At 46.2% G+C, this 142,521-nt stretch overlaps 4 protein-coding genes across 21 annotated transcripts in view; 2 read left to right on the top strand and 2 right to left on the bottom strand.

Moving 5' to 3' along the window:
* LOC133372740 (fibrillin-2-like) overlaps positions 1–5,930 on the top strand; it is a 35,818-nt gene extending 29,888 nt beyond the window's left edge. For both annotated transcript variants that reach the window (XM_061601777.1, XM_061601776.1), the window contains 2 exons: positions 1,363–1,531; positions 2,485–5,930. In XM_061601777.1, coding sequence (XP_061457761.1) covers positions 1,363–1,531; positions 2,485–2,859 — 544 coding nt within the window. In that variant the 3' untranslated portion in view covers positions 2,860–5,930. The remainder of the gene's footprint in view (positions 1–1,362; positions 1,532–2,484) is intronic.
* Positions 5,931–7,250: 1,320 nt separating this feature from the next.
* On the bottom strand, positions 7,251–7,506 carry LOC133372556 (cortexin-1-like). Its single transcript, XM_061601338.1, has one exon. It carries the CDS (start codon positions 7,504–7,506, stop codon positions 7,252–7,254), a length of 255 nt encoding a protein of 84 aa, XP_061457322.1. The 3' UTR covers position 7,251.
* A 19,297-nt stretch (positions 7,507–26,803) lies between these two features.
* On the bottom strand, positions 26,804–62,123 carry JAK3 (Janus kinase 3). The gene is made up of 24 exons (XM_061602240.1): positions 61,628–62,123; positions 59,739–59,862; positions 58,809–58,920; positions 57,727–57,872; positions 55,893–56,184; positions 54,761–54,883; positions 54,335–54,492; positions 52,631–52,739; positions 50,866–51,052; positions 47,925–48,049; positions 46,624–46,785; positions 45,175–45,259; positions 44,551–44,684; positions 43,731–43,869; positions 40,752–40,903; positions 38,954–39,104; positions 38,088–38,212; positions 36,872–37,061; positions 34,910–35,034; positions 33,901–34,073; positions 33,137–33,254; positions 30,416–30,526; positions 29,232–29,352; positions 26,804–28,418 (listed from the first exon to the last, which is right to left on the bottom strand). The coding sequence occupies exons 1-23, from the start codon at positions 61,827–61,829 to the stop codon at positions 29,236–29,238; spliced, it is 3,360 nt and encodes a 1,119-aa protein (XP_061458224.1). The 5' UTR covers positions 61,830–62,123; the 3' UTR covers positions 26,804–28,418; positions 29,232–29,235.
* On the top strand, positions 41,587–135,303 carry SLC5A5 (solute carrier family 5 member 5). 17 transcript variants are annotated; one of them, XM_061602246.1, is made up of 23 exons: positions 41,587–41,753; positions 47,864–48,038; positions 51,584–51,770; positions 52,463–52,643; positions 55,344–55,465; positions 57,753–57,891; positions 66,373–66,602; positions 67,270–67,924; positions 71,881–72,010; positions 116,464–116,529; positions 117,608–117,659; positions 118,508–118,575; positions 119,893–120,047; positions 120,389–120,529; positions 123,156–123,285; positions 123,697–123,785; positions 125,259–125,371; positions 127,016–127,086; positions 128,737–128,823; positions 129,594–129,799; positions 130,471–130,574; positions 130,720–130,823; positions 132,602–135,303. In XM_061602246.1, exons 10-23 carry the CDS (start codon positions 116,473–116,475, stop codon positions 132,788–132,790), a joined length of 1,566 nt encoding a protein of 521 aa, XP_061458230.1. In that variant the 5' UTR covers positions 41,587–41,753; positions 47,864–48,038; positions 51,584–51,770; positions 52,463–52,643; positions 55,344–55,465; positions 57,753–57,891; positions 66,373–66,602; positions 67,270–67,924; positions 71,881–72,010; positions 116,464–116,472; the 3' UTR covers positions 132,791–135,303. The 17 variants fall into 17 exon arrangements, with proteins under 17 accessions (XP_061458230.1, XP_061458231.1, XP_061458233.1 ...); XM_061602247.1 differs by having other exon boundaries at positions 52,463–52,651; XM_061602249.1 differs by lacking the exon at positions 55,344–55,465 and having other exon boundaries at positions 51,627–51,770; positions 52,463–52,651.
* The last annotated feature ends 7,218 nt before the right edge of the window (positions 135,304–142,521 follow it).

Raw genomic sequence — 142,521 nt, 5'->3', positions numbered from 1 at the left:
GAGAGCTATCCGACCATTGCACTCGCTTGGGCTTACATTTTTTACATAAATCAGGGGGGGTGCAATACTGCTAAAGTGAGGGGCAAACCTTCTGTAATAACCTGGAAGCCCCCAAAAAGACTGGACTTCCTTCTTTGTGTGAGGCACAGGCCAATTTTGAATGGCTTCAATCTTTGCATCAAGGGGTTTCAGACAACCTCCCCCCTGTGATGACCCAAATAAGTCACCTCCCCAAGACCACTGACATGTTTGAGCTTTAACAGTTAACCTAGCATTTTGCAGTCTTTAGAACACAGCTTGTAAGTGTTTTAACATGAGATCCCCAATCAGAACTAAGAATGGCAAATATCATCCAAGTAGGTACATGCAAATTCTCCTAACCCATTTAATGCAGATGATACCATACTGCTAGCGGAAACCAGTAACTATTTGAAACAAATGCTGATGAAAGTTAGAGGAAAACACAAAAGCAGGACTACAGCTCAACGTCAAAAAGACTAAAATAATGACAACAGAAGATTTATGTAACTTTAAAGTTGACAATGAGGACATTGAACTTGTCAAGGTTTATCAGTATCTCAGCACAGCCATTAACCAAATGGAGACAATAGTCAAGAAATCAGAAGAAGGCTAGGACTGGGGAGGGCAACTGTGAGAGAACTAGAAAAGGTCCTCAAATGCAAAGATGTATCACTGAACACTAAAGTCAGGATCATTCAGACCATGGTATTCCCAGTCTCTACATACGGATGTGAAAGTTGGACAGTTAAAAGAGCAGATAAGAGAAAGATCAACTCCTTTGAAATGTGGTGTCGGAGGAGAGCTTTGCGGATACCATGGACTGCAAAAAAGACAAATAATTGGGTGTTAGAACAAATTAAACCAGAACCATCACTAGAAGCTAAAATGATGAAACTGAGGTTATCCTACTTTGGACACATCATGAGAAGACAGGATTCACTAGAAAAGACAATAATGCTGGGAAAAACAGAAGGGAGTAGAAAAAGGGGAAGGCCAAACAAGGGATGGATCAATTCCATAAAGGAAGCCACAGACCTGACCTTACAAGATCCGAACAGGGTGGTTCGCGACAGATGCTGTCGCAGGTCACCGACTCATAGGGTCACCATAAGTCGCAGTCGACTCGGAGGCACATAACAAGGTGGTTGGGGAAGGAACGATAATAGCAACAATCAACTTCCCATTATTCTCAATGGTAGGGCCACCTTGCCTTTTCGGAAGGGATGGTTGGTGCTCAAGTACAAAGGACTGGAGTGAAAAGACAGGAAGAGGTGCAAGTGCCCCCTCCTTTGCCCTTCCAGATCTTCCGGCCCTATGACTTACTTTCTCTCAAATCCACAGGCACTGTGTCTCGGGACTCGGATTTGGCAAAGAGGCCTACCTTCCTGCTCCCCTAGAGGAAGAAGAGGAGAATCTACTCTCCCCCGAAGCTTGTTACGAGTGCAAGATCAACGGTTACCCCAAGAGTGGACGGCACCGGCGCAGCGTCAACGGCACCGGCGAGCACCAGGTGAGGAGGGGAGGGAAGAGGCCTCAGAGACCCACGCAAGAGAGGCCTTCCAAACGGCTCTTCTCAGGAGACAGTGACGGCCACCAACTTGGACGGCTTTAAAAGAAGATCAGACAAATTTATAGAGGAGGCGGCGGCAATCAATGGCTACTAGCCACGATGGCTATGCTCTGGCTCCAGGGTCAGAGGCAGGATGCTTTTGAATACCCATTGCTGGGAAATGCAGGAGGGGAGAGTCACTCTTGCGCCCGAGTCCTGCTTGCAGGCTTCTCATAGCGGGCATCTGGTTGGCCACGGTGAGAACAGGATGCTGGATTAGATGGGCCAGTGGCCCGATCCAGAAGGGTTCTTATGCCCTTATGTAATACTGCCTCCGGTCTGGCTGGCTGCCCCCAAAGCTGTTGACCAACAGAACCAGCCTGCGGGTAAGTGAATCACTAGGGGCGGGGGGCTTGAAGGTGGATTTGAGGCAGGGCCAAATCAGTGGCAGAGCCCCTGTTTTTGCATGCAGAAGGTCCAACCTCAGCATCTTCTGGCAGGGGTGGGACAGACCCTCGTCTGAAAGCCTGGAGAGCAGCTGCTAGTTAGTCAGTTGCCGTTGCTCCCGCACTCAGGTTCCGCTCGCAGGGTTCCCACGATGGGCACCTGGTTGGCCTCCGTGAGGACAAGGGGGCTGGGCTAGGTGGGCCGCTGGCCTGATCCAGCAAGGCAATTCTGATGTTCTCTTCTGGTGCAATGGAGTCGCTTGTGGTGTTTCAGCACCATGCATAGTGGAACAAGTCGCTTCAATCCTGGATGCAATCGATCCAGCACACGTTGCAATCGTTTCTTGCTTTTGCCAGATTTTTGTCATTCGAGCTGCTGCAAGCTCTTTTTAATAAAGAATAAAAGAAGTCCTCCTCCCTGGCCCGGCTCTGACCTTCCTCCTCTCCCTTTCCTTCCTCCCCCTGCAGAAACTGGACGTCAGCCTGGCCAGCATCGACGTGGGCGCCCCCATGGTGGTCGCACTCAACCTTTCCAACCTGGGTCCCAAGGAGCACATCCTCGAGCTGCTGCCTGCCATGGCCCCGCTGGAGAACCGCGTCCGCTACATCATCGCCCACAGGAACCAAGCGGGCTACTTCCACATCCACCAGAAGGAAGGTCTCAGCTACCTGCACTTAGCCCGCAAGCAGGCCGCCCTCGGCACTTACATGCTGGAGATTGCCAGCGTCCCCCTCTACCACAAGCGGGAGCTGCGGGAACTAGAGGCCCTGAAGGATCTCGACTACCTCACTGGAGAGCTGGGCGAGGCGCTCAAGATGAGGTTGCAGCTCCATCTCTTTTAAACCTGCCCTCAGACACACCCACGAAGCCAAGGGCTCGGACGGTGCGCCGCCCCACATCAACCCCCCCCCCAGGAAAATCAGCACCTCTCCCCCCCATGCCTCGGCATCCCAAACAGCCCCAGATCTGGACCAGAGCTAATTCTGCTGTCCAAAATCAAAGGCATCTTTCAGGCGGCTGTCCTTATCCATGCTCCTCTCCCACCAATGCCCTCAGCGTGGGACTCCAGCGGCAGAGGTGGGTCTGTAAGGGCAGATGGGGCCCAGCCCCACCAACCTCAGTCTGCTCTCAGCTGGCCCCCACACCTGCCTGACAGTCATACTTGCAAGCAGTCCAGAGGGCGGTCCTGCCAGGCTGCTTCTTCCTCCCGCATCTCAGTGCTGCACCGCTGCTCCGCCTATCATCGGGTTTGGCTCCGCCTACTGCTTGGGCGCCTTGCCTTCCGCCCCACCGGACCCAGTGGTCACTAGCCGCCTCTGGACTCCAGGAAATGACAGAGGTATGGACTGTGCAAGCAAAGCCATCAACTCGACGTCCCTCTTTCCGCTGGAGAACCCTGTTGCTCCAACACTCCCTCCTCTGTTTGGCACTCCTCCATGAGCCTTGAGGATTTATTCATCCCTGAACATCCAAAGCAAGGACAGCTTTCCATCTCCACTGGGCTCTTGGTCCATTTCATGCTTTGCTCCCGAGTTTGTGGGCGGGCACAGCTGAAAGCAGGCCGGTTGTGTCAGAAGCTGAGCCTGTCGGTGATGGTTGGGGGAAGCTAGCCAGGCCTGTATCCGAGCCAGTCTCTGGAGTCCTCTCGGGTGCGCTGGAGTTAGTTGAGCAGCGTTGAAGTACATTGTGCTGTTTATAGGGACCAAACCACACGGGAATAGCAGCTCTGTGAAGGGTAAAGTACAGTTCCCAGGATTTTTGGGGGGAAGCCATGTACTTTCAATGTGTGGGGTGGATGTGACCTCTCCGAGAGGGGCAACGACAGGGATTTATCAAGCCAATGAGCACGCTGTCCAATTTCACATCCATATTATCGAAACTTGGCAGATTAAATCAGCTTTTCTGCATTCCGGGGCCCCCAAGACCCCAGCATCATAGGGCCGTGCTGGCTAGGGCTGTGATCCGAAACTTGGGGAGGGAGGCACCAAGGTTCAGGAAAGCATATTTAAGGCTCATCAGGGCAAATGGGATGTTGCCCTGCCAACCTCGCTCTGCCCTCACCCAGCGCCCTCAACTACCTGCCTCGTTTACAGCCAGTCAGGGGGTGGCTGTGCCCATCATCGGCGCTGTGCCTTCCGCCCTGCCAGTCCCAAATGGGCATCAGCCAACACTGCTTCGGAGTGTGCCGTCCCATTGGCTGTGGGCACCAGCCATAGCTAGGAAACTGGGCTCCAAGGTGTCAAACTCCCCACCCCACCCCCAAGGTCACCACCTCCCCAAATCCTGATGTGTTTATGCTCAACGGAGACCCAGAATAAGAGCCTCCGTTTGCTTCAGGGAAATGAGCATCCAGCATGAACACCGACAAACTCAGGCATATATATATGAGAGATCTTCTCATGCAGCTATTTTTTTCTAAGAAAGGGGGGTTCCTCTCCCTTTGACTCCTCAGAAACCTTACATGCCTCCTCAGAATGGTGGGTGCTAGCTAACCCCTCAAGCAAAGCTTGTAAAGCTTCACATGCGCTTTTCCCCAAATGCAAATTAATTTCTGCGTTTCCTTTTAGAAAAGCCTTCCCAAGGAAAACCACATCTCAGACACCAAGAACCAAAACCACATCCCAAGCACCAAGTTTAAAGGTTGAGAACTTGGTTTGGTCGTGCATAACCTGTCACGACCCCTTTTTCTCTCGTTCCCCTTTTATCACAGTAGAGAGACAGCTTATTACCAGAGCTCAAACTATAGCACTGGTCACACCTCAGGCTGGGAAGGTTTATCATTTCTCCTGAGCCAGCTCCACAGAATAGCAGAGTCGGAAGGGGCCTCTAAGTTCATTGAGTCCAACTCAATGCAGAAATCCAACCTAAAGCATAAAGCGATATGCTCGAGAAGAACTCTCGTTCATGCCAGCGGGGCAGGACGACAAGGGGAAAATTCCCAGCGGACAGAGGGTTGGGGACAACTTGGATTCAGTTTCCATTTAAAGGCGAACCGACTCAGTTCGCACTTTCTGAAACAATATGCACACTGACACACAGCCACCTTCTGACATTTGCGCTTCTTTGAATTGTGCAATGCGGCTGTCCCATCGAGTAATGAGGACAAAATACATAGACGGGGGGGAGGGAATCTGCATAAAAAGGCAAATGTTCGCGAAGAGACTCTGCAAAATGTGTTCTAATCCAGGAAATTGTTTTGCAGAAAAAAAAAACATGTACGCAAAGTTCCCCACAAAGGTGTGTAGCTTGGGAGAAATTCACACTAAAATGAAGAATGCAGAGAACTACATTTAAAATTGAGACAAAAAGCGAAATGGAAATTAACAAGACCCGTCCGTCCCCAGCCTGCTGGGCCTGCTCTGGATCCTTCCCATTCTTTTCCATCCCCTCCTTTTTTAAAAATATCTGGGTGTTAGGAGATGGCCTTGGGCCCCTTTAACACTTGAAACCCTGGCCCTCCCCAGTTCACCCTACTGTCGGCAAGGCCACAAACCACAGTCCTCCTGACACAACAAAGTGGCTAGTCTGGATTTGTTCTCTGTCTTGTTTCGTAATTCCTCTTCCTCTGGTGGTTGGTTTTTTTTGGGGGGGGGTGCCAAATGGTGCTTCCTCCTCTTATGAATAATAATATGATTGATGATGATAATCTATTAGCCGAGGGGTGTTTGTGCGTGCGTGTGAAAGGTGTGGCCCTCAGGTTCTTCGCACCAAGTCTGTGACTTTCATTTCATGCACCAGCAGCTTGTTTGTGGAGGGGAGGGGGGTTAGGGCAGGGCAGTCAGAATCTGAAGAGCCATGATACGATTGTGGCACCCCAGTCCAACCCTTTTTTCAAAGGGGCTTTTCCCCTCCTCCCCCTTCCCCGCTTAATATTCCACAAAAAAAATAATAAACGCTTCACCGATTACCAAAACACTGCTACGATTTAGCTGTTTTCAGTCCTGTCATTTGACCCTGCAAAGCAACAAAAATGATGGTGCCTCTGCCCATGAGCAGAGTGCCATCTCCCACCCCCCAAACACTGAACAAGCACAGGTCAAAAGGTTAGAACACAACATTTTCAGCCCTCAGCTCAGCTTTAGAAGGTGCAAAGGGTTAACAAAATGAGGTCCGTCGTCATCTCAGTAACCTTCACGACAGCCCCACAAGACAGGACAGGAGCAGCATCTCCGGTTGCTAAAGGTAGGCTGAGAGAAGAAGAGGCTCAACTAATGCTGCCTAGCGAACTTGTGGTGGAGGTAAGATATGAAATGGGAACCCGCACACTCATTTTGTTAAAGAGCTGGCCTAGCTAAGAGCATCTCTGAGCACATGCAGACTAAAGCACAATTTTGCCCTCACAGAACAATGGAGGGGGGCAGGGAGAGGACCACTCTCCATATCAGGAGGGAAAAAACCAGACTGCCAGCAAGGCTGAAGCTGGCAGGTTTGCACCTGGCCAAAATTCTCCTGGGAAAAGACAACAGTCCTGTTTCTCAAAATTTTAAATTGGCTTTGATGCCCTTGCCCACCCAAGACCTCACTGCTGAAGCATCCCACCCCCACCCCCCCCACAACACAACATAGCATTTCCCTTCCTCCTGCCCCTTTGCCCACCCCCAAACACAACACAACACAAGACGCTTGTGGGTCACAGCAAAAAGAGTTATGCCCTGCTCCCTAAAGGTGCACCGCCTCACACTGAAAACAATGAGAAGTTGGATCAAACCCAAGATTCCCCGCCCCCCACTCCTGTGGTGCGGATGTCCCAGAAAATGTTGAAGGGGGGGATCTGGATTTTTTCCCCCAATGAAAATTAGGGTGATTTGCATACGGTAACTTGCACAGGGAAATTTCCCAGTGCCCTAACGAGTCATCTCCTTTACTTTAGGCACATTCAGCTCGCACAAGTTACAACCTTTCAATGCTTGCTCAATACGGTATTTGCGGTTGGCATCCGATCAGTGGGTTGTAGCCCCCCAAGCCCTACTCGGAGCAGACCCACTGAAATTGACGGTCAGTCACGCCCATTAGTTTCCATGGCAGAACTAACACCGGATACAAATCGTCATTGCCTTATGAAACAGAAAAGGTCATGACGCCACATCACCAGCCCCCTCCCCCAGCCCCCCAAAAGACACAGACAGACACCCCGGGGACACTCAGACACAGCTTCCACAAGCACCCGCTCTGGAGGGCTCCAAGGCACACCATCATTAGGGGAGCACGCCCAGTCCCCAAATCTTGCCCCCAAGCTACACCAGAGCGTAATCAAACTGGCCTCTCTCCAGCCCCTCCTTGTGGTCGGTCCAGGACGAGGCCGGCATCCGGCTGTACGGGTCGAGGAGGATCCGGAAACAACGCACCATCAGCATCACCAAGAAGACCAGCAAAAAGATGACAAAGGCAAAGACCGTCTTTTGCTCTGCGTCCATCCCGAGGGCGTTGGGGACAGGCTCCGCCTGCCCCGGGGAGAGCAATTTGTAATCCAGCGCCGAGGCGTCATCCATGGCTGCAGTGCAACAAACCCTTCTCTGTTGCGCAGTGTGTTTGAATGTTGAAGCGATGTGCCCTAAAGCGTGTGAATGCTCCAGTGTTGTGCCCAGCACCAGCTAGCCCAGATGGTTGCAGCCGAAAAGAATAAAGAGGAACCACAGCGTTTCTTGTCAATCCTTTACTGATTCCTTAGGCAAAAGTAGTAAGTCAAACAGTTCTCTTTCTCCAACTAACACCCCCCACACTAAGCTGTGTCTCTCTCAAGGTTTTATAGATAGGAGCAGCTCTGTGCCAGCTGCAGCTTCTTCTGTGCACTGTCCTGGAGCACGCTGTACATCTTAACCCCTTCATGTCTTTCAGGAAAACCAGACCACTGGACTCTCAGCAGCCAACAGCTCCCACCTTTTCCATAAAGACATTTCTCCATACATTTTGTACAATGTTACAGACACAGAGCATTTGTACAGTTTTTTTTCATTTGTCAGTACAGTCAAGCATGCCAAGTTTACTAACCAATCTGCCGTATTTCTCCTCACATATCGGTTTAGTCATGACATCCGCCAACATGTCATTCGTGTTGCAGTAAATCAATGCAATGAATCCGTGCTGTATGCATTCTCTTATGGGGTGGTACCTCACACTGATGTGTTTTGTTCGCTTAGTGTTTGCTTCTGACGTTGCCAGCCGTATGCATGTTTGATTGTCCTCATAAACCAGTATTGGCTTTTTTACCTCTATACACATTTCCTGCGTTAGGTGCTCGAACCATTGTAGTTCGTTGCACGCTGTAGACAAACTAATGTACTCAGCTTCCGAGCTTGATATCACTACCGCCGCTTGCCTTCTGCTACACCAGTCGATTACAGACCTGTGTAGCAGTAGCACAATGCCAGTAGTGGATTTACGGCTCATTAGTTCGCCTGCATGGTCTGCGTCAACAAAACATTCCATGCCACCCTTTCCCTGCACGGAAAGAACCAGTCCCTTCTTGCTTGTGCCCTTAAGGTACCTGAGCACTCTTTTGACACCTTGCCAGTCATGTTCTGTTGGTGTCTCTACCTTTCTACTTAGAATACTGACAGCGTTGCAGATGTCAGGGCGTGTTACCTTCACCAAGTATTGTAACTTGCCCAGGATGTGTCTGTATAGTTCTGGGTTTGCACATAGAGTCTCGTTCTTTTCTTGTTGGAACGAGACAGTCATGGGTGTTCTCACTGGTTTACGCTCAGCCATTCCACATAAATCTAGCAGTTGCTTTATTTTTTCTTCCCGTCGTAGCATAAAGCCACCGTCTGCACTACGTATAGTGTCAGTTCCTTGGTAATGTTTCACCGGACCCAAACACTTTGTATCTACATGTTGTCGTAGACTGTTATGGAAACATATTTCATGCTTCTTGTCGTGGAATATATACAGGATATCATCCACATAAACAGAACAATAAGTGGTTCTATTCCCATTTGTCCTGACATATACACATGCATCCGCAACGCAGCGTTTGAACCCCATAGACTTTAAGACTTCATCCAACTTCGTGTTCCAACACCTTGCACTCTGTCGAAGACCGTATAAAGATTTATGCAACTTGCAGACTAGCCCCGGTTTCATTACAAACCCTGGAGGCTGCTCCATATATATGTCCTCCCGTAGGTCTCCATGCAAGAATGCAGTCCTTATATCATAATGATATACTTGCATGTTCTTTGTCGCAGCTATCTTAAGCAGCAATCTGATAGATTCATGCTTGACAACTGGGGCAAAGACAGCGTCATAGTCAGTACCATATTGCTGTGTAAACCCCTTTGCTACTAAGCGCGCTCGATATCTTTGCACCTCTCCTGTGCTAGTCCTTTTTCTCTTAAATACCCACTTGCAGCCAATTGCTTTCTTTCCTGTGGGAAGGCTTCCCAGCATCCATGTACCATTCTTGTCTATGGCATTTAGCTCCTCTTTCATGGCTGCCTGCCATTTGGCCTGCTCAGTCTCAGACAACAGCCTGATGTCATCGATGCTGGAGGGATCCTCCTGAGTTACATCAGTTGCGGTTAAAGCGGCGGTGAACGCCAGAGACGACTCTATCACTGGGCATGTTTTGCTGATATCTCTTTGTGTTAACACTTTGCCTTCCACCCTTTCAGCATACCTAATGGAACTTAGTTTAACATAGAACAGTGAATTCTCTAAACTCCCTTGTAAACAAACTCTGTTCCTTTTCACAATCTTACACCTTCTATCACCAAATGTGACTACATAACCCATTGCATTTAGTTTTGTTACAGATAAGATATTACTCTCCAATCCAGGAACATATAATACATCAGTCATCACAGTATTCAATGCACATACATCTACAGTACCCCTTCCCAGTACCTGTCTGTGTGTGCCATCAGCTAGCACCACATCCTCTGTCATGGGAAGCATAGTCTTGAACAATGTAACATCTTTAACCATACTGTGGGCAGCCCCTGAGTCTACTACCCATTCAGTACTGTCCCTGTTTCCGCAGCTTTTGCCTTTTCTTTTGTCAGCTCTCACTAGCTGCACGTGCGACGGCTTTCTTCCTCGCCCTCTTGGTTTCGATTCATAGTCCCTTTGTAAATGTTTGTATGAACCACAGATATAGCATGCTTTCATGTCAAAGGACCTTATACCTGTGTTCTTAAAGTCAGTCCTTCTTTCTTTCCTGTTTTCTTTCTCTTTTGTCTCCCTTCCGTCTGCCTCTCTCCGTCTCTCCCACTCTTGGAGCAACTTTCCCGACACGTACTTGACAGACAGACCCTCATCTTTCATTGCCTCCAGCGAACTCACGACCGGGTCCCGGGAAGTATTCAACGAAGATAGTATGATGTACACCTGTTGCGGCTGCGTGTGCACCACGTTCCTTTCCTGCAGCTCTGCAAACAGTTTCTTTATTTCCAACAAATGCGCAGACATTGTCACATCATCCGTCAGCCTCATTTGGTAGAGCTTTCTTGCTAAACGAATTTTGCTGCTGGCTGTTTTCCTTACGTGAACTTCGTTTAAAGTAGTCCATATAAGCCTAGCCGTCGGCTTATCTTGCATCTGTAGCAACTGGGAATCTACTGCCAAGATGATAAATGCCCTTGCTTTTTCCTCACCCGGACTGTCACGCAGACCACATCTTCCAGGGCCAAGTGCGTATGTGTGGGGAGGGTGCTCCTTTTTCTTTCCAGAGTTCTACTCCATGATGTGGAAAGATGAGGTGATGTCCCGTCACTGGCTGAACGCTCCAGTCACCTGGAAAATGAGCATTAAAGCTGGTTACAAGTCAGGCAGTTGTCCTCTAGGGAGAGGCAAATTGTTCATTAGAAGAGCCTGCTGGATCAGGCCATTGGCCCATCTAATCCAGCGTTCTGTTGCCAACCAGATACCCCAATGGGAAGCCAGCAAGCAGGACCGAGTGCAAGAGCAACTCTCTCCTGCGGTTTTGCAGCAACTGGTATTCGGATGCAGGCTGCCTCTGGCTATGAAGGCTGAGCAGAGCCATCATGGCTAGGAGCCACCGATAGCCTTATCCAATAAATTTGTCTAATCCTCTTTTAAAGCCAGTCAAGCTGGTGGCCATCATTCACCACTTATTGTGGAAGCAAACTCCATAGTTTAACTATGCAGTCATCAACATTTTAGTGTGAATTTCTTCTAATATGCACATTTTTGCAAAACAATCTTCCCTAATACAATGTTTTCGCTAGCATCCATGCTTTGGAGTGGCCCCAGTTTTACCCAGATCGATGCAGGGCTGACCCTGATCAAATGAAGGTTTGTAAAAGGTGAGAACTACGCTGCACAGCTCAATTTTTACCTTTTTTTTGTAAGCTAGCAAGCACTTTCCAACTTTAGCAATAGCAACAATGATACGTCCATCCCGCCCTTCCTCCCAGAAGGAGGCCAAGACAACGAACAATACTGAAAACATCTTAAAACATCTCAAAAACATCTTTAAAAGATTTTAAATGAAACATCTTAAAAAATATTTAAAAACATCTTAAAAAGCAATTCCAAAACAGGTGCAGACTAAGATAAGGTTTCTACTTAAAAGGCTTGTTGAAAGAGGAAGGTCTTCAACAGGCACCGAAAAGATAACAGAGACGGCACCTGCCTCATATTCAAGGAGAGGGAATTGCAAAGGGTCGGGGCCACCACACTAAAGGTCCGCTTCCTGTGTCGTGCAGAACGGACCTCCTGATAAGACGGTATCTGCAGGAGGCCCTCACCGGCAGAGCGCAGTGATCGGCTGGGGATATAAGACGGTCTTTCAGGTATCCTGTTCCCGAGCTGTGTAGGGCTTTGTACACCAAAACTAGAACCTGGAACTTAGCCCAGCAGCAAATGGGCAGCCAGTGCAATTATTTCAGCAGCGGGGTGACACGTTGATGATACCCTGCCCCAGTGAGCAGTCTCACCGCCACATTTTGTGTTACCTGTAGCTTCCGGACCAACCTCAAGGGCAGCCCCACACGTTAAAATGGGGGGGGGTAGAGCTTGGCAGTGCCAGATGGAACAGTAATAAGAGGTTGATGGAGGCTGAGCTAATAGCAAATGTTCTCATCAAGCCGATCAGAAAGCTCCTTAAATTCCGGCCACTCCCCCTGAGGTTGAACTCCTCCCCTGGAGATGGGGATGTCAGGTCTCCAGAGATTCTGGGGTGGAGACTTGGAGCTAGTGGGTGGGGCCTGACTGACCTGGGGCGGAGCTAATGGCAACAGGTTTCCCACCCTGGGCTCCAACTGGAAGGAAGGGCGGGATGTAAATTTAATAAATAAACAAACAGCTCTCAGGCCAGGCATCAGCCAGCCAGGCTCCCTTTTATTCCAACTCCTCCCTTCCAGCAACTCTCTGAGAATTTACTACTGCCTGATTTTAAATCTGCTGCCAGTTCACAAAAATAAGCGGGGAGTGGGCAGGGAAAAGAGAGAGATTGGGGGGGGTGAAGGCAGAGAATTTTTTGTCTCCGCACCTTCCACTTGCCGTGCTGGGCAGCTGGCTTCTCTAGGACCAGGGGGGGAAGGCCTGCATCCTGTCTGCCGCCCCCTTGCTCTCTGGAACCAGAGCGCTGTCTTCGTCAGGCAGAGAGACTGCAAAAGAGCATCACTATCATTATTTATTGCATTTATATACCGCCCCATAGCTAAAGCTCTCTGGGTGGTTTGCAACAATTAAAAACATTAAGAACAAATACACAAATTTAAAAACACATGTTAAAATGCCTGGGAGAAGAGGAAACTCTTGACCTGGCGCTGAAAAGATAACAGTGCTGGTGCCAGGCGCACCTCATCAACAGGATCATTCCATAATTTAGGGGCCACCACTGAGAAGGCCCTCTGCCTTGTTGCCAGCCTCCCAGCTTCCCTCGGAGTAAGCACCCGGAGGAGGACCTTGGATGTTGAGCATAGCGTACGGGTGGGTTCATGTCGGGAGAGGCGGTCCATCATTTGCATTGTTTATAAGGAGCTGCCATCTGTTAAATCAAGTGGGGCGCTGTCACACCAAGCTCAGCCTGCCCTCAGCCAGCCCCTGCCTGCCTGCCTTCTTACTTACAACTAGTCCAGGGAGTGGCCCTGGCTGCCTGCTCCCTCCTCCTCAGTCTCAGGGTTGCCCCTTGGAGAACTCAGCAGGGAGGAGGAGGAGGAGGATGGGGGCAATACTAGAATGGGTTGGCTCCACCTCTCATTGGATCTCGCTCCGCCTCCTGCTGGGCCCCCTGTCTTCTGCCCCATCTGTCCCAGCAGGCAGAAACCACCGCTGCCATAAACCGTGCACACCCCTTGAAGAGATTCCATGCCCCAATGAGCTTACAGTTTCTAACTCTGGCAGGTGCCGCTCACCTCCCGGCTAAGTTTCCAAGTAAGCAATCGGCCCCCGCCTAGATTGCCGGGCAATAACCGTTTGCCGAAACTGGCATGGATTAACCCAATCTGCCTCCCTGGGCACAGCCTCAACCATCACCCCCCACCTAACATACAAAGGTCTCAGCCCACACTGCGGTGAGCCCCACTGGGTTTACTGAGCGTGACATGGCCAAAATACTGGCTGCCAATGTGGAGCCTGTCCTTGCATTGCAGGTATAACTGTGTACGCACTGAGAAAGGTTGTTCAAATCTTTGTCAGTCCTGCCCAGGGGCCCTCTATGCCTCCCCTGTGGGGCCCACGAAGTGCAGCATGTACCTGTTGGGCCTCAGCAAGGTGGTGCCCCCAGTCCATCCATCAGCCCTGCTGCATGCCATCTTCAAGAAGGAAGAGGTACCACTCCCCCCTCCAGGGAAGAAGACGCTGCTGCGAAAACTGTCCTTCGCAGACACCCCCAGATGGTTCCTATGGAGACAAGCATCAATTACAGCATCAAAGGCGGTTCAGGGAAAGAATTCATCTTTGCAGAACCAGGCAAAAGGGAGGGAGGGAGGGTGAGGCAGCATCGGCTAAGACTGAGTTGTGACTCGGGTTCACTGGCCGTGGCATGTACAGTGCCAGTGCCGTGGAGAACAGGGACACTGATCAAGGCAGGGATGCTGCAGTGGGGCATCTGCCCATCTCAAAAGTGAGTGAGCGAGCACTGGAAAAAAGAGTTTATTTACCCTCTAATGAAACTATAAAGTCCGAGACTCCATTTATCTACATTATCACTAGTGAATTTCATAAACTATAAGCTACAACTGCAATGATAATTTTCTCCCAAAAGCACAAGCAAAAACCCTTGCACGATTTTCCAGACGGAAACATCAGGAGCATTCTGTACAAAACAACTTCAACACATACACGTCACGGCTGGTATCTAACCGAGGGTCTTTCAGGTATCCTGGTCCCAAGCTGTACAGGGCTTTGTACACCAAAACCAGAACGCTGAGCTTAGCCTAGTAGCTATTGGACAGCCAGTGCACTTTTATGCTGATGCATTACACAGAGAGAAATCCAAAAGAGCTTTTATTAAGGGTGCCCCCCGACTGAAGCTATTTTGCAGGAGGGATTCAGCCACGTAACAGAACATTAGGTTTCTGCAATTAAAGCAGATTAAAGGGCAATAAATCCACTTAAAACTAAACACCTGACTTGTTGAGTTTTCACGCGGGGGCATTAGTTAAAAAAAAGCACGGAAAGGAATCAATGAGATCATGCCACCGTCACATTAGAATTCCTTGCAGAGCTGCGATTCAACCACTGCACACGTGCAGTTGTGCACATCAGTCATTGGGAAGGAAAGAAAGGAGGTGGGGAAAGGGACGAGGAGAACCGAACAAGGACCTTCGCAGACTTAGCAGCCTGAACAGCATTTGTAAAAATCCCACTGGTCCATTTAGTTCAGTATTGTCTACCCTGACTGGCAGCGGCTCTCCAAGGTTTCAAATGGGAGTTTCCCCCCGCCCCCCCCTGGAGATGCCAGCATTGAACTCGGAACCTTCTGTGTGCAAAGCAAGTACTCTACCACTGAGTTACAGCCCGTATTCATGCCAGTTGCTGGAAACTGCAGGAGGAGAGTTGCTCTTGCGCTCAGGTTCTGCTTATGAGCTTCCCAGAAGAGGCATCTGGTTGGCCACTGTAAGAATAGGATGCTGGACTAGTTGGGCCATTGCCCCGATCCAGCAGGGCTCTTCCTATATTCTGTACAGTGGGGACCCACTCACATGGTGGGTTACGTTCCAGTCCCCTGCCTAAAAACGAAACCCACCGAAAAGCGGAATTCTGTCAATAAAATGGTGCCAGGCCATATTAGCAGAACACTGAAAAGCAGGGCCCTACTGTACTGGAGCGAGGTAGGCTAGGTGTTTCGGTACTGTGGGTAGCTCCTAGGGAGCAAGTGGCCCCTGAGGTGTTTCAGATCCATGGACAGCTCCCAGGGAGCACGTTCGCCCTAGACGTTCATCACCACGCACAGCTCCCACGGGAGCGAGAAGCCCTGTGTTGTTGCAGAACCATGGCCAGTTCCCAGTGGGAAGCTGGTCCTGGGGACGTTCCAAGACCACGGACAGCTCCAGTGCAAACCAGTCAGCACCATGGATAGCTCCCGGGGCAAGTTGGACTAGATGGGTCTTTGGCCTGACCCAGCAGGCTCTTCTGGAATTTGCTCCCACAGAGGGCAGTCATAGCTATCGGCTTGAAAAGAGGATTAGACTATTAATGGCTAGTAGCCAAGGTTGCTCTGTTCTGCCTCCACTGTCAGAGGCAGGATGCTTCTTAATAACAGTTGCGCAAGTCCTGCTTGCAGACTTCTCATAATGGGCATCTGGTTGGCCGCTGTGAGGACAGGAGCATGGTCTAGATGGGCCACTGGCCTGATCTCCTTATGTTCTTAACCACAGAAGTCTTCAGTGTGGTTACAAAGGGCTGTATCCTGTTAAGTCATTCTCAGAGTAGACCCATCCAAAAACATTTGGGGACTCAGCTAACGTAAGCCCATAAATTCCACTGGGTTGTATCTACTGTTAATCCTACTCAGAGTAGATCTATTGAAAATAATAAAAACAACTAAGGTATGATTTAGCTGGCTAGAACGCAAAGGGGCAGAATTGGTCAGGTCATTTTTGGCTGTTGTTACAGGCAAAACAGCCCGTCAGAGAAAGGTAAGCAGCAACCTTTGCCATCATATACATTCCTAAGGGACTAGAGCAGTTCTGGACAAGCCGCCCACTGGCATACTTGTTCATTCAGATTTATTGTGACTTTATGATTAAGTGGCCTAATAATTTGTGGCAGTCAAGCAGTACATAACTTCACCTCTAAGTAAACAGAGAGCTGTATAAATCCATTGTGCTGTATTTAATTAGAAGTTAAAGCTATGGATGATATCCCCAACAGGCAAATTTTCTGGTTTATTGTGAAGGAAGGCTGCATCTGGAAGGTGAATCACTAATTAATTCGGACAGATAGGCGACTCACAAATAAAATTTTATTATTATTATTATAAGTGTCTACCTCAGGGCTTTCCAAACTTTTCTACCCAGGGACCACTTGAAAACTGCTGAGGGTCTTGGAGGACCTCTGAATGATGTTTCTGCCTGTTGTAGCCCTTGTAATGTGCTGTTAGACGATGATTTTTAATTGTCTTTTTATTCCTGAGAATGCGTTTCGGTTGGATTTCCACCACCCACCTGAGGGTCAGGCTAAAGGTACGAGCAGAATCAGGGCAGTGTTTCTCCTGGGAGTCCACTGGATTGCCCCGAGCACATCAAATTTTGTTTGAAAAGCAAGGTTCTGGCCCTTATGTAAAGGAGGGCTGGACATTAAAAAAGACTGAGGGGGCTAAACAGGACTTCCTAAACATTAGGAAGAACTTCCTAACAGGAAGGGCTTTCAAGAGCAAAACAGCCTTGCGGTTCTCCATGGCTAGACCATCATTGGCCAGAGATGCTACAGTTGCAAACTGCATGGTAGATCTTGGGCTGACTATACCACAAAAAAAGAGGGAGGGGGAGGGAAATCCCAAAATGCCAAGAGAAAATTTTGTTTCCTTCGGAAAGCCCAACACATTTTGGCCTCTAATATGTCGAGCCTTCGTTAAGGGATGACATTGTCTGTAGAGATCTCTAATAGCAAAAATGCTTTAAGTTCTAATGGCCACTACAAGATGACTAGTTGACCTCCAAGGTCCCTTCCAACTCTCTCATCCTGTGACTCCATGGTCCCGTGACTTGAACACCCCTCCCCACCTGCGGCAACTCTTCTGCCCCATGACACTTTATAAGCACAGCAGAAGCACCCTGCTGGATCAAGCCACTGGCCCAGCTCGCCCACCAGCAACCTGTCCTCATGGTGGCCAGCCAGATGCCTCTTCTGCAAAACCTGAAAGCAGGACCTGAGGGTCAGGGCACTCTTCCTGGGGTTTCCAGCAACTGGCATTGGGATACATCCTGTCTCCACCTGTGGAGACAGAGCATAGTCATCAGGGCTAATTGCCACCGATAGCCTTTTCCTCCATGCATTTGCTAATCCTTTAGCAAGGCTTTCCGTTCTACCCAACAAAGAGACCCACGTGTGTTGCAAACTGGGCCGCTGGATAAGAGTCATGTGTCACCAGGAAGCTGACTCCTATCTGCTCCAACACAAGCCAACCCCTTGGCATTTGAATTCTGTTTCTAACTTGTCAGTGGTTGACTCAGTCATAGGAATCTTTGTAGCTGTGCAGTTTTTAATCAGGTGCATTTTATCATCATAGAATCGTAGAGTTGGAAGGGGCCTATAAGGCCATCGAGTCCAACCCCCTGCTCAGTGCAGGAATCCAAGTTGTTTTCGTCATCATTAATCAGGTGCATTTTATCATCATTGTAATATATATGTTTTCTATAACAGCTATAGAGATTCCAATAGATCCAACAGCATTGACTAAAAGGGAAAACTTTTGGATATACTCTCTGGACACATTGGCACCACATGGCCTGAACCTGGAGGACAGTACCAGCATCGCTGAGCTTCTGCCAAGGAAGCCCCTCTGAGCAATCCGTCCTCAAAGCTCTATAACTGCCACCTTGGTAACAGCATCTGTATGTTAGTGTTGAGAAAATCCAGGTTATAATTATGCTTAGAATATAATTATACTTAGAATATGTATTGATATGCAATGCTGAACGAAAGTACAGCTATGTTAGAGGTCTCAAGGCCTTATAGAAAACATGGAACGAAATATGTTGACAAACTGGCAAAGGAAAACAGAAGGTTAGCTTGAATATATGTATCTTGTTCAAATTGACTAGATGGTAGATGTTATTGAGGTGGATAGTACATGTCATTGACTAGATGTTAGATGTCATTGACCTAGATGTTATTGACATAGATGAGAATGCCATACAGCCAAAAGGCAGTAGCCTATAATAAGTTTCATTTTGTTGCTAATGTTGAAATCTTCCAAAAAGCATAGTATGCAAAATACATAGTGAATTAGAATATAAAAGGAAGCTGGCCACACTAACAGCCAGACAACTTACTGTGATGCATGAGCATAGTAAGAGTGTCTCTATTCTCAAGAATAAAACTTAGTTGAACCCTCGACTGGCTAACTTCTCGTTCTTGGTGGCAATTCAGAGACAGCCTACCAGGGAAACAGCATTTTTGCAACAAAAGCACAACCATTACCCAAGGTACGCAATGTTTTTACAAGAGAAAATTACAAAATGCCAAATTACTATAGAGCATCTTAAAGTATATAAGACCTTAAACATTATCCCATGAGGGCTTGAGATCTATAAACCAATTTCTGTTCCAGAAAGTATCCCTTTATGTCTAAATTGGCACACAGAGAATCATCAGCTGAGCATATTCCTTTTTTTACGATTATTAAGCAGAATCTTCTGAAAATCAAGACCTTAAAACAAGTACTACAGCAGGAATTAGTGTTTCAAAGAAACATTCTAACACCATATGACTATGAACGTCTCCTATATCTGCTCCATAAAACAGAACAGACAACTTTTATCAACGTCCATGCCATCAAAAGGAAAAAACTCAAGAGAGATATTCTCTTCCTCTTATTCCATCCAATTTAATAACACAGGGTTCTATTTATAAAGAAATATTTTCATCGGCTACAAGAGCAAAAGCTGACCACAAGAAAAAGAAAAACAGGAGATTCAAAAGATTTACTCCAAAAACTTCCACATGTATAACGAGATCACCTGACATAACTTACAGAAATGACTCCACAACAATAATAGATCTCACTGCAGGCAAAATGTCACCTAATGAAATTAGGCTTCTATCCAAAGGCCTCAACTTCTGCCCAACACCTAGAGAGCACAAGATAGCACAGATGAAATGTGACATCCAAGCATTTGAAAGGAGATGCAGATTGGCTGAATTTTTTTATGATGACTCTAAGAACAACAGAGACCTCTACAATAGAGATCCTCTGCTACAGTTTCTGCCACCCAAAACGTGGACACCCAACATTAACAGGAATCCAGTCCTAGAAACCTTTCTCTAATCAATAATTTATTTATTTATTTAATTAATTAAGCTTATATACCGCACGAACCTGTCCAAGCACCTTGTCCACGTCCTCGAACTGAACCAACTGAAACTCATCCAACAAAACATGACAAGACTGTGCTCCGGACACCTCAGTAGGATTAACTGCTATTAAATAGGAGTCTAAGTCCCGGCGAATGCATGAGATCTTATGCTGGAAGTGTTCAGCAAATTTATTACATCGAGCTACCGATGTATCTGCCGTATCTTGTAGGCCTGGATGAAGTAGGCCACGAACCACTTTAAAAAGCTCCCGTGGGCGTGAGAGAGATGACTGAATAGTGGCGGCGAAATGTTGTTTTTTTGCCGCCCTCACCGCTCCTACATAGAGCTTAGTAGAAGCACGAACCAGCTCATAATCGCATTCGTCGGGAGTTCGTCTCCATCTCCGCTCAAGCCGCCTCCTGTCTTGTTTCATCGCTCTCAGCTCCAGAGTATACCAAGGAGCTGTATGAGCTCTACATAGGAGCGGGCGCGCAGGAGCGATCGTGTCAACAGCCCGGGTCATCTCTGTATTCCACAGATCGACCAGGGCTTCGACAGGAGCGCCAGTCTTATCAGCCGGAAAACCCCCCAGAGCCTTTTGAAAACCTTCAGAATTCATTAGTCTCCGGGGGCGGACCAATTTAATAGGTCCCCCACCCTTGCAGAGGGAAAAGGCTACTGAAAGTCTAAACTTCAGCAAGCAATGATCTGTCCATGACAACAGGAGAGATGTAAAACTCCCCACATCCAGATCACTATCCCCATGTCCAGTAGCAAAGACCAGGTCAAGAGTATGCCCCGATGTATGTGTTGGGCCACTAACATATTGAGACAGCCCCATGGTTGTCATGGCGGCCATGAAGTCCTGAGCTGCCCCAGACAAAGTAGCCTCAGCATGAATGTTGAGATCTCCCAGTACTAATAGTCTGGGGGATCTCAACAGTATCTCCGAGACCACTTCCGTCAGCTCAGTTAGGGAAGCCATTGGGCAGCAAGGTGGGCGGTACACCAAAAGGATTCCCAGTCTGTCCCTCTGGCCCAGCACAAGGTGCAAACACTCCAGACCAGTGATTGCATGGACATGGTGCTTGGTGAGTGAGATGGAACTCTTATAGACCACAGCAACCCCACCTCCCCGACCCTCAGATCTACCATGATGCTGAACCAGATACCCCGGTGGGCAGAGCTGGGAGAGACTAACTCCTCCCTGTTCGCCCACCCAGGTCTCGGTTATACATGCCAGATCGGCCACCTCGTCGACAATCAAACCTTGGACGAGGGAGGTTTTATTATGTACCGATCTGGCATTAAAAAGCAGCAACTGGAGATCTGAGAGTTGGCTGATAGGACAACCAACAACCCTGCGGGTATGAGAAGGACCAGAACGCGGCACAGCCACTACATGTCTGGGCCGCGTTCTCCTTACCTGGCACGTCCCTCTCATATCACCATACCTCCCTCTACCCGTCACTACGGCAATTGGGGCCCCCTCAGGTCTCCCCTCTTGATGATAAAATCTCTTCCCGACGCACATGATAAACTATAAATACAAAAAACTCATATACATAAAAATACACATTCACTCACAACATACACTCATATAACACCCATTCATCCACTTCAAACCCACACAGAAGACACACTCCTGTATTCTGTGCGCCCAAACGCCAGCTCTAAGACCGTTCTTCTTCCCACGTAAAACGCCACCTGGGGCCTGGTCCTGCAAGGTGCCCACGTGCAAAGCAGGAGCCCAAGAAGGAGAGAGCAGAGATGCCGGCCAAGCAGCAGCAGCAAAGCAGGCAGATGGCTCTCCCTCCCTGGGCGGTGATGGTCCTCTTCCCTTGCAGGCACTGGATCTCCCAAGCCCCCTCAGCCAGCCGGCTTATATATCCCCTCCAGAGAAGGGACAGGTGGAACAGTATCAGGCACAGCTGGCTGAGTACCTGGAGCCTGGTCCTGCAAGGTGCCCACGTGCAGAGCAGGTGCCCAAGAAGAAGAGAGCAGAGATGAATAAACAGAGTCATCAACAACCACACACCAACTCCTACTCACGACAACCTTTCAAAAGAAGAAAGAATAGCCCTGAGGAACCTTCAGATGAGAAGGGATGTTGCCACCAAGCCTGCGGATAAGGGTGGTGCTGTTGTGGTACTTAACACTACAGACTATATAGCAGAAAGTCAAAGACAACGAAAGGATGAAACAACATATAGATTTCTTGACAAAAACATCACCACAGTTCTCAATACTCGTATCATTACATCTATACAAACCCTTACAAGTAGGAAACTTCTTAAAGAGGAAATTGCTGATCTCCTTGTTAATCCAAATCCCACCCCTGGAAGGTTTTACATGCTGCCTAAAATCCACAAAGCCAATAATCCTGGTCTCCCAATTGTCTCAGGTAACAACACAGCTACTGAAAAGATTTCTCTGCACATTGACTTAAATTTACAAAACATGGTGCAAAACCTCCCATCGTATATCAAAGACACCAAGGACTTCTTGCTTAAAATTGAGTCTTAAACAAGCAATATCTATTCCACAACAATACTATACTAGTTACTTTAGATATCACATCTCTTTACACCAATATACCACATAATGATGGAATTCAGGCTTTAAATGAGTTCCTTAACACCAGAGATATGAACAATCCTCCAACAGAGGTTCTCACAACTTGAGCTACGCTAGTCCTGACTTGTAACAACTTTATATTCAATGGAGAACACTACCTGCAACTACAAGGCACAGCTATGGGGACTTGCATGGCTCCATCATATGCAAATCTCTTTATGGGTAAACTGGAACAGGAGATCCTCAAAAAGGCCATCAACAAGCCACTTATATGGTGGCGATACATTGATGATATTTTTAGGGTCTGGATGCATGGTAAAGAGAGTTTGGAACAATTTAGAAATTACATCAACTCTATCCATCCCTCTATTAAGTTTACATTTAATAGTACAAATGATAATCTGCACATCCCTTTTCTGGATGTCCTTCTCACCACTGAAAACAAAATAGCCACTGATCTCTACAGAAAACCCACTGATGCCCACACCTATTTAAACTGAAAATCCGGCCATCCTAGGCATATAAAGAAGAACACTGAGTATAGCTTAGCTCTGAGAATCAAACTTATTTGCAACACTGAAGATAAATACCAGAGAAGGATCAGTGAACTTAAAGCACACCTTCTTCGAAGAGGATATTCTCCACATATTATCAATTGCAACATCCACCGAGCCTCCATTCTGTCCAGAGAAAACCTCCTCCATCATACTGAGGTGTCAAAGAGCAGAGAGCAACAGATTCCATTTCTGGTAGATTTTTATCCAGCATCTCCTATCACCGAGCAATCAGGGAGAGCTACTCATTGCTGGCAAACTCAACAAGCCTCCTGTTGTAGCATTTCGCCAGCCTCCTAAATTGCGCAGACTGTTGGTGAGAGCTGTGCTTAAGCCACCTATCACCAATCCAGGGTCTCATCCTTGCCACTCCAAATGCTGTATCACCTGTGTGTACCTCAGGGAAACAGCCACTTTTACAAGCACTAGGACAGGCAGGACATATTACATCAAACAGAACATCGCCTGCAGGTCCTGCAACATAATTTATGTCATCAAATGCAAAAGACCAGGATGTCATTTGCAACACATAGGAAAAACCACAACTGACCTATGCACACGCTTCAGACAAATCTGCAATCTTAACAAACAAAAAAAGTAGAACCACCAGTTGCAAAACATTTCAACACTGAGGGTCACAGTCTGCTGGACTTTTCTATAATAGTGATAGAGATGCCAACAGATCCAGCAGCACTGACTAAAAGGGAGAACTTTTGGATTTACTCTCTGGACACATTGGCACCACATGGCCTGAACCTGGAGGACAGTACCAGCATCGCTTAGCTTCTGCAAAGGAAGCCCCTCTGGAAATTTCATCCTCAAAGCTCTCTAACTGCCACCTCGCTAACAGCATTTCTATGTTAGCAGCTAATGAAGGCAGAAGCTGCAGAAAAGGTGCGTTTTATCTTTCCCTGCCACTGTGGATTGAACCTGCGGCCTTCTGTGCTGAACAACGGCCCTTCCCTAAACATATAAACCCTAGACACGGCTCCCCACAAATCTGAGAAAGGGCGCATTTAACTGTGTCACGCAGTTCCTTCTGCTTGCTTTCTTCAGAAACGTCGGGAGGTGCGCCTTGGGCTTATTGCTTTACGGTATGTTGTTCAGACCCATTAGACTATCCAGCTCAGTCTTGCCTACACTGACTGGCAGCAGCAGCTCTTCCGGCAGGGGGACAGCCCCAGCCCTGCCTGGAGACGCCATTGGGGGCTGAACTTGGGGCCTGCACGCAAAGGAGACGGTTCTCCACTGTAAGACCCCCCCCCCGCAGCCAGTTCCTTGTCTGGGGCAACTCGGGAAGCTCAAAGAGGGCACCAGAGAGGCGGCACTCCCCCCGCTCTCCTCTGAGCACCCCTCCCTCCCTGGGGGCCCCGCCAGAAAACTTTTTCCTTTCTCCACCCAGTGCCCCCCTTCCTCCCCCCCAACACACGCCCTGTGCCAAGCCAAGCCCAGAGGCAAGTCAGCCGAGTCCCTTCACGCACCTCGCCCCGTCTGGTCCGCCCTGGCCGGCAGCGGCTCTCCAGGCTCCCGGGGAAGGGGGGGTCTGCCCGCAGCCCGAGGACCTGCCCGCAGCCTGGGCCGCGAGGATGGGGCGCTCACCTGGGTCTTGCAGGGGGTGGCCCCGGCCGGGGCCTGCCTCCCTCCGCCGCCAGCTGCGGGTCGGAGCAGCACGAAGAAGGGTGGCTGTCAAGCGGCCCTCGCCGCGCTGCCCGCACTCATCCCGGCCCGCTCCACCTTCTGCCGAGGAGGACCCACGACTGAGGCGGAAAAGCCAGAGCCGCTCGCAGGTGCTAGGCAAGCTCCGCGGGTTTAAATTCCACCCGGCCGCCCTGATTGGCTCCAGGGTTGCCAGGGGGCGTGGCGCCCGTGGCTGAGCAGGAAAGCAGGGGGGGGATTTTTGTTCTTTTTTTCTTTTTAACCATGAGGGCTAGACGCTTGAGTTCTTTCCGAAAGCGGGGCGAGAAGCAAATGTAGCGGGTCACAGCCGAGCTCTGCATTCAAAGCTCTCTCTCTCACACCCACATATGCACAAACACAAAGGATCCTGGCAACTGCCGTTTTGTTCAGGGTGCTGGGAAGCGTAGTTCTGTGAAGGGGGCAAACTACAGTTGCCAGGATTCTTGGGGGGGACACCCATGTGCTCAGTAGTGGAGTGGCAGATGCAGAAGAGCAGGATCCCTTTGTGATAGTCACAGCTAGTCTAAGATTACAGAATAATCTGGACTTCCGGGAAGGGTGACTTCGCTTGTGCCTGCTTTTGAGACAGGCTCCCGCCTCCAAAGAAGCTTATTCAGATATAAATCAGTCAGAACATTTTTTTTTGACTGATGAAATTTCTCCTGGGCAGGGAGAAACGTAGAGATCAACCTCAAAAGCCTGTTTTTGTTGGGAGGACTGGATTTCATTAATTTATGAGAAAAGGTCCAGCCAGCAATGCCGGACGGACTTCCGAACAAGCTCTATCTGATTAATGCGATACGTTTATCTTTTCTTCAAAGAGAAAACGGACTAACAGGCAAGCACCTTTCTTTCTATTCTTTTTTTTACTTGGTTTAAATTGAAAAAGAGATTTGTCAAATGAATCAGCTTTAAAGAACTTCTGGGTGAGCTATAACTCTTCTCTGTTATTCACGAAATTAACAGCTTATCTCTGTTTCTATTGCAAAAAGCTGTCCTGGAAGTGCATTCTAAAGATATAAACAGAAGAGGGATTTCTATTCCGAGGAACATTATATTGTCTGGGACTATTCTCTTTTTGGTCTATTTTATTTTGACGAATCTGCTTCTTCAGGATGCCACTAACTGTTTTGATGCTGGGAACTAAATTTGTTTTGTGTTCTTGAACATAGAGAGATAAGGCAGGCTGCTCTGTTTATACTGTGATGTCATCAAGCCTGGAATATTAACCCAATTGTTGCTGAAATAAGAAGTGGTTCTTCTTTATTTTTGTTTTGTTTTGTTTTTGTGGTTTTAAAAATGGCAATCAAGAAAGTGGCTGAGAATCTGGAAGTAATTATGTTTCAGAAAATAATGGATGAGATTGAGATAACGAAACAAACCCTGCGACAGGGCAGTAAGGAGCTGAAAATTGAACTGAGCAAAATGACGCAGGAGCTTAAAGAAATAGGGGATCCTGTGAGAGAGGAGAATGAGATCAGAGATGAGAAAAGAAAAAATAAAGGGAAGATACAAGCCCTGGAGATTGGAACAAATGTGGAATTGGAAAAAGATCTGGAGTTTATGGATATTAGAAATAAAATTTAACGTTATCTCTGAAGAAATTAATGAAGATATTAGAGATAAAGTTATCAATGGCTTGGATAATCTTCTGGACTGGAATGACGTGATGGAGCTTGATATAGAGAAAATCTATGGAATTAACTGCAGCCATGTGACAATGGAAAAACTCTCAAGAGATGAGCCAGTGCATTTTGTAAAAAAGAAAAACACAGATATGACTTTACAACAATATTTCAGCAACTTATTCAGAATTGATGGCAAGAAAATATTTGGGATAGAGGAAATTCCCATCAGACTCTTATTATATGACTATGGCTATGACAGCAAGATTATTATGGAATACTGATAATGGAAGATTGGACACTGAAATTACTGGACTTAACAGGACTATTGAAGATGGAAGATGGAATTAATATGGATAATGGAATAATGGCTATTGAAATTATTGGACCTAACAGATTTTGATGAGATGGATTAATCGATATGTTTATTTGGACTATGGTTATGACAATAAGATTATTATTATTATTAACGAGATGGATTAATCGACATGTTTATTTGGAGAAAAATTGATAGATATATTTCTTAAAGAATTGAAACCTCTCTTTGACTTTTTGTGGAAAGAATAAAGTAATGTTTATGAGATTTGATGATTAATTAAGATAACTACTGGAGGAAAGTGATTTTATAATATAATTTAAGAGACAGGATTGTTATATATTGTAGACCTACAACTGATTTGATCTGCGACAAATGGGAAGTCAACATTTTATTTTTTTGTTTAATCATTTTTGTTTTGTTTTGTTTTTTGTCTTTGAATGTTTTATGATTTTGTTTTGTATGTTTTATGAAAATTTGAATAAAAATTATTGTAAAAAAAAAAATAAGATTACAGAATAATCTGGTCAGGCTGGAATGCTGCTTTCTGCTTCTCTGTCGCTATTTATTTATTTTGATTGATTTATTATTTGATTCATATCCCGCCCTTCCTCCCGGCAGAAGCCCAGGGCGGCAAACAAAAGCACTAAATACACTTTAAAACATCATAAACATGGACTTTAAAATACAAACAAAACATCTTTATAAACATTTTTTAAAAGCTTTCCAAACATCTTTCAAAAAAGATTAAAATGTTTTTTTTAAAAAAAAAAAATTTAAAAACATATTAAAAAGCAATCCCAACGCAGACGCAGACTGGGATTTGACTGTCCTTTCTCACTGTTAAAGAAATATTGTCTGAATTCAGTGTCACCTTCCTCATTAAACCTGTGAATTGTGCCTTTGTTACAAACTCATAATGGGCCTCAGGCCAGCCTGCATTCTTTTTCTCTCCCCCTCAGTAGTTTTAAGTCGGCACTGAAAAGAGTACAGTGACATCAAGAGGCAGGGAGTTCCAAGGTGTAGGTGCTGGCACACTGAAATAGCAATTTCTTATCAACATGGAACGATTATTACGTGGCACCTCTAATGGTGTCAGTTCCGCAGACAGAAGCGGTCGAGTGGACACATTTGGGATAAGATGGTCCCGTAAGTAAATTCATCCCAAGCCATTAAAGGCTTTATATACCAATAGTAACAAATCAACAACCAGTGCAGATCTCTGAGCAGATATTACATGCTGACAGGCTCCTCCACTTAAACATGAACCTCACTGGTTGACTTTAGACCAATCACACACACATACACTCACCCTGACCTACCTCACAGGGCTGTTGTGAGGAACGGAAGGGCTATATCTCAGTGGCAGAGCATGTGCTTTGCGTACATGCAGCAGCATCCATACTCTGTTGTGATCTCTTGTGCAACAGACATGGGAGGAGGCCTCCCAATATAGCTTGATTCTGCACCAGTATCCAGTTACGTACCTTCTGACTGGAGACGAAACATGATTATGAGGAGAAATATAATTAGATGCAAAGTACATACCTGCAGTATAGACAGGTACATCTTTCTAATATTATACATAATAATACATAACATTAATGCACATGGTGAAGTTATATTAGAATGGAAAGAATGGGGTGGTTCTCGGTGTTGCAAGTCCCAAGCGGAGAGACTTCATTGTTATTCTTTTCAGCCAATGGCCATTACAATATGGAGAAACATACAAAAGAACATCTTTATAAAACACTACATTTCAATCTGATAAAGCACGGATAAAAACCCCAAACGATGAACGGGAGTAATAAGAGTTTACTGCCTTTGTTTAGATTAGGCGCACCCTCGGCTGAGCTCTCCTTAGCTTTGGACACTGGTGTCATTCCGGAAGGCCGTTCTGATCTTTCTTGCGGCTAATGCAGACAAGTGACGTAAGCGCCCGATAAGTGACAAGTTTGTCTGGGATCTGCCAGCAGCCATCTGAGCTTAAAAGCTCCTTTGGTTGGCCTTCTGAAGAAGTCTGAAAAGGAAGGATGAACTTGGCCCTTGGTGAATTATATGAGGGGCGGTGTAGCCCCGGGTACGAAGCCTGGCATCCCCAAGGCAGAGAAGGTGGCTTCACTGGTGATGGGGGGGAAACGCTTCTCTGTTACGAGTGTCCTGGGCTTGGACTGACTCTGTAGAAGGGAGCTGCAGATGGTCTTGGAGAAAGTCTTTATCAGCTAGCAGAGAGAGAGAGAAAAGCAGGAATGAGTGTTGGCAAGTTTTTAAAGTCAAGCTGCGCCGCTCTGGTGGTCTCCTTGAACACCTACCTTTGCATACAGAAGGTCCCAGCTTCAAGGGAGAGCTAGGAAAAGGCTCTCTGTCTCAAATCCTGGGAAGCTGCAGCCTGTCCGTGTCGACAGCACTGAGCTAGCTGCTTTAGTTCCTTTGTAAAAGAGCCCTTTAGTCAACCGTGAGGACTGGAATCTTATTTTATCTTTAATAGAAGGACCATAGCTCAGTGGTAGGACATTTGCTTGGCATGCAGAAGGGCATTGCCTTGGCTCTCCTTGCCTCGTTGGTTTGGCCAATAATCCTGAGCTAGACAGACCAAGGGTCTGACTCCGTAGAAGGCGGCTTCTTACACGTTTCTTTAACCAACCCTTTGTTCAGAAACATGAGGACTAGAATCTTTATTTTTAGAAGGGCTGTAGCTCAGTGGGGTAGAGCACCTGCTTTGGATGCAGAAGGCTCCAGGTTCGGTTTCTGGAGTCTCTTAAGCTGGGCTGGGAAAGCCTGGATGCCTGGCGAGCTGCTGCCAGTCAGTGCAAACAGTGCTGAACTAGATGAATTAAGGGCCTGACCCAGTATTAGGGAACTTCCCTCGGCTCCTCTGTAAATCAGCCCTTTACTCGGAGCCGTGAGAATCTGGCCTGATGCTTCAGGGAAGGGCCGTAGCTTACCAGGAGAGGGATCCACTTTGTTGTCTGATCCAGGCCATTGCCATGGAGCCCCCCTCCCCATCCTTACGGCTTTAAACCCGGGTTCCTCACCTCCTTAGCCCCGAGCTTTGCACCGGCTGTTCCTCAGGGCTTCAATCTGGGGGGCCAGCTTGTAGAATTGGGGCCGCCGGCTCGGTGCGAAGGACCAACAGGATTGCATCAAAGCAAAAACCTTTGAGACGGGGGGGAAGACAGGGAGGGTGAGGCGCAGGGTGTAGTTGCCCAGGATCCCGGGGTGTTGTGTGTCTTAGACCCCTTACTTTTTTGGGAGCAGGATCCCAGCAGAGTCCCTATGTCTCTAGCGTCCTGTGAGCCAATCAGCATGAAAGGGGAGTGTGTTAGCCACTGAGAAGAGTCTTCTCACATGCTTCCTTCTCCTTTCCTGCTGACTGAAGCCAAACGGAGTGAGAGTAGGCAAGAGAAGACTCTTCTCAGTAGCTAACACACTCCCCTTTCATGCGGGTTGGTTTCTAGGGATATCTGTTGTTGCAGTGGAAGGACAGAGGAGTGTGGAGATGATGACGGAGAGCAAGCGAGTGTGAGGGGCATGGCTGTGGCCATCATGAAGGGGCCCTGCACTTCTGGAGTTCCCACTGCACTCCTAGTGAGGAGGGGGTACTGAACTGGATGCAATCCTGGCCATGCCAATTCTTGCTGTGGGGTCCTTCCCATCCTTAAAGCTAGCATTAAATGCGCCCGCTCTCCAAGGGGGCTAAAAGATCTGTCTGTTGATCTCCATGGTTTGGTTTTCTTAGAAGGCATCTCTGTGGTGCATTGTTTTATTTACGCACGCGTAGAGGCTGAGCATACAATGGAAGGGCTCGCAGCACAGACCCTCAAACAGCTCTTGCTCCCCGCATTCCCTTTTTCTAGGGTCCCAGAGAGCAAGTAAAGCCTCTGCATGCCTCTTCCCAGCCCGGTTCAAGACTGCAAAGTCCTTCCCTTCACAAACATGGCAGACCTTGATGAGGCCACCTCCGCCTTCAGCCCACCTGCCAGGATCTTTAGCCAATAGTTTCAATGGAGCACTTTGCCCCACGCTTAACATAACAAAGCAGACCCTTAACTCGAGCCCTTAACAAAGAGACTGCCTTGACCACTGGTTTGATTTTTTGGGGTTTTTTTTAGCAGTTTTCCTCAAGATAACAACAGGCTTGGAGGGGAGCCCGAAGAGGACATCTAGACTAACTCCTCCCCTCAAATGTACGACCTCTGTTCATCGAAGGGTTACTCACCTCGGTCGGACAATTGGCAGGTGAAGGGAGGCGCTGGTTCTGTTTCAGTAGCTCTAAGAGGTGGCAAACGATCAAAGTGGGCTTAGCGGGCCCCAACATTCGGAGAAATTCCTGCAGGGGGGGGGAAGGGGAAAGTCAGAGAATAATGTCAGTGATATGCTGCTGAATATTGTGCACACACCATCGTGTGTTTACACCGGCCTTCCTCGATCCAGATGTTGCTGGCGTCTGCCAACTCCCAGCAGCCAGCGTGGTCAGGGATGATGGGCGTTGTAGTCCAGCAACATTGGCCGGGCGCCAGGCTGGCCGAGGCTGGCGTCCCCCAACGCTGGATTCAGTCTTGCGTTTGCCTGTGAGTTGCAATGTGTTTCAACAAAATTGAAACACCAGCAAAAACTAGCCGTAGGTACACACAAGCCCAGATCGATCTATTTATTTCACCTGTCTTGTTTTGAAATCCCCGCTGTTTTTTGCTGTTAAGACTGCCATCATGTACGCATCCAGTTAACCTGGTAGGTGTATGGAACTCAGTGGCTGTTTCTTCAGAGTCAACATTCACAAGACTGCAGTGTTAAGTCTGCTATATATATATCTTTTTTTTGAGGGAATCTTCCCCCCCCCTTTATTTTTCTACTTGTAGGCTAGTATAGCACAGTGGGGAGGAGAGCCTGGCTGGGAGTCCAGAATCTGCGAGTTCATTGTGTCTCCTGGGCATCAAGGGCCAGCTAAAGATCACCCCACAGCGAATGCCTCAGGGGTGACGTGCCCTGCCACCTGTGCAGCCGTGGGCAAGCTGCAGAGTCCCAAGGAGCCCAGTTGCCCCCCAGCTGGCAGTTGTGGACAAGGAAGGGGCTGGCTTGTGCAGCTGTGGCAAGCTGATGGGGAGGACTAGCCGCAGAGGGAGGCGACGGTAAACCCCCTCTGAATGCCGCTTACCATGAAATCCCTATTTATAGGGTTGCCATAAGTCGGGATTGACTTGAAGGCAGTCCATTTCCATTTTTCCTTTTCCTGCTCTACAGGTTTTATTTGCCTCATCTTCAGCTGTTTTGATTTGTATTTATTAATCTTTTGTTGAAGATGATGATGATGATTGTATCATTTTTATATTTTGAGCCACTTCGGGGTTGTTTTAACTGAAAAGTGGAGATGTGGGTAATAAACCGTTTAAACTGAAACAAAAGGAAGAGCTTCGTTTGCCTGGGATTTGTTCTTCAGCCTCTGGGCAAACTGTGTACAGGGTCAGCTGCTTGCCACAACTTGGAGTTTGCAGGGAACTGGAACTCAAAGCAGAGCCTAAGACCAGTTTGCTGGGAATCATAAGTGGGAGGAGATCATAGAATCATAGAGTTGGAAGGGGTCTGTAAGACCATCTGGTCCACCCTCCTACTGCATGCAGGAATCCAACTTAAAGCATCCCCAACAGGTGGCTGTCCATCTGCCCCTTGAAGGCCTCCACAGAGCAAATAAACGTACAAATAAAATCAGTAAAAGTCTCCATCAATTAAAAACATAGTTAAAAAACATCAGAAAAGGAGATGTTTTCCCGTCAGGATGGAGCTCATTATGGAATGGAGGCAACCCCCCCCATGAACCCCCCTTCAGCCCCAAATGGCCCACCCACACCTCTCAGAAACTGCCGGTCAGTGCTGGACACTTGGGGGTTTCCCGTTTCAACCTCGCCCCCCCTAGCTTCGCCAGAACAACAGGAAAAGTCTTTTCTCTTGCTCTCTGGATTCCCCCAGATCTAATTTCCTGGATTCCCCCTCCCCACTTCCCCGCTACAACCCCCCTTTTCCTAGAACCCCAATTCCTGACTCCAAACAAAACCCTCACAATCTCAGCATCCCCCCATCCCTACAGCCACAAATCCAAAGATGATGCTCCTGCGCTCGGGTCCTGTTTTGGGGTTTCTAATTTGAGGGCATCTGGTTGGCCACTATGGGAACAGGAGGCTGGACTGTCGTCGTCCCCCCTTTGACCTGATCCATCTGCTGCAGGGCTCTTTCGATGTCTATATGCAGCTCCCATCAGGATGTGAAAGTCACTGCAGGGTAAGAATCAGCCTGTTGAATTGAACCCAGAAGCCTATGGCTAGCCAGTGCCCTGGTGCTACTAACCTGTTTCATCCTCCTAGCAGCCCTGTGAGGTAGGCAACACTGAGAGGCAGCAACTGCCTCAAGGTCACACAGCGAGCTTCATGGCTGAGTGGGACCTTGAACCCTAATCTCCCAGGCCTGCTCTGTCCACTGCACCACACTGTCTCTCCAATATGGTGTTAAAAATAGATCACCTTTCTCTTTTGTGTGTGCTGATGGCGACTTGTTTTGTGATGATGATGATGTGCTTTGCCAAAGGATGGGGGCGATTCTATCTCTCTCCCCCTCTCCCCCCTGGCTAAGGCTGAAATCCAATATGTGTCTCCTCAGAAGTAAGCCACCTTGGGCCCAATGGACTTACTCCCAGGTAAGTGTGTGTTGGATTGCAGCCTAAGGCTGCAGTCTCAACCCCACTTAGCTGAGTGTAAAACCCCTTTGAATTCCATGTCTGAGAGAAGGCCTGGTTTGTCACTACAATCCTTTGGAAAGCAAGTGTCTCTGTGTGTGAGATCTTGACGAAACTGACCCGCCATGCCTCGTGGTTCTGCAGTGGCCATGTTGGGACCCAGCGTGCGAAGGAAAGGCATCACCCACCAAAATGCTCACGCCAGGTTGCTCTCACCTCGGAGGGGCTGCAGCTTTTGCTCCCGTAGGTGAAAAGTTCGTAGAGGACAACGCCAAAGCTCCAGACGTCGGACTCCTGCGAGAAGACGTTGTCAGCCAGAGATTCTGGCGCATACCTGCCGTAGACAACAAAACGAGGGACCCGTTTATAGGTCTTCAAAACAGGGTGCAACAAACGGCCTTCCAAAACTTTGCTGAATTTATCTGAAGATGGGGAATTATTCACCAGTTTTAATGGGAGTGGGGCTCACCGTCAAGTTAATTTGCAGGTCTTGCTAAGGCTGTGTACATACATTTAAGACACATGGCTTCCCCCAGAGAATCCTGGGAACTGTGGCTTGTCAAGGGTGCTGGGAAGTGTAGCTACCGTTCCTGGGATTCTTCGAGGGAAATAATATTCTTTGAATGTACTTTATATGTTCATACTCTCTTTGCCAAACCAGGCTTGCTGTTTAACCACCTGCCGGGTCACACAGAATCCTAGGATTGTAGAGTTGGAAGTAAGGTCATCAAGTCCAACCCCCTGCTAAGTGCAGGAAAATCCCAATTAAAGCCTCCCAAACAGGTGGCTGCCCAGCGGCCTCTTGAAGGCCTCCAGGGTTGGAGAGCCCACCGCCTCCTTAGGACATTGGCTCCATTATCGTACCACTCCTACAGTTAGGATTTTTTCCCTGATGTTCACCATTGGGAAGCAAAGACGATGAATCCCCCCCCCATGCAGAGATCCCACATGTCTCCTGACTTGTTTCTTTTCGCTCCTACCAGAAGATTGGGCTGTGTCCAGGCTCGCGCACCACATAATAGTCCTTGCCCTGCGGGAGGATTTTCGTCAAGCCAAAGTCCCCGATCTTGACGCGGTTTTCATTTTCCACCAAGATATTCCTAGTGGCCAAGTCCCTGTGGACGTAGCGCTGAGATCCGAGGTACTCCATGCCCTTGTGAGAAAGTTGGAGAGTAGGAATGTCCTCCTTGCAAGGATGAATCTCGCCACACACTCCACGCATGCATGTCAGCATCAAACAAGGAAGAATCTTAAAAGAGGTCTTTAGGAAATGTGTCCTATATGCCTCGCTCCCCCAGAGGGCAGGGCTAGAGCCCAGAGGTAGAAACTGCAGGCAAGCAGATTTCAGCTGAACATTTTGAGATACTCCCTGAAAGAAAGAGCCATTCAACAGTGGAACAGGCTCTGTCAGGCTCTCTTTTGCTGGAGGTACGGATAGCCCATCTCTCAGGGATGTTGTAGCTGCACCTTGCATTGCAGACCCTGCATGGAGCAGGGGGTTGGGCTAGATGGCCTCCAAGGTCCCATTCCCACTCTACGATTCTATGTTCTTATAGAGTCAGGGGTGGTGAATCGGATCTGGCTAGTGGGCTCCATTCTGACACCCCCACCCCATCCCCCATAGGCTGCTTTGACAGGTGGGTGAGGCTGCCCTCCTGTCAATCACTGGGCATCACACTGACATCATTTAAATCCAGTGCATTTAAATCCAGTTGCCTTATTTTCATAAGGATTCTCTTTTTTAAAAAAAATCCACATATTGCTGCGTAATTGTGGAGAACTGAATTTAAGATTGGAAAAATGAGAGAAAACCGAAATTAACAGAACTTTCCATCCCTTGCTCAGGGAGGCAAACAAGCAATAAAACACTAAAAACACCTTAAAAACAAAACACCTTACAAAAAGGTCTTGCAAACAAAACCTGTTTTTAAAACAACCCAAACAGTTCCAGCACAGATGCCAACCGCCGACACAAATCCCGCATCTCACCTTGCAGACCTGCCAGGCGTAAAGGAGGAGTTTCTTGAGGTCTAGCCGCTCTTGGTTCTTTTGCAGGTAGTTCCTCAGGCACCCATTGGGCAAGTATTCCATCACCAGCCGGAGGCAGTTCTGGCCTGAGGTTGGGGCAGGGAAAGGGTTTCGCGTTAATGGCTGGAGAAACTCAACAGAGGCTACCCTGCCCTCTAACAGACTCTCAAGCAGATGCTGCCAGCCTGCTGCCCCCCAGGACTACCACTCTCTCATCAGGACAGCACGGCCTTGTGACGCTCAGGGTGGTGGGAGCCGTAGTCCAAAACATCTGGAAGGCGCCCAGGTTTGCAAAGGCTTACAACCACAAGGCCCACGGAATGAGATTTTGGTAATGACAAACCTCTGGAATGTTTGGGGCCATGAGCGGGCAGGAAGGAAACTGAGGCTCATTGGGTTGATGTCTGATGAAGCTGAAAGCCCCATAGCCGCTGGGGGGCCCATTGAGTCCAGCATCCCAACCGTGGCTAACCAGATGCCCTAATGGGAAGTCCTTGAGCGAGGTAGTGCATGAAGGAGGTGGCCGCTCCCTGCAAATGCTAGTCGAAGGCAGACTGCCTTTGCAAGTGGACATTTTGTTTACTTGTCTTGGCTCTTCTCTGTTGGGTGACTTCATTTCTCCCTCTTCCTCCTAGAATTTCTTGGAACCCCCCTTTCGACGCCATCAAAATCAATGGCCCTCTCTGTGTGTTGTGGCAAGTGAGTTCCTCAGGTCAAGGCCACGTCAGGTGTGAAAAAGGCCTGCGTGGGCGATATCCGCCTAAGTCATTCTGGGAGCAGACCCGTTGAAATCAATAGACAAGGCCTCCTTGTGGGCTTTCCGTAAGGGGCATGTCTGGCTGGCCGCCGTGAGAACAGGATGGTAGACTAGATGGGCCCACGTTGGCCTAATCCAGCAGGCTCTTCCCATGCTTGTTTATTTACGATTTGTTTATTAAATTTCTATCCCACCCGTCCTGCCAGAAGGAGACGAGGGCGGGGAACACAAACACTAAAAGCACTTTAAAACATCTTAAAAACAAAAAGACTTTAAAACAGATTCAAACAAAACACCTTCAAGAACATCTTAAAAAAAATCTTTACAAACATTAAAAAAAGCCCTTTCAGCACAGATGCAGAGTGGGATCAGGTCTCTACTTAAAAGGCTTGTTGAAAGAGGAAGGTCTTCAGTAGGTGTTGAAAAGGTAACAGAGATGACGCCTGCCTAATATTTAAGGGGAGGGGATTCCAAAGGGTCGGTGCCACAATACTAAAGGTCCGCTTCCTATGTTGTGTGGAACGGACCTCCTGATAAGATGGTATCTGCAGGAGGCCCTTGCCTGCAGAGCACAGTGATCGACTGGGTAAGACAGTCTTTCAGGTAACTTGGTCCCAAGCTGTATAGGGCTTTGTACACCAAAACTAGAACCTTGAACTTCTTCTTATGCCTTGGATCTACTTGCCAACTTTCCCCTCCTTTTCATTGTAACAACAACAAAACACTTGGGCTCATCCAATGACACTGACTTGGGACGGGGGGAGAAGGAAGTTCTTCATTCAATGCAACTCATTTATGGCGATTGTTCCCCCCCCCCCAGATGTGGCAATGAAAGCCAAGGGTTCAAGTGCCTTTTAAAAAGGGATTTAACAAACCCACGGAAGGGAAATAGCTGCTTTGGACCATGGAGCGTCCCTCCTCAGAGGCAGTCCACCACTGCATCCCACTTGCTGGAAAAACGACAGCAGGAGAGGCCGGCCATCTTCCTGCTGTCCATCGGGGGCGTCTGACTGTCCCCTGTTGGAAACAGGGCCCTGGGCTAGATGGAACGACTGGGGTCTAGCACAGCAGGGCTGTTCTGAGGATCAACTCCCTCAAGCGGGTCACAGATCAGTGCCTCTGGAGGGGCCAAAATGCTTGTTCCCTCCACCCATTTCTGGCCTCACCTCGACTGTAGCACACTCCACGGTAGGCGACGATGAAGTCATGGTGCAGGGAGCGCAGGATGGCAATCTCCCGCTCGAAGTCGGCCTGCTGTTCGGCTGAGCTCTGCTGTAGCCGCTTCACCGCAACCAGCTCCCCGGTGCTGTCACCCAGTGGGTCGTATCGACACAGCTCCACGCTGCCGAAATTCCCCTGCCAATGACAACACACGAGTTCGGTGGTGGCAGGGAAAGTTATTGTGGGAAGGATTCCTCCATAAGCAAGGGGCTTTGTCTGCTGTTCCTTGCCTCCGTTTGGCATGGTGTGGGCCCTGCACCCTCCAACCCCTTGGGGTTGGTGAATCAGTCCGTTTCCAAACCATTTAAGTCTTGCGTGGGTTAGCTCCCGAATCGGTGCTGCCTCCATTCCGCATTAATCTTCAAATTATAATTCCAGAATCGCTGCCCATAAGGGAGATGGCAGCTCCTCATTACAAAGGGGCCATCAAGCTCAAATTTGCTCAAGCTCCTGATGAAAGCTTGGCCGTACATGAATCATGTAAGGGACTCCTCGGGTGGCATCCAGATCAGCAGCGGGGAACCTCCGACCCGTAAAGTCAGGTGAAGAAGACTTGGCTGGGTCAAAAGGTTTTTTTTTTCCAGGCACTGACCATCCGCTGTTCAGTGGCACGGTGTGCATGGCGCTTTGCAAGCCCCGACCCTATCAGGTGATCGCCGGGGCTTGCAAAGCACTGTGACTTTGTCCAGCAAAAATGGGTCATCCAATGTCTCAAAGGAGTGCCCAAGCCACTGAGGGCACGGCGATAGTTGGGTTTCAACATGAAAACGTGAAACGTGAAAACTGCATATTTGACTCCCACACAACATGCAGCAAAATGACCCATTTAATAACAATAAACTGTTGTTTGCATGCCAAAATGGCTACTTAACACTTTATGATTTTGCCAAATCATGTCTAAATATGCGTCACTAAAATTTATTTCCCCCAAACTTATTTATTGTATTTTACATCGTGCCTTTCCTCCAAGGAGCTCAAGGTGGCATCAGTGGTTCTCCCCCACCTCATTTAATCCCCACAACAACCCTGCGAGGTAGGTTTTCCCTTTGCCAGCCAACTCAATCTCTCAGATAGATTTGGACACCCTTTCTCTCCAAAGGTGCCCTCCCAAAGAGGCATGTGTATCCGTGCACACACACAGGCACCCTGAGGCTCACATACCTTGCCCAGCACTGAAATGTATTTCAGGTGACGGTCCTCAAAGAGGGTGGGATCCTGCCACAGAGAAACGTCCGTATATCCTCCACAGCTATCGCTCGTCGGGAAGTCCGAAAGAAGCTCGTAATCTGGACGAAGGAGTGGAAGGGAGGTTGAGGGCCATAGCTCATGCCGAAGGCCCCAAGTTCAATTTCCGGCAGCATCTCTGGGTAGGGCTGAGCCTGGGAGAGTGTTCCTGCCTGGAACCCTGCAGAGCCACTGCTGGTCAGTGTTGACAATCCTGAGCTAGATGGACCCATGGCCTGATTCAGCATAAGGCAGAAACCTTGGTCCCTGGAAGCATCTGGTCAGCCATGGTTGGAATGGAACATCAAAAGCCGGCTTATACTGAGTCAGACCCCTGGTCTATCTAGCCTGGTATGGTCTACACTGACTGGCAGCGGCTCTCTGGGGTTCCCAGTCCTGCCTGGAGATGCCAGTAGGGTTTGAACCTGGGACCTTTTGCTTGCAAAGCAAAAGCTCTACCGCGGAGCTATTAGCCTTCTCCTAAAATTAAAGTAAGATTCTAGTCCCCATGGTTTTGATTTAAATAGGAGTGTCAGAAGCTGAGTCAGACAGTTGATCTGTCGTGCAGAGGCTCTCCAGAGTTTCAGTTGGGGGGGACATTCCCAGCTCCACCTGGAGATGCCAAGGATTGAAACAGACCTTCAGCATGCAAGGAGACAAATGGTAGATCTTCAGGCTGACCCAGCAGGAGACCTTTAATGTTCTTAAGCTTCAGCTGTGGACGTTTCCTCTCAAGCAGCGTGTAACAGGAAAGGAGAGGCCCTAGATCCACCCTGGAACCTGCCTGGCCCCCCGGGTCTTACCTGAAGTGATGATGCTGTTGAGGTCACGGAGGATGGCGCGGAAAGCTGGGCGCCACTGGGGGTTGTAATCCATGCACTGGCCCACCAGATTGGCCAGCTCTGTCCATTTGAGAGGAGGGAGCTGGTGGCGATTCTGGTAGAATTCCAGCTTCTGCAAAATGGGGGCAGAGGGTTGATTTGGAGGGGTTGATTTGGCTAGATTGGCTGCGGAGCATCACCTGTCATTTGAAAATGGGAATGGACTGCCTTCAAGTTGATCCCGAGTTATGGCGACCCTATGAATAGGGTTTTCATGGTAAGCGGTATTCAGAGGGGGTTCACCATTGCCTCCCTATGAGGCTGAGAGGCAGTGACTGGCCCAAGGTCACTCAGTGAGCTTCATGGCTGTGTGGGGATTCAAACCCTGGTCTCCCAGGGCGCAGTCCAACACTCTAACCACTACACCACACTGGCTCGCCACCTGTCATTTACTTAATGCAGTTATCCTGGCAAGGAAGATGAAGCCCTTGAGCCAAAGCGGTTGCCTAAGGTTCGTTCGCAAGAGCTGACCTCTCCGTTAAGCTGAGCTCTGCAAGAGGTCAGCTGTGGACCTATTAGGAACCAAGTTTTTCAAATGGAGCGGGACTAAAAGACATTGCCCTACTTACGGGAGCTGGAGTATTGGTTGGTTTACTGGAAATGTGCAACCCGAAGAGATTTACAATATGCACTGTTTGCTTTCAGCACATGGTCGGGACAGCGATTGCACAATCAATGGCTTTAATTTACTTTGGGATAGGGTAAGAGATAAGAACTCCTGGATCAAGATAGAATGTAAACATTTTAATGGGTTGACTAAGAGTTTCCTAAGGGTGTGGATAAGGATATTTTCCTGTTTGGAACAGATTTTGAAGATGTTGTCCTACAGGATACATCCCAGTGTGGATTTAAAGGTTAGGGTGCTGGACTATGATCTAGGGGACCAGGGTTCAAATCCCCACTCAGCCATGAAACTCACAGGATGACCTTGGGGGCAATCATGGCCTCTCAGCCTAACCTACCTCACAGGGCTGCTGTGAGGATAAAACAAGGAGGGGAGACCCATAGAGGCCGCTTTGAGCTCCCTGGAGAAAACATGGAAAATAAATACAAATAAATAAAGAAATTCTTTATGAATTCCATCCATCTGTGGTCGGTAAAATGAGTACCTGGCATATGCTGGGGGGTAAAGAAAGGCCAGGGAAAGAACTGGCAATCCCACCCCATATATACGGTCTGCCTAGTAAACATCACAAGACGTCATCATAAGAGTCGGAAACGACTCGCACTATAAGTGCGGGGACACCTTTACCTTTTAAATAAAGAAATAAAGACTTAGGAGTAAGTCCCACGGGGCTTACTTCTGTGCAGCTGTCCAAGATGCTGAAAGCTATGCCCTCAAACAGGTTCATCACCTTGGATAGCTCCTTGAAAATTCGGACTAAAACCCAGAGCAGATTCCACTGTCCCACTGACATGGAGCCACCAGCCGCCACTCGTGACAACTTATTCTGATGGCAATTGAATCTCTCTTCTAGGAAGTCCAATAAAGAATCTGTAGAGCCATCAGCTCTCTGCTGTGCTCTGGTGGCCGATGTTGCGAGGAAATACCAAAGTTTGCTGCTGGGATTCAAACCCGAAGTAACCTGAGCACAGACACAGTTTGCACAAATACTCAAGGATGGCTCTCTCTCTCCCCCCACCTGCCTCCCGGCTTTGCAAAGGGTGGTGGCCAGTGTGAGACCCCCAGAATGATAAAGACTTACTAAAGGAAACTTACTAGTTGAGGGTCCATCAGCCTCATAGGCATGTTGCCACCATTAAAGATCTCCCACAAGGTGGCGCCAAAGCTCCACTTGTCTGACTCCACTGCAAGGTTCTTGGGGTCTTCCAGACATTCTGGAGCTACCCACGGGATCCGGTTGATTAACACTAGGATGGAAGTCAAGTGGAGAGAGAGGGGGGGGAGGAGAGAGAGAGATGAACAGGTTTCTTTGTGATTGAGGACTAACAGTGTATTCTTGTGCGTGGTGAGTTTGGATTCTTGCATTGCACAGGGGGTTGGACTTGATGGCCTTACAGACCCCTTCCAACTCTATATTCTATGTTGAGTTTGGCCAGGTACATTTATGTGGGTTTTGCCTTGATGGGGGAATCCAAGGCTTAAGGAGTGGGCCTGGGTGGTCCCTGATGGATTAAAATCTTCCTCCAGCCTGTGGAATGTGGCAGTTTTGGGGGACACCCAAGGAATGTCACGCATAGCCCTGACCCGGTACTAGACACCCCACAGGTTGAGGATATTGGGGTGCAGGCAGAGCCCCCTGGAACCAGGGCTCAGGATCCTGTTGAGGGACTCTCTCTGTGTCAGGAGGAGAGACTCTTTGGATATGTCAGAGGAGGTAGAACCACCTCCTGGCCCAAAAGGTCAGTGCCAAATAGTCCAGGCCTGCATCTATGGACCCAGAGTCATTGTGCACCTCGTGAGTAAGGGGTCACCTCGTGAGTAAGGAATCCCTGAAAGCCCTCCTCCACCAGCAGCTGTGCTTAGGGTGTGGTCCAGGAGGCCAGTTTATATCAGGCCTCCCTCTTGAGATGTCCTGCTGTTGGATGCACCACATGTTCCTTGGGTCTAGATGGTGTCTTCCCTGCCTTGCTGAGTTGCACCTTACCTGGAGTGCCTGTGGCCTGTGGCCTGACACATTTGGGACCTGGACATAGTTCCTCGTGTTTGACCATCCTGGCTTGTTTGCACTGAGCTGTGCCTTCAACCCTGCTCTCCTTGGTGAGTGTTTTGCTAAGGGAAACATCTCTCCTGGGACTGAGACCCTTGCCCTGGAGAGGAGTTTTTAGCGATATGAATTTGGGCAGAGGTGGAGAGTGGATGGTGGGGAAGGGCTGTAGCTCAGTGGGCAAAGCACCTGTGTTGTGTGCAGAAGAGACTGGGTTCAACCCCCAATGGCATCTCCAGGTAGGGCTGGGAGGGGACCCCATCTGAAACCCTGGAAGAGCTGCTGCCAGTCAGTGCAGACAGTGCTGAGCTATGTAGACCAATGGTCAGAGGTGGCACGAGGCAGCTTCCTGTTTAAAATCTGCCCATGACTGATTTGAAATCAATCAGTCATGAGGACTAGCATCATGGGGCCTGAATGAAGCAGCATCTGATGTTCCTAACTGGTGGCTGGCAAAGCCCTTTGAGGGTCTGGCTGTTTCCCTCTTTAGGAATCTGATATGGCATTAGCGATTGAGCTGCCTGCCTTAGGAATATTTATTTATTTATTACATTTATATACTGCTCCATAGCTGAAGCTCTCTGGGCAGTTTGCAGCAATTAAAAACATTAAAAACAAATATACAAATTTTAAAAAACAAAAAACAATTTAAAAACACAATTTAAAAACATTTAAAAACAATTTTAAAAATCTAAAAAAATTTTTAAGGGCTGAGGCAAAGTTTGGGTGGAAAGAAGGGAGCCCACCTCCTCCAAATATTCTGTGAATATCCCCCCAGCAATCTTTACTCCCCCTTTGAGCAACTTCTGTGGCACTTTTTTTTTTCAAAATATGTAATCCAGCTGATTGCGATCATGAACGAACTATGTAATCGAGACAGTTAGGATGACGTTTGCGGCCACATAGCCAATCCTGGTTTGTCTGTGTGAAGATGAAATCACAAAGCCAGCTTGGAATGAGGGAAATGGAACATTCTGCTCCTTCCCTCTAAAAGGGAGACTATTTTGCCCTGTTTTGCTACTGTCAACAGGGGGAGGAGGCATTTTGCAATGATTTCTGGGGACCCCACCCTGTTTCGACCTAGGGCTCTGCTAGAGTACCTGCGAAGAAACAGGTGTAGCCTTAAGTCTCCAGTGGTCTCTCTGGAGTAAACTTAAGCCAGTATCCCTGAACTGGTCATCGCGCAGGGAAGCGGGGAGCACTCCCAACCCAAGATGATTCAACACCAATTGGCAAATGGGTTGCAAGGAATTGTGGCTCACCCAAGACCCCAGAGGAAGATCCAAGGCCCTGCTGGGATTCTTAAAACTTTGTTGGATCGTGGTGGCTGACATCAGCTTTCCTTCTGTCTTGCCTGGCTGGGATGAGCCCTTGAACCCTTATCATGGCCACATTCATGCCAGACATTTATTCCACTCTGATTCTACTTTAAACAGGCATGGCTTCCCCCAAAGAATCATGGGAGGTGGTGTTTGCGAAGAGAGTTGTTAGAAGACCCCTAGTCTCCTCCCAGAGCTACAGTTTGGTGGAGTGGTTAAACAGTCATTTCCTCTTCCCAGAAAACTCTGAGAATTGTAGCTCTGTGAGGGGCAACAGGAGTCTATTAACAGCTTTCAGCACCCTTTGCAAACTACACTTCCCAGGATCCTTTGGGGGAATCCATGACTGTCTGAAGTGGAATAAATGTCTGGTGTGAATGTGGCCCAATGCTCTTGCTCGCCTTGATGGAGGATAGTGCGTGCATGAGTGTGTGTAGAAACGTAGCCTGCTGTTCAAAGCAGTGATGATCAGTGCTCATTGGGACTGGTAGGACGCAAGGCTGGGAGGCCAACACTAGGTGGAGCCAGAGTCAATGCTAGATAGAGCCAACTAATTAGAGCTTTGTACCTGTCCTCCTTCTTGCTAAGTTGTACAAGGGCAACACTGAGATTGAGGACCACCTATAATATACAACCTAAACATCCGTTAAAATGAAATAAACTTAACTAAAAGCGTAAAGGAAGACAGGAAAAGAAGTTTCAGCAACTCACGCTCTTTGGGAAGGACAGAGGTGCTGACGCCCGAGTCGCTGAGTTTGATGAAAGGGGGCTGACCGCTTGCAGCATTCCCTTCCCGTGCTAGCAGGACTTTTTTGGCAGAAACGTTGCCGTGGACTATATTTTTGTCCTCCTACAGTAAAAAGAAAGGGGGGGGGGAAGAGATGCATGCAGGCTTCATCTATGGCAGGCCACACATTCGAGTCAAACCACGGGGGCCACCCCAAGAGTTTTGGTTAGTGGAAACACCGCACAGAGCTGTTTAGAGACCACAACCTGGTTAGGGGGTTCTGGTTAGGGGCCTGTGGGGTCCCCACTCTTGTATTCAAGAGAGGCTCTGACTCCCAGAGAAGGTTTCACTCCCTTGGCATTTTGGGTGGGTGCTCAGGAGGAAAAAGAACAGAAGGGTTTTAAATCGGGATTTAATAATGTCAGAGTGGCGATGCAGCTAAGGCAGGCGCGATGCTGGTGAGTGACGACACTGTTGGACAGCAGACCCATTAAACAATAAAATGTTTCTTTAAAGCATTCTAAAAAACAGTTCTTAGCCTTCTCTCAACCAGCGATCTTAAGGTTGCTGGGACCAGTCTCCTTCAACCATCAAAACCCTGGGTAAACAGGGAAGCTTTTAAATTCCTCCTAAGGCCACTAATGAGGGAGACAGACACACCTCGCCAGGAAAGGCATTCCCCAAACAGGGAACCACCACTGAAAAGGTCCTGCCATAGGTCAGAGAGCCCTGCAAGGGAGTTGCAGTGACGGGTCTGGGCTTCAGAAGGGGGGGGACTCCAAACACCTTCGTTGAGGGACTTACCAGGAAGTTGAGGGCGTAGGCTAACTGCTTGGCCACGTGGAGTTTCCAAGTGGCTGTCACTTTGCCGCTGGCCTGGTTCCTTCGCAGGTAACTGTCCAGGGCGCCATGCCTGACGTACTCCTGCACCATGATGCCTGCAAGAAGGTTTTGTTGTTGTTGTTACGTGCCTCCAAGTCGACTACGACTTATGGCGACCCCATGAGTCTTCTCTCATGCTTCCTTGCCCTTTCCTGCTGATTGGAGCCAATCAGAGTGAAAGGAGGCGAGTCAGGCCCTGAGAAGACTCTGCTCAGTAGCTAACACACTCCCCTTTCATGCTGATTGGCTCCTAGGGACATCTGCTGTTGTGGAAGAAGTTGCCCATGGGAAGAACTGAGGGGTGCAGAGATGACAATGGAGAGCAAGCGAGTGAGTGAGGAGGCATGGCTCTGAGGGTGGTTATCATGAAGGGAGCCTGCACTTCTGAATTGGCCACTACGCTGCTGCTGGTGACATAGATTAGATGAGACGAACGTATGTTCAAAGATCGGGGTTCCTGTTTCCAGGCATCCTGCACAGATTTGAGGATGGGGGGAAGGAAAAGGCTACCTCTTAGTGGAAGGTGTGTGTGGGGTGGACACTTACTTTCCTCTCCCATGCAGACTCCATAGAGCAGAACGAGGTGCTTGTGAGAGATCTGGCTGATCATGCTGGCGGCTTCGAGGAAGGGCTGCAAAAAAGGATGCCGACCAGGTCAATGCAAAGCACCTCAGTCCTCCCTCTCCAACTTCCTCGCATTCTGTTAAGACACACACACCCTTCGCAACTCTTTTGCCGTTCCCTTTAACTGAAGCGTTCTCTTAACAGGAGCACAGCAACAACTCCGCCTGCTGGAGGCTTGTGAAACAACACTTTCTGACTGCTGCCAGTCAGTGTAGACAAAGCTGAGCTAGACAGACCAAATAACCACTGCCCAACTGCAGTTGCTCTGTTTGCTCTTAAGGCTGGATGAGCCACAGCTCAGCAACAGAGCAGCTGTTTTGCATGCAGAAGGCCCCAGAGTTGACCCACGGCGGGGAAAGAGACTCCTGCCTGAAACCCTGGAAGGATTGGAGAGGACTAGGATCTTACTTTATTTTTAGCCAGTGGGGACATAGCTCAGTGGTTAGAGCACCTTCTTTGCATGCAGGAGGTCCCACGTTCAATCTCCAGGTGGGGCAGGGAAAGGCTCACTGTCTGGAACTGGAAAGCCACTGCCAGTCAGTGTAGACAATACTGAGCTGGGGGGCTCAGTAAAAGGCAGCTTCCTATGGGGATGCTGACTTACATATTTAATATGCTGCCCTCTCCCCCAGAAGGAGCCCAGGGCAGCAAGCCACTGAAAGCAATTTAAGGCAGCTTAAAAATAAATACCTTTAAACATTTTAAAACAAAATAACTTTAAAAAAAATCTTTAAAATCAACCACAAGGACTGGAACCCGATTTTCTTTTTAGGACTGTAACTCCATTATAGAGCAGCTGTTTTGCGTGCAGTGGCCAAGCGCAGGGTACCCTCATGGTAGTCGCAGCCATGCCCCTCCATCTTTTTTTGCTGCTGGGTTGAGGATGAGATCCTTGTTAATGCCTCCTCCCACAACAACAGATATCCCTGGGAGCCAAAAGGCACGAAAGGGGAGAGTGTTAGCTACTTAGAAGAGTCTTCTCAGTGGCTGACTCGCCTCCTTTCACTCTGATTGGCTCCAGTCAGCAGGAAAGGACAAGGAAGCATGTGAGAAGTCTCTTCACAGTGACTAACACACTCCCCTTTCATGCTGATTGGCTCCTACGATACTAGAGACATTGGGACCCTGCTCCCAAAAAGTAAAGGGTCTAAGACCCCCTGAGACCCTGGACAACTACACCACTGTGCAGAAGGTCCCAAGGTCAGTCCCTGGCACCTGTTGGAGAGGCCGAAAGACCCCCGTCTCAAACCCAGGGGGGCCACGGCCAGCCTGCTAGGTAGACCGGTGTGCTGAATGGGCTGATAATCTGACTCAGTAGAAATTGGCTTCCGGCGGTCCTGTTCAATATGACCCTTACTGTGTCAGCCTCACCTCGGCCCAGCTGCAATGGGCGAGGTCCAAGACTTTTATTGCAATCTCCGTTGGGCGACTCCAACACTCTCTTTCCTCTTCCTCAATATCGTTGCTTTCCTTTGGCTCTCGTTTGGTGCCCCGGTAGATCCTGGTGAAGGTCCCTTGCCCCAGATTTTCACACTGTTGGAAGAGAAATGTTGGCAGGGAGGGAGAGGATAGCTTTGGAGGAGCGGGGGGGGGAGGCTAGGTTTGTCAACTGGCCAAGGAAAGGTTAACCTTGGCTGCCCTTGTGGCTTTAAACGAGGTTTGGGCTGCAATCCAGTTCATGGCTATGCAGGAACATAAGAACATAAGAAGAGCCTGCTGGATCAGGCCAGTGGCCCATCTAGTCCAGCATCCTGTTCTCACAATGGCCAACCAGGTGCCTGGGGGAAGCCCGCAAGCAGGACCCGAGTGTAAGCTGCATTGGATTCAGTGGGACTGAATCACAAGGAAAGTGTGTCTTGGATTGCAGCCTTGGTCAGCAAAAATCAGCCAGTGGAATTGACAATTTCAAGAGAGGGATTTCAAAGAGTCGTACCCATTCTAGGGATGGAAGCCTCTGTCAGTTTCCGTTATCTTAATGCCTCATTTTTCTGATCTTGAATTCAGTTCTTTGCTTTTCTGCAAACTCTTGTGATTTTTTTTTCTAAAACCTCATGAAAATTCTTCAGCATTTTAGCGTGAATTTCTCCCCATAAACGTATTTTGTATGCAGTCTTGATGAATGTACACTTTTTCCCAAGCAGTTTCTCCTGGCAATGCATTTTTATATGTTGTTTTCACTAAGACGTGCATTTCTCCTTAGTATATGCATGTTAGTTAGCAAAATTTGGATGACTGCGACTTGTCACATTGTTTTGGTAAGGGTGCATTTGATAGATTTGTTTGTTTTTATTTTTTATTTATTTAAAATATTTCTGTCCCACCCTTCTGCCCTACAATAGGGGTCTCAGGGCGGCTCACAACGAAACCATGCCCAATAAAATCACAAAAAACATTAACGCAGATAAGAATACATAAAATACAATTTAGAAATATGGGGGAGTGGTATTAAAAGGGACTCAAGAGGTAAAAACTAAAGGAGGGTGGATGAAATCGGCTACAGGGATTTAAATGAGATCTGAATCAACCTAACCCATCCTTGGCGTAGACCCATTGAAGTGAATGGGCATGGCTGATAGAGGCCCACTAATTTTAATGGTTTTTTTCTGCATAGAACTTAGTTTGATGCCATTCAAAGGGGAGAAGGCCAGTTGACGGAGGAGGAGATATTTCACCTGCACCAGATTCTCTACGTGGATCTTCTGGAACATCATATGGTTGAGAGCCCTCCGTGGAGCGGCCGGGGAGGTGGCAAGCTGGTGGCAGCTGCCCCCCCTCACAATCAACAGGTTGGATTTTTCTGTGGAGAAGGAGGGAGGGAACAGAAGAAATGAAAAGGTCAGGGGCTTAGGGATAATTATTGCCCACCCCCCACTATTCTGATCGCTCTGATCTGTATATATCTGCATGGGCCTTGAGGTTTTCTCAAGGAATTCCTTCTCTATCTTCCCCCCTCCCTCGGAGGCAAGAGTTTGGAGGGTTTCCAGAGGGAACAGCCTTTTCTGGAGAGTGGCTCCCTGGTTATTGCACACCCTCCCTAGAGTGGGGATGGAAAGATGTGTCAGTTTTTAGTACTCATTCTTTCGGTCTCAAATCCAGTTCTCCACATTTCGGCAGCAATTTGCATATTTTTGTTTTGTTTTTAACAACCCTCATGAAAATTCTCCAGTGTTTTAGTGCCAATTCCTCCTAACGAACACATTTTTGTAGGCTGTTTTGAGTGACATACACATTTTTGCAAGTTTCTTGTCCTGCGATGCCTTTTTGTATGTCATTTTCACAAATATATTCATTTTTATGCATACTTCCCCCTAATATATGCATTATTTATTATTATTATTATTATTAGATTTATATCCCACCCTTCCTTCCAGCAGGGACCCAGGGCGGCAAACCAAAGCGCCAAAAACATTAAAACATCATAAAAACAAACTTTAGCACACATTAAAACAAAACATCTTCAAAATCATTACTTAAAAAAAGCTTTCAAAACATCTAAGATTCAAAACATTTAAAAAAAGGGTTAAGAATATATTAAAAAGCAATTCCAACACAGACACAGATTTTTTGTGAACGTTGGTTGGCGGAACTGCATTGCAAAATTTGAAAAAGTAACTTTGAAGGAGGGCTGTGTTTTGGGTGTCATATTGGTTTGGAAAGTGTGAATTTGATAAGTTTGGCTTTAAATGAGAACTGAATTTGAAATGCTTGCCCGTTCCTACCCCAGAGATGCTATCTGGCATTCTTGACCCCAGGTGAATGCAGACTGACTATTTCTCTTGGACCTTTCAGAGCCATGTCAGGGAAGGATTCATAGCTCAGTGATGACAGCTCATGTTTTCATCCAGAAGTGCCCCCTTGGGAGAAGGGGTTCCACTCTGGGAATTGTAGCTCTGTGAGGAGAATAGGGGGTCTCCTAATAAATCTCAACGCCCTTAACAAACTACAGATCGCAGGATTCTTTGAGGGAAGATGACATGATAGTTTAGGCTAGTGTTGGAATTGCTTTTTAATATGTTTTTAAACCTTGCTTTTTAAAAAAAAAATGTTTTTAATCTTTTTTGAAAAAAGATGTCTTGAAAGCTTTTTTTTTTTAAAAAATGTTTTTAAAGATGTTTTGTCTTAATGTAATTTAAAGTCTGTTTTTATGATGTTTTAAAGTGTTTTTAGTGCTTTTGTTTGCCGCCCTGGGCTCCTGCTGGGAGGAAGGGCAGGATATGAATCAAATAATAAATGAATTATAAATAAATAATTTATTTATTTATTTAATTCAATTTTTATACTGCCCATAGCAAGGCTCTCTCAGCGGTGTACATTAAATACAAACATATTTACATTCAATTTAAAAACCACCTGGTCATCAAATCAACAATTTAAACATACAACAAAAAGTAAGAATAGTATACTGCTACCAAGGCATTTTTAAAGTAATAGTTCTGTCTCCAAATGGACACCCAGTCCTAGCGTTTGGAAACCAATGAACACATACAATTTAATCAGTGGTTCAAGGACACAAATTCAGTTTGGAAGCCACTGAAACACTGACTAGAGGTGCGACTTTTTAGTGAAATTGAATAGGAACAGTAGAAGATACATTAGACGACGATTCTTCAGGTTTTTACAAATCACCAGCTTTTCTTAAAAAAAAAAAAAAAAAAAAGTTAACGAAATCTCTCTCCTGGTACACTGTGACGTCTGGTTCTCTGCATTTTCGTCTTTTTTATTCTTGGTAAGAATTCTGATAGAGCAGGGCATGGATCCTACACAGCAGTGTTTAATTCTAATTTATGCTTCAGTTCATGTATTTGCTGGTGGGAGGGCAGGCAAGTAAGACGTTTGCTAGGCTTGTATTCACTCTCCCCCCCCTTTTAAAACCCCTTTCACCTCAGTCCAAATGTCAGGGTTTGCACATGGCAGACAGCTATGTGAGTGAAAAAATGGACATTAAAAATGCCCTTAAGACTGCTTTCAATGTATTGTTGCATGCCTCCCCAATCTCTGAGCGGTGAAATTTCAGGGGTCCCTGCACTCACCCTGGGTTTGGTTTCCTTGGGAAGAAGGTCAGCGGAGACTGTGGTGTCTTCATGAAATATGGTTTATTTACGAACATTCCAACCTGAGCTTAGGATGGAGGGGTTCAAGGCATCAGCAGCCCAATATCCAGCTTTCCCATCAGTGTTACAGGAGGCACCCTATAGCCATGATGCAGAGAGACAGCCTCTCTGCCTGCCTCCAGTTCCCAGCCTTTCTTCTCCACAACTAAAAATGCAAGCCTCTCCTAGCAGCCAGGAAGGGAGAGGAAGCACTCCTGAAGAGTTCCAATGACTAAAAGGGTCTTCCTGGCCCATTCACCAGTTGCTGGGCACCTGAAAGAGCCATTAGCAAACTGGCCACTCTATTAGCTTAACAAAAGAAACTCATCTGGCCAGTAGAGCCAGCCCCTCACCCCAAGGCACAGGATTCCAAATCAGAGGCTGGAAGGGGACCCACAGGAATAATCCATTCCAACCCCCAAACTCACAACAGTATTATGTAGACAGGGCCCTAGTCTAACTTGAGCTGTGGCCCAGTTCCTCTGTCTTTGTTTTGACCTTTCTCGTTGCCGGATGTATGTACCTTTGGGACGTGGGGGGCAATGTGGGCCCAGCTGGATGGCCATCCTGTCGGCGAAGAGGCTGAACCGCTGACATGCACCTAGCATCTCCCGCAGGCTGCAGAACTTCTTTGCCACCCCGGCGGTGGAGTAGGTGCCGTCTCGGCCTTTCTGAATCAACAGGGTTTTGAAGTCCTTCCCGATAGGGGTCTGTGGGTTGGGGGGGGGGATGATCCAGGCAGTGGGGAAATTTTCATTTTGAAAATCGTGTTAGAAAATAGTTTATAAAGGAAGTTACCAAAGAGTTTACAATATCTGTGGGGGAGAAAAACAATTCTAGATAACATCATAAATGTATACATATAGGGTCCTAAGCCATTTGGGGCCCTACTCAGAGTAGACCCATTGACATCACTAACTTAGGTCTATCCATTTTAGTGGATCTACTCTGAGTAGAATTTAGTTGGATACAACAATCCAGTATCGAGAGGGGGTGTAATTGGACAGAATATTTATCCTTGTTTCTTCCAAAACATTTTAAATATCATTGTTCAAATAAGTTGAACCCGCCCTTACTTTACCCATAAGATCCAAGAAAAAAAAGGTTTTACAGCCCAACTTTTGAAAATGTGACCCAGTGGAACTCCTAGCCACCAGAATTTGCCTCCAGATGCTGACTGTAGACTTTTTTTGCCCCCTACGCTGACTCTCAGAAGTTCTCATAATGGATTCTGCCTCCAGGTTCTGAATGCAGGCAAACCTCTAAAAGACATCTGTCTTCCAGATCCCTCTGCATCCAAGGAGCAGGGGGATGGAAGATCCACAGCATCCTCTTGCAATTTGGCGAGTGCATGGAGGCAGACCCCCCAGGCTCCGTTTCAGAGTTCTGCGCTCAGGACAGAACAGTCTTTTTTTTCTCCCTCTTCAGGTGGGTCACGATGGAGCATGTGCAGAGTGCTTTTCCCTTCCCCTTCCTCCCCAATGATTAGAGGGGTGTTTGCATGTTGCATTCGACAAGTGTGCTCAAATAGTTGAGCTGTACACACTTATGCACATGTGGTGTTCAGCGAGTATACAGGTGGTAGACAGAACAGCACGCACGCACGGCTTGGGCCTGGGTTCAAGGTATCACATGAATGACCCTTAGTGACATTACATTTTAGAAGCACAAGGTTGGATCATTTTAGAAATTTAGCACAACCCTCTGTTGATACTGCTAACTGTCATTACAGATGGAAACATTGGTCCATTTGGGCTATCTCAGGTTCCCATTTTTCCAATCTTAAATTCAGTTCTCCATCTTTCTGTAGCCATTTGCAATTTTTTTTAAATCCTCACGAAAATTCCCTAGCATTTTAGCGAAAATTTCTCCTAATCAACACCGCTTTTTTAGGCAGTGTTGACTAATGTACACATTTTTACAAGCTGCTTCTCATCACATAATGCATTTTTGTATGATCTTTTCACTCACTCGTTCATTTCTATCCACACTGTCCCCTAATATATGCATTTTTTTTTTTGGTAAACGCTGGTTGGTGACCTGCATTGTTAAATTTAAATAAGTGTAAATTTTGAAGGGTGGTTGTGTTTTGGATCTCATATTAAGTGTGAATTTAATAGATCCGGCTTGAAATGTGAACTGAATCGAATCCCTCGCCCATCCTTATTGCTTATTGAGCCAGAGCAACAGCTTGATCGTTCAAATCTGCTGCCTTGGTGCACTGTGGTGGCCACTCCTCCACCCCAAATCTCACCACTGAGCCCCAGTGAAGCAAGTGGGGGTCCCACCTCGACACAGATGGTAAGCAGGTAACTGTCAAAATCTTCTGTGCTTTGTCGAAGGACATAGGCTCCACCGCCGTAGCCTGTTTTCAGTTTGTGTTGGGCAAATTCTGACCTGCAATTTATGGCAACAGCATTCATTATTTTGGGGGGAGGTGGGGGGGAGGGTTACCTACCCAAGCATCTAGTCACGTTGCTGGCTTCTGGAGCACCACACCCCCTGCCCTTATGAAACCCACAGAGAGCATGTGTAACTGCAAGTTAGGGATATGCCAGAATTCTGCCCAATTTGGATTTGGTACATTAATTTATTTATTCGCAATTGCTGAGGATCAGCTTTTAATATAGCAAATTTCCATGGATATTTTAAAATATTGATTGTAAGAATGATAATTTATTGATTTCCCTCAAAATATCAATATTTTTAAAGGAAATATTTCCTTTAACATGTCCATATTTCCTTTAAAAATATTTATGTTAATATTGATATTTTTTCCAAACAACCCCCCCCCCCAGCAGATAAGTAAAAGCAGTAGCTAGCGGATAGAGAACAAACTCAAATCAATGCCAGCCTGTTTGACGGAATGCTTCTGAACCAGCCTACTGTAAATGTCAACCGTGTTGCCTTAATTTCATAACACAATCCCTCCAGATCCAAACCAGAATTTAGGTTGTTTTAAGAAATGGCACTATCTTGAATCCCTGGGGTTGCCAACTGAGCTCTACTCAGGGTAGACCCACTTAAGTCAGTGGACTGAAGGGAGCCTTGTCTGTTGATTTCAATAGGGTCTACTCTATTCAACCCCAAAGTTTTGATCTTGAGTTGCGTTTAACTTTGAGACGCAGCCTTTTTCACAAAGGAAGGAAGGGAGTTCTGTGGTTTATATTCTGTGGCTTAGATGTGCTCTTAAGATACGCCAGGCCTCTTCTGGCCTAACGCTGTCTGACATCATTTCCTCACACTCGCCGCTGGTTTGTCCAGAACTCCATCCCCAAGAAGGGTTTGAAAATCATCTAAGAACAGAAGAAGAGCCTGCTGGCTCAGGCCAAAGGGGGCCCATCTAGTCCAGCATCCTGTTCTCGCAGTGGCCAACCAGATGCCTGGGGGAAACCTGCAAGCGGGGCCTGAGCGCATGAGCGCTTTCCCCTTCTGTGGCTTCCAGCAACTGGTATTCAGAAGCAAGCTACCTCCGACCTGCCTCCGAGGGAGAGCAGAGCCGTCTTGGCTACAAACCACTGAGAGCCGCCTCCTCCTCCGTCAATCTGTCTAATCCTCTTTTAAAGCCATCCAAGTTGGTGGCTGCCACTGCCTCCTATGGGGGTGAGTTCCAGAGTTTAACTATGTGCTGCGTGAAGGGCTTCCTTTTATCTGTTCTGAACCTTTAACATTCAGCTTCGTTGGATGTCCCTGAGTTCCAGTGTTGTGTGTGAGAGAGAAAAGCTTTTCTCTCTCCGCTTTCTCCAGGCTGTGCCTAATTTTATACACCTCTATCATATCGCTTCTGACTTGCCTTTTCTCTAAACTAAAAAGCCTCAAATGCTGCCTCCTTTCCTCACAGGGGAGTCTCTCCGTCCCTGTGATTGTCTTGGCTGCCCTTTTTCAAACTTTTCCCAATTCTACGATGTCCTTTTTAAGGCTCTATTGTGTGCATGCCCCCCCAATCTCCTGCAAAGGGCACTTTGCTGTTGCTTGTGGCGTTTATCGCTCACTTGATGGGGCCATGACAGCGGTATTCCAGTTCTTCCAGGAGCCTGGGGGAAGCCACCTCCTTGCAAAAATAGTGCTGGGCGTCGACCGTCAGCCGGTAGTAGCCGTCGACGAGGGAGACGAAAGACAAGGCCTCCGTCAGGGTGGGGAACTCCATTTCCTGTAGAAGAAGAGGCAAGCCGCAACTAAGTGAAATGGCCAAGTCCACCAGCGCCAGTCAGTGTCTGGCACAGTTCTAATTGACTCCAAAATGTCGGAGGGTGCTGATTTACGGTAGCCTTTGCCAACCGTGTCCTCAGTGGATGATGGGAGCTGTAGTCCCAAATATATGGAGGGCACCAGGTTGAGGAAGACTGGATAAGAGAAACCGGAAGAACCCAGAGGCAAGCGGAAGTAGGGGGATGATCCCAAGCACCTCCGTCACGTACCAGAACCCGGCTGTCCGCCTTAGTCATGGTGATGATACGGTTCTCCACAGGCAGACCGTCCCGGACAGCTTGCTTGATGGTGATGTCCGCAATCTCAGGGAAGTCGCAGAACAAGTGCGGGGCCTGAGGGTTTGGAAGGAGGACCGTGGAACAAAGGACATAGCTGGTCAGGCTTACAAATGGAGAGCCCTGAGGAGAGGAGGGGCTCTTTCACACGGCGACTTACTGTGAGATTAATGCTACTTGCATCCCTATCTAATTTGCATGGTTCGCATGACGTTGCAGGCAACCAGCGGCTATCACACAGTTTTCCCGTATCAACCCAATCCAATTATAATGTGAAAAGGAAAGGAAAAACCATCTCAGCTTCGCTGCACTCTTCCGTGTAGGTATTTTGCTTCAGTGTTTTTTTAAGAGGGGCTCTCTTATGCCCCATTGCCGTCTCCCTCTCTCTCTGCCGCCTCCTCTGCCTTTCACTCACTCCCCCCTCTATTCAGTGTCATACAGTTTCATGTCAATTGCACATCCAGGCAATTGAGAAGAAACAATGAACCTGACAAAAAACCCTCCCCTTCTCCATTAGGAATATGGACACTCTGGAGGGAGTAAACATGTAAAATAGGGGCGGGGCCACAAGGAGACAGCAATGCTAACCCTTTCCAGAGGAACGCCTACTTGTATGAAAGGAAAACAGCAGATTTGAAGGTAGGAAGTGTGAACTTTGCAAATCTATTGCGATGGCAAAAGTTGCGTCTTTACTGCGAAGTTCAGCTCCTGTGTGAATGACTTTGTGCATTAAATTGCATTATTACTATTATTATTATTAGTGCATCACATCCACATGGATTTGTTGTCATTCCACTGAGAGGGAGAAAACTCACTCAGCTGCTTAACTCACCTTGACGCTTTGTCACTGGGGCTCCCTTTAGCTTGAGAAGCTGGCTCCCCTTGCTAGGCGGTCCTAAATTTATATGCCATGTTAGCTCCTCCCCAGCTTTTATTGTAGCCAGTGAGGTTAGGGGGTGTGGCTCAAAGGACCTAGAGTTGGAACAGTCTTTGCTTCCTGTGGAAGTGGGTTAGCTGGGGATTACCTCCCGGTGGAAAATTCCTCTGGGGTCCCCAGCCATCTCACCTCAGCACCACTGGGACTCGTCAAGATCCCCTTTTCTCCAGAGACATGGATCAGCTGTGTGGGCTCCTTGGCCACCTGGCCGGGGATCCAGGTTGGGAAAGTCTCTTTGGCCATGCAGGCCTCAAGACTCTCCAGCTCAATGAGGTACTTCAGCTTGAGGAAGCGGTCTTCGGTCTGGAGGCTGCTGACCTGGCGCAGGGAGCGGCCAAACTGGCGGCGGATCCGTTTGCGGGTGACAAAGTTTTGCGCCTGGAGCTGGCTTCGCATTTTCTGCGGAAGGCAGGACTTGTAGCTGAATTGGAAATGCGGGAGTGTGAGGCTGTGTGTGTGTGCTGCTCACCAGCAAATACTTAAAAAACAAACACACAACCATAGGCACACCTGCCCAGAGAAAAGAACAAGCATCTTCAGGTCAACTTTGGAGGCCCCTCCCTGAGTATTCCCTCCAAGGGTGGTGCAGAGGGTGACTTCACGAGGAAGGGCCTTGCCTGCATTGGCTCCCCACCTTTGGAATGCTTTACAAACAAACATAGGAAACTGACTTACACTGTCTACACTGACGGGCAGCAGCTCTCCAGGGGTTCAGGTGGGGAGTCTCTCTTAGCCCTACCTGGAGATGCTGCTGGACATTGACCTTGGGACCAGGGGTGTAGATGTGCGGGGTCTCGGGGTGTGTGTCTTAGACCCTTTCCTTTTTTTGGAGCAGGGTCCCAATGTCTCCAGCATCCTACAAGCCAATCAGCATGAAAGGGGAGTATGTTAGCCACTGAGAAAAGCCTTCTCACATACTTCCTTGTCCTTTCCTGCGGATTGGAGCCAGTCAGAGTGAAAGGAGGTGAGTCCACCCCTGAGAAGACTCTTCTCAGTAGCTAACACTCTCCTCTTTCGTGCTGAGTGGTTCCTAGGCATTAACAGGGATCTCATTCTCAACCACACAGCAGACAGGGACAGGGCATGGCGGTGATTAGCATGAAGGGACCCTGGAGTTTTGAATTTGTCACTACACTACTGCTTGGGACATTCTGCATGCAAGGCAGGGAGGTATGCTCGACTCCAAGTCTAACAAATTTTCAGCACCAGGTTAAAAAAAGAAGAATGTACCCAAGTGTTTGACTGTTGCCATACCTGCGTCTCACTCGCTCAGTGGGTGGTTTAGAGCTCTGTGCTCTTTAGCAGTGATCGCTTGAGATCATTATGTGGTGGGAAAGGTGCCCTCGAAGGGACGTTTAGGGTTATAATTGTTACTGCTGTATGTTTTTAATATTTATGTAGTATGCCTGTTATCTTCAGTAGTCCTAGTAATAATAATGATAGATGGTTATGATGATTGTTCAGATCTAAGGAACTCTGAGGTTAGTTGCAATCATTTTGACTATTTATATAAAGAAAAGTAGTGAATATATCCATGTTAGTTTCCCTTGTTTTTCCAACCTTAACTTCACCCCTTTGTGATTTTTTTTAAAGACGCTGTCGTGAAAATGTTTATGCACAGTATATAGACCGGGGTGGGGAACATTTTCCGGTCCAAGGGCCACATTCCCTTCTGGACAACCTTCCAGGGGCCGGTGGGCGGGGCCAAAGGCAAAAGTGGGCAGAGCAAACATTACCTTTCTGCAACAGGTCAGTTTTGACACGCATGCCTCCCTCTCCATCCTCTGTTCAGATGAGAGGCGTGAGCAGAGTTCGAGTTCATTATCCAGCCAGGCAAAAACCCGCAGGGAGGGTGTGGCCTGGGGGAGTCCTGAGGGCCAGGCAGTGAGGTCTGGAGGGCCACCTTTGGACTCTGGGGCTGAGGTTCCCCATCCCCGGTGCAGGCAGGGATAAAGCAGCTCACCTGAGATTTCTGAATATCTTCTCTAGGCTCTGCTTTTTCTCCCTGGAGATCCGCAACATGTCAAGCACAGCCAGGCCAAGGCAGGTCTCTTGGTTCTCCATTGTCAGGGATACATCCATCTGCCCGGTGATGAAATCGCTGCGGGACTAAGCAGGGACGCTCCAGGTGAGACAAGCATTCCATCAGCCCACAGTTTTACGCCAATTTCCCTGGTTTCCCTTCCTAGTAAGCCAGGCCCCCAGTTCTGTTCCAGTTTTTTCCCCCTTCTGTTTTTGCCATTGGGGAACTTTGTTGCTCCAGATGTGCTCTTAGAGGCTGCTGTTCCTTAGCAGTTGGCTCCCTTCCAAAACGAGGGTGGGGAACCTGTAGGCTATGGCCTAATTTCATACAGGGGGGAGCCCAGAGGCAGAGAAAGGGGTGGGAGGCCGGAAATGGGTGGAACGACGGGAGACCCCCGTGCGTAGGGATGTTGGAGAATTCTGCTGAAAAGAGAACAGGGAGCGCAAATGGCCAAGGTTTGCTATTTGCCCTGAAATCAATCCAGTTAATATGATCCATGGCTTTCAGGCCACAAATGATAACGTGACTGAGCATTTGCTTTGCGTTTCCCAAGGTGCATGTTTTTAGGACCCACCCTGTCTCTACGATGTCTGCCACTGTAAGTTGTGTTAGATAGTTTTTAGGACCTATTTTAAGCGGTTGTAGCCAGCCGTGGGACCTCCGGGTGAAGGGCGGGTAATAAACTACATTATTAATCAATAATAATTTGCATTGAAAGGAATGGGGGTGGAATAGTGCAATGACAACATAATTTGCATGACACGTAATTCATGTAATTTTGCCCTGGCAGACAGCAGAGAGGAATAGTGTAGTTTTTGGCAGAAGGTGAACTGCCGTGGGACAGAAACAGTGTTGTGTGTGCCGAATGTGAGGCAGAACGAAAAATGATGCCGCCGTGCATCCTTGTCTGTGCATGCAGCCAGGCGCACAATTTGGGGTGGCAGAGAGAGGGTGAGAGAGAGAGAGAGAGATGGGGTCTTGATGCATCCCACCTGTGATCTGGGAGTAGGAATTGTGCTCACCTGGGCAAAGAGATAATCAATGGTTGGGTAATCGAGCACGGGACTGACTTGGCCATTTGTCAGCCCGCAGCGATATGATTTTCGGGGTCCAAACCAGTTGGGGAAGAAAAACCTGCATGGGGAAAACAACAGCAACAAGGAGCTTTGATGGGAGATTGGGGCAGAAGTTGAGGTTTCTTTCTGAGGTTAAAGTAGGTATGGGGGACAAATTCAGCTCGGTTTGAGTGTCTGGCGAGCACCTGGGAGACCACGGGTCAAATCCCCGCACTCGGCCCTGCATTGTGTGAATTAAACTAAATCTAAACTTAACACCAATTGGCACGGGTTTCTCAAGGCTAGTAGAGAAAATCCACGGGGCACAATACTTTCCTCCCTTAAACTACATCCACATCTCAGAACGTATGCAAAAAGGGAGCAGTATTCTGTAGCAATCCAGCCTGGCCAATGGGGCTCATGGGAGTTGCAGGCCCAAACCCCCAGAGGGCATCAGCTTGGTGAAGGCTGTGCAAGTTGGTCAGTTAGCAAATCTGACTTTCAGCATCTAAGGCGCTTCTTCCTTCAAGGGAGGTGCAGAAGGTGGGCAGCATGAGGATAGGCCTTCTCAGTGGTGGCCCTCTGCTTATGGAACGCTCTCCAAAGAGTGGCATTGTTATCTGTCTTCAGGAATCAGGCAAAAAAAAAAAAATTCCTCTTCTCCCAGGTGTTTGGCTCTTAATTTTCGGACGATTTTTAACGTTGTAGCTTATTTTACGGGGTGGGCCATTCCACCATCTTATCCATGGATTTCGTCTTTAAAACTTTTTTTGTGTTAGTTTTCTATTGGTTTAAATCTTTTTATTGTACGCCACTTTCGGTTGGTTTTTATGAAGAAAAGCGGCGAATACATTTAATAAAGAAATATCAAAAACCCAAAAGATAGCTGTACTGTACCTCATCCGATAGACAACCACTTGACTGGATGCGCCATCCACGATGAATACATGGCTGGGGGGGTACCACCCGGAGAGGTCCTCTCTGGCCAGAGCAAAGAGAGGATGGCACACAGGGAGGATACCTGGCGACGAAGAAGATGTTATTGCAGCTGGGTTTATAATCTATGGCTTCCGATGAATTGTTGAAATGGGAATGGACGGCCTTCAAGTCGATCCCGACTTATGGCAACCTATGAATAGGGTTTTCATGGTAAGCGGTATTCAGAGGGGGTTTCCCATTGCCTTCCTCTGAGGCTGAGAGGCAGTGACTGGCCCAAGGGCACCCAGTGAGCTTCACGGCTGTGTGGGGATTCGAACCCTGGTCTCCCAGGTCGTAGTCCAATACTCTAACCTCTACACCACACTGGCTCTCATATGGATTGTTATACACAGGTATTTGGAAATATCGACAGTGGGATATAAAATAGTAATAATTGGGGTTTTTTTGTAACGGCAGTACTCAAGGGTACAGATTACTGGCTGGCCCAGCATCAGCGCACGGCCAGGTTGGGCCCTGGCTGGGGGCCTTTGAGGGGCCCCTCCTTGGTGAGGGAGGGTGGACCCTGCTTCATGATCCGTGTCAGCATCGGGTCATGTGACCTGACACTGCTGCAGATTGGAGCAGGAGATCTCAGGCATCCCCTGATACAGGTGGCATGGGCTTAAATAAGCCCGCCTACCTCCCCTGCCTGTCGCGTTAGTGTGCGTGGCCTGTGTGATGTGCACACAAGTCTGCCTTCAACCAAGATGGTGTGGAGGTGTCCCTGTGGGGCTGATGCCAGAGGTAGGCAGCGTGGGCAGGCCTGTTTAAGCCCCGCACTGCTGGTGTCAGGAGGAATGTTGCTGTGGGCCCAGTCAGGCAGAAGCCCAGTCATGCCTTTATGCTGGCCCTGAGAGCCATGCCCTTTTTGTTTTGTGCTGACTGGCACCTACAGCACTTTTATCAAGATATGAATATTGGCGCCTCACTTTTTTTTTTTAACCAAAAAAGCACTAGTCGTCGTCGTCATAATATTGATGCCTTTTTTGTTTGGCAAATGGAGATGCAGGCATGAAGATGCAGCGTGGTGCAGTGGTTAGAGTGTCAGGCTAGGACCAGAGAGATCCAGGGTTCAAGTCCCCCACTTGGACATAATGTTCACTGGGTGGCCTTGGGCCAGTCGCTATCTCTTTCAGCCTAGCTTACCTCACAGGGTTGTTGCGAGGATAAAATTGGGGGGGGAGCCATACACGCAACCCTTGAGCTCCTTGGAGAGGGGGCAAGGTGGGATTAAATATGTAATAATAAATAAAATTGGAACTTTTCTCCATCCCCAGTTTGAAGGGCAGGTGAAGGGCGCTGAGCAGGGGGTTGGACTTGATGGCCTTATAGGACCCGTCCAACTATTATTCTGTGGTTCTATGTCCATTTCAATTTTCATAGATTCTCTACCAGGGCAAAGTTGAGGTGAAGGGGGAGGAGAGAGATGATGGCAAAGCGTCTGGCAAGATTAAGGGCTCTGGCTCCTCTCAGTAGCTCCCTCCAAATCCTGGACATATGCAGGTAGCCATGAATTAACTGTTGGCAAAGGAGGTAGGCACATGGGACAGAGCATTTATTGTGTGTATTGTCTCAGCAATCTTGACAGCAATAATTATCGACGGACGCTAAACCAGCCCTTCGTTGGCGAAAGGTTGCGGCTTGCTTGACGTTTTGTCAGTGGGACCAAATGGTTAGAAGACGGTCTCCTGATGGCTGGGAGAGTCTCTCTGTGTTTTGGCATGGGGGCTGGAGGGGAAAAGGTGGCGCTCCAGCTGAGAAGGGGAGTGTGTGTAACAGAGAGAGAGAGAGAGAGGTTTTGAACTCACCACATGCTTTGGCTGCTGCGATGCAGAGCTCCTCAGCTGTGTACTCCCCAAAGGTGAAGTTGAGGCTGCCGGCTGAGTCTGGGACCAACTGCGGGGAGTTTGGCTGGTGGTAAAGGATTACCCTGAGGGCGTCTGACTTGGTGGAGGAGAGACTGCTGCTTCTGTTGCCAATCAAGGGGGTGTTTTCTTCCACGGGAGGCATTGCGCAGACCTTTCAGAAGGGACACGCAGCCAGGATTTGAACCTGGGACCCACTGCATGCAAAGCACCGCTGAGCTACGGCCTCTCCCCAAAGCAGGAGGGCGAGCGTCTCTATGTCTCACATGGGCCCCCTAAACCCCCTCTTCTCCCCTTGTTTCTGAGTGCTCAGAGCACTGGCATTGACCTTGCCAAGAGGCTTTGCAGGCGGAGTTGTTATCTTCCTCGGATCCGAAGTTTCAGGCCCAAGGCCGCGAGGCGTTCAGCTTCGGGGACGCTGTAGGCGGGTGGTTCAAACGTCTACTTTAGGAGATGCAGATTAGATTTTTGTTTTAAACGAAAAAGCACCCGTCCTGATTTCCTGTTTTCTGAGAACTCGAGAAGGCTGTGCTGTGACCCGTTTCCTGTTGCTGCTGAAACTGTGGGCTCAGAACAGTCAGAGAAGGATGGCGAGGGCCGCGCAGGCACTGCTGAGAGGGCCAAAAGGAAGGGGGGGATTTTTAAGGGTGGGGGAAAAATGGCAGGGGCAACAGATAGGTTCGGGGATACTCACAGGACATAAGAAAAGCTTCCAGTAAGCCTCTCCGCAAACAATGAGGATCTAGAAGTAGACTGCCTGTCAAGGAGGCCCTTCTCATCCATGAACAGTCACTAGATCTAGAAGAAAATGTGACTGCTGGATCGGACTAAGGGCCAGTAGCATAGTGGCAAATTCAGAAGTGCAGGGTCCCTTCATGGTACTCAAAGCCATGCCCCCCCCCATTTTGCTTCTTGGTTGAGAATAAGATCCTTGTTCCTGCCTCCTTCCACAACAACAATGTCCCTAGGAGCCAATCAGCATGAAATGGGAGAGTGTTAGCTACTGAAAAGAGTCCTCTCAGTGGCTGATTCACCTCCTGCCACTCTGATTGGCTCCAATAAGCAGGAAAAGACAAGGGAGCATGTTAGAAGACTCTTCTCAGTGGCTAACATGCTCCCCTTTCATGTTGATTGGCTCATAGGATGTTGGAGACATGGGAACCCTGCTGGGACCCTGCTCCCAAAAAATAAATGGTCTAAGACCCTCTGAGACCTTGGATAACTACAGTCCTACTAAAGGCCCTTCTAGTCCCAAACCTGTTCCCACACTGGCCTGCCAGATTTTCATTCATTTAGCAAGATTTATATACTTATTATAATTAATGACAACAAAAACAACTCTACTTAGCTTACTTGAAATGTTATCAAATATTCATTTAAAAATAGCTATAAAAGCAGACTTTAAAAACAATAACATTATCAAGATATAGATGAAATCAACAGGATTGCTTCCGGTGAAGTTCTGATTATAGAAGAGTGATTGACAGGAATGGGCCTAAGTTAGACATGTCCATTAATTAAAGGGTCTACTTGGAGTAGGGATGGGTGGGAAATTCGATTGTTTGCATTTAAAACCAAATTTATCAACTCCGCAACGAGAATTGAAACACAGCTATCCTTCGAAATTTTCACTTGTCTGAATTTTGTTGATGCATTTCTCCAACTAAGCAGTGTTTGCAAAAATGCATATATTAGGGGAAAGGATGCATAAAAATGGATGTGTATAAGTGAAAATAACTAAATGCATTACATTAGGATAAATTGCTTGCGAATGGTGTACATTAGTCAAAACTGCATACAAAACTGTTTAGTAGGAGAAATTCTCGCTAAAATGCTAAGAGAATTTTCATGAGGATTTCTTTTTTAAAAAATAGCAAATTGCTGCAGACATGTGGAGAACTGAATATGAGTTTCAAAAAATGAGACACGGGATAGAAATGGACATATCATTCTATCCCTGAGTATGGCTAACAACTAGGGATGGGTAAGAATTTAGATTCAGTTTGCATTTCAAGCAGAATGTTTCAGATTCGCACTTTCCAAAACAATATGGGAACTGAAACACAGCCACCCTTTGAGATTCGCATTTATTAGAATTTTGGGGTGCAGTTCGCCAACTAAACAGTATGTATAAAAATGCATATATTAGGGACAATTGTGCATAAAAATGAATACATGTGTGAAAATAACATGCAAAAAGGCATGGAGAGGAGAAACGGCTTGCTAAAATGTGTACCTTTGTCAAAACGGCCTACAAAAATGTGTTTATTTGGAGAAATTCGCACTAAAATGGTGGAGAATTTTCATGAGATTTTTTTAAAAAAAGAAATTCGCAGATTGCTGTATAAATGTAGAGAACTGAATTTAATATTGGAAAAGTGAGAAACTGAGAGAATCGAAACAGATCTTTCCACTCCTACTAACAACTCAGGTGTTGTAATTTTATTATGTATGTTTGCATAAAAAAAGTGTCTGGGTAGGCTTGCCTTAACCGAAAATGTTGCCGATGGGAAGCCCGCAAGCTTCCCATTTGTGATTCCCTCCCAGTGCTTGGAGGCATATTGTCTTTGTGATGTGGCCACCGACTTGGACGGCTTTAAAAGAGGGTTAGACAAATTCACAGAGAAGGAAAAGGCGATCCATGGCTACTAGCCACGATGGCTACGCTCTACCTCCCCTGTCGGAGGCAGCGTGCATCTGAATTCCAGCTGCTGGAAAATGCTGGAGGGGAGAGTTGCTGTTGCACTCCGGTCCTGTTGGGGGCTTTCCATCTGGTTGGCCAGTGTGAGAACAGGATGGGCCATTGATGGAGGAGGAGAAGGCTATCGATGGCTACTAGCCACGATGGCTAGGTTCTCTCTCCATGGTTGGTGGCAGGAGGCCCCTGAGAGCCAGTTTCTGGGAATTGCATGTGGGGAGAGTTGTTGTGGCGCTCTGGTCCTGTTCGGAGGCTTTCCTTTGGGGCTTCAGGTTGGCCACTGTGAGTACAGGACGCTGAACTAGATGGGCCCCCTTCGGCCTGATCCAGCCGCTGTAGGGTTCTCCTTACCATATCATGGGAGGTAATGTTCATTTGCATTCTGTATGAACGTACCCACAAAACCAGGAAAAATCAAGCCTCCCCCTGGGGTTTCCCTCTGTCGTTTCTTTTGGAGAGCTGCCCATCGGTTGTTGGCGTTTAAATTGCCATGGCCTGTCCTGGGCCCTCAGGATGAAGTGGAAGAAAGACTCTTCCCAGTTAATCTGCAGATGTGAAAATTCCCTCCCTCTCTAGGCTTCAAATCGAGCGAAGGAATTGCACCCGGGGTGGTGTTTGGGTGTTGCCAGGGACAGCAAACATCTCCATACAAAGGGCCCTGTTCGGTTTTGCAACCTACCTTTTCAGAAAGGGGGGGGAAGCAAAAGGCGTCATCCTGAATCCCTATGTTTATTTGGGGAGGTGTTGCACTGGAGAGGGAGAAAAAAGGTGCATTGGGCAAGAAATATCACCAGCTCCTGCAACACATCGCTGAAGATTACAGAAGGAAGGAGACGGCACCCAGACTCTTCTGGGGACTTCCCGGGAAACATATTACAGGAAGGAGAATGTAATCCCACACTTAAAATGGGAATCCTCTTATCCTACATGGGAAAGAAATCAGGGTGTTTGGGGGGGATTTTTTTAAAAAAAATAAGAGGGTAAAATACCTCCCAAAACTAGGTTAGTTGGAATAAACTGGATCAAACTGGGTTATACGAGGATACGGTTGCCAGATTAGCATGGGTAGGGCACAACTTGTGTGGTGACATTTCAATGGTGATTGCTGGAGCAAGTTTAAAAACATCAGAAGCTACTTTATTCAGAGTCAGATCCTTGGATCCATCTAGCTCAGTGTTGCCCACACTGACTGGTAGCCGCTCTCCAGTGTTTCAGGCCAGAGCCTCACCCAGCCCTATCTGGAGATACTACTGGAACCTTCTGGGTGCAAAGCAGGTGCGCTACCTTTGGTCCCTCCCCCTAAAAAATAAAGCAAGATCCTAGTCCTCATGATTCTGATAAAGGGCTGATGTAATAGGAACCTTGGAAGCTGTCTCATGCTTACTCAGACCATCGGTCCATCTACCCCTATGTTGCCTACACTGACTGGGTTTCAGGCCGGGCCTCTGCCACTGGGCTAAAGCCTTTCCCCCCATTTCAAAGGATGTAATGCGGGCAAGTTATTGATGGCTGATACCAATCACGCACACACGCACACTGTACTTTGTAAACTTGTGATATTTGTTGGTCAAGTCTCAGTCTTCTTGGCGCTCTGCCAGGGTTGTGTCTGACCCTGGGAGGGGGAGAGAGAGAGACGCCAGGGCCCTGTGGCAGAGCCAAGGAAAGGCTGTCTGCACCCAAGGCATTTGATGTCAAAGGCAAATGGGTCCCCAGCCCAAGAGAGAGGCATCGCCTCAAACGCCAGTTGGAGACCCAGCTAATCCAGAGGAGTGGCTGCATACAGATGAGGTCTCCTTGGGAGTAAAGGTCTGCCTGAAAGGGGTTGATAGGAGTCAGCTGGGCCTATGGCTCCAGCAGCTCCTGCTCAAAAGCCCCAGTGCTAGGTTGAAAGGACATCTATGCACCAGCCCTGTGCTCTGCCGGTTGGATGATAGCCTGTTGATTCCCAGCCTAACCTGCCCTCTTGTCTTTCCCCTGCTTTGCCCACCAGCTGACTGGACCCTGACCTAGGGCTGCTCTGACCTTCCCTCTCACCTGGCCTTTAGGTGTGGGCTTGGCTTGTTTGGACCCTGACTTTGGACCGGCCCTGGATGCTGCATGGGGTGTCGCTCACGTTGGGGTTGCTGCTGACACGTCCCCTGTCCGTAGATAAATCATCTGGTCCTTGGTTTCCCCCAGCACCTTCTCCAGAAGGCCACAGATGTACCTGGGAGCCCTGAGGTGACTAAACCCCTCCCATGAGAATGAGGGAGGAGGAGCTGAGTCTTCCCTTTCCCCCAGGCATGGGGGAGACATTTGATTAGGTTTGCCTTTAAAGGCAAACCTACCCAGTCCACACTTTCTGAAACAATACGTGACACCAGCCACCCTTCAGAATTCCCACTTCTCCAAACTTAGCAGTGTGTTTCCCCAGCCACGGGATGTAATGTGTGTGAAGATGCGTAGGCTGGGGTGAAGTGCCCGTAAAGATGCCACAAGGGCCTTCTGTTAGGGACCTTTGCTTTGCAAGCATGTGTCGGCTATTCAAAAGTGCATGCAAAAATACCTGTCTGTTGGGCGAAGTTTGCCCTAAAACGCCGATGACTTTCCATGAGGGCTTTGAAATGAAGTTGCAAAGGGATGTGGAAATGTCAGCAAGGTAACTTCAGATTAGAGAAATGGAAAACTGAGAGGAGGGAAAATATCCAGTTCCTTGGTTGCAGCAAACCTGCAAGGCATGAGAGGTGACTGACGGTCTGGCAAAAAATCCCCCCCCCTGCCAAATCATAAACAATCCTTAGAATTCCCTCACTGGCATTTCCCCTCCCAGGTTTTGCACCCTTAGATTTTTTTTTTTTAATTGCACATGCAAATTTCAGAGTTTTTCTCCCTCTTTTTTTCCTCCCAGAGGCTTAATTTTAGCTCTCCTATTGTTGACAGCTCTCCATCTGCGCTTGCTGTTGGAAGGAGAGGTAACAAGCCCAGCCTGGTTCAAAGGAAGCTTGTGCAAAAACAATGTGGGAACAGCATGAAGCACCTGTGAAGATTAAAAGGATATCTAATTGTAGCTCTGTTAGATGTTGGAATGTCTGACTGATAATGATGCCGTTTTTGCGTTTTTTGGGGATTTTAGTTTTTGCATATGTGATGCAATCCGAGAATGTTGGCAAGATTGTTTGGGAGATACGGAACAAATTAAAACAGGAAGCCCACGGGCTTAAATCATCTGAGAAACTGTGATTTCTCATAGTGGGAGCTCACAAACAATGAGTCTGCAATCCTGAGCACGCTTACCTGCCAGTAAATCCCTTTGAACTCAAAGGGGCTTAACCTCTGCATAGACACATATTGTGCAGAGCCTTTTTTTTTAAGGGGCGGGGAGCGTTTCAATGCCTATTAGTCAGGCATATGGAACCTTCAGTTTCAGGAGCAGTCTACCTCAGAATGCCAAATGCTGGGCTGAGGGGAATCGGCAGGGATGGTGTGCTGTTTCCACGCCCTGGTGGTGGGTTTCCCATTGGGAGATTCAGCTGTCCACTGTGAATGGACCTCTCTTTAGCTTGGTAAGTTTTCTGTTGAAACTTGATTGTATTTAGGTTACTAAATCTACAGGCTGTGGTGGCGAAGAACTGGCTTAGCTGTTGGAGGCAACGTGCCTTCAAATTCCAGTTACTGGGAATTGCAAATGAGGAGAGCAGCTGTTGCTCTCAGGTCCTGCTTGTGAGCTTCCCTTTTGGGGCATCTGGTTGTGAGGACGCTGGATGAGATAGGCCCCCTTGGGGGACCAGCTGGATCTTTTTCTAGGCTGGCACCCCCAAAGGACCTGGCGAGTCTCTTGTTAAGGGTGCAACTAGACACAGGCATCCCACATGAGCTTCTGATGTGCATTTGTGCACTGGAAGACCGCACACGGATCATGCCCATTGGGTTACACTCAGATTTAGTGCGTCCAGGCTGTCACTATGTCTGGGTGGGATTCAATCACATACTGGCAAATTCAGGTGGTGTAATTAAAGCTGATTGGAAAGCCTCATGCCACAAACCCACTTCCCGCCCGCCCCCCTGAAATGTTCAGACTTTTTGCAGGAAAATTCATTGTAAAGAATGGGAGAGTAATAGCTTGATGTAGTATCATTTAACTTCCTTGCAAACACATCAGAATTGATGGTCAACAAATCACTGATGTCGTCTTACCTCCTTCCAAGCTAATCAGGATGATGATGATGATAATGGTGATGATGATTAATTACACTTGTATACCGCCCTATAGCGGAAGCTCTCTGGGTGGTTTACAACATAAAAAATGGATGAATGCTCAGCAAATGAGTCTTCTGAAGCGGCTTAAGTTCCTTGTGCACTTAAGTCCCACTTAAAAAAAAATGGACTGCCTTCAAGTCGATCCCATCTTATGGCGACCCTACGAATAGGGTTTTCATGGTAAGCGGTATTCAGAGGGGGTTTCCCATGGCCTCCCCCTGAGGCTAAGAGGCAGTGACTGGCCCAAGGTCACCCAGTGAACTTCGTGGCTGTGTGGGGATTCGAACCCTGGCCTCCCAGGTCCTAGTTCAGCACTCAAACCACTATGCCACACTGGCTCTCTTGAGTCCCACTCAAGCCAGTGTGAAATGTTAGTCAACATGACTAGGGGTGGGCGAATCTGTTTCCAGTTTGCGTTGGTTCACCCATTAGGCCCAGCACCTCCTTTTAAAAAGCATGCTTTATCTCCTCTTCCTCTCCTCTTTCCACCAATCCAAAGCCCTGTTGGCGAGGTCTGTCCAATCAGGAGGGGAAAGGGTGAGGTGGACCCTAACAGTGAGCAAATCCCCACTGGGGGAGAGAGAAAGAGGCTTTTAATGGCACAGAGAGGGGCAGGCTGACTGGTGGGCAGCAAGACACCCCCCGAGGGTGTTGTGGTGCTAGCGGGCATCATGTTAGTGACCTTAGAGTTGGATGGGCCAGGGATTAGGCAACCCCTGAGTTAAATTGCCCCTTTATCCTGAATCATGAGGACTGGAATCCTGATTTAAATTTAGGGGGAGGATAATCACAGCTCCTGCTTTTCATGCAAAAGGTCCCAGGTATGATGGCTGCCATCTCCAGGTATGGCTGGAAGAGTCGCCTGGCTGGGGTGCAGGAGAGGCACTGCCAGCCAGTGCCGATGCTACTGAGCTAAATGGACCAACGGCCAGATGTGGTGTGACGCAGCTTCTGACGTTCCTCTTTAAGATCAGCCCACCATTGATTTTAAATCAATCAATTACGAGGACTGGCACCTTGCTTTGTTTTAAAGGGAAGGGTCATTGCTCAATGGCAGAGCCCCTTTCGGAGTTCCAGGTTCGATCCCTGACAGCATCTCCAGGTATGGCTAGGAGAGACTCCTGCCTGAAGCCCTGGAAGAGCCACTGGCAGTCAGTGTCAACACTCCTGAGCTAGATAGACCAAGGGTCTGACACAGAATAAGACAGTTTCCTGTGCATCTTTGTAGCCACCCGGAAAGGGGATGTTCAAGGGTGCAAAGTCTCCCTCCCGTGCAAAGTTCAGAGGCTGGGAAATGAGTCGTGACTGGGACCAGGAAAGAAAGGCATGCTTTTTCTCCTGCACCCCTGCACTCCGCTCTCTTCCTTCCCCAGCATGGAAGGCACTTAAATGCAAGCAGGAAAGATGAAACATAATTGATGGCATCTGTAACCTTTAAGGTCTGCACCGTGGGAAAGACCGCAGCCAGGCCAGCTTCGCAAAAACTCAGGAGGCGCCATCAGAATTGCACGGTTTTTTAAAAGAAATAAAATTGCAGCCGGATATCGAGAAGGCGAGCTGCTATCAGCAAGCTTGCAAATCCAGCCCCTTGTCTCCTTCCTCTATAAATAATCTCCATAATTGTGGTGTCATTGCTGGGAAATCAATGCACTATATCCTTATCCCTGGTGCCTTCAGAGTAGGGGGTGGGCAAGAATTTTGATTTCAGTTTGCATTTCATAGAATCAGAGAATATTTGAGTTGGAAGGGGCCTATAAGGCCATCAAGTCCAACCCCCGGCTCAATGTGGGGATCCCAGTTAAAGCATACCTGACAGATGGCTGAATCCTGGATTCAGGCTGAATCTGAAACAACATGGGAACCAAAGCCATGGCCATCCTTCAAAGTTTGCACTTATTTGAATTTTGCGCTACAGTTCGGCAACCAATGTTGACAAAGAGTGCATACATTGGGGGAAAGTGTGCTTAAAAATGAAAATATTTGTGAAAATAACATGCAAAATGCATTTTTAAAATGTTTTTTAAGATGTTTTGTTTTTGAGATGTTTTAAGATTTTTTTAGCATTTTGTTCTTTGCCTGTCTGGGCTCCTTCTGGGAGGAAAGGGGGAACAGAAGTTTAACTACTAGTAGTAGTAATAATATGGGAAAGGGCTTGACATTAGTCAAAACTCCCCACAAAACTGCATGTGTTAAGAGAAATTAGCACTAAAATGCTAGAGAATTTTCATGAGGATTAAAAGAAACACAGCAAATTACTGCAAAAATGTGAACTGAATTTAAGATTGGAAAAATGAGAGATTGACAGATCTTTCCATCTCTACTTTAGAGTAATATGTTACTTCAGAGTACTGTAATAATACCTCAGTTAACAAATCCTCCAGGAAGGAATCTCCTTTTTAGGAAGGCTTTTTTAAAAAAAGATGACAGTGAGCAGCTTTGTTTTGTTGTAGATAACCTTTCAAGACTGTGCCTTTGCTGTAGGGTGAAACTGACTGGTCTCTGTCCTTGCTTTGCTATGGATAAACTTTCCAGCCTGTGTCTTTGCTTTGCTATCAATAAACTGACAAGCTTTTGCTTTAAGGTGAAACTGACAAACCTGTGCCTTTGCTTTGCTATCAATAAATTGACAAGCCTGTGCCTTTGCTTTGCTAGGGTGAAGCTGACAAACCCATGTGTTTGCTTTGCATTAAAGAGACCTCTTGCTTTCTCCCAGAACTGGGGAGGGAAGGATCCAATACCATTCAGAGGAAGGCGAGGGGGAGGCACCCTTTAAAGATCTTGTTGAAGCAGCTCCCACCATCTATGAGCAGGTGTAGGAGCCTGTCCCACTTCTTTCCATGTTATTCGTACCTCTGATACCAAAGTTTCTGCTCAGGAAGTCATGTCCAGGAAAGCATCTACTTTAACTAAGGTATTACTGTGAAAGCCTTCCTCTTTTAAGCAATATTAAGCAAAATCAAATGCTTTAAAATGAATATTAGAAAGGGAAGAAAGCTGCCTACATTGCCCAGAGACACCAGTCCCTTCCGATGACTCAAAAACAGCAGAGGTGGAAACAGGAAGAAAGATGGGGAGAGGGAAAAAAGAGAGGGGATAAAAATCTATTGTTCCTGGTGTTATTACAGTGGATATGTCATTTTGCTATTTTCTGTTGCATTTTTGTTGCTTTGTATTGGAAGATGCTTTGAGTGTTGTTTTGACTTAAAAGCAGGATATAAACGCTAAACCAAATCTAATAAGTTACTTTGCACTTCCTCAACAGAGAATGCCCCGAAGAAAACGCAGCAGTCCTTCAAAATGTGTGGGTCTCCCAAATTTTGCAATGCAGTTTTCTCCAACCCAAATCATCGCGTTCTACAAGCGATACCCAGAAGTAAGAGAATGGGCATTAGGTATGTACAAATCTATTCGTTTCAATTTCTTCTTTTCCCGGTCTTCAGTTCTCAACATTTCTGGATTGGTTTATGAATTTTTAAAGCCCACATGAATATTAGTCAGCATTTTAGTGCAGATTTTTCCCAACATACACCCACCTGTGTGCAGTTTTGCCTAACATACACATCTTTGCAAGCAATTTTCCCTTGTATAATGGATTTTATACGGTGCTTTCTTGAACACATGCGCTGGTGTGTACACTTTTCCCCACTGCTAAATTTCAGAGAATTGTGCATTTTGAAGAATAGCTGGCTTTGGTTTGTGCGTTGTTTCAGAAAATGAATTAAGTAGGTTTGCTTTAAAATCTGGGCCAAACTAGATTTGTCTTCCATCCCTGAAATATTCAAAGAACGACAAGAATTCAAACTAGAGACCATTGAGTTGCATGCTAGCACCACGCTACCAAAGAGGACCACAGTGAGATTTGGAAGATTTCCTCTTGACCTTATTGGCTTGATGCGGAGGCTGGAGGACTAGAAGGGTATTGGTATTAGCAAAACTGACATGGCTTTCTTCTAACTTGATAGTTTCACCAGATAATGGAGGTGGTGATGGAAACAGTGTTGCTATGTGTAGATATCACGACACAGTGAGACACGGTGAGACCAGAGTTCAATTTCGGAGCCCCCCTCGTAATTCTGGTCTCCGCTTTTATTTTACCTCCGCCTGGAGGCGTGGATTATTTTTTCTCCATAAACAGCCTATGACCTTTAACTATTGTATAACATCACGTACATACATAGTACAACAGCATTATCTACGTGGCAATATGCAGGCAGTTATTTAACCACTACAGATGTCAGTATCGTTTACAGCCATAAAGTTAACCACATCCTGTTTTTCCACTGGTCAGATCGCAATGTCTTGAGAGATAGTGTACTGAGAACAGCAGCGTGGTTTGCCAACGTATGCTGTTCATTCAGTCCACCCCACATCTCCCCCTTTTTTATTTTTTAGCAAAAAGTAATTACTACGTAATGGTCGCGGAGCAACAGGTGTACACGTCTGGAAAAGGTATTGTAAAAAACAGCATAAGCCTATACTTAAAATGAGTAAAAGAATAGCATATCTAAGAATCTGACTTAGCCATCCAGTGGGCAGCCAACTCCAAAGCCACTGCCACCAAGTTGTAGGGGCGTCCTGCAAAATGTTATTAGCTAGATCCTTCAAGTTTTTTACCTGTGCTCTGATTTCAAAACTGTTGTCAGTTAAATTAAAACAGCACATATTCTTTATAGTTTCGCACCCCAACTGATGTTGTAATAGCAGGTAATCTATAGCTGCACGATTATCCAAGATAGCTTGTCTTAATATACCCTGCTCTTCATTTAACAAAGCAATGGCTCGAGAGGTGGCATTTATCATCTTAACATAATTACAGGCTAATTTATGTAATTGATTGCTGTTACTTACTGCCAATGCAGGAAGTCCAACAAGGGAGATGGCTAGTGATACACTTTCTGCTTTATTAAGCAATTCCACCTTGTCATTACAATCAGCCGGCATGGCAACAGCTTCTCTTTTCCTACGTTGGGCTAGCAACTCCCTTTTATGAAGGAAAATGGGAACCAGTCGACTCAGGCAACAGATGGTATCAGAAATATTAGCGGGAACATAATTAAAAGTGGTTTCTCCACATGTCCAAAACCATCCACCTGGTAAAGGAATGTGTCCGTACATACTGGATATGTTAATGTGCTGTGTACAATTCCATGTGGGTCTCCCAACCTTTAGACATCCCTTCTGCACCTTATGTCGACTACAATTAACCATCCGAGCACACGTATTATTAATGGAATTTGCAACATGTGATGTAAATAATTGAAAAGCATTAACAGGCAGCTGGAAGGTTGGAGTTCCCCAATTCGAAACAGTATGATATTTAATCTCTGAAGTATTCATGAACCGCCCAAGTCCTGTAATGTTCCCAATATCCCCAGGTGCTTTGCATACGGGTATTAAACATGTTCCCAACATACCCATTTCCTGTACATGTTCAGTCATGCAAAAGTCACTCACATTTGTCATTCTTGCTAACTGAACCCAGATATTGTGTTGAAACCGCATCCCCAACTCCTGCCCCAACCTGTCAGCCCCGGCGCTTCCTAAAATCCAACAAATGCAAAGTACAAAAATAGAATTTGTATTTAAAGACGCAATTAAAGCAAGAATGGTATTCTCAGTTGTCTTGTCCACCCCGGCTTGTTCCATTGCTTTTTCTGCTTGTGTTGCTAAGTTCTTTATTTGGCCCCAAGTCACGGGAGGTTGCGGAACATTCCGACCACGCTTCCTGGAAGACATCCCAGTATCCTGAAGTTGCAGAGAAAAATTAGGGATGGGATTCTTAAGATTATCGTGCCAGGACATCGTCTTTCCAGGGCCGGATACACCTAGCAGGTACCCACACAGGACCGTCAGGCGTAGACACAGCCGCGTAACCTCGACCCCACGTTATAAGCGGAACTGGGCCTTTCCACTCTGGATTTGGTAGTTGCCGAAACTGCACCCGCGGGGCAGGTAGAGACTCCGACTGCTGAAAATGCCGCTGCGCTCGAGTAGAAAAGGAAAAATGAGTATTGGGAGATTGAGACAAATTTAAATGATTAATGGTAAACAACACTTGTGCCAGCCACTCCTCTTTGGTGGCCAATCCCAGTGGTACTCCTCCTTTTTGTTTTTGTTTAAGCAAATGCTCTTTAAGGGTACGATTGGTACGTTCGACGACAGCTTGACCTGTAGAATTATAAGGAATACCAAACAAATGTGTAATGGACCACTTAGTGCAAAACTGTGCAAATTGCTGTGAAACATATGCAGGGCCATTATCAGTTTTTATCGTCTGAGGTTGGCCCATGATGGCAATAGAACGAATGACATGATTAATAACATTCTTAGTTTTTTCCCCTTTCTGAGGAGTTACCCATATGTATCCGGAATATGTATCTACTGTAACATGCAAATACTTCCATGGGGAGAAAGTAGGAAAATGTGTAACATCCATTTGCCACAACTGGTTAACTATGAGACCTCGTGGGTTCACTCCTGGTTCTGGGGATAGAGTTAACTGTGTGCATTGGGGACATTGTTGAATAATGGCAGAGGCTTCCTGGGCAGTAAGATGGAATTGCTTCTGGAGTGCTTTAGCATTTTGATGATGAAGGGCATGACTTTCTATGGGTGTGCAAAGGAGGGCACGAAGAGCCTGATCAGCATATTGATTACCTTCTGTTAACAATCCTGGGAAAGGTTGATGACTGCGAATATGAAATATAGCAAATCGACAAGACCGAGTATGTATGAGTTTTTGAAGTGTAAGCATAAGAGCAAGTAGATTAGTGTCCAGCATGGGAGAGACATAACTACCGGGTAATGCAAGTACAACATTCTTAACATAAAGACTATCGGTAATAATGTTAACCTCCTGATTTGCAAAAGTCAACAGCGCCATACTAACAGCGGCCAACTCAGATCTCTGAGCGGAAGTTTGGGGTAAGGTGAAAATTGTCTTCCAAACCCCCTGCTCGTGCCATGCAACAACCCCTCTAGTTGGACTGCCATCAGTATAGACCGTGACCGCAGGTAAGGGTTGTAAACTGATTACAGATTGAAACTGGATAGGAATTTTTTGTGTAATTTGAAGCCGTGGATCTGATGAGGAACGACATGAAATTGTGCCCAAATAAGAGACTATTTAACATGCCCTGAGGTAGCACTTTCCATTGATATCGTTGCGCAGGGCCAGAGTTATTATATACGGGAACAGTAAACGCAAATTTCGGTGCGTCTTGCGCTTGTAACGGTATTGTGAAAAAGCAATCTTTCAGGTCTATAATAGCTAAGGAATAGTCATATGGAATTAAATTTGGATTAGGCGTCCCACATTGTAGCGGACCCATGGGCACAATTAATTTATTTATTTCTCGTAAATCATGTAAGAGCCTCCACTTTCCAGATTTCTTTTTAATCACAAACACTGGGGTGTTATAAGGGCTATTACTTTCTGCTATATGATCAGCTTCCAGTTGCTCCTTTACCAGTTGGTGCAGAGCTTCTAATTTTTCTTTGGGTAAGGGCCATTGTTCTACCCAAATGGGTATGTCTGTCTTCCATTGTAAAGGAAGAGCTGCCTTTTGTTGGCTAATCATTAATAACAATGGTGGTCTGGAATTGCTCCAGTAAATCCCTTCCCCACAGATTTACTGAAATGTCCAAAATACAAGGGCGAATGTGGGCTATACGATCACCATCAAGAGCAACAACTTGTATCCAATCCTTACTCCGTTTTGAATCCTGAGCTCCGCCCACTCCCCACACAGAAGGGGCCACTTCTACTGGCCAAGAGGATGGCCAGTTATGTTCAGCAATTACTGTGACATCTGCCCCAGAATCTATAATACCTTCAAAAATAACATTGTTTAAACAATACTTACGAACCGGTTTCTCCCTGGTCACTTCTGCCAGTACTGCAGCTACCTGTGGATGGAAAGGATTACCTGAAATACTCACACTCGGCGATTTCGTCCTTGTAGATCCGAATCCACCAGTACGTTTTTGGGAGGAAGTGTTCGATGTGAAAAGACGATATGGCAATAACAATAGTTGCGCAAAAGAATCTCCCTTCTTCAACTGAAGGGGAAGGTGACTCCAATACTGAATATAAATAATTCCCTGATAATCAGAATCAATAACACCAGGTACCACCATTATATTATTCTTGGAAGCAGAGGATCGCGGTAGTACAAGGCCTACGGTGCCTTCTGGTAAAGGGCCAGTGAGTGTGGTAGGCATTAAAAGAACTGCTCCAGGCAAAGGAACATCTTTTGACTCTGCATGTATTAAATCAATTCCAGCGCTTCCTTGAGTAGCAGGGGTGGGTACACTTCCTTGAGATTCGGGGCTGGAAGCCTGCCCCAAGTTCAGTTTCCCTCAATAGGACGGGAAGACACATTGGTATTGGTAGTGGGAGCTGAACGACACTGATTAGCCCAATGATAACCCTTTTTACATTTCGGACAGATCTTCTTTGGCCGGTTTGTAACAGTGCCCCCACCTTTAAATGCTCCTCCGCCAGGAGCCCGACATTCCCTTCTGAAATGACCAGGCTTTTGACAATTAAAACAATTGCCTGTAGGTTTGTTACCCTGTCTTAATGCCCCAGCTAACAATGTCATGGCATGAACATGTGTACCTACCTCTGCACAAGCTTGAATCATGTCTCCCAATTCATATTGAGGTCTATGAATAATGTTTTTCAAAATCTTTTTACAGTCTGTGTTAGAATTCTCGTAAGCTAATTTTAACAATAATTCCCCTTGTGCCTGAGGGTTATCAACCTGCCGTGTCAGAGCCTCTTTCAAACGGTCAACAAACTGAAAATAGGGCTCTGTTGCTTGCTGCCGTACATTCGTAAAAGAACGTAAGGGTTCTTTCCCAGCAGGCACCTTTTTAAATGCTTTCTGTATACACTCAGCAGTTCGATGAAATGCGGCTTCAGGCAATACCCCTTGTTGTGCTATGGTAGCAAAATTACCTGACCCATAAATTTGCTCGGGAATGATATTAGCATCCCCAGCTGCTATAGCAGCATGTCTAAATTCTTGGTCCCAAACTACATATTGCGAAGGAGTCAAAATCATCCTAAAGAGATCCTTCCAATCTTGAGGGATCATGTTATATCCAGTAGCTACTCCTTCCAACATCCCTTGTACATAATTAGCCGTAATCCCATATTCTCTTACTGCCTTATTTATTTCTCTAATAACAGAAAACGGAAGAGCTGTCCAAGTTGCTATGCGATTATTAGCATTATTAGGATCTGGCTGATATGTAACGGGAAAAGCTGAAATTGTACCCTCCCAGTCTCCCATTTCTTCCATAGATAATAATCCTGAGGCTGCAGCCTGAGCTATGGCTGCTTTAACCTTCCCAGTAACCTGTTCTTGTTGGACTGGAGGGCTATATGGAGGAGCATTTACAAATTTCTCAATATCCTTTTCAGGTGTAGGTAAAGAAAGTTGGGGATAAAGAGGAGTTTTCTGGTCAGAATTGGCAAACAGCGATGTCTCTTTTATCCCTAAATGACTAATGGCCTCAGCACACTTTTGCCATAATAAGAGATGGTGAATAGGTGCTCTTGGTTCTTCATGTAATTTTCTCCCTATCTTTATCCAATCTGACTGACGTAGCGATCCTTGCTCTGGATACCATGGACATTGACATTGAATTGTTTTTAACAATGATTCAATGTGAGAACGACTTACAAAAGCTGAGGTATCCTGTTTTAAAATTTTTTGTAGCTCTTGTGCATGAACCTTCTGCTGAGCTGACAATTCCCCCCCCATACTCACGAATGGGAGCTGTACGCTGAGGTGCACCGTTGGCTGATCCTGCCAGTGGGTACGAGGGTGTTTGTTCTGAATCACGTCGGGGTCACCAGATGTAGATATCACGACACAGTGAGACACGGTGAGACCAGAGTTCAATTTCGGAGCCCCCCTCGTAATTCTGGTCTCCGCTTTTATTTTACCTCCGCCTGGAGGCGTGGATTATTTTTTCTCCATAAACAGCCTATGACCTTTAACTATTGTATAACATCACGTACATACATAGTACAACAGCATTATCTACGTGGCAATATGCAGGCAGTTATTTAACCACTACAGATGTCAGTATCGTTTACAGCCATAAAGTTAACCACATCCTGTTTTTCCACTGGTCAGATCGCAATGTCTTGAGAGATAGTGTACTGAGAACAGCAGCGTGGTTTGCCAACGTATGCTGTTCATTCAGTCCACCCCACAGCTATGCACAGGCGGGAAATGCATGCATTATATATATATATTGATGTTTCTACATCAGCTTGAGATTTTGGTGGTTTGTTTAAAAAACCCTCATGAAAATTTGTCAGCATCCGAATGTGCATTTCTCTTAATGTACACGTTTTTGCAAGCAATTCCCCCCTTTTGAAAGTTGTTTTCATTAATATATGGATGGTTGGTTTGTTTTTTAAAAAATGCACTTCCCCCCCTAACATGCACATTTCTGGAGAAAACTGCATTGCAAAATTTGGGAGACCCGTGCTATTTGAAGGACTGCTGCTGTTTTTCTTCTGTGTGTTCTGTTCAGGAATGCAAACTAATTAAGCTGGTTTGCATTCAGAGGCAAACCAAACTGAATTTCTCTGTGACTGCTAAGTATCCTTGACCATGCTTTGATGGGATTGTTTCTGCGTTTAGCTGTAAGAGGGTAGAGGCCGGAATCTGGGGTGGGGGGCGGGAAAAAGCGAAGGGTCTTTTCTTGCCTGTGGCTTTCCAATTGGGGCATCTGCTTATCCACTGTGGGAAAATAGGATACTGAACTAGATGGGTCTTTGGTCTGATTCAGCAGCTTGTTCTTTTTGATGTTCTTCTTCACTAGCTTGGGTAATTTAAAACGTGAGAATCATAACTAATATGGTCAACAGAAACATTAACTGGCATGGTGTAATCTGATATTTCCTTGCATTGCAACGTTTTAAGCTGCATTCCCTATTTTGTAAGGTGCCTTATCGGGGCTTGGCTCCAAAAAGCAGGATGTAAACAAACAACTACATGTGCAGTTTGGCTTCAGATGAAAGAGATAGAATGGGGCACGTTCCTCCTGAGCGCTTTGAAAGGCGTGTGAGACAAAAAGGAGACCATCAAGGCCACACCTGTGGTAGCTCCCTTCATGATGCAAGTCAGGACAGTGGAGATTTTCCACGTGAAAGACTCTGCATGAGCACAATGCACTTGGAGGGAGAGGGTGGCCTTGGCTACCTAGACTACCAAAATCAACCCTGGCTGGTTGGGGCTTCTTGCCTAGAATGTAGAGATGTAGGGAAGATCTGTCTGTTTTGATTCTCTCAGTTTCTTATTTTTCCAACCTTAAATTCAGTTTTCCACATTTCTGCAGAAGTTTTTTTAAAAAAGATCCTCATGAAAATTCTCCAGCATTTTAGCGCAAATTCTCCCAATAATCACATTTATTGTAGGCAAGCTTTGACTAATGTACGCATTTTTGCAAGCAATTCCTCGCCAGATGATGCATTTTTGTATATTATTTTTAATTCGTATATTCATTTTTATGCATGCTTTCCCCAAACATATGCACTTTTGTAAACGTTGTTTGGTTGGCGAACTGCATTGCAGAATTTGGATAAGTTCAAATTTTGAAGGATGGCTGTGTTTGGGTTCTCGCGTTGTCTCAGAAAGTGCAAATTTAATAGATTCAGCTTAAAATGTGAATGGAATCGAATTGCTTGCCCATCCTTACTAGAATACAAGGAGGGAAGCTGTTGAGCCCTCCCCTGGTGCATTTAGGGTTAGGCACATTGGATACTTTTTGGTTCAGAATTCCCTTCAGGTTAGACTGGGCAAAAGAGTTGTAGCCAATGAAGATTTATTTAGAGTAGACCTGTTCATATTAATTATAGTCATGTCAATTTCAGTGGGTCTACTCTGAGTAGGACTTGCATTGGATTACGGATGGGCAAAATTGTTGATTTTGGCTTCTCTCATTTTTTTTTTCAATTTTAAATTCAGTTCTCTATGTTTCCACAACAGGTTGTGATTTAAAAAAAAAAATCCTCATGTAAATTTATCAGCTTTTCGTGGCGAATATCTCCTGATACACACTTTTGTATGCAATTTTGCCTAATGTACACATCTTTGCACTGCAATTTCCCCTAATATAGCCAGTAGTGTAGAGGCAAATTCAGAAGTGTAGGGTCCCTTCATGCAGAGCTTGGAAAAGTTACTTTTTTGAACTACAACTCCCATCAGCCCCAGCCAGCGCCATGCTGACTGGGGCTGATGGGAGTTGTAGTTCAAAAAAGTAACTTTTCCAAGCTCTGCCTTCATGATAGTCATGCCACATTGCCTCACCCACTTTCCCTCACTCTCCCTGTTGCCTTGTGAGTCCACACTACAGTACAACAGACATCCCTAGCAGGAAGGAAGGGGAGGTTGTGAGTTAACTGCTGAGAAGAGTCTTCTCAGTGGCTGACTTGCCTCTTTTTCACTCTGATTGGCTTCAATCAGCATGGAAGAACAAGGATTCTTCTTAGTGTCTAGCATGCTCCCTTTTCATGCTGATTGGCTCATACATAGGGACATGGGTGTACGACCCCCCCCGACCCTGGATGACTATACCCCTGAATATAACACTTTTTTTGTACATTGTTTTTGCTAATATATGCATTTTTTATGTACACTGCACACCAGTATGTGCATTTTTGTGTGCACAATGAAAGAACTACATTGCAAAATATGGGAAAATGTTGATTTGGGGGGATGGCTTGGTTTTGCTCCGTGTGCTGTTTTGGAAAGTGCAAATGAGGTAGGTTCACCTCAAATGTAAATTGGATTGAATTTCTCCCCCAATCCCTACGTCAGTTGCAGCCTAATGACTCTGGCCAAAAATCCTTACAACATGATCTTCATATGACCTTCTCTTTGGATCTCAGAGTTTCCTAATGATCCAGCCTAGTTTTCCTCTGATGGAACTGTGATTTTTCTGCTCCATAGTTCCCTCTCTCTCAAAAAACAAGAAATGTATTGTTTATACTAATTATGATTATCTCCATATGTTACCCATTTATACCCATAATTACCTGGCTTGCTCACGTGAGCTGCCTGATTTTGCAGCGTCTTGCATTGCATTCCTGCTTGTGGGAAAGTAGGTTAATCTCCAGAGGGAGGTTCTGTGCAAGGTGGATGTGGACAGGAGCACATGCAGGGAGTACTTGGCTGGGGAATGAGAGGATCCAAGGGAAGATTTGTTAATCAAATTAGATTTAAAAGAGATCCTTGCATGCTCCTTGACTCTTGAAACCCCAAATAATTCATTCTGAGCATGCCAAATCAAAGAAGTAGGTCATGTTTTAGGACACGGAAATTAACCCTGTGGCCCTCCCTTGAAGACTTTTCATGGTGCCATAGCTGATGGTTGAATGAGACTCTGTTTTTCTGGGCCTTTGAGTGACATGATGCAAAATGATTGCAAGCCTATCTTCCCCCAGTTTGTTTTTTTTCAGCGCTGTGCCAAACCTTTTGGCGCCGCCCTTTGTGGCATTGCATTTTGTGTGTGTGCAAAAGTCAACCTGCTCTCCCCCCCAAGACTGAAGGTGGGTGGCTTTCAGAGAACTCTTCCAGGAGGGGTGAGCGAATCTGTCCCTTTTGGTTCCTCTCCATTTCCAAATTCTCCTCTCTTAAATTCACTTCTCCACATCGCTTTTCAGTATTATATCTTTTTAAAGTCCTCACGAGAACCCTTCAGCACTTTCCCAACACACACAGTTGTGGGCATGTTAGTGCGAATGTCCACAGGTTGTTCTGCAAGTGCTTCTGTCTGATGTTCCACCAACAGAATGCATTTTTGTATGTGGTTTTTCAAGAATAGTTGCATTTTGGTGGACACTTTACCTTAGTATGCATATTTGTGGTTGGAAAACTGTGCTGCACAATTTGAAAAGGGTACATGTCCAAGGATGGCTGCAGCTTGGTTTGCGTGTTCTTTTGGAAAGTGCAAACTGAGGTAGATTTGCCTTTAAAATGAATGGTTCACTCCTTATTCCCCCTACAAAAGCAGCTAGACTGGAGAGGACTAGGTCAAGAGCCTTCTCTGTAGTGGCTCCTTCGCTATGGAATGCCTTGCCAACTGACCTCCGCTAGGCCCCCTCCTTGCTGTGCTTTCGACAGGCCTTGAAGACTTGGCTCTTCGACGAGGCTGGGGAGGGGGTTTAGGTTGTTAGATTGTAGTGCTAGGGGTGGTTTTAATTTTTCTGCTTATGTTTTTCAGAGAATGTATTTGTATTTTATTGTACGTCGCCCAGAGTGGCAGGATAACCGCAACAAATTTAATAAATAAAATAAAATAAATACATTTGAAAGAGAACTGAATTGCATTTCTCCCTGAATCTGTAGGTGGAAGACTTCACCTTAACAGCAGTACAAAGTGTCTAAGGGTTTTTATTCTTTGTTTTAAGAAATCAGAAGCAGGCTAGGACTGGGGAGGGCAGCTATGAGAGAACTAGAAAAGGTCCTCAAGTGCAAAGATGTATCACTGAACACCAAAGTCAGAATCTTTCAGACCATGGTATTCCCTATCTCTGTGTAAGGGTGTGACAGTTGGACAGTGAAAAAAGCAAATGAGAGAAAAATCATTTTCTCTTTTGAAATGTGTTTTTGGAGGAGAGCTTTGCACATACCATGGACCGCAACAAAGGCAGATAATGGGGTGTTAAAACAAATTAAACCGGAACTATCTCTAGAAACTCAAATGATGAAACTGAGGTTATCATACTTTGGACACATAATGAGAAGGCAGGATTCACTAGAAAAGACGATAATGCCTGGGGGAAGCAGAAGGGAGTAGAAAAAGAGGAAGGCCAAACAAGAGATGGATTGATTCCCTAAAGGAAGCCACAGACCTGAATTTACAAGATCTGAACAGGGTGGTTTATAACAGATGCTGTTGGAGGTCGCTGATTCATAGGGTCACCATAAGTCGTAATCGACTTGAAGGTACATAACAACAGTTCTTTTAACCTTAAAAGAAAAAAGTACTCATCTTGGATGGCTTGCAGTGGGTGCATGAAACTCCATAGCCTCCTGGGCTGGCTGTGGCAACTTTGTTATGCTGTTCCCTTGAAATTCCAGGAATGGCTCTGGTTTTGGCCAGGAAGCTGCAAAGTTCCTTATTTATATATTTGCAGAAATTATATATTGCTTTTCTGCCAAAGCTCCCAAGGTGTGGTTTGCAACTTCCTCCTTGACCAGACCTTCCTCTTTCAACAAGCCTTTTAAGTAGAGACCTTATCCCATTCTGCGTCTGTGTTGGAATTGCTTTTTAAGATGTTTTTAAACCTTTTTTAAAAAAATGTTTTTAGCCTTTTTTTTAAAAAAAAGATGTTTTGAAAGCTTTTAAAAATGTTTTTAAAGATGTTTTGTTTTAATGCATTTTAAAGTCTGTTTTTATGATGTTTTAAAGTGTTTTTAGTGTTTTTGTTCGCCACCCTGGGCTCCTGCTGGGAGGAATGGCGGGATATAAATAAATAAATAAACTTTTAAACTACTAAATCAAACAAATGACTACTCGGGGATATTGCCAACTACTTTCTACTCAGAGTCAGTCCATTGGCATTGATTAAGTTAGTCATGCCTTTTCATTTCAGTGTTTACTCCGAGTGTGACTAGGGTGGAAGGATCTGTCACTTTCAGTTCCCTCAGTTTCTTACTTTTCCAATCTTCACTTCTGCAGCAATCTGATTTTTTAAAAAAAAAATACTAATGAAAAATGTTCAGCATTTTAGTGTGGATTTCTGCCAATAAATGCACTTTTATCTGTAGTTTTGACTAATGCGAACATTTTTTTGCAAGCAATTTCCCCTAATATAATGCATTTTGCATGCTGTTTTAACAAATATATTCACTTTTGTGTGCATGGGTGTAGTCGTGAGGGGTCTTGGGAGTATCTTAGACCCTTTATTTTGGGGGGGAGCAAGGTCCCTATGTCTCCAGCATCCTGCAAGCCAATCAGCATGAAAGGGGAGTGTGTTAGCCACTGAGAAGAGCCTTCTCACATGCTTCCTTGTCCTTTCCTGCTGTTTGGAGCCAGTCAGAGTGAAAGGAGGTGAGTCAGCCAGTGAGAAGACTCTTCTCAGTAGCTAACATTCTCCATGTTCATGCCTGGGGGCTCCTAGGGATGTTTGTTCTGGGAGAAGACATTAACAAGGGTCTCATTCTCAACCCAGCAGAGGGGGGAAAGGGGGAGGGGCATGGCTCTGACTAACATGAAGGGACCCTGCACTTCTGAATTCGGCACTGCATTACTGCTCTCAGCCTTCTGGCATCTGGCATCCATTGCAGTGCCATCCAAGAAACCAGTCCAAGCCAATCTCTCTCTGTCCCTCCTCCCTAGCCTGCTTATTATATTATTATATTATCACTTGTTATTTTTGCTCAGCTCCGGGCTGCCCTCACTGTTGTACGCGTCACTTGTGAATCACCTCGGCTTCACAGAACTTGCTTTGGCGGGGGTCAAAGGCCCTTTGATTCTTGGAGCTGTCTCGGTGCTGACCTCGCCCCGGAGGCAGGAGAAGGTGACAGCTTCGTGAGCACCGCTTTCCTATGTTGGCTCTGCTCAGCTGACGATCAAGCTCTTTGATTGGCTCTGCTTGCAAAAGGTCTCTTGGGACAAAACCTGAAAAAGGGGTGGCAGAGTTGGAATGGGTGCTACCTCCGCTGCAGTGCAGGCAAGAGCAGTGGGCATCTCCCAGATTTCATGATTGACTTCATGGGTATTGATCGGTTGTCGAAGCGATACGTTGCAATGTGCAGTGCTTTAGCTCTGTCAATAATAAATCAATAATGACAAGAGCTATGTGAGCTACAGATGGGTTAGAAATTCCCTTCCGCTTGCGCCTTCACGCCCTTGTCTCTCATTTGCTGTTCCTGAGACAGTTTGCGATTGGCACTGCGGCTATCCTATGAAATCTGCCCTCTTCCCATTTTTTGTTAGGCTGTTCTCTATGCACCAGTGAAAACGATATGCAGCGATGCAATCCATTCGAGAAAATTGCTTGCACAATGTGCATGACAGGAAAAGTGCAAGCTAGAAAGGATGCAGTTTTGTAGGGGCTAGAGAGACCTGCCTCTCTTGGATTGCCTTCAAGTCGATTCCGACTTATGGCGACCCTATGAAGAGGGGTTTCATGGTAAGCGGTATTCAGAGGAGGTTCACCATTGCCTTCCTCTGAGGCTAAAAGGCAGTGACTGGCCCAAGGTCACCCAGGGAGCTTCATGGCTGTGTGGGGATTCAAACCCTGGTCTCCTAGGTCGTAGTCCAGCACCTTAACCACTACACCAGAAAGTCAAATCTCATCACTGCCATGAATTTGCTCCGAGGACTCACAGAACCCTGCTTCTTGCAGCCTCAGTTTCCCCTCCGCTCCCTTTGCCGCATGCAGGCTGGATTGGGCTGATGGGTGTTGGAATCCAAAACTTCTGGAGGGCACTAGGTTGGTGAAGACTGCCTTACAAGGTTGTTGTAAAGATTGTTTTTTGCTATGGGGGGATTGCTTGATATTAGTTTTGTATTGACTTCCGGGAAGGGTGACTTAGCCTGTGCCTGCTTTTGAGACGGGCTTCTGCCTCAAAAGAAGCTTATTCAGATATATCAGTCAGATTTTTTCTTTTTTTGACTGATTAAACTTCTCCCGGGTAGGGAGAAACGAAGAGATTAACCTCAAAGCCTATTTTTGTTGGGACGACCAGATCTCATTAATTTATGGGACGAGGTCCAGCCGACGAAGGTGGGACGGATTTTTAACAACAAGCTCTATCTGATAAAGCGAACGTTCATCTTATCTTCTAAGAGAGAACGCACTAACAGGCAAGCACCCTTCTTTCTATATTTTTCTTTTACTTGACTTAAATTGTTGCTGTTTAAAAGAGATTTGCCAGATTGATCGGTTTTTGACATCTCACTGGGGAGCCATAACTTCTCTCTGCTACTCACTAATTAATAGCTTATCTCTGTTTTTGTTGCAAAAAGCTGTCCTGGATTTGCATTCTAAAGATATACACAGAAGAGGGATTTCTATTCCAGATTTTTATTTTGAAGAATATTATATTGTCTGAGACTACTCTCTTTTTGGTCTATTTTATTTTGACGAATCTGTTTCCTGACGACCGCCATTAATTGTTTCGATCCTGGGAACTGCATTTTGTTTACTTAAGCATGGAGAGATAAGGCTGTCTGCTCTGTTTATACTGTGATGTCACCAAGTTTGGAGTATTAACCCAATTGTTGCTGAAATAAGAAGTGGTTTTCCTATATTTTTCTTTTAAAATGGCAATTAAGAAAGTGGCTGAGAAGCTGGAAATAACTATGTTTCAGAAAATAATGGATGAGATTGAGATAACGAAACAAAACCTGCGACAGGGTTGTAAGGAGCTGAAAATTGAATTGAGTAAAATGAAGCAGGAGATTAAAGATATAGGGGTCCCTGTGAGAGAGGTGACCCTGGAAGGGGTCCCTGTGAGAGAGGAGACCCCGGAGATTGGAACAAACGTGGAACAGGAAAAAGATTTGGAGTCTATGGACTTTAGAAACAAAATCTATTGTTTGGAGACACAGGAGATTAAAGACATAGGGGTCCTTGTGAGAGAGGAGACCCTGGAGACTGGAACAGGGGTCCCTGTGAGAGAGGAGACCCTGGAGACTGGAACAGGGGTCCCTGTGAGAGAGGAGATCCCGGAGATTGGAACAAACGTGGAACAGGAACAAGATTTGGAGTCTATGGACTTTAGAAATAAAATCTATTGTTTGGAACTCAATGTTATCTCTGAAGAAATTAATGAAGATTCTAGAGATAAAGTTATCAATGGCATGGATAATCTTCTGGACTGGAATGATGTGATGGAGCCCAATATAGAGAAAATCTATGGAATTAACTGCAGCCATGTGACAATGGAAAAACTTTCAAGAGATGACCCAGTGTATTTTGAAAAAAAGAACAGAGATATGATTTTACAGCAGTATTTCAGCAACCTATTCAGAATGGATGGCAAGAAAATATTTGGGATAGAGGTAATTCCCATCAGACTCTTACTATATGACTATGGCTTTGACAGCAAGATTATTATGGAATACTGATAATGGAAGATTGGATACTGAAATTACTGGACTTAACAAGACTACTGAAGATGGAAGATGGAAAATGGAACTAATAGGGATAATAGAACAATGGCTACTGAAATTACTGAACCTAACAGATTCTGATGTGATGGATTAATTGAAATGTTTATTTTGACTATGGTTATGACAATAAGATTATCATAATTAGTAATGAGATGGATTAATCGATATGCTTATCTGGAAAAAAAAATTGATAGATATATTTCTTAAAGAATTGAAACCTCTCTTTGACTTTTTGTGGAAAGAATAAAGTAATGTTTATGAGATTTGATGATTAAGTAAGATAACTACTGGAGGAAAGTGATTTTATAATATGACTTAAGAGACAGGATTGTTATATATTATAGACTTATAACTGATTTGATCTTTGACAAATGGGAAGTCAATATTTTACTCTTTATTTTTTATTTTTGTTTTTTTTTTTTGTTTTTTTCTTTTTGTTTAACTATTTTTGATTTTGTTTTTTGTCTTTGAATGTTTTATGATTTTGTCTTGTATGTTTTATGAAAATCTGAATAAAAATTATTGAAAAAAAAAAAGATATTAGTTTTGTATTGAATTGTAATTTTTCAGTTCCGTTGTCCTTTTTTATATGCTGGGTTCTTTTCAACGTTAGTCATGAATACACTCACTGAAGCTAGCCAGAACGTCTGACTTGAGTCCATTAATCCCAATGCGTCTACTCTGAGTAGAATTTAGTTGTTTTTTTTGTAAATGGCTGAAATACTGTTTTAGTATTAAAAATTGGAAATCGACTGCCTTCAAGTCGATCCCAATTTATGGCGACCCTGTGAATAGGGTTTTCATGGTAAGCAGTATTCAGAAGCGGTTTCCCATTGCCTTCCTCTGAGGCTGAGAGGCAGTGACTGGCACAAGGTCACCCAGGGAGCTTCATGGCAGTGTGGGGATTCGAACCCTGGTCTCCCAGGTCCTAGTCCAACACCTTAACTACTGCACCACACTGGCTCTCTTTAGTATTAAGTGGTGTACAAATATATGAAAGAAATGGACTTACAAGCTAGGTCACGCCCACAAGGCTGTGGACCTTTGAAAGTGCAATGCAAATACTTTGATTCCTGCACTGAGCAGGGGGTTGGACTTGATGGCCTTACAGGCAACTATTGTTCTAGGATTCTATCATCTCTTTACTTGTGCCTGCAAAGTAGGTGCTCTGCCACGGGAGCACCGGCTGGTTGAGATGGCGACTTTTTGAGGTGGCAAGAAGGAAATGTCACGGCCACCTCGAGGACCGAAGCAGCCAACACAATTCAGGGCCACTGCCTTGTTGTGGCTCGCTCGCTCCAGTCAGCTGCATCTCACCGCCCTGTGGTGCTCCTGACCCGTTTTTCCTTGCAGTTTGTGACACAGATCCAGCAGTGCTGTGTTGTCAATTCACCTCTGGAGGCGTGCACAGGACCTGTCTTGCCATCCAGCAAAGGAGAGAGTGAGTCTCCTTTCTCCAATTTCTTTTTCTGGCACGGTGTGAACTGCATCAGCAGAAAACTGACAGGTCTCTGCCCTCAGGGAGCTTCCAATGTCAAGCGATCATGGAGAAGAAGAGCAGAGACAAGGAAGGAGGGCGAGTGAGTGCAGGTAGACGGACTTGTTTGGCTTGGCGGCAAGTCAGCATTCAGAATGAACAAACTGAAGCTCCTTGAGCCTCGTGAGACTGGGGAGCTTTTAGCACAGCGCCACATTTCTGGGGAGGAAAAATCCATCCTGCGTGGGATTGATAGCGTTAATCTGGGAGGGATTTGCAGAGGAGAGGTAGCCAGATGGGTGGCTGCACCTCTAAGGGAGATTGGAAGTGTCTTAAAAGAAAGTGAGGCCGCTCATCCATTTAGATTGGTATTGTCTGCACTGACTGGCAGCCGCCCTCCAGGAGTTCAGATAGGGAGCTTTCCCCAGCTAGACCTGAAGATGCCATCTGGGGTTGAACCTGAGACCTTCTGCGTGCAAGGCACATGATCTGTGAATGAATGATGGTCCCTCCCTTAAAAATAAAGCAAGTTCCCAGTTCTCATGGTTCTGAATAAAGGGTTCTGAATAAAGGGTTCTGAATAAACTCCTGACTTAACAGGAGTGTAGGAAGCTGCCTTATACTGACCGTTGGTTGATCTGGCTGGGGATGGCCTACACAGCCAGGCAGTGGCTCTCCAAGGTTTCCAGCAAGGGTATTTACTAGCCTTTCCATGGGCCTTTTCCATGCAGAGCTGCTCTGTTATCCCTAGTTGAAGCCTTGGTACATATAGCTCAGGAATGCCTGCACTGGCTGGCAGTAGCTCTCCAGGATTTCAGATGAGTCTGTCCCATCCCTATCGGGACAGGCCGGGGACCGAACCCGCAACCTTTTGCATGCCTCTAAAATATGATATTAAGAACCATAATTTATCAACGTTTCCTTTTGAAATATCAGTATTTTTGGGAGGGGAACAAAAAGGACTGGTAAAAGTGGCAGCTGGCAGGAGAAGAACGAACTCCAATCTGTACTACCCTGTGGAATTCCCTCCCCTTAAATATTAGGCAGGCGCCATTTCTGTTATCTTTTCGGCGCCTATTGAAGACTTTCCTCTTTCAACAAGCCTTTTAAGTGGAGACCTTATCCCAGTCTGCATCTGCGTTAGAAATACTTTTTAAAAAACAACAACAATGTTTTTAACCCTTTTTAAAATATGTTTTAAAGCTTTTTTTGAAAAATGTTTTTAATGTTTTGTTTTAATGTATTTTAAGGTTTGTTTTTATAGTGTTTTTAATGTTTTTGTTTCTGGGCTCCTGCTGGGAAGAGGGGCGGGCTATAAACCCAATAATTAATAAATAAACAAATAAATCCTGGGCATATCAGTAATGCAGGTAATGAACAGCTGCGACTTGGCGCGAGCAAAGGCCTCGCATTGCCTTCTTGGCTTGGGGCTATCCCTGATCCATCTCACTGCTGGTTTTCATCTCCCATTGGGAGGGATCTCGGTTTTCCCGTGAAACGATGAAATCTTTCTCCTTGCATCTGCAGACGCAGCCAAAGTTTTGGGCAGTAAAACCTCATCTCCCTCCCCCCCCCCAAAAAATGCCTCTCTCTTTTCAGGCTGAAGATATTAATAGCTATTGAAAGAGCCTGACAGGTGACGAGTCCCAAGTCTTGCTTTCTGTCTGCTTGCAGAACATACCAATTTGCATGAGGATTCCATCCCCCCTGCCCAGTTCCTTGACCCTTGGGGAGGGGCTCTGGCACAGCAGTAGATCACTTGGCATGCAGAAAAACCCTCCCCCAAAGGTCCAATCCTGGCATTTTCAGTTTAAAAAAGAAGCAGGATAATTACCCAGCTCAGATTAGCATATTTTTTTTGGAGTAGGAGGTGTTTTGACAGCTATAGGGGACCTGCCTCTTCCCGTCATGGTTATTTGGCGCCACTTCCGTCAACGTTCAGCTTGTATTTGGAAGGGGCCATAGCTCAAGTGGTAGCACATCTGCTTTGAATGCAGAAGGCTCCTGGTTCAGTCCACAGCGGCCACTCACAGTGATGCAGATCAGGGCTCAGATGGCCTGGAGAGGCTCAGCTTGCAGCAGCTGCGTCTGGTGGCAGGGGGCCCATTGCAGCTTACAGCCCTGGGCTCACTTGCTGCAGCTTCTGCGGATGCCCCCCCCTCTCTGAAACTCTGGAGGGCTGCTGCCAGTCAGTGTGGAGAATACTGAGCTAGATGAGGCAATGGCCTGAATCGGGCAGCTTCCCCTTTAAATTGGCCCTTTATTCAGAGTCACGAAGATTTTGGATCTTGCTGGATTTTTAAGGGCAGCGCCATTGCTTGGCGGTGGCGCAACTACTTTGATTGCAGTATTTATTTATTTACTATTTGATTTATACCCCGCCCTTCCTCCCAGCAGGAGCCCAGGGCGGCAAACAGAAATGCTAAAAACACTTTAAAACATCATAAAAAGGACCTTAAAATACATTAAAACAAACCAACGTTAAAAACATTTTTTAAAAGCGTTAAAAACACCTTTAAAAACAAAAAAAAAGTTAAAAACATATTATTGAAGAAAACGTATTAAAAGCAATTCTAACACAGACACAGGGCTAGGTAAGACCTCCGTGTGAGACCCTGATTACCTGGATAGCGGCTACTAGTCAGCTCAGAAAAGACTGAACCCAAAGGACAAAGGGAGGGGCTCAGGATCCGCCAATCTCCTGATCTGAGGCCAAATTTTAAGTCTCCGGGAGAGCCTCCCAATGGCCTACTTTTGAAGCGTTCATCCTGACTTGTCTGCACAGAGCTTGTGCGGAGGTTAAACGACACCTGCTTTTGATTGAGCCGTCACCCCGATTTGTTTCTGCCCAGATTTATATGGCTTCCTGTCAAACAGTTATTACGCCACGCTTTCTGGTGCATTTTCCCACCCTTCTTGCAAAAAGCCATTTAAAAAAAAAAGGGTTTCGTGGTGTCTGAATGCTTTAATCCCTTTTAATTGTGCAAACCTAAATTTGGAATTGACTTTGGGGAAGGCCCGCAGGTCAGTGGCGTTTTTGCACGCAGAAGGTCCCAGGTCACCGGTGCCTCCACCTAATGGAGGAAGCCGCCTTATACTGAGTCGCTCCATTGGTCCACCTAGCTCAGTATTGCCTGCACTGGCTGGCAGCAAGTCGCTGGGATTTTTAAGGCAGGGAATGTTTTTCAGATGCTGGTAGCGTGTGTGAGCATGCACCAGGCTAAGTTCAAGGTTCTGGTTTGGGTGTTCAAAGCCCTGTACAGCTCAGGACCAGGATACCTGAAAGATCGTCTCACCCCTTATATCCCCAGTCGATCACTGCACTCTTCAGGTGAGCGCTTCCTGCAGATACCACCTTATCAGGAGGTCCGTTCTGCACAGCATAGGAAATGGGCCTTTAGTGTGGTGGCACCGACCCTGTGGAACTCCCTCCCTTTAAATATTAGACAGGCGCCATCTTTGTTACCTTTCGGCGCCTACCGAAGAGCTTCCTCTTTCAACAAGCCTTTTAAGTAGAGACCTTATTCCAGTCTGTGTCTGTATTGGAATTGTTTCTTAAGATGCTTTAAGTAAAGATGTTTTGTTTTAACATATTCTAATGTCTGTTTTTATGATGTTTTTAGTGTTTTAGTTTGCTACCCTGGGCTCCTTCTACGAGGAAGGATATGAATTTTATTGTTAATATTGTTATTGCTGCTGCTGTTGTTGTCATTAATAACAGTAACAATAATCTCGAGGTAGGGCTGGGGAGGACTCCATGCCTGAAAGCCTGGAAAGCTGCTGCCGGTCAGTGGAGACAGCACTGAGCTACATGGACCAATGGTCTGACTCTATATAAGGAAGTTTGCTTTGTTCCCTCCTGCAAAATACTGACAGTCTGGAGGAACCTAGCAAGGCGCAGTGGAATCTTTTCCTATGGCGGCCCATGGTGGCTGAGTGGGCGAACTAGGCTGATCCAGCGTCCCTCTTTGTTCATGCTTATGGTGTCTCCGGATCAGCTGTGCAAGATCTTCTGCTTGTTTCAGGGAGTAAATTTTTGCAATGTTTGACACCCTCCCTGCCTGAAATCCTGGGGAGTTATTTAAACAATCAAAAACTCCGTCTGAGGAGTGCAAAGAATGACACAATCTGGACTGTAATGTTCCCAGCACCCCTGCCTTGGGTACACTGATCTCTCTTGCTGGGTTAAAAATAAATCTTTGCGGCCTGGGCACACCCTATAAGCACCCCTCCTGGCATTACCCCCTCCCCCACAATTATGTAATCATTGTTGATTTTGGCAGCTTGCAAACAACAACGTGTGAAAACGGTACAACCCGACGGGAAGAGATGCGTTTACTTGAAGGGTGGAGAGAAAGGGGGTGATTAAGAGAGGGGAAATCTTTATGGAGAGAAGGAGGAAATGTTCTAAGGCGGCACTTTCTCTGTGATTTAGGGGAAACATTTAGTTCTGCAGTAAGAGGGACATCCACTGACCCTGTGATGAATGACTCAGCAGCATTTGCTTTGCTCATGAGGACTAGAGGCTGCGTGAGGCTGTTTACGACATGCGAAGTGTGGTCATAAGAGGGCCTCTGCTGTACCAGACCAAAGGCTTACCTTGTCCAGAATCCTGTTCCCCATTGTGGTTCAGAGATTGAACCTGCCTTCAGCATGCAAAGCAGATGTTCTGCCCATTGAACCACAGCCCTACAGAAGAATCATAGAGTTGGAAAGGGCCTATAAGGCCATCAAGTCCAACCCCCGGCTCAATGCAGGAATCCAGATCAAAGCATTCCCGACAGATGGCTGTCCAGCCGCCTCTTGAATGCCTCTGAATCTAGACATAATCTCGTGAGAGACCAAGGCTCTAACTTGGTATATATTTGAGTCTCTTGCTTAACTATATTAAGCATATCTATAATGGACTGATATAATAGATGAACATTTGAGACGACAGCGACTGCTGTGAGGTTCGGATCAGTTGTGCAGAACAAGTTCATGCAACCGAGCGACGTCCCCGGCGCATGAAACTTGTATCTGTCTTTGCCCCCTGCTGTTCCTGAACAGCAAAAGCAGGTAGCCATAGAGCATCTGCCTTACATGCAAATGGTTCAGTCTTCGGTTTCTCCAGGTACAGTTAGGAAAGACCCCTGCCTGAAGTTCTAGAGAGCCGCTGCCAGTCAGTGTAGACAACACTGACCTAGATGGTATAAGACAGCTGGAATCTTGATTTATTTTTAAGTGGAGGACCATAGCTCGGTGGGCAGAGCTTGCGTGCAGAAGGTTCCGGGTTCAAGCCCCCATGACATCTCCAGGTAGGGCTGGGGAGAACCCCCCCTCCTGAAACCCTGGAGAGTTGCTGCCAGACCGTGTCAGAGCTAGACGGATCAACGGTCTGACTTGGAAACCTTTCTTATTCTACATTTGGAGGTGAAAAGGGTTGACCGTTCTCAAGTGTTGTCCAAGATTGGCCTAGTGATGGCCCTGCAGGTGCTTTGGACTACAGATCCCGCCAGCCGCAATAAGCACGGGGTTTGTTGAAGCCCCAAACACCAGGAGGGCACCGGGTTGGGGAAGGCTGTCCTAGATGGCTGCCTGGAATTGCAAATATTTGATGTACAGTTTGCTCAGAGGAAAAGAATGTGATACTTTTGTCCTGGCAGCTTTGGATTCTTTCTTCTCTGAGAAGGCCTCTCGAATTGTGACTCAGCCAGCTTCGTCCTAATGTACATAGCTCACACTTGCGTATTAAGAGACAAAGACTGGGCTTTTGTTTATTAAATTTGTTAGTTGCCTTTCTGCACACATGCATTCTCAAAACGACTTACAGTAATAAAAACGTTTAAAAAATATAAGTAAAAGATTTTTAAACATGGCTATTAGCCATGGCTGTGCTCTGTCACCGTAGTCAGAGGCAGGATGCTTCTGGAAACCAGTTGCTGGAAGCCGCAGGAAGGGAGAGTTGCTGCTGTTGCACTCAGGTCCTACTTGCAGCCTTCCCATAACGGGCACCTGGTTGGCCACCGTGGGAACAGGCCGCTAGACTAGATGGGCTGTTGGCCTGATCCAGCAGGGTCTTCTTACGTTCTTACGTACATAAGGAAGTGGAGCAACCCTTCTTAGGAAGGGCAACCAGAAAAGAAGGCCTCCAAAAGCATTCCAGGGTTAAGGACCAAATGTCTGGGAGAAGAGAAATGTTTTGGTCCGACGCCTAAAGATGGCTAATGATGGCTATTTATTTATTTATTAGACTTATTAGTCGCCCATCTGGCTGGTTGTCCAGCCACTCTGGGCGATGTACAGAATAAAAACATACAAAATCTCAACAGTAGTAATAAACCTAACCTAATGATGGCCCAAGGCGTACCTCCTTGGGGAGAGCGTTCCACAAACAGGGGGGCCCCCACTGAGAAGGCCCTGTTCTCGTGTCGCCACTGTCCTTACCTCCTTTGGAGGGGACACATACAGAAAGGCCTGTGATGCATAGGGCAGGGTCCGGGTTGGTACATATAGGAAGAGGTGTTGTTGTCTTGTTTTGCATGCACTGGAGAGTGGGTGAGTAGGCACAATGTTTCAAATTTACTTAGTGGGTGTAAACACAAACAGTTCAGCTGCATGCTGGGCTACAACCAGCAAGCCTGCTTAAATCGGGGTGTGTCTCTCTGACTCCTCCCAGCAGCCTGTGGAAGATGGAGCAAGCACAGGTCACAGCATCAACCTGCCCTCTGGTGCTGTGCTGGCTGGGAGACATCTCCCAGTACTAGGGATGGAAAGAGCGGTTATTTCCGGCTGACTCAGTTTCTCCCTTTTCTAGTCTTAAATTCTGTACATTTCTGCAGCAATCTGCGGATTTGTTTTCTTTTTTAAATCCTCATGAAAATTCTCCACCAGTTTAGTGTGAATTTCTCCAAATAAGCACATTTTTGGTAGGCAGTGTTGCCAAAGGCGCACATTTTTGCAAGCCGTTCTCTCGTCACGTCATGCCTTTTTGCATGTTATTTTTGCTCATACTCATTTTTATGGACACTTTCCCCTAATATATGTGTTTTTGTAAATGTTGTTTAGTTGGTGAACTGCCTCCTAAAATTCTAATAAATGTGAATGTCAAAGGATGGCTGTGTTTCGGTTCTCAGGTCCAGTGGCAGTCTACCACAGAAGACCAATTGTCGGTGAGCAAGAGCAGGAAAGGGCTAGTGCTTTCAGGTCCTACTTGTGGGCTTCCTGGGGCCATCTGGACTGACCACTGTTAGTAGCAGGAGGCTAGACTATGCGGATCCCACGTGGTCTGATCTAGGAGCGAGGCTCTAATAGTAAATGGTAAAGGGCAATATCAGGCCAAGCCCTACTCAGGGCAGAACTACTGAAATTAATGGGCGTGATTACCTTAGGCTCATTGATTTTAATGGGTCTCCCACTCTGAGCAGGACTTAGTTGAGAGTTGCCCTATCTTAGTTCCTCAAACCTGGGCAGCCTATGCAAACTTGCTAGGCATGCAAATCAGGTGGTGGGTTGGGAAGAGGTTAAGCAAGATCTCACTTCCTGCCCCCCCCTTCTGTTGTTGCTTTTGCTTTCCAAACCAACCCTTTCAAAACTGCTTCATGGGAAGGCAAGAGATGGTTGGGTTTCCTCACAAACATTTTGCATATATTATCCTAATCCTTTCCGACGGATAATATTAATCTGTTCTTAATCTGTGTGCTATTTCCCCCCCCAGGATTATTGTACAGGAACATAGGGAGCTGTCTGATACGGAATCAGGCCATGGTCCATCAAGCTTAGTACTGCATACACTGGCTGGCAGCTACGGCTCTCCAAAGTTTCAGGCAGGGAGTCTTTCCTAGCTCTGCCTGGAGATGCTGCCGGGGATTGACGTTGGGACCTTCTGCGTGGAAAGCGGACGCTGTACTGCTGAGCTATGGCCCTTCCCCCTTGTTACTAGATAAGCTTTGGTTTTCTTGTAACGTTTACATTGTGCTCCTCGCTGGTGTGTGATTGATTTTTTTAAAAAGGAAAGTGGCAGAAAACTATCTGAACTATTTCTTAAGCAGCAACAGACGACTGTGATCACCAGCTAACCCCTGAATTTGAAACCAGCAGATGGTAGCAAACATTAGTTTCAACTAAACCCAATGAAATTAATAGACAGGACTAGTTTAGGTCCATTAGACTACTCTGAACAGAACTGAATGTATACACCTGAAAGACGGTCTTACCCCTTATTTATCCAGTAGATCGCTGTGCTCTGCAGGTGAGGGCCTCCTGCAGATACTATCTCATCAGGAAGTCCGTTCTGCACAACATAGGAAACAGACCGTTATTGCTGTGGCACCAACCCTTTGGCTTTCCCTCCCCTTAAATATTAGACAGGTGCCACCTCTGTTATCTTTTCGGCATCTACCAAAGACCTTCCTCTTTCAACAAGCCTTGTAAGTAGAGACCTCATCCCTTATGCGTCTGCTTTGGAATTGCTTTTTAAAAATCTTCTTAAAGGTTTTTTAAAAGATGTTCTTTTGTGTTTGAGATGTTTTAAGGTCTTTTTAGTGTTTTGTCCTTTGTTTGTCACACTGGGCTCCTTGTCAGAGGAAGAGCAGAACAGTAGTAGTAGTAGTAATATTAACAAAAATAAATAAATAAACTGTAAGAAGCCCAAGAAGTAATCTGATGCATGCTTTTCCTGAGAGTAAGACATGTTGAACAGAGTGGGCCTTCCTTCTGGGTAGACATGCCTAGGATGGATGCACTCTCTGTCTACCCATCAACTTATTTGCAGAAGCAGCAAGTAATTTTGTTCTTTAGGGAAATTCCTTTGTACGTTCTCCTCGCTCTGCAGTTTGGACACTCCCTTTCCTTCTCATTTCTTTTGTCAGTCATCACACTTTCTGATGGCTTTTGTATCTCTAGGTTGTAGTATCCAGTGTTACTCAGAGTCAGAGCCTTTGAAAATAATGGCCCGGGCTAATTTATTTCCACTGATAGCAGTGGGTCTGCTCTGACTAGAATGTAGTTGGAGACAACTCTCTCTGAGTCTTATTCCACTGTAAAGCAATAATGATGTCACTAAGTCTTTTGCCATTTTTCTCCTGACTCTCTTAGAAGCTCCCCCTTTTAGGGGTGGGGGTCATTTGGGGGGCTGGAGAGTGAAATCTGGGATTAGGAGAGGAAGGGAAAGATTTGAAGCTGGGGAGAAATTAAGTTCAATATTGAACTTTTACTATGAACCTAATGAATTTGCTCTTCCTACAACATGTGGACCAAGATGCAGCTATCCTTTGCAATTCGCACTTTCCCAAATTTTGAGATGCCGTTCCCCCACCAAATAACGCCTACAAAAATGCACACATGGAGGTGAAATGTGCAAAAGAAATGCATATATTAGTGAAAATAATACACCAAAAATGCATTCTATCACGGAAGATTGCTTGCAGGAAATGTATATATTAAAATTTTGCATTAAAACGCTGATGAATTTTTGTGAGGACTTTCTCTTTTTTAATTTCAAACTGACGATGGAAATGTGATTAACTGAATTTAAGATTGGAAAACTAAGAAACCGATACTGATGGATTCTTCCATCCCTAGCTGGGGATTAGGATCAATAGTATAGGGGCAAATTCAGACGTGCAGCGTCCCTTTGTGTTAGTCATAGCCACGCCCCTCCCCCTGCTTTTGCTGTGGAGTTGAGAATGAGATCCTTGTTAATGTTTTCTCCCACAATAGACATCCCTAGGTGCCAATATGGATGAAAGGGGAGAGTGTTAGCTACTGAGAAGACTCTTCTCAGTGGCTGACTCATCCCCTTTCACTCTGATTGGCTCCAATCAGCAGGAAAGGTCAACAAAGCATGTTAGAAGATTCTTCTCAATGGCTGAGACACTCCCCTTTCATGCTGATTTGCTCACAGGATGCTGGAGCCACTGGGACCCTGCTCCCAAAACAGTACCAAGACTCTGGATGACTATACCCCTGATCAGGATCTTGATGGGAGGAGGATGGGACTGGCCTCACCTGCTTCAGTCGTGCACATTTTAGTCTGTGCTTTGGGCTTGCTAAATTTAAATTTGTTAAATTTGTGTCCCACACTTGCTCCCAAAGGATCCTAGAGCGGTCCTTGGTTTGTAATCTGAGGTGGTTAGGTATATGATCAGGCATCAACTCCAGCCAGACCATCTAGAGGGAATTAGGTTGGCAAAGGCTCCCCCAGGTGAGCAAAGCATCTTATTGGGGCTCTGTCCTCTTCCTGTTTGGGCTCCGCCTCTTTTTAATAACTCAGCTCCTCCCCTTTGCCAGGAGGCACATCAGCTCTGACCCTTAAGCCCTCTAGGCCAGGACAAAGTGTGGCTTGGCTTTCATAAGTCGTTAGTCCTCATGGTGTATGGGTGGAGTCTTTCCTCCCGACCTTTGCTGCTGCCTTTCCCCCTTATTCTCACCTCTGGTGTAAAGCGGGTGTGTGCGCATTTATTTATTTATTTATTTATTTATTTGTTGTATTTATATACCACCCCATAGCCAAAGCTCTCTGGGTAGTTTACAGTAACTAAAAATATTAAAACAAATATGCAAATTTAAAACACATCTTTTAAAAACAATTTAAAACACAATTTAAACGTTTAAAACAATTTAAAAACACATGCTAAAATGTATATACTCTCTCACACCTGATCTGGTCTTCTGCAGGATTAAATGTGTGCTAAATTTCAAATGCTTGTAGCAATTGGGGAGTTTTTGTTTTTGTTTTTTAAAAAAATATCCAGCAGGAGTCAGGATGACACATTTGTCTTGAGAGACTTTTTGTTTTGCTTTTGGTGAGGTTGGGCAAGGAGGGGTTTTCAAGGAAAGGCTGGCACACCAGTCAACAACATCAGCCGAGGAGGCATCACACGTGAACCTAATGCTGAGTGAGATCACTAGATCGCCCAGTCCTCTATGGGGAACGGCTGCAGTTCAGTGGCAGAGTGAGCGCTCTGCAGGCAGAAAGTCCCAGGTTCAATCCCCAGCATTTCCGGACAGAGCTGGGAAAAACCTGTGTATGAAACTGGAGAGCTGCTAGCCAGTGTGCACAACAGCGCACTGTTGGAACAATGGCCTGACTTGGAAATTTGGTTTGGTAGCACAGTGGGGAGGAGAGCCTGGTTGGGAGTCCAGAGTTTGTGAGTTCCAATCCTGCTCATGTCTCCTGGGTGTCAAGGCAGGCCAGCTAAAGATCACCCCAACAGTGAGTGGCTCAGGGGTTACGTGCCCTGCCACCTGTGCAGCTGTGGGCAAGCTGCATAGTCCCAAGGAGCCCAGCTGGCAGTTGCAGGCAAGGACGGGGCTGGCTTGTGCAGCTGTGGCAAGTGGAGCAGACCCTAGCCAGCTGGTGAGGACTAGCGTCAGAGGGAGGCAACGATAAACCTCTTCTGAATACTGCTTACCACGAAAACCCTATTCATAGGGTCGCCATAAGTCGGGATCAACTTGAACACAGTCCATTTCCATTTACGCATACAAGCCTACCTAATCTGCCCTCCCCAACCAGCGTGAGGACTGAAGCGCCGCTGTTTTTCATAGTTCACCCTTGTTTGGCAATGCAGTTCTTCTCCCCACCCACCCCAAAATGCGTGCCAAAAATTAGCCCATTGGGGAAAAGTGCCCCCCAAAAGGCATGTGTTAGTGAAATAACTTCCCAGACTACATTATGTTAGAGCATTAACTGCTTGCAAAAATGCTCTTTCAGAGGCGAGTGCGAAGAAAAATATAGGTATTAGGAGAACTTTTCGTGTAGGCCTTATTTATTTATTTTTTATTTTTAAAAAGCAAACTGCTGCAGAAATTGATTAAGCTGACTTTAGTCTGGGAAAATGAGAAAACTGAAAGTGTCAGATTTGTTCATTCCTTCCACAGCTGATCTTGCCTTTCACCAGACTAAACAGGCCCTGGTGACAACACAGAGGCAAATCTGCAGGGCCCGCTTGTAGCAACGGAGGAGCTCCAAAAATCCAGCAGCAGCTCATGATCATTACAAGGACATGTTGCTTTTGTACTGTTTTTAAATGTTTTCATGTTGCTGTGCACCGCCCTCGTGTTTTGCAACAGACCAGTGCATAAATATTTATTTATCACTGAATTTATTTCCCACTCTTCACCAATAAGTCCCAGGGCGGGTCGCAACAATATAAAATACATGACTAAAATCCAGTTTGAAACAAATTACTTTCACAACTACAGAGGGGCCTTCAAGGTCTTATTTATTTACTTACTTACTTATTAAATTTATATCCTGCCCTTCCTTCCAGTAAGAGCCCAGAGTGGAAAACAAAAACTCTAAAACTTCATAAAAGCAGACTTTAAAATATATTAAAACAAAACATCTTTAAAAACATATATTTTTTAAAAGCTGTAAAAACATCTTAAAAATCAGTTCCAACACAGACGCAGACTGGGATCAGGTCTCTACTTAATAGGCTTGTTGGAAGAGGAAAGTCTTCGGTATGCACCGAAAAGATTACAGAGATGGCTTTGATGTTAAATGAGCATGTACAGCAGTGCTTTTCCTGCTGATTTGTGTTCTTATTTTCTGTATCTGCTATGATGGCTAAGGCCACTTAGAATGCATTTTAATAGTTGCAGTGTGCAAGATATGAGTAAATGGCACATATTAGAAGAATATTCTGCTGTCTGAACGCTGACTCCCAAACAGAAAATTTCTGGTACTGTACCTCCCAAATACCCAAGAATCCTTGGGTAGCGTCTCTATAATCTGCCTTCTTTTGACAACTGTTGTTGGAAACCTGTGGATTTCGGTGGACTAACGTTCAACATATAAGGACTTTGAGTAGATACAGATAAAGGGAGACGGTGTTCCTTGACCCTGTGCGTTCGTAGGAAAGAGGGCTAGCCTTGCTGGTGGTATTAATTTGTTGTTGTTGTTGTTATGTGCCTTCAAGTCTATTATGACTTATGGCGACCCTATGAATCAGTGACCTGCAACAGCATCTGTCACGGACCACCCTGTTCCGATCTTGTAAGTTCAGGTCTGTGGCTTCCTTTATGGAATCAATCCATCTCTTTGGTCTTCCCCTTCCCCTTCTGTTTTTCCCAGCATTATTGTCTTTCCTCGTGAATCATGTCTTCTCATTGTGTCCAAAGTATGGGCCTTCTCCTGCTCCTTTTATGCTGGAAATGCTGAGGATTTGAATTCATGTGGAAAAGTCCAGTCTGGTCCCTGTAGAGGCAAAGGGCTTTCTGCAAAGCAAGGATGCTTTATCATCTGGGCAGTGCCAATGATCCAAACGTGCGACTAGCTGAACTGGAGTTTAAAAAACCCACATGTACCCACATTGGGTCGGATCCTGGATGCAAGGCAGAAGCAAAGAGACTGGGGACAGATGTACTATAAACTGGGAGAGGACAGGTGCTGACTTCAGGTTTGTGGAATTGACTTTGTTTTTCATTGGAATCTTTGAGGCCCGTCAATGGGTTGCACTCAGGTCCTGCTTGCTGGCTTCCTGTAATGGGCATCTGGTTGGCCACTGTGAGAACAGGACGCTGGTCTAGGTGGGCCACTGGCCTGATCCAGCAGGCTCTTCTGATGTTCTTAACCGGTGCTGGATGTGCAACAGTGTGTCAGGAAGAGGAGTGAAGAATTGCAGAATAAGGCGTCTCTAGTTTGAGCTTGACCCAGGGATTTGTTTTCAGTCCCAGTGCTGGAGCTTGTACACAAATGCTTTTGCCTGATGCAAATCTGCTCCTGTTTCTCTGCCTGCGCTTTCGACAGCCTGATTTAGGAACGGGGGGGGGGGGAGGGAGGGCTTTTGGTTCTTGCGATTTGGGGAAGGGCCGTAGCTCAGTGTAAAGCAGTTTCCTAGGTCCGTATTTGTTCAGGCATCAGGAGTTGCAAACCGCTTTGCTGATCTACTGCAAATCATCTGGGGCCGGGGGAGGGGGATCCTGATCTACCCCCTGCCCATAAGGTCTACAGGCCCACAAAGTGAGGCGTCCCCCTCCCCACAAACGCACAGGGCAGGTGTGCCTATGGTAACTTTCTCCAATCTAGGACTGTTGAGATGATGGGCCTTGTAGTCCAAATCATCTGGAGGGCGCCGGGTCGGGGAAGGCTGACCCGTGGGGCTGAATGTGATGTCAGTGTTTTTGTGAGTGTTTACATGGATGACACCTTCAGGAAACAGCACTGTTTGGAGAGCCACTTGGTGCCCTGCCCTGGATTCTTCACAGCCATTTATGGGCCTGGTAATGTGGGTCTCTGAGCCACCGTTCATTGCGTGTCCCTTTCCCTGTGCTGAGTCCCCCAGTGCCAGCCCCACACCCGGGTGCCAAGCGGCGGAAAGGCTCCTTGCATTTGCCCTGCTCCCTTCCATGGATTGTGCATGGCATGCGCAGGAAAGAAAGGGGGGGAAATTCCTCTGGGTTCTGTTGTGCAACCAGGAAACGCCAAAATCTTCTCCCTTCCATAATCTGTGGCTAGCCCAGTCCATCGCTGGTTGCCCTGCCCTTCTGCTCAGGCAACTTCCTCCTGAAGGAATCCCAGCTTTTCTGCTTGCTTCCTGATGTGAGGGCTGAAAGGGTGCTTTGCATTAGATACAAGCGGGCACACACATACAAAAGCAAAAAAAAAAAATTGCTCCTGGCCAGCCCTCTTTTGCTATCAAATCAACAGCACTCGGATAAAGAAAAAAATCTGTGACTGCTCACGCCTCCCTCTCCCTCTCCCATCACTCCTGTGGCTGGCTTCATAAGAAGCCTTGCAAGCTGCACAGGTGGCCGGCAAATCATTTCCCTTGCGCTTGGCAAACAGCTGATCTGGCGTCCTCCGCCTCTCTCTGCAATCTGGGCAATTCCAAACCTCTTCATCCCCTCACTTCTCCTTTTTGATTTTCTAAGTTGCGTCTCTCTTTGCCAGGGGAGACTCATCTTCCTGTTGAAACTTTTTTCCCCTTCTTTTTTTCAGAAGGAGGATAATCTCTGTCCCTTTTTATTCACTTTGCTATTTCTTTCTGAAGGGTCCTATTCAAAGGAGCCCTTGCTTGCACTTAATTCATTCCTTTTAAAAGAAAATGAGATAACTTGTTACTTCCTAAAGCAGAATTGTTTGATTTTCTTTTTTAGCATAGAGTATATGCTGTAATTGCAAATATTTGGTATCTGCTGGGATTTTTTTTATTTGATTCTTGTTTCTAAAATATCTTCATTCTGGCCTGGTTGCGCTGTGGGGGCTTTGCTGACGTTTTAAAATTGCTGAGAGATTTTTGATGGGGTTTTTTGGTGCCTCTTTCTTGATTTGAATTTATTTCTCCACACTTGAAACGACCCTTCCGTGGGTGGGCTTACCCTTCACGTTTCAAACCTGGAACTTCAGCCTGTGAACTGTTTTGAATTTCCAGCGCTGGTGCCCTCTTTTTTATATATAAAGTCTTTGATCTCCCCCCCCCGCCAGATTGCCATTGCTATTTCATCAGGTAGCTGTTTCTCATTTTAGTTATTTGCAGTCAGCTAAGACACCTCCAAGAATTTGGCTGCTTGGCTTGTAAATAGTAATTTACTCTGGAGTGGGGTTTTATGTGTGTGTCTGCTGCAGAGAATATTCTTCTTATTCATTCCACTGTCTATACTGAGCTGAGTTTAGCACTTGCACCTTTCTTCCTCCGGCTTATCACTTGGATCTAAGCATAATTTTCCCTGTGCTGTTCTAACTATTTAAACTCTATCAATTCCTGTGGCGTTGCCAGTTCCTGTGGTTCCCTTACTCTTTTTCCACGCTTTAACTTTGAGGTTGTGATTTAGTGGTTGTGGGAAGAGGATCTCAGCAGCAAAATGGCTCAAGGGGGTAACTTAGAGGTGTTCAAGGCTGAGATGCTCACCTTTAGCTTATGGGATTACGGGGTCTTTGGCCTGATGCTCCTGATCTCAACCAGCATTGGCCTCTTCTACGCCCTCGCCAAGGGCGGACAAAAGACCTCCGATGACTTCTTCACGGGGGGTCGCCAGATGTCGGCCGTGCCCGTCGGCCTCTCGCTCTCTGCCAGCTTCATGTCGGCCATTCAAGTGCTGGGCGTCCCATCCGAAGCCTACCGTTACGGCATGAAGTTCTTGTGGATGTGTTTGGGGCAGTTGTTGAACACGCTTCTGACTGCTTACCTCTTCCTCCCGGTCTTTTACCGCCTGGGCCTCACCAGCACTTATGAGGTAAGTGAACTGTCGGGAGGGGAGGGGTGAAGAGTTGGGGCTGTGTGCATGTCAAATAAATAAAATGTTAGGGGTGGGTGTGCAGAGGTGCCTTCTTCATGCCTTCTCTTCTGTTAAGTGGTTCAGATGAAAGTAGACCTGCTTGCTTTGCATTGCTTTACAGCGGGGATGGCGCCATGGGTCGGCATCCTTGGGGATCTGACAAGGACCTGTACCTCAAGGCGCATTTTTTGTTGAGTGGAAGAAGTGACTGATGATAATGGTTGGTGGCTGAACAGGGTGTAGTCATCCAGGGTCTTGGGATATGTGTGTCTTAGACCTCTTACCTTTTTGGGAGCAGGGTCCCTATGTCTCCAGTATCCTACAAGCCAGTCAGGATGAAAGGGAGAACATGTTAGCCACTGAGAAGAGTCTTCTAACATGCTTCCTTATCCTTTCCTGCTGATTGGAGCCAACCAGAGTGAAAGGAAGAGAGTCAGCCACTGAGAAGACTCTTCTCAGTAGCTAACACTCGCCTTTCCCATGCTGATTGGCTCCTAGGGATGGCTGCTGTTGTGAGGAGGCATTAACAGCAAAAAGGGTGGAGGTGGCGTGGCTCTGACTGACATGAAGGGACTATGCACTTCTGAATTGGCCACTACGTTGCTGTGATGGAGTGGGAGATGTTGGCGTGACCAGGTGGATTGGGGTGTGTGTGTGAGGTGTGTCAGTGGAATAGGATGAGTGATGTTGCATGAGTAGCAAGTATTGTATGGTTTGTGTAGATGGGAAAGCAGCCTTTGGGTGTAATGTGTAGTATTTTGTGAGTCAGGAAGGCTGCCCACCCTGCCTTTTTGGCTCAACGGGTCTACAAGACAGCTTACACATCTATCCTGGGGATGGGGGGAATGCACATAGAAGGCTATTTTTGGTATTAAGCAGCACATAAATTAAAATTACTACTACTATTAAGAAAGTAAGTAGCTAGAGAAAAGCTTTTCTCCCTCTCTCAGAACACTAGAACTCATGGATATCCAGTGACGTTGAATGTTTGAAGACTCAGGACCAATATTGTAATGGCAAATTCAGAAGTGCCACGCCCCCCTTTTTTGTTGCTGGGTTGAGAATGAGATCCTTGTTAGTTTCTTCTCCCACAACAACCCATATGTGCCAAATAAGCATGAAAGGGGAGAGTGTTAGCTGCTAAGAGTCTTCTCAGTGGCTGACTCGCCTCCTTTCACTCTGCTTGGCTCCAATCAGCAGGAAAGGACAAGAAAGCATGCTGGAAGACTCTTCTCAGTGGCTAGCACACTCCCCCTTTCATGCTGATTGTCTCATAGGATGCTGGAGATATAGGGACTTGCTGGGACCCTGCTCTTCAAAAAAGTAAGGGGTCTAAGACCCCCCGAGACCCTGGACGACTACACCCCTGTTCAGGACAGACAAAAGAAAGGACTTCTTCACCCAGCGCATAGTTAAATTATGGGATTTGCTCCCACCAAAGGCAGTGATGGTCGCCAGCTTGGATGGCTTTAAAAGATTAGACATGGAGAAAGATAAGATGATCAATGGATAGTAGCCACAGTGCCTATGCTCTGCTTTTGAATACCAGTTGCTGGAAACTGCAGGAGTGGAAAGCGCTCTTGCGTTCAGGACCTACTTGCAGGGTTCTTCCCATTGGGTTATCGGGTTGGCCATTGTGAGAACCGGATGCTGGACTAGATGGGTCACTGGCCTGATCCAGCAGGCTCTTCTTATGTTCTAAAAATGTTATTCGTTAAGAGAACACATCAGATCAGCAGCTCAAAGCAGTCAAAAACTAGCGCAAGCTATTACAAATCGGAGAACAACCCCTCCCCAGCAAGTGTCTGAAAATAGAACTTTTTGCGGGACGTTTTGCTGCTTTGCAGCCGTGAGACTTTGAGATGAACTGCTGTCAGTCTTTTTCACTGTGTTAATGTTTACACAGTCTCCTATAATCCTCGTTCATACTTAACTGTTTTTGGTTTTGGGGCACAGGTAAAACACGTTGGAAGATTCATGCTGTGTGTTCCAAACAAATTTAAAAAGAAGGGAAGGGCGTAAGCAAGCTTTGACCCTAATACTGGGCGGTCCTAAAGGGCGAAACGATGTTGCGTTGAGTGATGTGAGAATGTCCTCCAGTGCTATGAATGTATCTCACAATGGCTCAGTGAGGCCACCTGTTTTTCTTTTGTCAGATCCCTCCTCAAACCCCACATCTTCTATGAAGCCTCTGGCACCACGGTGCCCAACATACCATGCCCCACGGCAGCCTTCCCTGATCTGGTGCCCTCCAGATGTTGTTGGGCTTCAAGCCCCATTATCCCTGACCATTGGCCCGGCTGGCTGCTGGGAGACGGAGTCCAGCAATTTCTGGAGGGCACAAGATTGGGGAAAGACTGCCCTGTGGTGTGTGGCTAAGGCTAACTATGTGAATTTGGAGCAATTGCATCCTAGACTGCAAGACTCTTGGGGCAGGGACCTCAACAGTAATTCTTCTCATAAAGCAACACAGATAGCCTGATGATTAGCCTCCTTCCATCCCCTTTTTCCTTAACAGCAGCAGCAAATTGCTCTCTCTGAAAACCTTCCTCTTCTGAGAAGCCTTTTCAGTAGAGATCTTTCCCATTCTGCATTTGTATTGGAATTTGTTTCTAGATGTTTTTAATGGGAATCACAGAATAGTAGAGTTGGAAGGGGCCTGTAAGGCCATCAAGTCCAACCCCCTTGCTGAAAGAACTGAGCATGTTTAGCCTTGAGAGGAGATATGATGGCTCTCTTCAAGCCCTTGAAAGGTTATCACACAGAGGAGGACTAGGATCTCTTCTCGATCGTCCCAGAGTGCAGGACACGGAATAATGGGCTCAAGTTGCAAGAAGCCAGATTTCGACTGGACATCAGGAAAAACTTCCTAACTGTTAGAGCCATACGACAATGGAACCAATGACTTAGGGAGGTGGTGGGCTCTCCGACACTGGAGGCGTTCAAGAGGCAGCTGGACAGCCATCTGTCAGGAATGCTTTGATTTGGATTCCTACATTGAGCAGGGGGTTGGACTCGATGGCCTTGTAGGCCCCTTCCAACTCTACTATTCTATGATTCTGTAAGCAGCCTGTCAGGGATGCCTTAAATTGGATACCTGCATTGAGCAAGGGTTGGACTTGATGGCCTTAAATCTTGATGGCCCTTCTAAATCTGTTATTCTATGTAGAGGACTGTAGGCATGGTTAAGAGCAGACCAAAGTCCTATCTGGTCCTATCTGGCTGGCATCCTGTCCTCACAATGGCCAGCCAGATGCCCCAAAGGGGAGCCCCCAGCAAGACCTGATTGCAACAGCAGCTCTCCCCATTTCTGATTCTCAGCAGCTGATATTCAGAGGCACAGTGAATATAGCCTGACAGTGGATATACCCTGAAACTCTATGTGACGTACCAATGCATGCAACACTCCTAACGCTCTCGATTGACCAAAAACAGTCCTGAACTCCTTTGGGTAGTTGCTGCTTAAAAACGTTGCTAGTCTGAATTGCAAGATTGGTTGGACGGATGCCATTTCAGCTTCTCAATTTTCAATTCAGTTTTCCTCATTTCTGTGTCAATTTGCAATATATATATATATATATACTGTGTACACACACACCTGCCCTCATGAAAATTCATCAGCATTTTAACATGCATATCTCCTAATATTTTTGCAAGCTGTTTTCCTTAATCTAATGCATTTGGGGGTATTTTGGTTTTACTTATATATGCACACCTTTCTCTGCATCGCCAAAGTTGGCAAATTTCGAAGGATAGCTGTGTTTCAGTTCACATATTGTTTTGCAAAGCCTAAATGAGGTGGGTTCTGTCCGGTCCCAGCCAGGGGAAGCCTCATCAGAGGAAGACCAGGAGGCTCCGGTCGTGGACCCAGCCCAAGGCTCCATCTGACGGAGAGGGGCTGGGGTCCTATGATGAGGCCCAGGACGGGCCATCTGCACCCGGGGCAAGTCCGGCCTCTGGCACTGAGGCTGAACAGCCCCTGAGCCCAAGGAAGAGGTGTTGCCTTCAACGCCAGATGGAAACCCTGCTCATCTGGAGGAGCGCCCGACAACAGGGCTAGGCTCTCCAGGAATAAAGGACTCCTCGGGAGTAAAGGCAGGTGATCCATGGGAGTCTGCTGAGGTTTGATGTTTAGTTCAGCAGCTCCAGCATAATCCCAGTGCTAGGCTGGAGAGGCTGCTGGAATGTCGAGCTCTATACCTGCGTTGCTTACGGACTGCTTGGCTTCTGATCCTGTCCTGACCCCCTTGGTTTTGAGGTAGACTCTGGACACTGACTTTGGACTGACCCTGGATACTGCCCTGATGCTGCTGTGTTTCTGCTGAGGAGTCTCTCGCCTCTTTGGGGAGCCTTGTAAGAACAATGCAAATTTGCATGGAATTTCTTCCCAATCCCTATTATCGCACTTTCAAGGCTCAAGACCCTCCCAGCTTCTATGAGAAGGCTGACTCTCTGGGGGGTGAGGTGGGGCGTGCGCATTGCATTCTGCTTCTAGTGCACATGCTCGCAAACATGATGCCATGCGCCGTGCGATCAGCTGTTTCACGCGCTTGTGGCGGCCGAGGCCTCTTCTGAACCGGCGATAACAGATTGTAGGATAAGGATGTTTTTCCAGCGTATCTGTTAACTCCGAGAACAAACCATCTCTTGGCTTTTGAATCAGCGCAGCCTATCGTGGAGTAAACAAACAATCAGGCCAAGTGGAGACTTTGGTAATTAATGCAGGCAGGCTTGGACGGAAATATGCCAACATGCTTGAATTCACAGAGCAAACACTGTGTGTTAAGGCAGCACAAATTTATGTTCCGTGATCCTGGCTATATCCACCTCTTGTTCACGAGCGTATGAAAAGGCCTTTGCTGGATTGGGACTGTGGCCCCACCTGCCCTATACATTTGAAGCAGCATCATAGCACTTTAAATGGTCATGCTGTTCCCGAAAGAATCCCGGAAACTGTAATCTGTTGAGGGTGCTGACAATGGCACCCTCTGCATCTCTTGAGAAGAGGGACTGATGGTTAAGCTTCTCTGGGAACTATAGCACTGGAAGGGTCAAAGGACACTATGCGAACCTCATCCCACTTTGTGGTACCCACAATGCTTTGCAACCTAGGCTTTTCTCAGTAATTCCATCGCTGACGTGTTTGTTGGACCTTAGCTAGCCAAGATTCCCATCATGCCTTGCAATCCTTTGCACCCCTGCTTTGAAGCTTCTATTTTCCTCGGTTGGGAACACCATATGATGGTTGCTTTTGTTTCAGAGCAAGTGTCAATGGTGAAAGTTGTGTGTGAGATTCTTGCCTTTGGTGTTCAAGGCACATTCCTCACACAGCAAGGGAGGCTGTCTGTCAACAGGATCCTTGGCAAGCTGTACTCCCTTATTTTTCTATTGAAAGAGGCTTTAATTACATCCCAAAGAAATGTGGCATGTGGCGTTCGTAGGCCCCATACGTCAATTTCCATCTCATGATGCCATTTTTTTTTTTAAAAATCCACCTAATTATGGGCTCCTTTGCAAAGCAAACAAAAGGCCACCAGAGCTTCTGGATGCCACAGACTAATCACGGGGATCGAGTCCAGATGCGGGTGGTTAAATATGAAGGCAGTCAACAGGTGACTCAGGCTTGAAGCTCTTCCCTTACGCCTTTGTTATCTTGCCTGATGGTGTCAAAGTTTCCAAAGGGAAGGTGAGAAACGCTACAATCCTCTGTGCTGTATTTCTGCTAGCAAGTTAGGCTGCAATCCATGGCACACTGGAATATAGGAAGCTATATTACACCACATCAGACCACTGGTATATGTAGTTCAATATTGTTGACACTGGCTGGCAGTGGCCGCCCAAGGTTTCAGGCAGGAAGTCTTTTCTCAACCATACCTGGAGATGCCAGTGGCGATTGAACCTAAGTCTTTTTGCATGCAAAGCAGATGCTCTACCACTGATCAATGGCCCTTCCCCTAAAAATAAAAAGACTGTAGTCCTCATGGTTATAAATAGAGGTCCTCACTTAAAATTGGACCATGGGTAGTAGACTTAAACCAAGTCAGATCCTTGGCCCATGTAGCTCAATATTGTCTACATTGACTGGCAGCAGCTTCTTGCCCAGCCAATCTGGAAATGCTGGGGTTTGAACTTGGGACCTTCTGCATGTGAGGCTGGTGCTCTACCCACTGAGCTACAGCCCCCTGGGGCAGCAGAGGAGAGACACTTTTGCCCTCTCCAATGAATATAGCAGGCCTTGCTTCTAACAAACATGGATGGGATTTCACTGTTGTTCCATGTTTCGCTTTGTTTTAAAGAGAAGTTCAAGAAGTGTTCTTTGCCACCTCCTGAAATTTCCATCCCTCGAGCTTTTCTTTTGAAACCCAACAGCAAGGAATGGCTTGAGGCTTGTTTTGGATGCACAAGTGGTCCTCTCCAAAAACAATCCGGGTAAATCCACGTTCCATGGATCTTGGGCAGAAGTAACAGCAAGAGCTCTTGCCATCCAAGAGTGGAGAAAGCAGTCTGTGCAAAAACCACCCACCCACCTACCCAACTTGATCCCGGCAACCTGGCATCTTGAGGTTTTTACCGCTGGAGAACTCCTGAAGCTGTAAGTCTTCAGGCCAGCCCCAGAGACTTGGCAGCCCTGCTATTGGCTGAACATCCTTTGATGCAGAGGCAGCCGCAGGTCTTCTGCGCTTGTTTACACTGCTGACTCGAGTACCCTGAAGCATCGCTGAGGGCTTCTGAAGAATCGGAGCTCCACAGTTAGGTAGCATTGACATCCGTCTTTGGAGTGTGGTGGGGGAAGCCGTCTCAGGAGGGTTAAGGAAGCCGACCGTGGAAGCCTGCAATGTGGCCTTGCGCACATTCACCTCGCAAACAAGCTCCGTGAAAGATTTGACAATGGAGACACGGAAACTTAGTTCTGCTATGAGCTCTCCAGGACGTCACACAAACTCAGGAAGCTGCCTCGTCCTGACTGAGTCAGACTCATTGGTACATCCAGCTCAGTACTGTGTGCACTGACTGGCAGGGTTTTCAGGCAGGAAGTCCTTCCCGCAGCTGCACCTAGAGATGCCTGTGATTAGACCTGAGATGCATGCAAAGTTGGGATGGGCGAGAAAGTTGATTCAGTTTGCATTTCAAGCTGAATCTTGTCAAATTCGCACTTTCCGAAACAATATGAGAACTGAAACTCAGCCACCCTTTGAAATTTGCACTTATTTGAATTTTGCAATGCAGTTTGCCGACCGACCAACCTTTACGCTCATACATTAGGGGAAAGTGTGCACAAGAATGAATATAAGAGTGAAAAGAGCAAGCAAATATGTCTTACGTGATGTGAAATGACTTGCAAAAAGGTGTACATTAGTCAAACCCGCCAATGAAAAATGGGTTTATCAGGAGAAATTTGCACTGAAATGCAGAATTTTCACGAGGATTTAATTTTTTAAGAACATTGCAAATTGCAGAAATGTGGAGAACTGCAGTTAATATTGGAAGGATGAGAAATGAAGAGAATCAAACTTAATGGATCTTTCCATCCCTACTGCAAAGCAGGTGCTATGCCCTCCGTGGTGCAGAGTGGTAAGTGGCGGTAACGCAGCCGAAAGCTCTGCTCACGGCAGGAGTTTGATTCCAACGGAAGGAGGAAGTCAAATCTCCGGAAAAAGGGGTCGAGGTCCACTCAGCCTTCCATCCATCCGTGGTCGGTCAAATGAGTACCTGGCACACGCTAGGGGGTAAAGAAAGGCCGGGGATGGAACTGGCAATCCCACCCCATATATACGGTCTGCCTAGTAAACGTCGTAAGACGTCACCCTAAGAGTCGGAAACGACTCGCACTACAAGTGCGGGGACACCTTTACCTTTTAAAAAATAAACTAAGATTCCAGCCCTCATGGTTCCGAATTAAGGGCTGGTTTAAATATTGGAAGAAGACTATGCCGCTGGTCCTTTTAGCTCAGGGTGTTTGACACTGACTGGCAGTAGCTCTCCAAGGTTCCAGGCCGGGGTCTTTATTTCCCAGCCCTGTCTGGAGACACCATGGGGGATTGAACCTGCATGCCAAGCAAGGGCTGTACCACTCAGCTGTGGCCCTTCTCCTTTATTTCTGTACAATCAACCCCAGAGCACCCCCCATGCTTTGTCTTCCTCCTAGCCTGTGAGGACGGTGCCCATTATTATGATCATCGGCAGGATGGCAAGCAAGTCAGAATTTGCACCCTGCAAATAACACCAGGGCTTCGTTTTGGGGGTAAGGGGATATACCACTTCGCTTCCCACCGTGGTCTCCCTGCTGGTATTCACCCAATGATGGGGGAGAGAATGACTTTCCCCCTCCTTCACTTTCCATACGGAAACCGCAACCAGGAACGGACCAATCTGTGCATTTCATTTGCTCTGTTTCTCATTCCCCCCCCCCAGTCTTAAGCTCAGATTTATGCATATTTTGCATGAAAATCCATAAGCATTCTGGTGCACATTGAACCTATTCCTCATACATGCACGTTTTGCATGCAGTTTTGCCTTGTGTGCTCATCTTTGCAAGCAGCAAGAGGCTTTTTCTTTTTTTACTAACATATACTTCTTTTGCATATACCTTTCATTATTGAGCTGGAGAATTTGGAAAAGGGCGGCTTTTGAAAGAAACCTGTATTTCAGTTTGCCCAGCGGTTTGGGAAGTGCAAATCTGGTAGGGCGTTTTTTTGTAATACGACGGTGACGGCAGCGCTGCAGGGGAACATATTTTATTAAGTGATTTGCCAAGACCCCCCAGCAATTTTTCAGGAGGTCCGCATGGAAAAAAAGTTTGAAAACTGTTGTGCTAGGGTATTATCAAGAGGCAGAGTCCAAGAACTGGCTGTTGGGTAAATATATAATGCTACATCTTGCTTCTATGTAAGGAATGGGAGGAGAATCTCTCTCTCTCTGCATATATCTATATATACCCACACATCCACACACATTTGTGTGTGCGCGATAGTTATAGTCAGAGCTTGGAAAAGTTACTTTTTTGAACTATAACTCCCATCAGCCTAATCCAGTGGCCATGCTGGCTGGGGCTGATGGGAGTTGTAGTTCAAAAAAAGTAACTTTTCCAAGCTCTGGTTATAGTGCTTAGTCTGAGAATATGCAATGGTTATGTCATGCCTCGACTCTCAGCAGCAATATGCTTCTGACTACCAGTTGCCGGAAATCTCAAGGGCTGCTGTTGGGCTTCCCAGAGGAGCATCTGTCTGGCCACTGTGGGAACAGGACACCAGACTAAATGGGACCCCTTTGGCCTGATCCAGCAAACAGGCTCTTTTAATGTTCAGTGTCTTGTTCTCACAGTAGCCAATCAGATCGGAAGGATGCTACAATGATCAGCGTTGAGCCCAGTGAGCCCCCCCCCAACATTTCCATGCAAGACCAGGGACTGGTGCCATGCTGGTTTGCCACTTTCCCCATTATCTGTTCCTCTCTGGGGGGGTTATTGGGGGCCACCCCTGGGTTGGGGGGCCCTGGACCTCGACCTCAGCCTCAGTGACACTGCTGTCTGGAGCTTATATTAACTTTGGGTAGTGATTTCCCCCCCACTGTCCCACTGTGAATACGTGCACCGACTGGTGGCTTGTGTTTGCATTCCCTGTTTGTTTTCTGAATAGCGCAAGGTCTTGAGACCCCGAGCGGCCGACAAGAGAGTGGAGAGGACTCAGGGCAAAGTCCTCCTCTCTGCTCTTCTTGACCTTCCGAAAATCAACATCGAGGTGATGAAAGGAAAAATTGATGGGATGTTTGGGAGGTGGGTGGCTTGCTTTTTTTTCTTTTTTTGTAAAATAAACAAAGGCATTTTTTGGAAAGAGGGAGATGGTGTGCAAAGATGCTGCCAGGTGCAAAGTCTGCTTACTGTTTTTGGCACGAGAGCAGAACTGAAAGGCTGATGGAAACTAAACAGCTGGAATCCTTTGTTTGATCACAGCGCGGTCCAGAAGACCTTGGACCTGTTAGATCTAAGCTGGAACCTCTGCTTAGCTGTTGATCACTCTGGGTAACTTCAGACAACCCTTGGTTCTCCGTTTGTAATGTTAGAATGGTGACCTTAAGGTGAGCAAGCGTTCAGAATAAAGATCAATACCAATAGAGGAGATTCATGAATAAATAACGATAATTCTCTGCAAAGAAAAAAAAAACGGAGCAGATCGGAAAAAATGATTAAGATAGCAGAGGAAAAAGGAATCGGATCGTTAAAGACCAACAGAGGGCCACACTTAAAAACGAAACGTAAAAAAAGAGAGGATTCCATCCCAAGTCCCACAGCAGCTTTTGTATCAGGAGTCAGGTGTGGTATTAAACGGTAGTTGTGTTTTAACGATGACTTAAATACTAAGTGGGTGCCATCTCTGTTGTCTTTTCGGCGCCTACGGAAGACCTTCCTCTTTCAACAAGCCTTTTAAGTAGAGACCTTATTTGTGTTGGAATAGTTCTTAAAGATGTTTTGTTTTTAGGGTGTTTAAAGATGTTTTTAGTGTTTTATCGTTTGTTTGCCTCCCTGGGCTCCTTCTGGGAGGAAAGGTGGGGTATAACTACATACATATATATAATAATGCCTGGTTTATTTTGTACGCTGCTTTGAGCAACTACTTTTTTGGTAATTTTTTATATTAAATTTTAATTAAAGATATCTTGGACATCTTATGAATATAACAACCAACCCCCCAAAGCAATTTGACAAAGTTACTTAAAAAAAATGCTTCTCCGAAACTTTTTGAAGGGGAAAAACTGGGTATAAAATCTTCATATCAAAAAATAAAATGTGAAAAGAATCAAGATGAGACAGGAGCCTGCACTTTGCACATGCACAGAGGCTGTTCTTGGGAGGTGAAGTTGCTTGACAAATTTACGTCCGGTGTGGCCTTCACTTGACCATCTTCCATCAGAGCTGCTTTTGAGGAACCGTCTGTGGGGAGACCCTTCAAAAAGATCCCCCCAGTTAGTCTTTCTCTGTTTCAACTCCCTTTCCCAATCTTGTCTTGGCAGTACCTGGAGATGAGGTTCTCCAAGGCAGTCCGCCTGTGTGGGACGATCCAGTACATCATTGCCACAGTAAGTCATTTGGGATCCGCTTTCCCTGCAATGGGCAGCAGCGGCCTTGGACCATTGGTCTAGCTAGCTCGGGGTTGTCTACACTGATTGGCAGCTGTTCTCCAGGGGTTCAGACGCAGCAGTCTTTCCCAGCCCTTCTTGGGGATGTCAGGATTTGAACCTGGGACCGCCTGCATGCAAAACAGATGCCCTACCACTGAGCTACGGCCCTTCCTGTAAATATAAAGTAAGGTTCCAGTTCTCATGGTTGTAATAAAGGGCCTGATTTAATCAGGGATACAGGGAGCTGCTTTATATTGTGTCAGACTCTTTGTCCATCTAGCTTAGTGTTGTCTACACTGACCGGTAGCGGCTCTCTAGGGTTTCAGGCAGGGGGTCTCCCCCAGTCCTACCTGGAGAGGCCATTGCGGATTGAGCTTGGGACCTTCTGCGTGCATAGCAGATGCTCTGCCACTGAGCAACAGTTTCTCCCTTAAACAAAAAGTAAGTTTCCAGTCCTCATGGTTAATAAATAAAGGGCCTGACTTAAAAAGGAGCAGATACCAAGTCAGAATGACATCTTGTCTACACTGACTGGCTGCTGCTGTCCAGAGTTTCTGGTAGGGGGTCCAATCCCAACAGTCTGCTGGGACTGGAACAGAGTAAACTGTGTCTGAGAGAGACTTTAAGCATGGAATATTGTGTGCTGGCAAAGACAGAGAGTGATCCATTTTACATTCACTTGTTCAAAATTTTTCTTGGACATTTGTTTTTCTTAGACATTTGTTTTTCTTAATAATGTTGTTTGTTGTTTAATTTTTGTAAATTGTATTGCTTTTATTGATGTATTTCTATACTTGTGTTTATTTTTCTTTGTAAGCTGCCTTGAGGGCCTTTGGCCAAAAGGCGGGGTATAGATGATGATGATAATAGGGGACATTCCCAGCCTCAGCTGGAGATGGCATTGGGGACCTTCTGCATGCAAAATAAGGTGCTCTGCTACCGACCTATGTGCCTTCCTCCAAAATCTCTTCTCCTTCTTCTAAGACATGAGTACAGATTTTAAATGTAGTTTTTGCCATTTCCCCCCTCTGCCCAGATGCTGTATACTGGAATTGTCATCTATGCCCCAGCTTTGATCCTCAACCAAGGTAGGTTCTGTGCCCTGCGGTGCCAGCTCAGCCCATGCATGTTTACTCGGAAGTACGTCCCACCGAGTTCAGCAACACTTAGGAACATTGAAAGCTGCTTCCTACTGAGTCAGACCCTGGGCCCATCTAGCTCAATATTGCCTACACAGACTGGCAGCGGCTCTCCTGGTTCCAGGCTGGAGCCTCTGCCAGTCCCACTTAGAGATGCCGTTGGGGATTGGAACGTGGGACCGTCTTCCTGCAAAGCAGAGGCTCTTCCTCTGCGCTCCAGTCCATCCCACTTAATTCCCCAGTCAGTCTGTTTAGAACTGCAGCTTTAATTTCCTTCAATGCCAAGGACAGGCCTTCAAGAAGAAACCAAGCGGTGAAGATTAAAACTGGTGAAACATTTCCTGGCCTGGGGATAAAAAAAGCAGGAAAAGCAGCAGAGCCCGTAAATAAAACAGAAAGGTGAAAATCCTGCATAGAAACTGGGTCTGAAGAGGCACTGATTGAATTAGCTAGTAAACTTAGGAGCATGTGCGCTACCTATGAGTGACAGCCCTCCCTCTTTAAACAAGTAAGATTCTAGTCCTCATGGTTCTGAACAAAGTCCGTAGGAAGCCGCTTTCTACTGAGCCAGACTGTTGGTGCATCCAGCTTGGTGGTGTTGACACTGACTGACAGTAGCTGTCCAGCATTTCAGATTTACGACATTCCCAGCCCTACCTGGGAGATGGTGGAGATTGAACCTGGCATCTTTTGCATTAAAAGCCAGGAGCTCTGTCGTTGGGCTATGGCCCTACCCTGTTTTGCTTTGAGGATCAGTTTTCGTGGATGACCTTCTAAACCAATCTATCTTCTTCTAGTGACTGGACTGGATATATGGGCCTCTCTTCTCTCCACCGGCGTCATTTGCACGTTTTACACCACCATAGTGAGTACAAATTTGCCGTTCTGGGGGTTTTTCCTCTCCATCCAGGAGAGAGCAAACATCCTCCACCGCCATTTTGTCACACAACCGTTTTGTCAACAAGGTTGCGTTGCGCAGGAGGTTGGACTTGATGGCCTTGTTAGACCCCTTCCATCTCTACTGTTCTATGATTCCTCTCTGACCTGCTCCGTCGGGTGTCTGCCGTGAAAGCCTCAAAGTGCATTCCTCTTTCACCCTTTGTGTGCGTGAATAATGGTCAGAGTAGATGTGGGGTGCAAGATCTGATCTAAGAACCTGCTGGATCAGGTCAAAGGGGGCCCATCCAGCCTGGCATCCTGTTCAGTGGCCAGCCAAATGCCCCTTGAGCACAAGAGCAACTCTCCCCTCTTGTGATTCCCAGCAACTGGGATTCAAAGATAGACTACCCCTGGGTGTGGAGGTTCCATTCTCAGCTGTCATAGCTAAGAAGAGCCCTGCTGGATCAGGTCAGAGGTGGCCCATCTAGTCCAGCATCCTGTTCTCACAGTGGCTGACCAGATGCCCCACAGGGAAGCCAGCAAGGAGGACCTGAGCGCAACAGCAACTCTCCCTCCCGCAGTTTCCAGCAACTGGTATTCGGAAGTATCCTGACTCCAATGACAGAGCATAGCCGTCGTGGCTAGTAGCCGCTGATAGCCTTTCTCTCCCCGAATTTGTCTAATCCTCTTTTAAAGCCATCCAAGTTGGTGGCCATCACTGCTTCTTGTGGGAGCGAATCCCGGAGTTTTAACTCTCCACTGTGTGAAGCAGGACTTTCTTTTGTCTGTCCTGAACCTTCCAACATCCGTTGGATGCCCACGAGTTCTAGTATGATGAGGGGAGGGAGAAGAACATTTATCTATTGTTAAAATATTCCCAAAGCACTACACAAGTGTGTGTCTCTCTGTGTGAGAGAGATTCTGGTATTTCACAGTGACATTAAGAGAAGTCTTTCTGGATCATACCAAAGGTCTATGTAGTCACAGGAAACAAACAAAGGAAGCAGAATTCTGCAGAACCAGACCCTTAGTCTATCTAGCTTAGCACTGTCAACACTGACTAGCAGCAGCTTGCCAGGGGTTCAGACGGGTCAATCCTACCTGGAGATACCAAGGATTGAACCTGAGGCCTTCTGCATGCAAAGCAGGGGCTCTGCACTGAGCGGTGGCTTCTCCTCTGATCTTCCTTAGTCCAGCATCCTCGTCCCAGAAGCGGCCAACTGAATGCTGAGCGGAATGTATTTCATGGTCTGTTCTGTAGCAGTGGATGCCCATGCCACTAAGCGTCCCCTTTTTCTTCCAGGGCGGGATGAAAGCCGTCATCTGGACGGACGTCTTCCAGGTCCTGGTCATGCTTTCGGGCTTTGTGGCCGTCTTGATCCAGGGGACGCTCAACGCGGGAGGGCTAGGCCAAGTCCTCGCCATCGCGCGCAACAACTCCAGGATCAACTTAGACGAGTATGTATCCCTTCTCTCCAGCTGTTATGAATTTGGCTGTGCCAGATTTTTGTGGAATTTGTTTTCGTCCCGCCGCTGTGGAAGTTGGCATTTCGAGGATGCTTCCGCACGGCAGTTTACGGTGGACCTGGGAACTATAGTTTGTTAAGCATGCTGGGAATTGTAGTTCTGTGAAGGGTAACCTACAGTTCCCAGGATTTTTTGAGGGGGCATTCTTGTGCTTTAAATGTGCTTTAAATGTATGGTGTTTGCATCCTCCGTACTGCTCACGTGAGCGAGTTTTGGGGCTTGCTTCTGGGGTTTCACTTCCTGTGCTTCTCCCTTTTGTCCCCCACTCCCAGTTTTAACCTGGATCCCCGCAGCCGCTACACCTTTTGGACCTTCATTTTCGGCGGGACGATGGTTTGGCTTTCCATGTACGGCGTGAATCAGGCCCAAGTCCAACGTTATGTGGCTTGCAAGACCGAGAAAGAGGCTAAACTGTGAGTTGGATGGAAGGAAGAGTCAAAGGGCTGCTTCCTTGAGGGTCGTACTTAGAGGTGGGTTGGAACTGAATCCTGGATATGCTCTCCGTTCAGTTATTTGGTTTGTTCCCAGGCCTGTCGCAAAGCCATCAGGATCAGTTGGGGGGGGGAAGGAAACAAGTAAAAAAGGATTCCTGCGTTGAGCAAGGGGTTGGACTCAATGGCCTCATAGGCCCCTTCCAACCCTATGATTCTATGAAAAGAATTATCTGAATTTTGCGATGCACTACAACAAATGTTTACAAAAGTGCCTATGTGAGAGGAAAGCGTGCATAGGAATGAACACATTGGTAAGAACAACATACAAAAAATGCATCGTATTAGGAGCACTTGCTTGCAGAAAAAAGTGTACGTCAGTCAAGACTGCACCAAAAAGCGAAAAAACGAAAACGATGAAGAATTTTCACGAGATTTAATAAAAAGAAAAGAAAATCCACAGTTTGGTGCAGAGATGTGAGGACTTAAGACTGGGAAAATGAGAAACCTAGAGGAGCAAAATGGATGGCTTTTTCCATGCTCTGTGTACGTGTACAGTCTGCTTATCAGCTGTTGGCTGGGTCTCTCTTTTCTTCCCTGTCCTATTCTTCTGAAATCCGTGTTGCGTAACTGGGATGCCTGCCAAAGTTGTTGCATGGCTTTGTCTCCTTTCTTTCCTCCACCTGAGTCTATAGACTCAAGTCGTGTTCCCGACGAGGCTCGATAACCCTTGGGGTCCATCCAGGGCTTTCTGTGCAACCCCACCCAGGGGCCAACCCCAGAGCCCCACAAAGCTATCAGCGCCAGATTGGGCTGGTGTAAAGCAACTGTGCCTAGATAAAAGGTCAGCCGGGCTCAAGGCACGTTCCAGGCTGGGACTTCTTGGAGCCCTTTCCTGTAAAGATAAAGCAAGGTTCAAGTCCTCATGGTTTTGAATAAATGGCTGACTTGAGTAGGAGCATAGGACAAGCAGAAATCCTCCCTCCATGCCTGATAACACTGGCCTTTACACTGAGAGAGGAGGGGAAAAAACATTTTGAAGAAACCAGCTTCCTGCGCCCAGCATTTGGCATTTGTGAAGAACTGGTTGCTGCTTATGTTTTTGTTGGTATTTCACCGTACTGGAAATGTTTTTCATGTATTTTAAATGTTGTAACATTTATATGATAATCCAATTATATTGTGGTTGAATGGACATTGCACAATTGTTCTAACGTTATATTGATATGCATTTTTTCTTCTTTTGTGTTGTGAGCTGTTTTGGGTGCATTTGTGTGGAAAAGTGGTACAATTATTGAATTTAATAATAATAATAATAATAATAATTCCCTTATGAGGAAAGGTTGCAGCATTTGGGGCTTTTTAGTTTAGAGAAAAGGCGGGTCAGAGGAGACATGATAGAAGTGTATAAAATTATGCATGGCATTGAGAAAGTGGATAGAGAAAAGTTCTTCTCCCTCTCTCATAATACTAGAACTCATGGACATTCAAAGAAGCTGAATGTTGGAAGATTCAGGACAGACAAAAGGAAGTACTTCTTTACTCAGCGCATAGTTAAACTGTGGAATTTGCTCCCACAAGATGCAGTAATGGCCGCCAGCTTAGATGGCTTTAAAAGAAGATTAGACCAATTCATGGAGGACAGGGCTATCGATGGCTACTAGCCGTGATGGCTGAGCTCTGCCACCCTAGTCAGAGGCAGCATGCTTCTGAAGACCAGTTGCCGGAAGCCTCAGGAGGGGAGAGTGTTCTTGCACTCGGGTCCTGCTTGCGGGCTTCCCCCGGGCACCTGGTTGGCCACTGTGAGAACAGGATGCTGGACTAGATGGGCCACTGGCCTGATCCAGCAGGCTCTTCTTATGTTCTTATAATAATAAAAGCTGCTTATACCAAGTCAGGTCATTGGTCTAAACTCGCTCAGTATCGCCTGCAATGACCGACAACCATCTGAGTCTTTCCCCGCTCTACCAGAGATTGAACACGTGACCTTCTGCATTCAAAGCAAGTGCTCTAAACCTCCTTTCACGGAGGATATCAAAGGCTACTAGCCATGGTGGCTATGCTTTTGTGCCCACGGTCTGAATACCAGTTGCTGGTGTGTGCTCTTGCGCTCAGGTCCTGCTTGCGGGTTTCCCAATGGGGCATCTGATTGGCCATTCTGAGGACAGGATGCTGGACTAGATGGGCCATTGTCCTGATCCAACAGGCTCTTCTTATGTTCTTATGTTATGTTCTTAAAACTGAGCTATAGTGTTGTTGTTGTTTTTACTAAATATAAGTAAGATTCTAGTCCTCATGGGTCTGAATAAGAAACATAGGAAGCTGCCGTATAGCGAGTTAAGCCTTTGGTGTATCTATTCGTGTTTATGCATGGTTTCCTCATATACGCATTTTTGTAAACATTGGTTGGAGAACTGCATCACAAAATTCAGACGGCATATTTTGAAGGGTGGCTGTGCTTCAGTTCTCTCATTGTTTTGGAAAGTGCGAAATTGATAGATTTGGCTTTAAAGGTGAACTGTATCAAATTTCTCCCACATCCCTAATTCAGACTTTATTTTCATTTTCTCCATTTCCATGGTTCCTCTCCTCTATCTCCCTCCCCTAGAGCTCTTCTTGTCAATCAGGTGGGCCTCTTCCTCATCGTTTCCAGCGCTGTGTGCTGTGGCATTGTGATGTTTGCTCTCTACAAGGACTGTGATCCTCTTCTGGCTGGTTACATCTCTGCACCTGATCAGGTATCCATCTGCCTCTATTATATACCAACTTTACGAGGGCACCAGCAAATGTTTTGGGTTGCTATTGCTATTATTTTTAAAAATGCATTACTCTCCTTTCATCCTGAGGTCCCTGGGCAGGTTGCAGCAATTTAAAATACAAGCTTAAAAACAATTCAAAGCAGCTTACAATCACAAAAATTCGGTGGCAATGAAAGCCGGACTCTTGGTAGTTAAGTGGTTCAGACTGAGGCAATGAACCCCATCCTTAATACACACAGCCGTACTTGAAATGTGTTCTTAAGGACTGTGGAGGGGAAGCTGTGGCCCTCCAGATGTTCAGCTTATGATCAGCTTTCAGGTTCAGCTTGTTGACTTCAGTTCTTGGCCTGTTTCCGAAATGGAATTCTTATCTTCTTGTCTTTTTCCCAGTACATGCCTTATTTGGTCCTGGATATCTTTGAGAAATACCCCGGGGTACCTGGCCTTTTCTTGGCTTGTGCATACAGTGGGACTCTGAGGTAAGTACAAACTCTTTTCACCACGCCTTCCCTAAACGGAGGGCTCCTTTTTTCTCCACCAGTGAGCAGCTTTTGTGATGGATCATGGTGAATGACCACCAGTGACTCTCCAGGGTTTCAAGCGGGGTCTCTCCCAGCCCTATCTGGAGATGCTGCTGAGGATCAAACTTGGGACCTTCTGCATGCAAAGCACGTGTGCTGCCAATGAGCTATGACTTCATCTTTAGTATCTGAACGAGGATATGTAGGACTGACCCAACCATGAATAGAATGAGCAGTTTCCTCTCCTTCCTGAGGCTGAGGTACGTGAGTGGGCAGAGCTGTGTGTGTGTGCTGTGTAGCCTGTTCTGCACCCCAAGCTACTCTCCTGCCCTCAGGTTCATTAGAGGCTGCTGACATAAGATTTAGCAGCAAGTCTGGTTGGGGTTTATACTCTTCAAGTACATGAAAGGTTGTCACATAGAGGAGGGCTGGGATCTCTTCTTGATCGTCCCAGAGTGCAGGACACGGAATAATGGGCTCAAGTTGCAGGAAGCCAGATTTCGACTGGACAACAGGAAAAACTTCCTAACTGTTAGAGCCATAAAACAATGGAACCAATGACCTAGAGAGGTAGTGGGCTCTCCGACACTGGAGGCCTTCAAGAGGCAGCTGGACAGCCATCTGTCGGGAATGCTTTGATTTGGATTCCTGCCTTGAGCAGGGGGTTGGACTCGATGGCCTTGTAGGCCCCTTCCAGCTCTACTATTCTATGATTCTATGTGGAATTTGGTGGTGGAAGGTGCTATCTTGTCCCTTGCCTCAGGCAGCAAAGTGTCTTGGGCTGAACCTGAAGATGTGTAGGGCCTGAACAGGGTGACCCCACAAGTAAGGAACATTAAAAGCACCTCTGCTAGATCAGACCCAAGGGGGCCATTTTGTCCAGCATTCTGCGCTCCGGTGGCCAGAAAGATGCTCCAATGGGAAGCCCACAAGCAAGACGTGAATGCAACACTCTCAAAAACGCTTTTCAAATCCTTGAATGGTTCTCACCCAGAGGAGGGCCAGGATCTCTTCTTGATTGTCCCAGAGTGCAGGACATGGAATCATGGGCTCAAGTGACAGGAAGCCAGATTTCGGCTGGCCATCAGGAAAAAACTTCCTGACTGTGTGACACTGGAACCAATGACTTAAGGAGGTGGTGGGCTGTCTGACTGTGGAGGCATTCAAGAGGCAGCTGGACAGCCCATGTTGGGGATGCTTTAACGTGGATTGCTACATTGAGCAGGTGGGTGGACTGGATGGCCTTATAGGCCCCTTCCAACTCTATGATTCTATGACTGTAGGATTCTATCCGATTGCTTCCCCAGCAACTGGCACTCAAAGGAAACTGCCTCTGAAGCGGGCGGCACCAACAGCCACTGATAACCTTACCCTCTGCGAAGTCCCTCCCTCTGTGTATTTGTTAACTGCTAGGCCTTCTTCCCTGTGCAGCACAGCTTCCACCAGCATCAATGCCATGGCTGCAGTCACAGTGGAGGACCTGATCAAGCCGAACTTGCCAAACCTGTCAGCACGGAAACTGACCCTCATCTCCAAAGGGCTCTGTGAGTGAAGGGTGGGGGGGCATGCTTTAAAGTAGGGAATGAAACAGTCTTTGGAGAGATTGGGTAGCGGCATCTTAATTCATTCATACTTAAAACAATAGGCACCTTACTTAAGGGCATGGCTTTTAATGGGTCTACTCCCAGCATGACTTGGTCAGATAATACCCGATGGGCTGTATCTAACTAAGTCGTACTCATCTAGGGACAGGGAAAAGATTCGATTCAGTTCACATTTAAAGGGGAAATCTCTCAAATTCACACTTTACAAAACAAGACGAGAATCAAAAGAGCCAACCTTTTAAATTGCTCGTGAATTATCATGAGAATTTTTAAAAAAAAATTTGCAAATTGCAGCAGAAATGTGGAGAACTGAATTGCTGCTCTGTGGTCCTACTTGGGAGGAAGGGCGGAATATAAATCTAATACATAAATAAATACATTTTAAGAATGGGAAAATGAGAAATTGATAGATCTTTCCATCAAAGTTCATGTCCCTAAGTTAGTTATGTCCATTAATTTCAGTGGGTTTAGTCTTGAGTAGGAGCAACATTGGATACAACCCAGTGTCACCTTTGCATCTAAATCATTAAGCAAATGCATATTCTTAAATGTATATTGGGTTGTATCTGACATTAGTTATACTCAGAGTAGACCTACTGAAATTAAAGGACATGATTCACATAGGTCCATCAATTTTTAGAGTAGAATTCTGTTGGATGAAATCCACTCTCTCTCAAAATAAATATTTCAAAATGTCTTTCAAAATATTCATTTCTAAGCATGTATTCTCTCAAAACGTGAGTTTTGAACAACAGATTTTGACGTGTGTGCTTTTTCTGAGCTGAGAACTGATCCGGAACAATTTGGAAGTGCGCAACCTTAAATTCAGTTCTGCAACTTCCTGCAGCAATTTACAATTTTTTTTAAAAAAAAGCCTCATGAAAATTCTCCAGCATTCTTGTGTGAATTTCTCCTAATGAAACAAGTTTTTGTACCCAGTTTTGACTAATGTACAAGTTTTTGTGAGCTGTTTCTCGTCATATAATGCCTTTTTGTGTGTTAATTTCACTCATGTTTGTTTTTATGCCCACTGTCCCACACACACTTTCCCACTTACATTTGCATTTTTTGTAAGCGTCGTTTGGTTGGCAAACTGCGTTGCAAAATTCAAATAAGTGCCAATCTGGAAGGATGGCTGTGTTTCAGTTCTCATGTTTTGGAAAGTGTGGATTTGATTCGGCTTTAAATGCTAACTGCCCATCCCTTGCACAAATGCATGTGGACACGGACACACGCCTCTCTCTCCTCCATCTAGGTAAGCAAGTGGCATGATCAGAGTTCAGGACACCTTTCAGTCAGGCAGAAACACTTGGGGGTAAAGGAGGGCTGTTGAGGGGTGTAGCCTGGGGAGAGTTCCAAGGGCTAGATGGAGATGCCTGGGCATTTGGCACCCCTTAGCCTGGGGCTCCCCACCCCGCTGTACAGTATCTCCCTTTCCCCCCCAACATTCAATGGAAGGGTTTATTGGTTTATGTTAATTTTAGTAGGAGTGCAGGAACACGATACCTTGCTTTGGTTTCAGGCAGAGCAAACGAAAAAACTGATGAAGGAAATTCTGTCTGTTTCTATTTTTAACGCTTCTAGCACTGATCTATGGTACGGCATGCATCACCGTTGCGGCCTTGTCGACTTTACTGGGTGGCGGGGTGCTACAGGTAATCCCCTTATACCACAGTTTCTTCCCTTCTTATAAAGAATATGTCTGCACCAGCTCATTTGTATGTGTGTTTAAATTTGTGTTTAAAATGGCAGTAAGGAGTCTCTTGCAGGCCAAATGTCTCCCATCTCGGTTGGGGAATCCAAACGCCTTGAGGTAGTAACTTCTCAGTAAGATGATAGAGACAGTAGAGGGCTTTAAAAGGCCAAATCCATAAGCACTTTTAACTGAGCTTGCTAATCGGTGCAAGCTGAAATATATTCTTGCCAGCTGCCTCCTAGGGCAGTCCCATGCACAGCATAGTGCAGTCGTCTAATCTTGAAGTCACCAAAGGCATGGAAGTCAGTAACCAGGTCTCTATCTTCCAGCCATGGGCGTAGGTGGTAAATAAGCTTCATCTTGCGATGACGTAGGAGGTAGATTCTAACGCTTGGCCCATTGTTGTTCCTTCTTATATCAACAAGAAGGCAACTCCACCCATTTTTCTAAGATCCAGGAAACATTTACCTATGCACACATGCAACTTATCAACCCTGTACTGTATCTCAAATGTTAGCTGCCTATCTTCCAGCTAATTTGCCCTCCAGATTCTTGCTGCTCATATCTTAGCCGCTGTTAATGAACGCCAAGCTTACGGCAGCTGTCCTAAGCATGCTTTTTTGTTGTTGTTATGTGCCTTCAACTCGATTACGACTTATGGTGACCTTATGAATGAATGAATCGTTTTATTACGGTCACAGACCACATATTAAAAACCATATAAAAGATTAAAATACTTAAGAGACAAAACCACCAGAATTCCTAAGGCCCATAGATAATTCTTTACGGAGGGGGCTGGCAACATTTCCTAATTTGTTTTGTAATAACAAAAAACTTTGCAACATTAGTGGTGACATAAGATGACACATCACTTAAACAGATCGACACCAGATTGGCAGGATTGCCCTTAGGCAAAGCAGTTAACAAAGGGGAGATCAACTTCCTTCTAAATTCATTATACAACTCACAGGAAAGGAGAAGAACATATTCTACAGATTCTATTACACCAGCTCCGCAAGGGCGTGTCCGTTCACTGACTGGAATCTTATTAAAATGGTCCTTTAACAGTGCCAAGGGCAGCATGTTGAATCGAGCAAGAGTAAATGCTCTCCTATATTTTGGGATGGTCAGTGAAAACATGTAAGGGGCCACAGTAATTCCATAATTGCTGAAATTACTATAAATTAGTGGGGAGCAGAATGTATTGGCTGCATTTCTCAGGTGCTGTAAATCTATATCTATTAATCTGTGACCTTATGAATCAGCGACCTCAAATAGCATCTGTCATGAGCCACCCTGTTCAGATCTTGTGAGTTCAGGTCTGTGGCTTCCTTTTCGGAATCAATCCATCTCTTGTTTGGCCTTCCTCTTTTTCTACTCCCTTCTGTTTTCCCCAGCATTATTGTCTTTTCTAGTGAATCATGTCTTCTCATTAGGTGTCCAAAGTACGATAACCTCAGTTTCATCATTTTAGCTTCTAGTGATAGTTCTGGTTTAATTTGTTCTAACACCCAATAAATCCTGTTGAACCATGAATTTTGGGTTCCACTTACCCCACCTCCATCACAACATACTTCCATTTGCTTTCTTCCCTTGTGTGTCTCCCCAGGGTTCATTCACTGTTATGGGGGTTATCAGCGGACCCCTCCTGGGAGCATTTGTCCTGGGGATGTTCATACCAGCTTGCAACACGGTGGTAAGTCCTGGGGAGGACTGAAGGGTCGCTTTTAGAGTGTTGAATGGTGTCTTCAAAGCAGAGGGCCATGTGGGAATGTATAAAAGAGCATTGGAACAAGAACGCTGTGTCATGGAGGGGGCTGAGTGCGTCCCCATGGGATCAAGACCTTGGGCCACAACAGGGGAGAGGGCTCTTGCCTTCAGGTCCTGCTTGTGGGCTTCCCATTGGGGCATTGGTTGACCACTGTGAGGACAGGATGCTGGATTAAATGGGCCATTGGCTTGATCCAGCTTCACGGCTCTTGTTATATTCCTATAGGAGGGTTAAACAGAAGTAGCAGGCCTTAGATCTACCTGTTTACTTAAAATCACACCTTTGTTCATAGAAGGTAGCCAATCCATTCTCTCAGTCCCGTGGGTTACATGAACTGGCTCCCTTCCACTTGCCATTCCAAAACAGAGCAACCATTTTGCTAATTTTGGGGGGCGAGGAAGATATTGAGGCAAAAGTGTTGGCAGCAACAGCAGAGCTCTCCCTGCAGGTGATGGTCACCATTTTAATTTCCCATAAGACGTATGTGTGTTGACATAAAATTGTTCCCAGTGGGATTATGGGAGATAAAAATGGTGTCCACCCGCTGTTGGGAAGCACTGCATAACTGCCAGTGGGGAAAAAGGTAAGCTGGAGGCAGTTTCATCTCCTCTTTTGCCCCAGTCAACCCAAAAATACTTAGGTGGGAACTTTCAGCTCAGTACTAGTATAAAACTTGATTTCTACTTTGTTTCTAGGGGGTTTTGTCTGGTCTTGCAGTGGGCTTTGTCCTCTCCTTCTGGGTAGCTGTGGGGGGTACTATCTACCCACCCAGTGCTGCCACCATGGGTGTGCTTCCGTCCTATGGAGACTTCTGCCCACTCTACAATGCCTCCGAGGGAGCCAATGCCACCATTGTGTTTGGCCCACTTCCTCCCCAGAACATCTCGGAAGTCGTGGACAGGTGAGATGGCAAAAGAGGATGAGGTTGGTCTCGGAGAGTTTTGGGGTTTGAAACCTGAACACGAGAAAAAAAATAAGGGCAATGTGTTTCCTCCTGTGTCTGACAGTTCACCACCAGTAGGAGAGTTTTCTCTAGGTATCCTTCCAAAACAATCTCAACCAAATTTCTCCTTGGGATTTGGAATTAATTTGGTCTTGTTTCTGAAGCAGACCTCATGATCAGTAGAGGTGGCTCTCTTAGTAGTTGCATTGCCCTCAGATGTTTTGAAGGGGGCGGCGGCCCAGGAAAGGCACATTCTGTGTGGCAGCCCCTAAATTATGGAACTCCCTCCCCACAGAGGTACATCTGGTAATCTCATTATGTAGTTTCTGTCTTATGCTGAAGATGCACCTCTTTACCTTGGCCTTTGACTCCTAAGAAACAGATATTTTAGGACCCACTGTAATTTGTTGTAACTGATTTTAATAAATAAATAAGTTTTAAATTTTAAATAAGTAAATCCAGATCAAATAGTTGTTAGGAGGGGGAGGCACCTTGGTGTGTGTTTGTAATGAATGGCGTGGCTTTTGATAATTTGATCTGGATACCCTTGCTTTTCCTAGTCATGCCTGTCCCACTTCAGAAATGCGAGGACGCTTCCTGTGCACCTTATGATGTCACTTCCTTTATAGGTCAGCCATTGCAGATGACTTCTATGCCATATCTTATCTCTACTATGGTGCCTTGGGAACGCTGACCACTATTGTTATCGGGGTCTTGGCGAGCTGCCTAAATGGTAATTGTTGGTATGGAGGGATTAGCCAACTGCCATTTTGCTTCAGTTTTTGAAGAAGTTGGTTTCAATGATAGCATGTCTCACTGTCTCAAAAAAGTCTGCTCTGTGTGAATTCTCTCCTTCACTGTCCTGGGTTTCATTTCAGGGCCTGCTAAAAGGAGCTCGAAAAAGCCAGGCGTTCTGTGGTGGGACATCATGAAGCAGACCTCCATGGTCTCTCCCGAGGGGCTGAAGAAACCTTTCAGCAAGGTAGGGGTGGAAATGGGTGTCCAGGCAGGGCAATTCTGTCCATGGTGGGCAGGCATCATCTAACAATCACATTTGATTTGCCAGCACTCACAGTGAAAAGGTTGTCACATCCCTAGGGAGCTATCGGGTGGAGATCACAAGGCCAGAGAAACAAGGCGGTGGCAAGCAAGGATGTCAAAGAATTCAGACAAAAAGAAATGGGAGCATACATTCACTTATTCCTCCTATGTGCAGGATGGAAATAAATCCATTGAATGCGGTCAGGATTTTCTGCTGGTGTGGCTTTCAGTCTGCAAATGGTACACGGTTGATTGTGTTGAGTTTCCTTTGCATTGAAATGGGAGGAAGGACACAAGAACATCATAATTAATTATGTAACTTACATAATTTTCCCGCAGGGGACAGTGAGGCCATTAGTGTAGATTTTGGCAGAAGACAGACTGCAGCACAATGGGAAGAGCACTGCAGGTGAAGATTACAGGGCGGAATGGAAAACGATGCCTTCTGACATCCCTAATGTCAAGGCGCATTCACATGCTCAAAGTCCCATAGCTCAGTGGCTGAGTTTGCATTACGGATGTCTAAAGTTCAGTCTGGTAGATTTCGGCTCTCGAGAAAGGACCTTCAGATATGCTATCCTGACCTTTGGGGGAGGGCCGTAGCTCTGTGGCAGAGCTTGCAGGCAGAAAATTCCAAATTCAGTCTCCGGTAGGGCTGGGAAAAGCTCCTGCCTGAAACCGTGGAAGAGTCACTGTCAGTCAGCGTAGACAATACCAGTCATCTCACTCGGTGAAAGGCAGCTTCCAGATGGGCACTGCTGAGTGGTAGATCTCATGCATAAGGTCCTAAATTCAGTCTCTTACTTAAAAAAAAAAAAAAAAAGTGTGCCAGACTGGGAAAGGCTTCTTCTCTCTTGAAGAAGCTCTGATGCAGCAGAAGCCAGCTTCATTTCCTTAGGAACAAAAGCCCCACAATTATGCTTTATCGCTGCTAGCCAGAGAGGACCCCCATAGCTCACAGAATGGCTGATTTACACCTCACACTGGGGCATTGTTCAGCTGGTGCAAGACGGACGTATAAGGAGAAACTGCTGTAGAACCTGCCTCTTCCAGCAAGATCTTCATCAGGGTGGATTCTTCTGCAAACTTGTGCTCTTGGCAGTATATGCCTTCCACTCCTGCTTATTTGAAACCCGTCTTCTGCAGCACCAGATCCCACGCTTGTGCAATGTGCAACACGGAATCCCAGCATGTTTGTTTATTACATTTTTAAAGTCACTTTTCTACACACATGCAGCGTGGAGTTGGACTCGATGGCCTCATAGGCCCCTTCCAGCTCTACTATTCTATGATAGGGGCACTCAAAGCGACTTACAGTTAATCAATGTTAGAATAAAAAAGTAAACGATTAAAATAAATATATTTAAAAAGTTAAAAACAAAAACAGTACATAAAGGAGGGAGTGGAGCAACCCTTCTTAGGAAAGCTACACAACAGAAGCCCTCCAAAATCCTTCCCAAGTTAAGAGCCAAATGCCTGGGAGAAGAGAAATGTTTTTGCGTGGCCCCTAAAGATGGATAATGACGGTGCCAGGTATGCCTCACTGGGGAGAGCGTTCCACAAATGGGGGTCCACCACTGAGAAGGCCCTGTTCTCGTGTTGCCACTCTCCGGACCTCCTACAGAGGGGGCACACGCATACACATCCACCTTGAGGATGGTAGTGATAGTGGTGGTCTGCTGCTCACTCCCTCCCTCCATTTCTCTTCTGTCCACACAGGATTCTGGGAGCTCTCCTGACCTGCAAAAGAAGGCCTTCGGTTCAACTTCCCTGATGCTTGAGTTTCCAGCTGAGGGCAAGACCCTGTTGGCAGAGAAGCCGTCGTCTGAGGACTCCGAGGAGTCCATCTGTGTGTGTAATGCTTTTGACCACAGATGTTTCCACCTGCTCAGAGAGACCAATGTATAGGGGGCCAGGCACCTGGAGGTCAGAAGCCTCCCTGACCAGCTTTGCGTAGGGAAAGACTCCCTTTTTTGGGGGGGGCGAGCCTCATTTCATGAAGAGATATATGTACATCTTTGGCCAGGCCAGGTGACAACCTCTGAAGATATTTGGGGAGGGGATTGTTCGTCTGTTACCAAAAATTGGCTAAGCTGTGCCAACAACACCAGATGGGTATGGACCCTTGGTGCCTTACATTTGTCTTTCTTGAGAACCCTCCCAACTGGACTCTCTGGTGTCACCTCTGGAGGGAGGAAATTAGGAGTGGCAAAGAGGAGAAGCAGCAGCTATTCCAAGCTGGAAGGAAAGAGTGCCAAGCATGGAGGCACAAGGTTCACCTTAGCATGTGCTCTCAAAAGCATCTTCTCCTTGTAAAATGCCCACACAAAACAATAGTTATCTTCCATGAAAAGATTTGTGACAAGGTGGACTCAGAACAGCTGGTTGCCCACCCTAGGGCTGGACAAATCCGTCAACGGTGGTTTCTCTAAGTTTCTTATTTTTTCCAGTCTTAACCTTTGGCCACCTCATTTCTGCGCACTTTCATGACTTAACCCCCCCAAATCCTCATAAAAATTTGCACAGTTTCGTGCTAATTTCTCCTGACGTACACCTTTTTAATATGCAATTTTGCCTAGTTATATGCATTTTTTGCAAGCAATCCTCTCCTAAATATTGTTATTTCAACAAATGTATGAACTTTTTTGCAAGCACGTCTTACTGATATGTGCATTTTTGAATTCTTTAATTAGAGAATTACATTGCAAAATTCGGGCAACTTCAAAGGAGAGCTGCGTTTTGGTTGCAAGTTGGTTCACACTTGATAGGCTCTCATTAAAATACAAACTGAAAAAATTTCTTCCCCAATCCCTACCTCCAATTTTTAAGCATGTGTTGCACAGTCTTCTGAAAGGTGGCTTAACATCTATAGCAGTCACAGAGATCCTACCTGAATTGCCTTGGCTTCTCCCAACAAATGAGAGATTGCTGTCTGGTGACTTTTTCGAGGCTTCCCTTTGAAATCTCCAGCTGTCTGTCACAGAACTATAGTTACCTGGGCAGAGGAAAATACCATTAATGTGATGTGCAGATAGAAGCACATACACAAAACATTTGGATGTATTTGAGCCAGGTTTGGGGTTAGTCCTTGGGACGGGAAGGCCAGGCCAGCAGTGGTGAACCTGGTAAAAGCACATCTCAGTATTGCAAAGCCTTTCCCTGCCTGATTGAATCATAGAATAGTAGAGTTGGAAGAGGCCTACAAAGGCCATCAAGTCCAGCCCCCTGCTCAATGCAGGATACTTTGCAGGGTTGCTGTCAGTCAGAGGAGCCTGACAGCCAATGACTGATAACAATGACCCATAGCTTAGTGGCACAGCATATTGGTCAGTTTGTCGTTTTTCTGGTCTTAAGTTTGGTTCATCTCTGTTTCCTTGTCAGCTGGCCATTTTTCCCCCCCAAGCATACTTTTCAGGACCCACCCTACTCCTGTGATTGTAGTTTAATGGTTTTTAATATTAAATTTTAAATTGTTGTAACTTGCCCTGGGATCTGCTGGTGAAGGGCAGATAAAAAATAATAATGATCTGTATGAAAATTCATACGCATTAATCATAATAATCTGCATGAAAATTCATACGCATTTTTGTGTGCGACTCCCCTAATACACACTGTTTTTGTATGCAGTTTTGCCTAATATTTGCAGGCAACCTCCCTTGTATAATGCATTCTTGTATGTTATTTTCACTAAAATATGCATTTTTCGGCACACTAAACCCTTCCCCCAAACATACAAAAGTGTTTGGTCAGAAATCAACATTGCAAAATTCAGAGAAGAACAAATTTCCTAGGGCACCTGTGTTTTGGTTCACATACTGGTTTGGGAAGGGTGAGTTAGGTAGGCTCACATAAAAATGTGAGCAGCCCAAATTTCTCCTCCCATCCCTGTGAGTCAGAAGTAAATCGCAAGAAATGTATATAAGGCTGCAGCCAAATAATTTTTCCAGTGTCAAGCAGGGGTTTTTTTTTGGGAGGGAGGAGGTTTTGTTCCTAGTTCTGCGTTTCTGAGTGATCTACATGTGACAGCCACAACACCCTTTTTACCGAAAAGGAACTCGTTGCTGATTCTCCTGGGCGATCACATCGCTGCCTTTTAAATGTTGCATTTCCCTTTTTTGCTCTCCTCCTTCTTAAGTCCCCGTCCAGTGTCAACCTTTCTCCTTTCAGAAAGGATAGGTAGAAATGTCAGCAGCCACTTCTGTGTCCCCTTCTCTGTTCCTCTACTTGATTATTTGCTGTGTAAATAAAGAGGGTGGGATCAAGATACAGCATTTGGAGACTGTGGATATATTGTATGCAGTGCATGGGTTGATGGGGCATGTGCATATATGTACTCTGGTCTTGCTTCCAATGGTCAAAGACTTTGATGTGGTGCCATTTGGGGAAATTCGCAGAATGAAGATGATGTGCAATAAACAGAATGTTGTCCAAATGAAATGCTGACTGTGTTTAAAATGGCAAAACGGTGTCCCTGTGGCTGAAATAAGGAGCCATGTACAAAGCTGATGAGAAGAATGGCGAGGGGACGGCCCTGTCTGCACTTAACTTGGTTGTGGAGGCTTGGTCAAGAGGGGCCTAGTCCTCATGAAGGTGGCCAGCCTGTGTCCTGGGCTGTGCCACTTAAATTGCAGGTGGAGCTCACCTGGTGAAAATCCTCTGCATTAGGGATGGAAGGATCTATCAATTTCAGTTGTCTACATTTCTCATGTTTTCCAGTCTTAAATTTCAAATTTCTGCAACAATTAGCATTTTTTTTAAAAAAAAACCCTCATGAAAATTCTCCAACATTTTTGTGCAGATTTCTCCTACTAAGCACATTCTTGTATGCCATTTTGGCTAATGCTCACATATTGACAAGCAATTTCTCCTAACGTATGTTGTTTTCACTCTATTCATTCACTTTCTCCTAATATTTACATTTTAGCAAACATTGTTTAGTTGGGAGAACTGCATTGCAAAATTTGGATGAGTGTGAGTTTTGAACGATGTCTATGTTTTGGTTCTCATATCGTTTTGGACAGTGAGAATTAGGTAAATCCACCTTTAAATGGCTAATGAAATATAGTTCCATGAGGTATGTGGCACTTGGTTATAATATTATATTATATGATAAAACAATACTCAGACAGGAAGGAGGAACAAATTCTGCTACAGGCTTGATTCCTACTCCCTGGCCCAAGGCAGCACAAAATGGCTGCTGGCAGGCGTGTTGCTAGGAATCATGGGAAATGAGAAACTTGTCAGAAAGGAGAATTCATGAGCAGGGGCAGTCATTTAGTCAGCTTAAATGCCTTTTGTGGAGTCAGGCTCTCAAAAACAGACATTTATCCATTATCGCTGCCCTTGACGAATTTTGATGTGTTATTCCTTTGCGAAAGGATGTGGGTCGAGTTTTAGAGACTGACACCCCTCAGTGCCAGTAGGAAGAAGAGGTGGGAGGAGACAGCCAATCAGGATGCAGGTTCCACTAAGTCCCGGCCTCCATGCTCTGAGGAGAAACAATTCTGAGGAGAACTCTTTGGCCATACTGGAATTTTTCTCCCATTTCTTGTAATAACCTATGGCTTATACAAATAAAATTATTTTACCAGTATATGATACATGTTACAAGGGAGTAGAGATGGTGGAGAATATTTGCAAAATTGGATTTGGTATCCAATTCTGGGATAATCCGCCAGTTCGTCTCGTCAAATAGGCTTCCACACTTGCTAGGTGCAGCTATCGGTGATTCTGCAATTTTTTTTACAAAAGTCTGCTCCAAGAATTACATAATTGCATGCGTAATTATTTTTGTAATCAGCTGCTGCTGAATACATTATATAAATTATACAGCAGCATAAGGCGTAAAGGAAAAAATTGTGTCATTTTTCTGAAAAAATAACGGGAAAAAGGGAGAATTGCAATAATTAGCAGGACACAATTTAGCAGTGAAATGTAATCCGATAGTGAACCCCGTCCCTGCGAGGGAGTAAGGAAAAGAAAGCACATCGCTGTCCAGTTTTAGAAGCAAATGTTCATTGAGGGGGGAAATTGCACACAGAGGTTTACATATGCATTTATTAATAAATTAAGCGCGCACACACATTTCCACTCTTCTGATAGTACAAACATAAGCAGGCCAGCTTCAAATACAGTCGGTGTATTATGGTTTTAGCTAGAATTCAACATGGGGAGCACAGGAAAATAGGGCGGAGGGCAACAGAGGACGAGTAATAACTCAGTTTCACATCCTGGTTTGCAGTGTTTGGAGAAAATACTAAAAAAAAAAGCCCTGTGAGAGGAAAGTGGGGGGAAGAGAGAAATGGCACCCATTTCTATCTATGTGTTTTAAATGATTTGTCCCTTTGGAGAGCAGTCCAAATGCAGACGTCAGAGCCTTTGCGAAGAATAGGTGAGAGGAAAGAGCCGCACGGTGTTTCTAAGTCCCAGCCTCCATGCTCTGTGGAAAGAGGCAATTATGAGGCGAGACGGCATAGTCTGAGGGGAGCCAAGATGGCTGCTTTCCCCTCCAGTTTGGACAAGCTCAGTTGCCCCTTGAGGTGAAGAGCAAGAGGCCATCTTGGATTTCCAGGGCACTGCTGGGAGGCAATAGCCAGGAAATGACCCTCAAGTTTTTCACGCCCGCACATACAACAGTGAAAGTGTATTGAGGAAGAGAAATGGAGCTATAGATAGATTTCTGTTTTTATTTATTTATTTATTTATTTATTTATTTATTTACTATCCCGCCCTTGCTCCCAGCAGAAGCCCAGGGTGGGGGAAAAGTTAACTGTTTTGTAACGAACAATCCCTTTGAGGATTAGGACAAAAACGGACTGAGATAGGCAGCCCTCGGAGCCATTGGGGAGATGAGGGGAGAGGACAAGAGCCAATCAGGACGCAGCTGGCCCTCCTAAGTCCCGGCCCCTGTGCTCTGAGGAAAATGACCGTTTGTTTGTTCATTTGTTTAATACCACTTATCGCGTACATTAAAAGAAACTTCAAAGCGCTTTACATAAGTAAAAATACAATAAAATTAAAAGAGAGGAACCAAATCACAAGTAATAGGAGAGAAGGGGGCAATTTTGAGGGGAGGCTTGCAATGGAGACCAGGATGGCTCCTTCCCCTCTTATGATGTCAAATAGGAAGTTGGGGGGCATAGCAAATCGCTACCCAATTTGATGAGCATCGAGGAGGTATTTTGCAGCAAACTATTAGTTCCTTTATAAATGAAGGGGTTTCTGATCATGCTCAAATATAACCCGAACTTTATAAATTATTTTTAAAAGGCAGCAACTCTTACCAAGCAATCCTATAAATGCCTGTTCAGAACTAAATCCCAGCCATATTTTGAAACTGGGGAGGGGGAGAGGCAAAGGGAGAGAGTACAAATTAGGAAAATGCAATTTAAACATCTCTCTTTTTTTGCACATAGACTGGAGTATGGACAATGTGACTGACAAAATGTACTTTTACATCTAAATGTAAATTACATCTAAATGTAATTTAGACTAAATTGGCTCTCCTTCCCCTGCCCCTTTTCCCCTTCTGATCAGCCCAGCTCTTTTTCTTGTAAGTTCAGAGGTCTGGGAGCAGGAAGGGAAACAGTTATTGGAGAGAGCAAGTTAGCCAAACTATATAGCTGACACCTGGTTGTTGATTTCTTCAACATTCTAGATCTAATTGAGGCTCTTCGCATACTCTAAAATGGAAGGTGGGACCTCTCTGGAGGCTCACAGTCTATGAAGACATCCAACGGTCAGAAACCACAATTTTAGCACTTCCCTGCCAGAATCTACATTTTGAGAGTGGTTCCATTTTGAGAGGGGTTCCATGAGGCTTCGTCCCTAGCGAGTGCATATAGGACTGAAGCCTAAATGGCCATAATTTGAAACTGGCGGGGGGAGAGGTGGAAGGAGAGGATACAAATGATGAGAATGCAATTGAACATTTTTGCAAGGACACAGGGTTTGGGAAATGTGGGTGAGAAAATCAGGCTTTCCTTGTTTTGCCTCAATCCGGCTGCTTTCCTTGATAAGCTGAAAGGGTTGTGGGCAGGAAGAGGAACGGAACTGGGGGGGGGGGCTCAACTGTACAGCTGACATCTTGTTACAAGTTTCTTCATCTTCTATAGCTAATTGAGAATCTCTACAAGATATAAAATGGAAGCTGGAACCTCTCTGGAGGTTTATGGTATATGAAGACATCTTGTGAATGATTTTTGCCTTCAGAGCATCTTTCATACAGCATGTAAGAATAGACAAAAAGATGGTCCTTCAGAATCTTTTATTAAAAAAGAAATGACCAGGCAAAAGGGAACTATTTAGCAAAACATGGAAACATTTGGAAACAAATATATAGATGTAGATACTAAATGATCACATTATTGTTTTAAAAAAAATATAACTTTCAGTGGTGCTTCTCAATCTCTTCTGATGATTTCAAAGAAATTTACATTTAAAATAGACACATCAGAAAACAATCAAAATAGCAAAAAATGCAAAAAATAGCGGCAATAACATAAATCTGTTCTTATCATCCTTCCGTTGGCAAGTAAAGACTTTTTTATTCTGACAGGCTTTTGGGATAGAAGGTGTTTAGGATTGGGCTTTACAAGGCTTGTTTTAATGTTTTATATTATTATCTGTATTATTTTAAATTGTTTTTAGATTTTTAAGTGCCTTCTATGGTTTTAAGGTTGTGCATAGTTTAATTGCATTTTAATTGTTTGTTTTTCTATGTTTTTAACTACACATAGTTTTATTTGTAAGCCGCCCTGAGTTCCAGTTTGGAAAAAGGACGGGGTAAAAAATAAAGTTTCAATTTCAATTCAATTATCAGAAAGAAAAGCATAGCAATGATGAACAGCAGCACTAGTGTCGGAACAGGTACAAACTCTTGTGAGATTCTTTCAGCTCCCTATATACATAAATTTGATAGGAAATTGTGATTGACATTTAGAATGGAAACTGAACTATCAGGGAATACTGTTAAATTCTCTTATTCTTTTTCCTGATTAGATGCTCTCTGCTGTTGAGATTGGGCCTCAGGAGAATAATGTAGCATTTGGGGACAAAGATGCAACCCAAGAGGCCAGCCCCAGAGGCCAAGATGGAGAAGATCTCCACGGCCACCATGAACTTCCCTTTCATGCTCAGGTAGGTTGGGACGAAGGAGACCCAAACGCTGCAAAAGACCAGCATGCTGAAGGTGATAAACTTGGCTTCATTAAAACTATCTGGCAATTTCCGAGCCAGAAAAGCCACCATGAAGCTGAGAACGGCCAGAAAACCCAAGTAACCTAGGACAGAGTAAAACATGGTGACTGAACCTTCATTACATTCTGCTATGATCTCCCCGGCAAGGGAATGGAAGTCCCAGTTTGGGAATGGGGGAGAGGTTACCAGCCAGACAGCACAGATTACAGCTTGGATAAGAGGACAGACCAGGACAAGAGAATTCGCTGGCTTTCTCTGTAAGGCTTTTCTTGCCATATTTCCTGGCTTGGTTGCCATGAAGGCTAGGACCACCATGACAGTCTTTGCCAGTATGGAAGAAACGGCAACAGAGAAAACTATGCTGAAAGTAGTTTGTCGGAGAAGACAGGTGACCTTCCTGGGTTGACCAATGAACATGAAGGAAGAGAGGAAGAAGAGCAGGAGGGAGATGAGGAGGATGTAGGTGAGGTCTCTGTTGTTGGCTTTGACAATTGGTGTGTTGCGATGCTTAATGAAGGTTGCCAGCACTAGAAGTGTGAGCAGAGACAGGAAAACAGCAAGAGAAACTAAAACAACCCCAAAAATATCTTGGTACGAAAGGAAGTTGATCTTCTTGGAAATGCACTTGTTTTGCTTCTTGTCTGGGTATTGATGTTCAGGGCATCTGGTACAGTGAGCTGCATCTGGTATAAAGAAACAGTATTTAATTATATCACATATGTGGTGAATGTTCTTTTTGTGTTGGGCAGTTCAACCCATATCCAAGGAGATGGTATCATTGTTTCTCTAACTCACTGGAAATTCTCCTTCTTCCAGTTTACTTAATTTAAAAGGACAGGTGCTCGAAATGTAATTAAATGTAAACATTTGGTAGAACTCATGATCTGTGACTGGGACAAAATTTGGTAAGTGAAGAACGAAATGTCTGCATAGCTGTCCATGTGAGCTGAAATTGAGTATTTTTGACAATTTTTCTGTCAAATTAGCAATTATGATTGAGTTGTTAGATCGGAAAGAGGACCAGTTGAGGGGGAAAGACAGTCCTATTTTGGGACCCCAGGTCATGCCTGGATAATGGCAAAAACCTTTAACTACCAAAATGGTTGCTGAATCAACAAAAGCTATTGAATCTAGAAACAAGATCTTAAAGTGCATGTGTGTGTGTGTTATAACAGTGTATGCAAATACAGGAGTAATTCACATAATTTGACATAACTATTAAAGGTTGCATCCAACTAAATTCTACTCAGAGTAGACCTTTTAAAATTAATGGGCCTAGGTAATTATGTTCTTTAATTTCAGTGGGTCTACTGAGTAGGTTTAACATTGGGTATAGCCCCACTGATTTACAGCCTAATGGAACTATTCTGCCAAAAAAATGACACGTCTTGTGAATATGTAAAACCACAGGCCATAATTCAGTTTACAGAAAAATATTCCTCTTCCCCTCATTCAGGATTTCTCTCTCTTTCTATGCCATTCTTGTCCTAATAACCTTTGAAATTTAATATGGGTTTCTACGTGTGACCTACCTATCTTATTAGAAAAGGTTCCCTCTGGGCAATGAACACATTCATAGCAGCAAACCGGCTTCCCCTCTGGAACTTTTCTGCTCTGCCCCGGAGGGCAACTCTCTACACATCTGGAAAATGGGGTCTTCTAAAGGGAAGAATGAAATTGCTGAGTTTTTCTCTATGTGATGAATATTTTCCTCTCGCTGCTTGGAGGACCTTCCCTCTTGATGGAATTGGGTGGCCAACGTTGGGAAAGCTAAAATCATGTTTGCAGGTTATTTAGAAACACAGAAATAGAGGCTCAGATCTAGTGTAACAGTCAAAATTGAGTCTGAACTAGCATTCTGGACTAAATCTGTTGTTTTGATTCCTTAAGGGACGACTTTACATTCTCAAAAGATTTGACTACAATATATAAGGCCCAGGTTTCAGGTTGTGTGAGGCCCTCAGCAAGTCGCCATGCTGTTCTCTCCCCCAACACATATACATGTGCACACACAGTAAGCTCTTCTGCTTCCCCCTCCCTGAAGGATTGGCTTCCCCTTCCCTCCTCTGGGCAAAAGGCATTGGATGTTGCTTGCCCTTTCAGGTGGATTGTTTGAAGTATATCTGCTACTTGGAGAAGCCACCACTGCCACCACAGAGGGAGAGGGAGGTAATGACTGCTCCTTGCCATCAGTACTGATCTTTGCATTGATGATGATATTGGAAGAAGCAGCCAGAGTTCCCTGCCCTCTGGCTGTCTGGCGCAGATGTAGAGGAAGCGGAGGAGCTGGTTGCAGTACAGATAGAGGAAGGAAGGTTAGGGTCTGATTCTGCCACTGACCAGGGCAAGAGGGGAGTGTATGTCAGAGGGCCCAAGGAGAACGTTTGGCAAGAGAGGGAGGATGAAGAGTGAGATACAGATCTTGGGGATGGGGTTGCCAG

Source organism: Rhineura floridana, chromosome 18 (genome assembly GCF_030035675.1).
Source record: "Rhineura floridana isolate rRhiFlo1 chromosome 18, rRhiFlo1.hap2, whole genome shotgun sequence".
NCBI classification, from domain to species: Eukaryota; Metazoa; Chordata; class Lepidosauria; order Squamata; family Rhineuridae; genus Rhineura; species Rhineura floridana.
Note: the sequence above shows the minus strand (reverse complement) of the source record. Positions and strands in the feature narration are given on the sequence as shown.

What these genes read in the sequence shown, in the direction of transcription:
- SLC5A5 (XM_061602241.1), top strand. Translation starts at nt 105,043, where the DNA reads ATGGCTCAAGGGGGTAACTTAGAGGTGTTCAAGGCTGAGATGCTCACC. An exon ending in ACATCTCTGCACCTGATCAG is followed by an intron (nt 123,286 to 123,696) that starts GTATCCATCTGC and finishes TCTTTTTCCCAG; the next exon opens with TACATGCCTTATTTGGTCCT. An exon ending in CTTGGCGAGCTGCCTAAATG is followed by an intron (nt 130,575 to 130,719) that starts GTAATTGTTGGT and finishes GTTTCATTTCAG; the next exon opens with GGCCTGCTAAAAGGAGCTCG.
- LOC133372556 (XM_061601338.1), bottom strand. Translation starts at nt 7,506, where the DNA reads ATGGATGACGCCTCGGCGCTGGATTACAAATTGCTCTCCCCGGGGCAG.
- JAK3 (XM_061602240.1), bottom strand. Translation starts at nt 61,829, where the DNA reads ATGCCTCCCGTGGAAGAAAACACCCCCTTGATTGGCAACAGAAGCAGC. An exon ending in ACGTAGAGAATCTGGTGCAG is followed by an intron (nt 46,786 to 47,924) that starts GTGAAATATCTC and finishes CTCTTCCAACAG; the next exon opens with TGTGAAAATCTGGGGCAAGG. An exon ending in AAAGCTGCAGCCCCTCCGAG is followed by an intron (nt 30,527 to 33,136) that starts GTGAGAGCAACC and finishes CCCCCCCTGCAG; the next exon opens with GAATTTCTCCGAATGTTGGG.